This window comes from Oncorhynchus clarkii, chromosome 12 (assembly GCF_045791955.1).
Source record: "Oncorhynchus clarkii lewisi isolate Uvic-CL-2024 chromosome 12, UVic_Ocla_1.0, whole genome shotgun sequence".
NCBI classification, from domain to species: domain Eukaryota; kingdom Metazoa; phylum Chordata; class Actinopteri; order Salmoniformes; family Salmonidae; genus Oncorhynchus; species Oncorhynchus clarkii.
This window is the reverse complement of record NC_092158.1, coordinates 49,944,558-50,063,281: the sequence shown is the minus strand read 5'-3', so window position 1 is coordinate 50,063,281 and position 118,724 is coordinate 49,944,558. Positions and strand designations below refer to the sequence as shown.

Here is a 118,724-nt window from a genome sequence, read left to right as displayed (position 1 = left end):
AGTTTCCACAAGGATTCCCCCTCAGAATACGTTGACAAATTACGTTGAGACAACGTTGATTCAACCAGTTTGTACCCAGTGACGTGTTTTCATCAAATTACTTGTTGCAGATAAATGGCTGTGCGTGCACATAAAAATAACTGTTGCAGTTAATTTCCCGTGTACCAAATAACAAATACTAGTTAAAAGGGTTTACATCACATTTTCAGCTCTACTGATGGTTTGGGACTAAAAATGTTGCGTTATATATAGCAAATATGTCCACTCTGGTCTTGGTACATAGCCAACAGCTCGAACTCGCAGATACAGTGCGGGTATAGCCTACATGATTATGGGATAATAATGATGACAGAACCACGTAAATTTGAATTTTGAATTTCGTGGTCACACATAGATATTCGTGGTTGTAAGGACAATTTGGAAATGTGTAATTTAATTTCGTAAACTTGTATCATGATGTGTGAAATATTTAACTATGGTCCCAAACGTGTAACTTGACATTTGAATATATTCAATAAGATATGCAAGCACATTTCAGAATTATTACTAAAACATTTATGACTATGAATACTCCGCTGTGAATCAAAAATACATGTGCAGATTTTTTTCTGTGCACGCTCAGGGTTCTGTCACTGATGACCAAGAGATTCATAAACGTGTAGAAAGTTTTGTAAGTTTGTAGAAAGCGATTCGCAAATCTCAGGAAATAACTTGATGAAATAACTTTATTTATACAAAGTAACTACGTTACTGTCACATCCTGACCTTAGTTCCTTTTTTATGTCTATACTTTGGTTTGGTCAGGGCGTGAGTTGGGGTGGGCATTCTGTTTTGTTCTATGTTTTGTATTTCTGTGTTTGGCCTGGTATGGTTCCCAATCAGAGGCAGCTGTCCATCGTTGTCTCTGATTGAGAACCATACTTAGGTAGCCTGTTCTCACCTGTGGTTGTGGGTAGTTGTTTTCTGTTTTGTGTTTGTGCCCTCCCCCACCCTCCCTTTGGAAAATCTGATCATGACTCCATTTTGTTCCTCCCTTCCTATAGGCAGAAACTCAAACAGGTTCACCGCCATCCATCATTCCTTAAATTCTGACCAGTTTCCCAGTCCCTGCCGATGAAAAACATCCCTACAGCATGATGCTTCCACCACCATGCTTCCCTGTTTGAGTTTGAGTTTATTTTTTATTTTTACAGAGACAGTGCACATTAATCAACGTTTCAGTAAAAGTGCCGGTTTTAGCCAGCCGGCTAATTTTCAACCGCAGTCCCTGGGCAGGTTATTAAAAACAATTACAATATAGACAATAGCAACATAGAACAAGCAAGACATAGCAACATAGGACAAGCAAGACATAGCATACAGACAGAGCAACATAGGACAAGCAAGACGTAGCATACAGACAGAGCAACATAAAACAAAAAGCAGCAAGACAAAATTCATAAAAGCAACAAAGTGTTTCCACACCTCACAAGCTACAGACAACAGACAACATGGAAAGCGGCAACACACAGCTAGGGACCATGTTCACAAATCTGATTGACCTTTAGCCATGTCTTCAAGCATTTTGTGAAAGTGTGATATGTGGTGCAGTTATGTGTGTCTGATGGCAGTGTATTCCAGACATGGGAAGCTCTCACAGAGAATGCATATTTACTAAAGGTGCTTTTCCTTAGGGGAACTATACAGTCACCTCTCATGGCAGACCTTGTGGATCTGCTGCCATATGTCTGGGTTTTCTGTTTAACAAAAATATTGAGTGGAGGGGGAGCCAGGCCATTAAGGATCTTGAATACAAGACATGCGTCGGTGTATTGCACAAGATTTTCCCAACTCAAGAGCTCATGCTTTCTACGGATGTGATAATGATGATGGCTATTGGGCTTCCTATCAAGCACTTTGAGAGCCTGTTTGTAGACAGACTGAATAGGTTTTAATGTTGTACAGCAAGCTTGGGCCCAACTAGTCAAGCAGTATGTTAAGTGGGGGAGTATCATAGATTTGAAGTACAGTTTTGCTACCTCTGTAGTCAAACAATTTCGTATAAATCGGAAATGAGCTAGGTTGAATTTGGTTATTTGAATTACCTTTTTCACATGCTTTTTAAAAGAGAGGTTGGAATCAAGTATGATGCCAAGGTACTTAAAATCAGATACCACCTGGAGCTTCTCCCCTGACACATAGACATCTGGCTCAGTAGCATCTGTTGCCCTCTTTGTGAAGAACATGCAAACAGTTTTTTTCACATTGAGATGCAAACACGAGTCACTGAGCCACTTTGTAACCTGGACCATTACAGTAGTGAGTTCTTGTGCAGCTTGTTGTTTGCTCTTTGCATGCACATATATCACTGTATCATCTGCATACATTTGAACTTCAGACCCAGTACAGACAGAAGGCAGATCATTAATGTACAGGCTGAACAGGAGGGGCCCCAGTATTGACCCTTGGGGCACGCCCACATCATAGCTACGAGTGGGCGACAGCTCATTGCTCCCTCTGACACACTGAGTTCTGCCTTCAAGGTATGATTTCATCCATCTCAAGGCATCAGGGGAAAAGTTGAACTTGGACAATTTTGTGATGAGAATCTCATGGTTAACAGTATCAAAAGCCTTCCTTAGGTCCAGAAACACAGCCCCAACAGCACCCCCTTTGTCCATCTTGGACTTCACATTTTCCAGAAGAAAGCAGTTGGCCGTTTCTGTGGAGTGTTTCGCTCTGAAGCCAAACTGCATGGAGTGTAATGTGAAGGGGCTGTTGTTGCTGTGGGGATGATATTCTCGGGGTGATGTGAGGTGTTGGGTTTGCACCAGACATAGAGTTTTCCTTGATGGCCAAAAAGCTCAATTTTAGTCTCATCTGACCAGAGTACCTACTTCCATATGTTTGGGGAGTCTCCCACATGCCTTTTGGCGAACACCAAATGTGTTTTCTTTTTTTTTCTTTAATCAAATGGCTTTTTTCTGGTCACTCTTCCATAAAGCCCAGCTCTGTGGAGTGTACGGCTTAAAGTGGTCCTATGGACAGATACTGCAATCTCCGCTGTGGAGCTTTGCAGCTTCTTCAGAGTTATCATTGGTCTCTTTGTTGCCTCTCTGGTTAATGCCCTCCTTGCCTGGTCCGTGAGTTTTGGTGGGCAGCCCTCTCTTGGCAGGTTTTTTGTTGTGCCATATTCTTTCTATTTTTTTAATAATGGATTTAATGGTGCTCCTTGGGATGTTCAAAGTTTCAGATATTTTTATATAACTAAATGCTGATCTGTACTTCTCCACAACTTTGTCCCTGACCTGTTTGGAGAGCTCCTTGGTCTTCATGGCATCGCTTGCTTGGTGGTGCCCCTTGCTTAGTGGTGTTGCAGACTCTGGTGCCTTTCAGAACAGGTGTATATATACTGAGATCATGTGACAGATCATGTGACACATAGATTGCACAGAAATGGACTTTATTTAACTAATTATGTGACTTCTGAAGGTAATTGGTTGCAGCAGACAAGTTATTATTATTTATTTTTTTACTTCACCAATTTGGACTATTTTGTGTATGTCCATTACATGAAATAAAAATACTGTTAAATTACAGGTTGTAATGCAACAAAATAAGAAAAATGCCAAGGGGGGTGAATACTTTTGCAAGGCACTGTATCACCTCTACCTTACCTGACACCCAAGACCCACTTCAATTTGCTACCACCCCAATAGATCCAGAGACGATGCAATCGCCATCGAACTGCACACTGCCCTATCCCATCTGGACAAAAGGAATACCTATGTTAGAATGCTGTTCATTGACTATAGCTCAGCATTCAACACCATAGTACCCTCCAAGCTCATCATTAAGCTTGAGGCCCTGGGTCTCAACCCCGCCCTGTGCATCTGGGTCCTGGATTTCCTGATGTGCCGCCCCCAGGTGGTGAAGGTAGGAAACAACACCTCCATTTCGCTGATCCTCAACACTTGGGCTCCACAAGGATGCGTCCTCAGCCCTCTTCTGTACTCCCTGTTCACCCATGACTGCATGGCCACACACAACTCCAACTCAATCATCAAGATTGCAGACACCACAACAGGAATTGGCCTGACTACCAGCAATGAGGAGACAGAGGTGAGGGCCCCGGGAGTGTGGTGCCAGTAAAATAATCTCTCACCCAACGTCAACAAAACAAAGGAGCTGATCGTGGACTTCAGGAAACAGCAGAGGGACCAACCCCCTATCCACATCGATGGAACCGCAGTGGACAAGGTGGAAAGCTTCAAGTTCCTCTGCGTACACACCACTGACAAACTGAAATGGTTCACTCACACAGACAGTGTGGTGAAGAAGGCTCAACACCTTAGGAGGCTAAAGAAATTTGTCTTGGCACCTAAAACCTTGACAAAATTTCACAGATACACAATTGAGAGCATCCTGTCGGGCTGTATCACCACCTGGTACGGTATTTACACTGCCCGCAACCGCAGGGCTCTCCAGAGGGTAGTTCGGTCTGCCCAACGCATCACCAGGGGCAAACTACCTACCCTGCAGGAACCCTACAACATCCAATTTTCACAGAAAGGCCAAAAAGATCATCAAGGATAACAACCAGCCTAGCCACTGCCTGTTCACCCTGCTATCATCAAGAAGCCGACGTCAGTACATGTGCATCAAAGCTGGGACCGAGAGACTGAAAACCAGCTTCTACCTCAAGGCCATCAGACTGTTAAATAGCCATCACTAGCACATTAGAGGCCCAACATACTTAGACTTGAATTCACTGGCCACTTTAATAATGGAACACTAGCCACTTATATAATGTTTATGATTTTTGCATTACTCATCTCATATGTACAGCATATAGTGTATTCTATCCTATTCTACTGTATCTTAGTCTATGCCGCTCTGACATTGCTCACCCAAATATTTATATATTCTTAATTCCATTCCTTTACTTTGGATTTGTTTGTGTTGGATGTATTGTTGTGAAATTTTTAGATATTACTGGTTAGATATTACTGCACAGTTGGAGCTAGAAACACAAGCATTTCGCTACATCCGCAATAACATCTGCTAAACACGTATTTGTGACAAAATTTGATTTGATTTTAATTTGAAGTTTTTGTTCAATTTAGACCACAGTTAGTTGAATGAGGTTTTAGTGAAGTGCTGGAACAAAAACCTGTACACTGCTGTGTAAAACATATATGGCTGCCATGACTTCAATTGACTAAATGCAAGTACCATTTTATTTTGTTAATCTATGCAGGTTTGAATATTTGATTTCCAGGAGCCTGGTGGAGATATATACAACCGTACTCCAATGCAGGAGTCCTGCAAGACATTTCCATGCATCCAGGTTAAGGCCTGCTACCAGCAGGAACATGGAGCACTCAATGTCATAAATGTCATGCATATTTTTTAAATATATATAATTCTCCACTCATAAGAGGAGTGGAGAAGCACTATACATCATAAACCTGTCTACCCCTGGAGTAACCTGTCAAAGAGACTCATTAGAGGGTTTGGCAGGAGGCCATGGGCCAATGGGAAGATTCAAATTGAACCACAGAGTAAGGCTGTTTATAAACCAAAATGCATGAAACGCATGTCCAACACAGCTGTTTGGTCAGGAAATACACTGTTTTACGTTTTTAATTGGTTGAAGGATAGTCTTTGCAACTTTTCTGATGGACAGCACACTCCTCTCTTTGAATGCCATTGAGGTACTGTATATTTTACGCATCCCTAATTCAAGCCCAGGTTGGGGTGAGGAGAGGGACGGAAGCAACACTGTTACATAAACCTCCTTCACTACGGCTGTCTGTCTGTGTGATGACATACAGCATATTATCCAGGGCCACTGGTTGGATTGGATGTAATGTACTGACTCCAAAACTCATGCTATCTCCTCCAGACAAACTAACACGTGTCCATCCCCCTATCCCCAGGTGAGTCTGCTGGGCCATGGAACTCTAGAGCTGCACATTAAAAAAAACTGCCACCCTGTTGTCAGCTATCAGCAGACAGTTCCCTGGGGAAGGAATGCAACTAGAGTATCAAGGCTTTTCAAAGGCCAAATTTGGAGGATAATCACCAAAACACAAAGTTTTGTAATAACTACTCGTGTTAGTTTTTTAAAAGTTGTTACAAAATAGCCTGTTTTTCACATTTTCACTAACTAGTATTGTAACTTAAACATCAAACAACATGCAGACTTCAATTTGTATTGAATATAAGTATATAAGACATCACACAGCTGTGCCAACTAAAATATATATATACCACACTAGCCTGAAGAATAGGACAAATAGACAAGTGAATATAAGTCAGTTATTGTTACTGTGGCAGTTTGTATGAATGAGTGACTACATAAAATACACGTTTACATGTTAAATGGCTACGAGACAGAGATAAGGAGACTCTCACTTTAATTGTCAGGTAAAGTAACAGTCAGGCAGCTGGAAGTAGATGTATCACCATCCAGACCCATGTCACAGCATGCAGAGGCCTGATGGGAAGATGACAATATATACATTATGTACCTTTCATCACCAAAGCCGTGTTACCATTTACTGCACATGTTGCTGAACAATTCAACAATTTTGTTAGGGTCATTGATATAAACGGGCAATTCATATCCAATATCCAGTTCATAAGCATTGACTGTAATACCTCTAGGGTCCTGTGGTTGTCTGGCAGCATTCTGCTTTCTAGTGATCTTACTCCTTCTCCTTCTGAAATGCAATAACAACAAAAACATGAATAATAATGAGCCTAGTCAGTCAGTAACTTGGCTAACTAAACACTCATGTAAATGTAAACAAGCCTTTTCAGCCAAATTATACCAAAACAATACAGCCTATTTGCAGGAGGGGCCTATTTCTTGTCAACTTTTTCAATCAATAAACAGGCAGTGGAACAAAGTAGTTTGACAAAAAGTGTTCAATAGTCAGTAACAACTGTTGAAAATATAGCTAGCAAATATATTGCTTTTCTTTTCTAGAAACCGAACATTATTAGCTGGAGTGATGATGGTGGGAGTTAACCCCCCAGCAGTTTCGATTTAGCTAATGTTAGCTAGCTACATGTTGACAGCTATCAACTTTATTAAACATATGGTTAACTAGCAAATATATTTGTTTCCCCAAATAGCAACATTGTGTTTGGCCGCTGACTTAGTCTGAATTTAATTCCAGTTTGTCTACAAATTAATAATTGATATGTTGGATTCACATCTCCATCTCCATTTTTAACTAGGCAAGTCAGTTAAGAACACATTCTTATTTACAATGTCGGCCTACTGGGGGAACAGTGGGTTAACTGCCTTGTTCAGAGGCAGAACAACAGATTTTTACCTTGCCAGTTTGGGGATTCGACCCAGCACCCTTTCGTTACTGGCCCAAAGCTCTAACCACTAGGCTACCTGCCACCCCCTAACAATAGCTGTTGATGACTTTGCAAATGCCAAAAAGCCCTAAATAGTATCATTGATGATATATGACTTACATTTATGGTTACATTTAATTTGTTCTGTTATTAAACCTTTCATTTGGAATGACTTGGATAGTAACAGTGAATCTATTTAGTTATTAAGAGATCTCTCAAGACTCATTCTCACGATAGTACATTGGTAGTAGTCAGGAAACAATATCAAAGCTAAGTAGGGCTTGGTGAAAACCCTGGATCGGAGACCAAATGGATACTGTAGATAGACTCTAGAGTAGGAGGTGCTGCCCAGCCTGTTTTTTTCTGATAGTGGATATACCATTGAATATCTGACGTTGTATGAAAGGTACAAATGCAAAATAGACAAACCGTGTATAAGCTATGTTGAAAATTGGTTACCATGATGACATAATTCTGTGGTAAGAAGTTTCACCCTCAAAACAAACGTTTACGTTAATGACTTTTTGCCAATCCAGGGTATTTTCTACAGATTCTATGTGACAATACGTTGACAAATTAGGTTGAAACAACATTGATTCAGTTTGTGCCCAGTGAGTGGATCTTAGCTATGTTTCCATGAACTTGTCCAGTGATTTTTTTCTCAACATTTTAGAAAGTTTGCATAGAACATATATGTGAAAATTGCCTGCTAGAGTGTGTTTCCAGCAGGACGTAATGACGTCACAGAGAAAAAACAATGTATTTTCTGCAAAAACCTACAGTTTTGAATAATAATGTTGTGGTTGAAGTGCTCCCATTACCCATTTTTGCAGAATGCGCATTAAGAAATTGTTGAGACTGTTTCATGTGTCAGGCCCACGAAGCCGACATGGATAGAATGCAATAATTTACTAACATTTGCCATATTCTAATTATTCTCATATGTCAACGTATCGCTACGGTCTGTGCCATGGTGAAACTTGCACTCCTGTAGATCTGAAGTCATTTTGCAAGTAGGACGCATTTAGAATAAAATGTGGAGTGGAGCTGTATAGTTTTACGTGATGACATCAAATGCCCCGTGTACCTTAAATTATTCAGCAATCATCATTTATTCAAACAACAGCGTTTCCATCATCATTTGTCACAATAATAAAGTTAGACAAAAGAAAAATCCAGCCCTGTCGAACAGATAAAATGTTGTCTATCTTTAGAAAACATCTTCTATATCTGCCGTTTCCATTACATGTGATGATGATTTTGAGACATTGCTTTTGTATTTTTAAAAAACTACTGTTCTGTCTTTGGAATAACCATCATGTCCAGGTACATTTTCAGTCACGTGGTCCTCCCACTGCGATTTGGAAAAAGCATGCACAGTTTATGCTTCGATCACACCGACAGCGTCATTCCATTTTGGTACGCCAGAATTACATTCATTTCCAAAGAAACACTGCGTTTGCCTTGAAGCATTGCGTCGCAGAGGCAGTTGCAGTGCGTTCAGTGTTGTGCATACGTTGGACAATATGTTAAAATTACAATAGCTAAGTTTGAATGACTTAAAAACCTCAAACCAACTATAAATTGTAGAAATTCATATACAAATTGAAAGCGTTCAATAAGAAAACCAAAAGGTTGTCTCATTTACATTGTGTAATTTATTGACAGTCCCTAACTAGCCCCACAGATAGGCTTTCCAAAGTCAACTTTGCCATGGTTGCACAGCAGCCACCTAAAGCTAATTGGCGAAATCATTTGGCTAACTCTTCCCACCTGTGAACACACAGACTCCCACATCAAACTACACCCAAGAAATGAACCTAGGTTTGAATTCAGTCATGAATTTCTTAAAGGTGCAATATGCAAAAAAAGATGCAAAAACAAAACCTAAGAACAGGAAGCTTAGAACAGATCTACAACTTCTTAGACTTGCTTTCAATGAGAATGATAGATCTACAACTCACATTTCTTTTTGAATTTGGTCGTCGTCAAATCGGGAAGTTCAGCTGCCCTTTAACTCTTCGAGTCCCACCATCACTCCTGCGTGATTTATGGTTTCTAACCCATTTTAAACGGTGTGCTCAAGCTACAAACTGCTGGGTTGTTGCATTGGATTTGTGTATTTCATCCTGAGGCAACTTAAAGACACGAAACCTGGTTAGTGGTTAGACTGTTTCAAGTGATCTAGATAGGTGAGAGACTGATTGTGTACTTTTACGCCAGAGTGAATGTACAAACGCTTGTGACATGCGAACACACAAAAAAAGACACCCATATTAAAACAACCCTCAAGACAACTCTAGTTTGGTGTCAGTCATAGTCAGTCCCATTAAATCCCCCAGTGAAAAATCTGAAATGCAATGCGCTCGTATTTAGCCTCACATTGAAGTCGGTTTCTATTTTCAGGGCTACAAGTAGAAGACAAAACAGTTTGACAAACAGTTTCATGAGCTTCATTGACAAATGTCCAATAAAGATGGTCTGCCAAAGCAAAAACCTGATAAAAAATGTATTTATAAGAATGCTGTACGTACATTGTTGGCTCAGTGTGAAATGGATATCCCACTAGTCAGTGACATCTGTGTGGAGTATGTGACAGCAACTATGTGAGCTTACTACAGTGTTATAGACACTGTGTCCTGGGATTTCCTATGATCTTCCATGAAGAACCCCTTTTTACCATTCGGCCATCAGATTTGCCACCAATGCTCCTTATAGGACTCACTGCACTCTACGCTCCTCTGTAAACTGGTCATATGTAACGGTCTTCTTCCTCCTCTGACGAGGAGTAGGAGGAAGGATCGAAGGACCAATGCGCAGCGTGGTAAGTGTTCATGATACTTTTAATAGAACACAGAAAAATACAAAATAACAACGTGAAATAACAAAAACCGAAACAGTTCCGTGTGGAACACAGGCTGCCTAAGTATGGTTCTCAATCAGGGACAACGATTGACAGCTGCCTCTGATTGAGAACCATACCAGGCCAAACACAGAAATACCAAATCATAGAAAAACGAACATAGACAACCCACCCGTCTCACGCCCTGACAATACTAAAACAAAGACATAACAAAAGAACTAAGGTCAGGACGAGACATCATCTCTGTATACCCGTTGCAAGACCTACTGGTTTAAGCTTATTTATAAATCCTCTTAGGCCTTACTCCCCCCTATCTGAGATATATAAACTGCAGCCCCCTGCAGCCCTCATCCTCCACATACAACACCCATTCTGCCAGTCACATTCTGTTAAAGGTCCCCAAAGCACACACATCCCTGGGTCGCTCCTCTTGTCAGTTCGTTGCAGCTAGCGACTGCAACGAGCTGCAACAAACACTCAAACTGGACAGTTTTATCTCCATCGCTTGATTCAAAGACTCAATCATGGACACTCTTACAGACAGTTGTGGCTGCTTTGTGTGATGTCTTGTTGTCTCTTGCTATCAATCAAATGTCAATCAAATTTAGTTATAAAGCCCTTCTTACATCAGCTGATGGCACAACGTGCTGTACAGAAACCCAGCCTAAAACACAAACAGCAAGCAATGCAGGTGTAGAAGCATGGTGGCTAAGAAAAACAATAGAAAGGCCAAAACCTAGGAAGAAACCTAGAGAGGAACCAGGCTATGAGGGGTGGCCAGTCATCTTCTGGCTGTGCCAGGTGGAGATTATAACAGAACATGGCCAAGATGTTCAAATGTTCATAGTTGACTAGCAGGGTCAAATAATAATAATCACAGTGGTTTTCAAGGGTGCAACAGGTCAGCACCTCAGGAGTAAATGTCAGTTGGCTTTTTATAGCCGATCATTCAGAGTATCTCTACCGCTCCTGCTGTCTCTAGAGAGTTGAAAACAGCAGGTCTGGGACAGGTAGCATGTCCGGTGAACAGGTCAGGGTTCCCTAGCCGCAGGCAGAACAGTTGAAACTGGAGCAGCAGCACGACCAGGTGGACTGGGGACAGCAAGGAGTCATCAGGCCAGGTAGTCCCGAGGCATGGTCCTAGGGCTCAGGTCCTCTGAGAGAGAGAGAAAGAAAGACAGAAAGAGAGAGAGAAAAAGAGAGAGAGAATTAGAGCGAGCATACTTAAATTCACACAGGACATTGGATAAGACAGGAGAAATACTCCAGATATAACAGACTGACCCTAGCCCCCCGACACAAACTATTACAGCATAAATACTGGAAGCTGAGACAGGAGGGGTCGGGAGACACTGTGGCCCCGGACAGAGCCAAACAGGCAGGACATAACCCCACCCACTTTGCCAAAGCACAGCCCCCACACCACTAGAGGGATATCTCCAACCACCAACTTACCACCCTGAGACAAGGCCGCGTGTTGACCACGAAGATCTCCCCCACGACACAACCCAAGAGGGGACGCCAACCCGGACAGGAAGATCACGTCAGTGACTCAACCCACTCAAGTGATGCACACCTCCTAGGGATGGCATGGAAAGGCACCAGTAAGCCAGTGACTCAGCCCTTGTAATAGGGTTAGAGGCAGAGAATCCCAATGGAGAAAGGGGAACTGGCCAGGCAGAGACAGCAAGGGCGGTTCGTTGCGCCAGTGCCTTTCCGTTCACCTTCACACTCCTGGGCCAGACTACACTCAATCATAGGACCTACTGAAGAGATGTGTCTTCAATAAAGACTTAAAGGTTGAGACCCGAGTCAGCGTCTCTCACATGGATAGGCAGACCATTCCATAAAAATGGAGCTCTATAGGAGAAAGCCCTGCCTCTAGCTGTTTGCTTAGAAATTCCAGGGACAGTAAGGAGGCCTACGTCTTGTGACCGTAGCATACGTGTAGGTATGTACGGCAGGACCAAATCGGAAAGACAGGTAGGAGCAAGCCCATGTAATGCTTTGTAGGTTAGCAGTAAAACCTTGAAATCAGCCCTTGCTTTAACAGGAAGCCAGTGTAGAGAGGCTAGCACTGGAGTAATATGATCACATTTTTTTGGTTCTAGTCAAGATTCTAGCAGCCGTGTTTAGCACTAACTGAATTTTATTTATTGCTTTATCCGGAAAGTAGAGCATTGCAGTAGTCTAACCTAGAAGTGACAAAAGGATGGATACATTTTTCTGCAGCATTTTTGGACAGAAAGTTTCTGATTTTTGCAATGTTACGTAGATGGAAAAAAACTGTCCTTGATATGTTCGTCAAAAGAGAGATCAGGGTCCAGAGTAACGCCGAGGTCCTTCACAGTGTAATTTGAGACAACTGTACAACCATCAAGATGAATTGTCGGTTTCAACAGAAGATCTCTTTGTTTCTTGGGACAGGCATCTCTGTTTTGTCCAAGTTTAAAAGTAGAACATTTGCCGCAATCCACTTCCTTATGTCTGAAACACAGGCTTCAATGGAGAACAATTTTGGGGCTTCACCATGTTTCATTGAAATGTACAGCGTACAGTGTGTCATCCGCATAGCTGTGAAAGTTATCATTATGTTTCCAAATTACATCACCAAGAGGTAAAATATATAGTGAAAACAATAGTGGTCGTAAAACGGAGCCTTGAGGAACACTGAAATTTACATTTGATTTGTCAGAGGACAAACCATCCACAGAGACAAACTGATATCTTTCCGACAGATAAGATCTAAACCAGGCCAGAACTTGTCTGTGTAGACCAATTTGGGTTTCCAATCTCTCCAAAAGAATGCGGTGATCGATGGTATCAAACGCAGCACTAAGGTCTAGGAGCACGAGGACAAATGCTGAGCCTCTGACGCCATTAAAAGGTCATTTACCACCTTCACAAGTGTAGTCTCAGTGCTATGACGGGGTCTAAAACCAGACTGAAGCGTTTCGTATACATTGTTGGTCTTCAGGAAGGCAGTAACAGCTTTTTCAATTTTTTTTGAGAGGAATGGGAGATTCGATATTGGCCGATAGTTTTTTATATTTTCTGGGTCAAGGTTTGGCTTTTTCAAGAGGCGCTTTATTACATTCAACTTAAGACCATCATATGACTGTCTAGTAGCAAGGGAGACAGAAGGTTCTATACCTAATTTGTCCTAGAAACAAAAGAACAAAGGTTGGTTGCAATTAGTTCACTGATAAGTAGCCTACTGGATACCTACTTTCTGCCTGTAGATTGGGTACGTTATAGCCTAACAAGGGAAAGACGCCATTTGGTGGCCATATGCATACGATCGCTCACTCAATCACTCACACAATTTAATCATATTAGTGCTACATATTATCTAATTAACACCTTGGGTGTACATAACAACAGTTGTCCTCTTCGCTCATCTTTAAGTGTCTGGAACATTTGCCTATAATGGAATGTGCGGCCTGCAGTGGCCACTACTCTAGCCTGCTCATTTCTGGGAGATACAGTAGATGGGTTGTTCCACGAAATGAGCCCCTTTTGGGTAGTGTAACTTGGTGAACAAAAAACGTATGAATTAACCTAATTTTAACATTCTGTCATTTTCAACTGAATAAAAAAAACAAGGTTTCCCATCTCAAGAGATTAAATAAAAAATGACTATAGTAAGTGCCTACTAAGTGCCAAATAAAGTAACAGAGTTGACAATGATTTAACCTTAAATCAGCCATAAATCCCCTTCTGACAGGGGGAATGGAAGTGTGTTGTGTGCAACTGGGAATGCAAGCTTCACAAAACAATTTAGCCTGTCTATCTAATGGTAACCAGGTTGACGTGTTATGCTCGACCCACTCAGTTTTCTAACACAAATCACCAGTAAATGCCCAAAGAGTGTAGAACCAGCTCATCTGCTTTTACATTATGATTTCACCATTAGATGTTCAATGTTTCTTTAGAAAAAAAATATTTAAAAAGGAATAGTTTCACCATATTACGAGAGTTCAGCTCACATAACAGGGTTGACCATAAGGGTTGACCATTAAAATAAGGGACCGTTGTATTTTTAAAAAATGAATCCAATCCCTAATAACAATAATCTTCAGAAAAGTCTTTGTCAAAGCAATAAAATAATTAGGGCTTTTACAATGATTGTAAAAACCTGTGAGACATTTTCGGGTTAAAATCTTCCTAGAAGTCACAGAGTGCTCAGAGGAATGTCAAAATTGTTTATTTTTAGAATTCTAGAATTTTCCACATGGTCTATATCAAAGAGCACATCATTTAATATAACAGGCTTTTAAAATGCAATATTGGTGTACAATTTCTACTTAAAATATCAAAGGGATGCAAAAGAGACTCATTTCGGGGAACGACCCAGCTATGTGAGTCCCAAATGGCACCCTATTCCCTATGTAGGGAATGCACACAGAGTGTACAAAACATTAGGAACACGTTCCTAATATTGGCCCATGTTGACTCCAATGCTTCCCACAGTTGTGTCAAGTTGACTGGATGTCCCTTGGGTGGAGGACCATTCTCAATACACACAGGAAACTGTTGAGTATGAAAAACCCTGCAACATTGCAGTTCTTGACACACTCAAACTTGGTGTGCCTGGCACCTACTACCCTACCCAGTTCAAAGGCACTTAAATATTTTGTCTTGCCCATTCACCCTCTGAATGGCACACATACACAATCCATGTCTCAAGGCTTAAAAATCCTTCTTCAACCTGTCTCCTCCCCTTCATCTACACTGATTGAAGTGGATTTAACAGGTGACATCAATAAAGGATCGTCACTTTCACCTGGTCAGTCTATTTCACGGAAAGAGCAGGTGTTCATAATGTTTTGTACACTCAGTGGATGTCTCTGAATGTATGTTTGTGTAGGGCTCTGGACAAAAGTAATGCACTATATAGGGAATAGGGTGCCATTTGGAACACAACCTCAGATAACATGGGAAATCATAGGCAAGGACATGAATGAACAATGATGAAGAGCTGAAATTCTAAATGCATTCACTCCTTTATTCTATCCTTTTAATAGGGCTATAAAATGTATGTCTAATTTAGAAATATCCTGGTAACATGGCAGCATCACTATCAGAGTAAAGACATGAATGAACATATTGACTTTACATGAATGAATGCATGAATGAATGAATGAATGACCAAATGTAGCACTAACACAAATGGAAGCCATGTGAAAATTGCTCAAAGGGGTACAGAAAAATACTTGACCCATATTGAAATAATATCACAGTTCCTTTGTCCTGTTGGTAAGAACACACAAACAGACCGCTGAACGGGGTGAGTCAAACAGACACGAGTCATACTTTCCATGATTTTATTTCATCTCTACTCCTCCACAAACCAATAAAGCTTTTAAAATGTTTTTTCCTTTCAAAGTTTTCCCCCCCAAGACCACGCCCAGCGTGGATGGGTTTCTCTAGTCTGTGTACACCGGAGCTATACACAACATATACATACAGTATTATCTGTAGAAATATTTCAGTCATATATATAGGAGATCAAAACACTTAAAAAAAACATATCAGGTATTGTACACACACACACACAGAGAATATACAATACCACAACAAGTGTTTCTGAGATGGAAAACTTGCACCGGCCTGAGGTGTGTGCGTGCGCTCGTGTGTGTACTGAAGTGAAGGGTTTGAAAGCATTGGAGGTCAGGCTTCGTGGGATTGTCATGGAAACTTAACCACAAACACAAGCTCTAAAATACATCCTTTCAATTCGCTATTTATGTCTCATGCTCAATTTAAGACACTATTTTCTACCTATATTGTGCATATTGTTCATCATTTCCTTAGAATGTACTATCATTTGGCAAACATGAACAGGTCAAGCTGCAGCTTTGTGAGCGTTCAAATGAATAAAGAAAGCTCTTTCAGTTTCAGGTTTTTAAGAACACTACTTTTTGGGTGCAACATATTTTGTTTGTTTTCTCAGACACTCAGACATGCTTACTGACCATTCTATTAAAAACACAATTTAACTATTTCATTTTCAGGGCCATTTGAGGCATTCCTGCATATATAAAGCACCTATGCATAGAACACATCTGAGATCATGAATTAAATCGAATGAGACAGGAATCTAGCATGCATTCTCTATAGAAGGGTCATCAAAGGGTCTCTACGTTTTTCAGAAACTCAAACGAAGGCAGCTTACTATCGAAATGTTAGATCATGTATTAAATATATGTGTTGCATCGAATTAATCGAGCGTTTTCTTTGAATCCCTAATGGTGAAACAGCCACGTTCGTTTGAGAAATTACAACAACAAAGTTACTGCAATCAACGAACACTGCTTTTTTCCCACCTCAACAGCATTGCACACACGATAGAAGAGCACAATATGTACTTGCACACAGTGGTGCGACCCTCCTCGGCAACAAAATCAATAACGAGTGGTGGAGCGGCAAGTTGCGTTGTTTCCTCCTGCTGCGTATTCCATCTTATTCCAAGGGTCACCTTTCCAAGGGTCACCTTTCCAAGGGTCACCTTTTGGTTGCACATCATCTCACGTTGGTGGACCGCTTTCTACTCCTCTCACCAAGTCAACAGAAATGATTGTCATGTCGACTGATGAAAAATGTAAGGTACAGTATAAATCATTGTAATCTCATCACGGGCCCTTTTTCTCAAGAATACCATTTAATCTGCATAGATCTCGTCTCCATTATCACTCTTAAAATTAGGTTTAACAACTTGACCTGAACTAGGTCAAATGGCAATTTCAGCAACATTGACCATGTCATAGCGCAAGGGACTGGGGAAAATCATTCAGCAATGCTGTAAATGACTCGCATTCATAATGTATGAAGTGCTACCCACTGTATCAATCCATTGCATATATTGTTGTTTCTTCTTTCAGATGAAACCCTCCTCTTTTTGGAATGTACGTGAGTTGTGCCGATCCACTGTCTGCAAAGCCAATGAGTGCAGGGTCATAGTCATCAGCGCACACAATAGCAAAATGCTTTGTAGAGGAAAACTAGTGTTTCTTATTGGACAAATTCAGGTACGTCCTTCTCTGTTTTCGCCCGTTTGCTTCGTAGTGAATATGACCCATGTCTAAAGCTTGGTATCCCAATGCGTAACGTTGATAAACTCAAGACATCATTATTTTGGCCTAAATGTTACTTCTGCACACCGTGCACATTGTATGTCTTCATCCCAATCCCTCAAACATACCAGTTAGTGGCTGAATCAACGGCCACAGGCTTTGTTCGTTTCCAAAGTCGTCACAGGAAACCTTGAGAGTCCAACCAATTGAACAAACATGGGTGGCAAGCAAATATGGAAGTGTTTAGCTGTCGAAATTCAATTTGAAGTGAAAATGTATTTTGATAGCTATGCTTCTTCCATAGACAGATGGGGAGATACTAAAATTCTAGTTTTAGCCACAGTTGATACCATTCTTGTACATTTTTACATTTGGGGCATTTTAAATCAACAAACACAAACGATGTGGGAATGGTTGACTGTGTCAACTTGACACATCCAATATGCCAGGACATAGCCCACAACAGACATCTTTGGGAAGACAAAGGAGTACAGTAGGTCAGACCCGAGTTCAAATACTATCTGAAATCTTTAAAATACCTTTGAGTTTTGTTTTAGCCTGCCTAGAGTGTCAAATGGGTGGTGTCTGCAGTTTTATGACTTTTCTATTGGTCCATAAAAGCCAGGAAAACTCAATCAAGCACAGCTGAAATATTTGAAATGATTTCAAATGGTACTGTATTTAAATCCAGTTCTGCAGTGGGTGACCACTGACCGTTTCCCCAAACGTTTCTTTTACATTTCCCGTATACACTGTGCCGGTAGAGACACATTCAAGCTCCATCGAATGTGTAAAATCACTATACCAATGCCTATACAGTACACTCCCAAGTACATCCTATTCCAGCCAATACAGGACAGCCACAAATTAATTGATACAACACAAAGCGGCTAAATAAAAGATGATACCAATACTGTCCAAAATTTTTAAAAAATGATACGTTAGCATAAAACTTGACACGTAAATCTTGGCAACAATGAATAGATGTATCCATAGCCTAAAACAAATCATCCTGAGGGACAAGGTTGAAGACGTATATGGATAAAACCTAAGCACAACGTTGATATAACATTTGGGGTTGGCTAGGGCCAAGAAAGCCCTGTTCCCGGAAGAACGTTGCATCACTGGAAAATACTGGGCGTTTCTCAAAATGCATACTATCATGCTCCGAGCACGCAAATTGAAGCACAGGAGGGTCGGAGTGTGAGTCCAAATCAAAGTATGCGAAACAGAGCACGGAGGGCACTTCTCGAATGCGTACTCTGTTTGTACATATTTTGAAGCATGAATCAATGCAAGTTTCAATGGAAAGTATGCACAGAAATATGATGCAACCATGTCAAAAAAATGACACAAAATTATTAGAAATCAATGGCAGATATTATTTTAGCTGAAGTGAGAGAAAATAAACTCTGACATCTCATATGTTGCCTGACTACAATATTCTATCTGGATACGTTAATAAATACATGCTGTGTTAATTTTGGCATGTTTACCTGCCTACAATACCCACTGTAGTATATGTAGATCGCAAGCCCGTAGTAAGTCAATAGGGCTAACTGGCTAGCTACTACTGTTAGCCAGCCAGATGGTCACAAAGAACTGTTAGCTAGCCAGATGGTCACAAAAAACGGTTAGCTAGCTAACCATGAAGAATTTACATCTACTTTGCATGACATTAGTTTTAGGTCATTTTTGCCTGTTAAACTATCTGATGAGCTAGATAATTACAATTCACATGTAGCTAGCTGATAGTTATAAAGTATAACAATTTGCTTTGTGTATATCTGGTTTCATCTCTATTGTCATTGTCCTGGCTGGAAGACAGTTCCGTGAATGGGGAAGTGCAGCATGAGAATACAATAAGGGGTGTGCTTCTCAAATGTAATGTTTTATGCGTTCTCCACACTCTCGTCCTCACAAGAATGTACTCAAGAGAGCGTCTTCTAAGAATGCACTCGGAGCATGACAGTGTGGAGCACAGTAGTATGCATATTGAGAAACACCTACTGTGTACCTCTGCAAAAGCTGACCGCTTTCTCACCCGTGTATGCTAACAAGCTGGCAACGTAACCAGTTATCCAATACATTCTCACTGCTGCTAAAAGCTATGGCTAGCTCCCCTGTCCAAGAATACAAATCAAAGGGGTAGGGGTACTCTACACGCAGTAGAGAGCATGCCTTAGAAAACATGAACACACAAACACAAACATAGAAACACAACGCCATGGCACAAGCTTTCAGGGAAACCTGCCCTGATACACCATGGAAGCCTGGTAAAAATTTGCCCTGACTGCAATTCTACAAAAAAAAGATATACGTTATTATAATATATTCATATTCGTATATATATATATATATATGTATATATATATATATGCATTTATAATATACTATGATTCCTGGAGGTTCTATCCTATAAATGATGGGTTGTGTTGAAACACTGCACGTTGATTGTGGTTCCGTTTATGATCGTAACCTGGTCCCAGAGTCCAAAGGTCTGTAAATAAAAAAAGGGATACTGCAGCGCCAAAACTTTGTCCAGGAGTTCCTAAAAAGTCTATGGAGGAACACAAGGAACCCCTGACCCAGTATTATTTTTGCTCTTCTGAGACAAATATGCCGACGTTTCAATACACATCTCCACCGAAAACGTTATTTTTTCTCAGACGGAGACAAGAAATGCAAGCTTCCCTGACCCATCCCTTCTATCTTTGCTTTGTCCGTACGTGGCCCAAAAAAACAAACAAAACAAAAAACACTTTACAGTACAACATTCTCAGAGAACGAGGTGATAAAAAAGTCAGAGTTTAGGCCAATGTAGGTCATGGCACCGCTGTCTTTTCCCATGATGCAACGGTGCAGACGGCGTCCGCCCCAATCCTGTCCTGGTGGTGATGAGGTAACTTTCTGCCAGACGTTGGGCGGTGGGAGTGGAGTCGGTCGTTCTGGGAGACCTGTTGTCGTTCCCCCGTGCAAGAAAACATATTTCTCTTGTTTTCCTAAGACTTTTCCCAAGACTTTCCCATAAATGGTACCTTAGATATTGCACATAATGTCCTGGCTGGTGGCTTAGGATTATCTGTTTGTCAGTGATATCGACTCCTCTTCTCCTCCGATTCAGAGTTATAGTCTCTTAAGCCCATGCCCTTCTGCAGGTTTAGTAGTGAGTCCTTCATCTAGGAAAGGAAATATTTAAAGGAAAAAGAAAGGAAAAGGAAATAAAACATTTTGCAGATCATGCATTCAAGTCAATATGAAGTGGATTTTCTTAAATGTTTTTTAGCATGCGGAACAAGTTGATTCAATCCTAAATTCACGTCAGGGTCAAATCAAATATTGATGGAGCACATTAAATACAGTACTGCATGTGTGATTGAACAACCATCTATGACACACAGACACATTCTTGAATGTTCTTTAACGTTTGTGAATGACCATTCTTTCTCTGACCAAATGAGTCAGTTATGAATCAGTGTTCTCAGCTCTGACTGGCTGTCTCACCTCGTCCAGCAACATCACCGACGACTTGATGATCTCCTTCCACTTCTGCAGCTCATCGTCATGGTACCGCTGCTGCGACTCCAGAAGCTGGGCCCACTCCAGCTGCGTCTGTGGAAGTTTACTGTGAAAGAGAGAAACACACACACACACACACACACACACACACACACACACGCACACGCACACGCACACGCACACGCACACGCACACACACAGTGAAATATTGCCATCTAGAGGATATAATGTATTATGGCTGATATGTATGATTTCTTTTTAGCAATAAGGTCCGAGGGGCGAAGGAAAGTGCCTGAATAAAGGGAAAGGGGGATACCTAGTCAGTTGTTCAACTGAATGCAGTGGCCATATACCATAAAACGGTGAAGTGCATTTATTGATATTATAAGTTACCAACATACATATAACAGTAAACAAGTAGTAGTCATAGCAGTGGTACTATATTTTGTATGATATACACGCGGCTGGAATGCTGTTTCAGCCAATCAGCACCCAAACTACCCGGGTTATAATATGTATTATGACTGTCTCTGGTCATTTATACTGTCTAAAAACACAGTGGTCCACAATGTCGTTTTGAAACTGCAATATATCTTGTCAATTGCTGTAATACTGTGGAGAGAACACTTGAATAACCGTTCCATACTACAAGTCTACCTTACAATTCCAAAGTCATTCCACCGTGCCGGTATTGAATTGGGTTGTATTGTATTTGAGTGAAGTACCTTTCTTGTGGTCGTAGGCCATGCCACGAGGTCAGGCTCTGTGTGGTGTACTCCAGGATCCACAGCTTATAGAAAAGCATCATGTTCAGAAACACCAACAATACTAGGCTGTAGAGAGAGCGAGAGAGAGAGAGCGAGAGAGAGAGAGAGCGAGAGAGAGAGAGAGAGAGAGAGAGAGAGAAGAAAGACAAAAACTTCGTAAAACTACTGACATAAGTCGATGTTAGACGAGAGATATCAGGATTCGCCTGGAATGTGAATGCCTACATCTACTGCAAAGGAAGGATGTTAATTATCTGGTCCAGTGTATGTATGGGGTTAAACAAGTCCATCAAACACATCTAATCATCAAAATGAACATGGCGTTATGAAAAAAAGTTGAATACCTTATACAGATCCTAGGATGCATGAATGGAGACAGGGAAAGGGAGCGAGAGAGTTAGAGAAGGGAGAGAGTGAGAGGAGAGAGAGAGAGAGAGAGAGAGAGAGAGAGAGAGAGAGAGAGAGAGACGGACAGAGAGAGAGAGAGAGAAGAGAGAGATAGGACAATTACACACACCACCAGAAAAGAAAGAAAGAAGACAGTGTTTTGTATGTCCCCTCTCATACTGCATTCTACTTTAGAGTAGTAGGAGAGGGGAAATCAGATTACCAATGAATGGTTGGCTTTAATACGCACAGAAAGTGGAAACGCATGGATGCTCGTCACAATGTGGACATCTTCAAACAGGAGACACCTCGGTCAGTTTTGGAGACAGGTTTTTTCAAACAGTGAAACGGTATCTAGCGAAAGAGTTTAGAAGCAGTGACAGTTAATAGGCAACTGCACCACTCTTTGCAAGCAAACGAGACGATGTCTTCAAAACGGCATGGTGTCTCCAGTAATGTTGACTTTTTTTGACATACTCCACTTTCCAAGTGTATTGGTACACCAAGAACAAGAGGTGTGATTTAATCGAATGAGTCACAACTCATAACAGGCAACTTTGACACATTAATGACACCGAAAACGTTCAACATCATCTGAGAGAAATGTAGAGACCAGAGATATCTATGGTTACTTCAATTGATCTATATGAGGGTGAGAGTCAGACTTCTCCACCCATAGAATTAAAATGACTACAACGGCCATCTTAGGGGCTTTGTCCGTTCTAGTAATTCTATATCTATGGATCCACCTCTCAGTAACAGCATGGTGAAAGAGTATTTTAAACAACCAGCAGTGGTGACAGCTCCCAGGGTGGCAATGGAAGGACACTCACACAAAGCTGATGATGAGGAGTAGCTTGGAGACACTGTAGAGCGCTAGGCCTCCTGGGACATTGTCCGGGATGTATCTGGTTTGAGTGGAACCTGCTGGAAGAGAGGCGGCCATTTTGGATCAAAAAAGCCATGCATTACCTAATATTATATTCCCGTCAGTTGCAGGTAACAAAAGGTTTGTTTTTTAGAACCCTGTACAGCGGTTTGTGCTTAGAAAAGCTACAGCAAACATTCTGGGAATTTTTCTGATAGTTGTTCCATTGAGCAAGGAAAACTCAATCAAAAGCACCTAAAGAATTTGAATAGTATTTGAACCAAGGTCTGATTGAAACCATATTATTGCCAATTGATAACAGCGGCTTAAGGCTTGAGGGTGTCCTAAAATGTACACCATACTCTGCGTCAAACACAGCTATCAACGGTCAGTCCCCTCTGACCTGCCACGTGTTTGATCCGGTGGCGGTGGGTGACCTCCTCGTCCTCGGGCGTGGTGACGGAGCTGCGGGCTTCGTCCATGTGTGGGGGCCGCAGGTGGATTAGGGGCCGTTTCCGTCGCCTCAATGCCCCTGCCCGTAGAGCCCTGGCCTTGGGGGACTGTCTGTGGGGCTCGGCCAGGACCACCTCCACCTTACTCAGCTCCAGCTCTGGAAAGAGTTAAAGGAAGCTGTGTTACACAGTGTCTGTCTCAAATGGCACCCTATTCCCTACATAGGGCACTACTTTTGACCCGGCCCATAGGTATGGTACTGTATGGTATTCAGAGGCTGTGTCATTCTAAATCACGCAGAGATTTAATAGCCAGGATGCCGGTATGTTTCCGCTATATACAACTCATTTGTTGTGAGTTGTTGCCTTGAGTTGTTTGGCAAGGCAACTTGTAAATGGTCAGCTTAAGATGACAGACTGGCATGCAAGCTAGAGGTTTAAGCAGTGCCCACATTCTTTGAGTTAAATAAATATTTACTTCAATAATTTCTCTTGGACAAGCAGTATCTAAACAGTACCTATTCCAGTGTCTCAAGTGAGAATACAAACACATGCAGTTGTTTTAAAATTCAGAGATACCAATCCTTAGCCTCGTATAACCATCCTGATCTCTTGAGCTTACATTCTGTTTCGCTTCACAGGTCCTTGATGAAGCGAAGTGAAACTAAACGGGAGCACAGAGGGCAGGATGGAGGATCAGGCGAACAAATCCTAGGCTCCAAAAATACTCCCAGGCTACATACTGTACCATTGGTAGTTGTAGTCATGTTTTAGATACAACTGACCTAAGTGTCTGAAGTACTCATCCAAGCCACTCCAGAAGTTCCTCTCGATGAAGCCCTTGACCAGCCCCCACGGCTGTTTCCTGTAGCGCAGCTCTGTGGATACCCTGCAGGTCACAAACACACGCACACAAACACACACAGACACACATTGACACACAGACACATGCACATGCGCGCACACACACAGAGGCACATACATTTGACTTGATTTGACATACACACGCACAGACACCACACACATAAATAAACTCCCAGTACACCTCCTTGGCCCACTGTAGGCGTCAACCTTAAATAAAAGTAACTTATTTTCCTAAAGGGTAGAATACATTTCACCGGAAGGAGTCAAGTACCGCATTATCAAGATGGTGTTCAGCAGCGACAACCTGTTTTTAAACACAGAGTGAACTGTGGAGATACTAACTGAACGTGTCCAATCAGAACACTCACAGGACGTCTAGACAGAAAACAGGAAATCTATCTGACCTGAGCCGACACTTCTTCTTGGCCACCCTGGTGAGCACATAGCGGTTTAGGGTGTAGAAGTAGTCATGGTAGGGGACATCGTGTGCTATCACCTCGGCATCTATGATGTAGCACTCGCTTTCCTGGCTGGCCTTGTACAGCGTCTAGACCACACAAATATGACCCAGTTGAGTTAACAGACAAAAAAAAGGCCTATTCCAGCTATCGGTTGGCTGCAAATGACTTTCAGCTATTTGTAATCTAAAAATGAATGTGGCGACTTTTCTATATGTTTCAGTGCCGCCCATAAGTGCTAAACACATAATGCATAATAAGACTTGCTATAAGCATTCATAATAACCCGTGGCTCACTAAATCAGCCAATGAAAATACATATGGTACATAACCATAATAGCATTCACAATGCATTGCACATTTTATTTTTTTAAAGAGTTACCATTGTGTTTGCATTTAACAGTGGCACTACAGTGAGTGTAGTTACAGTATGTCAAGTGCAAACAAAGCATGAAAACAAACCGTGTACATTTAAAACTGCTATGACATGCAGTGCCACTGGGGGGGGCTCCACTCACCTGCGTCTCAGTCACGGTGGCTGTCTTGGGGGCCAGGGGGTTGGTGAGGGAGATGGTGTACATGATCTCTCTGGTCTGGTTGCCCGTCTCCTCTTTCTCTTTCTTCCAGGGGTGATAGACTATGTCTAGATCAATAGTGAAGGTGGACAGAAAGATCAGCCCTTTACGCCTTTAGCTTTGGCAGAAGTTTTAGTCCGACACACACTGGGGTTTTGTGCAATTCTTTCAAAATGCATCCTACCTGCCTCCCTTCCATTACTGATCTGTGAGTTATTGGATAAGTGAACGCGAGGTTTCCACCGTATCGCTTTCACCAATCCAGCCATGTTAGATCAGTAAAGGAAGGAAGGAGAACAATAAGAACGATAGAGAGAAAGAAAGAGACCTTTCTACAGTATCTGAACAGGGCCAGTATTCACAAAGCGTCTCAGAGAAGGAGGGCTGATCTAGGATCAGGACCTGTCCATTTAATCTGACTCCAAAACTGGTCTGGGTACTGTGGTGTCACCTGAAAAGCGTCTCTCCTCCAGGAAGTCCCTCATGAAGGTGGACTCGGTGAAGAGGATGTCGTACATCTTGTCAACGCTGAACTTGTACACCTCGTTTATGTACTGCTTCCCATTCAGGTCCTCATGGAACGCCTGCACCTCCCCTGCTGCGCGCGTGCGCATGCGCACACACACACACACACACACACACACACACACACACACACACACACACACACACACACACACACACACACACACACACACACACACACACACACACAAAGAGGAAGGAGAGTAAGTGTGTGAGAGATGGGTGTGTGTGTTATACATGAACAGTGACAGTGTGCGTGAGTGAAATAGTGAATGTGTGCGTGAGTGAGCTGGTGTGTAAGTGGCACAAACCTTCGTCGTGCGTCTCGGAGGAGTCGCTGAGCTCGGTAGGGAGGTCCTCGTTGTCGTTGAAGTCCAGCGAGGGCGAGGGGGCGGGGCTACTGGGACCACTGCTCCGGTTGTCCAACCCCGGCAACTGGAGGGTCAGGAGCTCGCCATCGGGGAGACACAGGGGGAACTCGTCCACGAGAGGCAAGTTAAACTATAGAGGAGGAGGGGTCATGAGCTCAACTGAAACCCTAGGTCCGACTACCTACAGTACATACATTGTGAAGCTCAGCCAGGTATAATATTTATCTTTGGTTGAAATGCCACTACTGTGGCCTGGGGTGGTCTAGCAGACTGAGCCGCTGACTCTAGAACAGTTCATGACGTTTTGTCTGTAGGTGATCCAAAGCAAGATTTGGTATAATATCCAGTGGTACTCACGGGGAGGAGTGATTCGATCGTGCTCGAACAGGGTAGGGCGTTGTTGGGGAAGGCTCTGTGGGACAACAGGGGGCTGGTGTCTCCCTTGGCGTCAGGCATCTTGGCGAAGTTGGTGTCATTATCCTCCACGGGCAGCTCCTCGCAGTACCTACACCACAGGGACGCGCAACAGCTGTAGGTAAAGGTTATCAGCTCGGGGAACGATGCCAGCCTTTACGATGCATGGTGATGGGGGGGGTGGCGGTGTGTGTGTGTATGACGTCAAAACTCACCCCATGGTATTGAAGTCATCGTCCGGCGGCACGTAGTCCTCGTCGTCACTGGTCAGACCCAGCTCGTTGCCATAACACTGATGGACAAAATGCCACAATTCTTTGGGACACAAGGGCTGAGAGGGATAGAGAGAGAGATAGAGATAGAGATAGAGAGAGCGAGAGAGAAAAGAGGAGATAGAGAGATGGAGAGAGAAGAAGGAGGGATAAGAGAAAGAATGGGAAAAGGGTCAGTTTTGACTAAATTGGCAACAATACACACAAGTGCCCCCAGCCTTTTAGTTGAATTAAAAGTGAACTATCATAAATGTAACAGTGTAACCTTTTCTAGCAGAGCATTCTGCCATAGTCTGAACATCATCATGTATGTCCGGTCCCTTGCTCCGAACGAGGTGAAAAAGTGCTGTGGGAAGCAAGAAAAATAAAGGATATGACATCACCGACCTGATAGAAAAGCCATGTGTATATGTACCTTTGTCTATAGTGCCTTCAGAAACTATTCATAACCCTTGACTTGTTTCACATTCTGTTCTGTTACAGCATTAATTCCAAATGTATTACATTTCTGTTGTTTTTTTCACCCAGTACACACAATACTCCATAATAACAAAGTGAAAACATATTTATATACATTTTTGCACATTTATTGAAAATGAAATACAGAAATATCTCATTTACATAATATTCACACCCCTGAGTCAATACTTTGTAGAAGCACCTTTGGCAGTGAATACAGCGGTGAGTCTTTCTGGGTATGTCTCTAAGAGTTTTCCACACCTGGATTATGCAAAATTTTTCCATTATTCTTTTCAGAATTCTTCAACCTCTGTCAAATTGGCTGTTGATCATTGCTAGATGGGGCAGGGCGGGACGGGACAAGACGGGGCGGGGTGGGACGGGACAAGACGGGGCGGGACAAGACGGGACAAGACGGGGCGGGACAAGACGGGGCAGGGCGGGACAAGACGGGGCGGGACGGGACAAGACAAGACGGGACGGGACGGGACAAGACGGGGCGGGACGGGACAAGACGGGACGGGACAAGACGGGGCGGGACGGGACAAGACGGGACAAGACGGGGCGGGACGGGACAAGACGGGGCAGGGCGGGACGGGACAAGACGGGGCGGCAGGTAGCCTAATGGTTATGGGGTTGGGCCAGTAACCGAAAGGTTGCTAGATCAAATCCAAGAGCTGACAAGGTAAAAATCTGTCGTTCTGCCCCTGAAGAAGGCAGTTAGCCCACTGTTCCTAGGCCATCAGTGTAAATAAGAATTTGTTCTTAATTGACTTGCCTAGTTAAATAGACTTTCAAGTCTTGCTAAAACGATTTTCAAGTCTTGCAATCAATTTTCAAGTAGATTTAAGTCAAAACTGTATCTCAACCAATCAGGATCATTCACTGTCTTCTTGGTAAGCAACTCCCATGTAGATTTTGACTTTTGATTTACGTTATTGTCCCGCTGAAAGGTGAATTTATCTCCCAGTGTCTGGTGGAAAGCAGACTGAGCCAGGTTTTCCTCTAGGATTTTGTCTGTGCTCAGCTCCATTCTGTTTACTTTTTATCCGGAAAAATTCCCCGGTCATTAACAAGTACAAGCATACCCATAACATAATGCAGCCACCACTATGCTTGAACATATGGAGAGTGGTACTGAGTAATGCGTTGTATTGGATATGCCCCAAACATTCAAGTTAATTGCTTTGCCACATTTTCTGCAGAATTACTTTAGTGTCTTGTTGCAAACAGGATGCATGTTTTGGAATATTTTTTTCTGTACAAAATTCCTTCTTTTTACTCTGTCAATTAGGTTAGGATTGTGGAGTAACTACAATGTTGTTGATCCATCCTCAGTTTTCTCCTATCACAGCCATTAAACAATTTTTCAAGTCTCCATTGGCCTCACGGTGAAATCTCTGAGTGGTTTTCTTCCTCTCTGGCAACTGAGTTAGGAAGAACGCCTGTATCTTTGCAGTGACTGGGTGTATTGATACACCATCCAAAGTGTAATGAATAACTTCACCATGCTCAAAGGAATAATCAATGTATTTTTTCATCTACAAATAGGTGCCTTTCTTTGCGAGGCATTGGAAAACGTCCTTGGTCTTTGTGGTTGAATCTGTGTTTGAAATTCATTGCTCGACTGAGGGACCTTACAGATAATTGTATGTGTGTGTGAGATGAGGTAGTCATAAAAAAAATCATGTAAAACACAAAAACAATCTTTCTTGCACACAGAGTGAGGCCATGCAACTTATTATGTGACATGTTAAGCAAATCTTTACCCCTCAACTTATTTAGGCTTGCCATAACAAAGGGTTTGAATACTTATTGACTCAGGACATTTCAGTTTTTCATTTTTAAATGATTTTGTTAAAATGTCAAAAATCCACTTTGACATTATGGGTTATTGTGTGAAGGCCAGTGATATAAAAAAACTAAATGTAATCCAATTTTAAATCAACATGTGGAAAAAGTCAAGGGGTGTTAATACTTTCTGAAGGCATTGTATGTGTGTGTGTGTGTGCGTGTGTGTGTGTGTGTGTGTGTGTGTGTGTCCAGTGCTGACCTTGTCATTGTCGGTGCACAGCTGGATAGCGTTGGGAATGAGGCGGGCCGTCTTCTCCTTGGTCATGCTGCAGATATCCTTCAGCCGCACCGTTAGCTAGAGAGAGGGGGAGAGAGAAACTGTGTAAGACTACAGATAACACAGTCAGTCAAAGTCCTTGATTGGGAAAATAAAAGAATGGGGTCCTCAACAACACTTATTTTGGTATACAGCGGAGGGAAATGTAACACTGCTCAAATTCATAGACAGCGCTCTAGATGCAAGAACTGACAGGCCATGGCATCCAAGAGATTTTATGGTTTGAACCATAGTTTTCAGCTATACATTGTTTGTTTGCATTCTTGTTGCTTGTTAACAATGACATAATAAAATCTTACATATATCTTTTTATTTTATTTATTTAACTAGGTAGGTCAGTTAAGAACAAATTATTTTTTACAATGACGGCCTACACCGGCCAAACCCGGACAAAGCTGGGCCAATTGTGCGCCGCCCTATGGGACTCCCAATCACAGCCGGTTGTGATACAGCATGGATTCGAACCAGGGTGTCGGTATTGACGCCTCAAGCACTGAGATGCAGTGCCCTAGACAGCTGCGCCACTCGGGAGCCAAATAAGACAGAAATTAAATAGATTCCCAAATCTCAGACGGTAGCTTTAGTACCGCAGTTTATGGAACAAACCAAGCAAATCAAATCTGTTTAATTTTAAGTCGAATACCTTCTATTTATAGAAAATAGATAACCTCATTCTTATGTAGAGGCTAACTTGGGACAGTAAGGGACAGCGTAAACCTAGTGTAGAGAACGGTAAAAGAAACCAAAGTCCATACCAGCGTTTCCCAGCGGAAGATGTTGCTATAGAAACAGATCCAATTTTCTGAGACGTAGAGGCGCCCCTGCAGCAGGATATCTCTTTGCAGGGCACAGGAGTAGTCTGCCACACAGGGTCAAAGGTCATCCGGTTATTAAAGGTCATGGGGTTATTAGAGGCTCATCGCTCTAACAATAAATATAAGACATATGCAGATCAAACATCTAACCAGTCTATTTATGTTATCATGCCAACGCCTTGTCACTAATTATCATGCCAAACAGTCTGGCTTCATTAATGATAGAATGTTCATATTTGAAGATTACTGTGAAGCCAGGCTGTTTGGCTTGACAATGACAGAAATGGAGTTGGCAAGAGCACAAGACATTGTGCTCTCGTAGACATTCCTGCAGTCAGCATGCCAATTGCTTGCTCCCTCAAAACTTGACATCTGTGGCATTGTGTTGTGTGACAAAACTGCACATTTTAGAGTGGCCTTTTATTGTCCCCAACACAAGGTGCACCTGTGTAATGACCATGCTGTTTAATCATCTTCTTGATATCCCACACCTGTCAGGTGGATGGATTATCTTTGCAAAGGAGAAATGCTCACTAACAGGGATGTAAAAAATGTGTGCACAACATTTTTGAGAAATACGCTTTTTGTGCGTATGAAACATTTCAGGGATCTTTTATCTCTGCTTATGAAACATGGGACAAACACTTTACCTATTGCGTTTATATTCTTGTTCAGTATAGTTTTTCATTGATCATTCCATCTTACTCACCCACAATGAGGCGTTCTGAGTCGGGTAGCTGCTTGAAGAGTTTTCTGAAGTCCTCATTGCGTTGCTTATACGTGGGACTCAATACCTGCAGCGGGGAGAGAGGGATAACACAAAACACATTGAGAGAGACAGCCCATTTACACAAAAGTAGTCTACTAATTAATATAAATACACACATAAAATATTTTATAAAAACAAGCAAGTGTAATCCCCCCAACCGATAGCAATGAACAAACTGTGAACGTATTTAATTATTTGAATATCATGGGTTGTGCCCAGTAGGCACAACACAGGGGAACATCTTTTATTTTTTTCTGAAAATTGTAGTAGACTTGTTACAGTAGATTTTCAAAGTTACCATTCAGTGATTTGACCAAGGCTACTGCATGCCTTGACTCAAACAATGTGTGCCCTCTCTTTCCCTACAAATTGTCAGAGCATGAAATCACCAAGAACCTCCTATCCCAAACTAAACAAGCACTCTAAAATATGTTTATACCCCAGCTTCAGCTGGAGTTCCCCCTCTCTTTCTCTCTGTCTCTCTTCCCCTCTCTTCCTCTCTGCCTCTCTGTATCTATTTCTCTCCCTCTCACTGAAAGGAGAGATTCAGATAAACACATTTTCTTCCAGAGTGCTGCTGACCACTACCCAGTCTGTCTGTCTCTACACACACAAACACTGCATTCTTTAGCCTGAAAAGGGAGGGAATGCAGCCAACTAGCCCTCAGAGTGGTGGTAATGGTGGTGGACTGGATACACATCACCTTGGGTCACTCTAACCACCCCAGTGCTCTGTAAGGTAAGCGCCATTGGCCTAGAACTAAAGCTAGTGTTACTTTGCTGGCCACACAGTTGGATAGCGGGTACAACCGCTTTAAAATGGAGATTGGCCTTGGGCATGCTGTCACAAAAGAGGCCTTTACGGGTATAGGAGAAGAGCTCTCTAGTACATCTCTATGGGTCTACCCTATGAGCCTAATGTAATTAGTTTGTAAGGAGTGATAAGACCATTTTCAGAGCAGATGATACAAGAGAAAGAATATGGATAGAGACACAAGTATATACAGTACCAGTCAAAAGTTTGGACACACCAGCTCATTCAAGGATTTTTCTTTATTTTTACAATTTTTTTCATTGTAGAATAATAGTGAAGACATCAAAACTATGAAATAAGACATGGAATCATGTAGTAACCAAAAATGTGTTAAACAAATCTAAATATATTTTAGATTTTAGATTCTTCAAAGTAGCCACCCTTTGCCTTGATGACAGCTTTGCACATTCTTGATATTCTCTCAACCAGCTTCACCTGGAATGCTTTTCCAACAGTCTTGAAGGAGTTCCCACATATACTGAGCACTTGTTGGCTGCTTTTCCTTCACTCTGTGGTCCAACTCATCCCAAACCATCTCAATTGGGTTGAGGCCAGGTGATTGTGGAGGCCAGGCCATCTGATGCAGCACTCCATCACTCTCCTTCTTGGTCAAATACCCCTTACACAGCCTGGAGGTGTGTTTGGTCATTGTCCTGTTGAAAAACAAATGACAGTCCCACTAAGCGCAGATGGGATGGGATGGCGTATTGCTGCAGAATGCTGTGTTAGCCATGCTGGTTAAGTGTGCCTTGAATTCTAAATAAATCACAGACAGTGTCACCAGCAAAGCACCCCCACACCATCACACCTCCTCCTCCATGCTTCACGGTGGGAACCACACATGCCGAGATCATCTGTTCACCTACTCTGCGTCTCACAAAGACACGGCGGTTGGAACAAAAAATCTCCAATTTGGACAGATTTCTACCGGTCTAATGTCCATGGCTTGTGTTTCTTGGCCCTAGCAAGTCTCTTATTATTATTGGTGTCCTTTAGTAGTGTTTTTTTTGCAGCAATTCAACCATGGCCTGATTCACACAGTCTCCTCTGAACAGTTGAGATGGATATGTGTCTGTTGCTTGAACTCTGTGAAGCATTTATTTGGGCTGCAATTTCTTAGGTGTAATTAACTCTAATGAACTCATCCTCTACAGCAGAGGTAACTCTGGGTCTTCCTTTCCTGTGGCGATCCTCATGAGAGACATTTTCATCATAGCATTGATGGTTTTTGCGACTGCACTTGAAGAAACTTTAAACATTTTGGAAATGTAATGGATTGACTGATCTTCATGTCTTAAAGTAATGATGGACTCTCGTTTCTCTTTGCTTATTTGAGCTGTTCTTACCATAATATGGACTTGGTCTTTTACCAAATAGGACTATCTTCTGTATACCACCCCTACCTTGTTACTACACAACTGATTGGCTCAAACATAATAAGAAGGAAAGAAATTCCACAAATTAACTTTTAACAAGGCACACCTGTTAATTGAAATGCATTCCACTACCTCATGAAGCTGGCTGAAAGAATGCCAAGAGTGTGCAAAGCTGTCATCAAGACAAAGGGTGGCTAGAATCTCAAATCTCAAATATATTCTGATTTGTTTAACACGTTTTTGGGTATTACATGATTCCATATTTGTTATTTCATAGTTTCGACAACATAGAAAATAGTAAAATAAAGAAAAACCATGGAATGAGTACGTGTGTCCAAACTTTTGACTGGTACTGTATATATACAAAAGTATGTGGACACCTTTTCAAATGAGTGGATTTGGCTATTTCAGCCACAACCTTTGCAGACAGGTGTATAAAATCGAGCACACAGTCATGCAATCTCCATAGACAAACATTGCCAGTAGAATTGCCTTACTGAAGAGCTCAGTGACTTTCAATGTGGCACTGTCATTGAATTCCACCTTTCCAACAAGTCAGTTAGTCAAATTTCTGCTCTGCTAGAGCTGCCCCGGTGAACTGTGAGTGCTGATATTGTGAAGTGGAAACATCTAGGAGCGGCTCAGCCGCAAAGTGGTCGGCCACACAAGCTCACAGAACGGGACCGCCGACTGCTGAAACGCGTAAAAATAATCTGTCCTCAGTTGCAACACTCACTACCGAGTTCCAAACTGCCTTTGGAAGCAATGTCAGCACAATAACCATTCCTCAGGAGCTTCATGAAACGGGTTTCCATGGCCGAGCAGCCGCACACAAGCCTAAGATTGCCATGCACAATGCCAAGCATCGTCTGGAGTGGTGTACGCTCGCCGCCATTGGACTCTTGAGCAGTGGAAACGCGTTCTCTGGAGTGATGAATAACGCTTCACCATCTGGTAGTCTGATGAATCTGGGTTTGGCGGATGCCAGGAGAACGCTACCTGCCCGTTGCTGTTTCAGCATGACAATGCCCCCGTGCACATTGTGAGGCCCATACAGAAATGGTTTGTCGAGATCGGTGCGGAAGATCCTGCACAGAATCCTGAGGTCAATCCCATTTCACCACTTTGGGATGAATTGGAACACCGACTGCGAGCCAGGCCTAATCGCCCAACATCAGTGCCTGACCTCACTAATGCTCTTGTGGCTGAATGGAAGCAAGTCCCCGCAGCAATGTTCCAACATCTAGTGAAAAGCCGTCCCAGAAGAGTGGAGGCTGTTATAGCAGCAATATGGACCAACTCCATATTAATGTCCATGATTTTATAATTAGATGTTCGCCGAACAGGTGTCAACATACTTTTGGTCATGTAGTGTGTATACAGTGGGGCAAAAAAGTATTTAGTCAGCCACCAATTGTGCAAGTTCTCCCACTTAAAAAGATGAGAGAGGCCTGTAATTTTCATCATAGGTACACTTCAACTATGACATACAAAATGAGAGAAAAAAATTCCAGAAAATCACATTGTAGGATTTTTAATGAATTTATTTGCAAATTATGGTGGAAAATAAGTATTTGGTCACCTACAAACAAGCAAGATTGCTGTCTCTCACAGACCTGTAACTTCTTCTTTAAGAGGCTCCTCTGTCCTCCACTCATTACCTGTATTAATGGCACCTGTTTGAACTTGTTATCAGTATAAAAGACACCTGTCCACAACTTCAAACAGTCACACTCCAAACTCCACTATGGCCAAGACCAAAGAGCTGTCAAAGGACACCAGAAACAAAATTGTAGACCTGCACCAGGCTGGGAAGACTGAATCTGCAATAGGTAAACAGCTTGGTTTGAAGAAATCAACTGTGTGAGCAATTATTAGGAAATGGAAGACATACAAGACCACTGATAATCTCCCTCGATCTGGGGCTCCACGCAAGATCTCACCCGTGGGGTCAAAATGATCACAAGAACGGTGAGCAAAAATCCCAGAACCACACGGGGGGACCTAGTGAATGACCTGGAGAGAGCTGGGACCAAAGTAACAAAGCCTACCATCAGTAACACACTACGCCACCAGGGACTCAAATCCTGCAGTGCCAGACGTGTCCCCCTGCTTAAGCCAGTACATGTCCAAGCCCGTCTGAAGTTTGCTAGAGAGCATTTGGATGATCCAGAAGAAGATTGGGAGAATGTCATATGGTCAGATGAAACCAAAATATAACTTTTTGTTAAACTCAATTCATCGTGTTTGGAGGACAAAGAATGCTGAGTTGCATTCAAAGAACACCATACCTACTGTGAAGCATGGGGGTGGAAACATCATGCTTTGGGGCTGTTTTTCTGCAAAGGGACAAGGACGACTGATCCGTGTAAAGGAAAGAATGAATGGGGCCATGTATCGTGACATTTTGAGTGAAAACCTCCTTCCATCAGCAAGGGCATTGAAGATGAAACGTGGCTGGGTCTTTCAGCATGACAATGATCCCAAACACACCGCCCGGGCAACGAAGGAGTGGCTTCGTAAGAAGCATTTCAAGGTCGTGGAGTGGCCTAGCCAGTCTCCAGATCTCAACCCCATAGAAAATCTTTGGAGGGAGTTGAAAGCCTGTGTTGCCCAGCAACAGCCCCAAAACATCACTGCTCTAGAGGAGATCTGCATGGAGGAATGGGCCAAAATACCAGCAACAAAACACCTTGTGAAGACTTACAGAAAACGTTTGACCTCTGCCATTGCCAACAAAGGGTATATAACAAAGTATTGAGATAAACATTTGTTATTGACCAAATACTTATTTTCCACCATAATTTGCAAATTAATTAATAAAAAATCCTACAATGTGATTTTCTGGATTGTTTTTTTCTAATTTCGTCTGTCATAGTTGAAGTGTACCTATGATGAAAGTTACAGGCCTCTCTCATATTTTTAAGTGGGAGAACTTGCACAATTGGTGGCTGACTAAATACTTTTTTTGCCCCACTGTATTAGTGATTGGATATTATAGCTTATAGCTTACATGCTCAAATATGTAGCTGATCATCGAGGTGAAAATTGCACATCAAACAATACATTCAGGGCTATCAAACAAGCTCTTTCTTTAGCTCATCACTGAGGTATTTTCTGAGGCAGACGGTTCTAGAAAAGACCAGCCTCACTTTCTAAAACATCGGACCACCTGGAGTACTGAAAGCCCATCCACACTTCACTGTTAAGAGTATGTTGATACATTCTCCACACAGGGCTTGTCTCAAATGGCTCCTGACAGAGCTGTACCCTTTCAACACGATTATGCCGATAATACCGTATGGCCCCCTTTTTTTTATTTTACAGTGTCCTCTGTAGCACGGTTCCAGAAACTATGGCGGACGCCAAACCAGGCAATGTATTATCTAACAAGCATCACAGAGTAGGAGTGCTGATCTAGGAACAGGTGCCCCCATCTCCAGGCAATTTTATTCATTGTGATCTAAAATAATTTATTCTCTGAGACCCTTGATACATTTGGCCCTAGTACACTGATGTGAAAAGAGTACAAGTCAAACATCTTCACCTTCATCTTCATCTTGGCTCTGAACCACGGAGCCGTAGCTAACCGCAGTCCAGTTTTAGGTTGTATCACAACCGGCCGTGATTGGGAGTCCCATAGGGCGACGCACAATTGTCCCAGCATCGTCCGGGTTAGGGTTTGGCCGGGGTAGGCTGTCATTGTAAATAAGAATTTGTTCTTAACTGGCTTGCCTAGTTAAGTAAAGGTTCAATAAATACAATTAAATAAATATAAAGACCAAAACAACTCTAGTGATTCATTGCTATGCAACACTCTGAGCAATTAAGGTCCTGTCCCAAATGGGCCCTGGTCAAAAGTAGTGCACTGGATTAGATACTTTCTAAACAGGGAGATGAGAAGTTTATGAGTTGGGGAGTTAAGAGTTTAGAGAAACTTCGAGGTTCACTGCACTTGCACTTCAGCAATCCTGTTTCAACCCCAAAGCCGTACAAAATAATGACAGCGACCGCATGTAGACCACAAGTCACTTTGCAGCACAGCACAGAGGTAGCCCCGACTAGATTATCCGCTTGGAATTCTCAAACTGTAACCCCCAGCACCAACACCCTTCCGCCCCCACACCCATCTTCACCCCAGCTCAATGGAGGGTGACTTACGTCTGGGACCCTCTCTGACTCCCAGTCCCAGGTCTCCCAGGCCCAGGCCTCGGCCTGGGTCTCATCGTGTTGTGGCTTAGGGATAACTTCCCAGTCAGACAGAAACTCCCAATCTGTCCCATTCTCTGTCTCTGTGTCCATGCTGACTGAAATATCCATGGCCTGGGCCTCTATGTTCTTTTGGCTCTCACCCCTCCCCTCCCTCTTATTTTATTTCTCTTTTTTCTCTGGTCAGAGGTGTGAGCAGTGTCTCTAAGCCTGGAGAGTGGTCGGTGCTGGTCTGGTATTCCCCCTTTGTCGTCGGAGTGGAATTCTTTGCCGTCTCTGAGAGCCAAGTGTTTTTTAGGCTTTTTTTATGATTCTGATTGCTCCCTTAGACGCGCACACACATACGGACGCACACACACACACACACACACAGTGCCGATGCTGCTGTTGACCTACAGTAACCTCAGCCCTCGGGGGAGTGGTTGTTTGTCATCAGCCCCTCCCTCTCTCTCTCTCTCTTTCTCTCTCCCCCCTCTGGTATGGTCAGAAATAATACAACACGTCTCTGAACCCTCCCAGAGAGCAGTGGGAACCAGAGCTATCTGGAACGATATCTGTCACAACTACAGGTCGACCACCACAGGCAGCTAGCAGAGCTTTGGTGCGGAGCATAACTTAAAAAGACAGATTTATTAACAGCATATTTCAAAACTCAGTACTCAAGAACGAAGGAGTGTGAACGTTTCCTAACGCTCCGAAAACGGTAGAACCTAGAAACTATAGGTGTCCCTGCTATCACACACACTCACATTCATGACTGACATGTAACTCATGTAAACCCTGGTGACCAGTGGCAAGCGGAAGGCTACTCCTTTCTCCAGCTAAAAGTCCAGGCTGGGAGATGGCAAGAACTCCAGATGACAGCCAGTGTCAATAATTACTCTGATAAATCCATAAAGTACAGTTAGGCATGTGTCCACAATTTAAGCTGAGAAACGCATTTTACACTCAGGAAAGCAGGAGACCCCTTTTTCTGGAATGGGAATGTCCCCCACCCTCCACCCTCTCTCTCTGTTCCTGTTTTTGGGGAAAGTTGATCCCCCCCTCGTAAGTCTTGAGAGGCCAGTTGGTCCGGGTTAAGAACGGTCTAAGACCAAGTCAGGACCAAGTTTAACCCAGGTTAAGACGAGGTTAACACCTGGGACAAACACAGGACAAGCCTCCAGTCAGTTAAAGATTTCAGAGGAAAATGCAACAATGCTTTGTAGTCTGGAATTAATGGGTGGACCAGCGTTGCTTTTAAGACGTTGGTTTAAAACAGTCCTCTTCACATGGAGTTTAGAGCCATCTTCTACGACCAGGATAGAGAAACCTAGGGAGCTAAGACACTGCCGTCATCCTCAAAGAAATTTCAGAGAGCGATACCTCCAAAGGTGCTGTAGAAAGGCACGGTCTCCTCAAATGACTTCCCAAAAGCAATATTTATCCCAACATATCAAAACACACACAATCCACATGGAGGGGGAAAAAAGTACATCTTTCCACACGGACACCGAGAAACCATACAAGCCCAGCTCAAGCAGTCTCAACATCTAAAAATCCAATTGAGCAAATCAAAATATAATCCCGAAACAAAAAGAGCAGTCGCCTCTCGCTCTCTCTCCTTCTCTCACTCTCAGTCGTATTCCAATGTGTGAAAACGGACACACACACACACACACACACACACACACACACACACACACACACACAACAAAGTCTTTGTCCTCAGTGAGAGGGCAGAAAACCGAAAAATCCTCTTGGCCAGTCTGGCATGCTTTAGCTTGTCCAGTGAAGGGCCAGCTACTCATCAATGAAAGTGGTCAACAGTGCATCCCAGGACAGAGTGTAAACCCTGTGACTGACCACACGAACCACTGCACACTACTGACCAGGCAAACCACAACAGAGCTCATACCAGGACTCTAGTCCTACTGCTGAAATTGCGCTCTCTCTCTCTCTCTCTCTGCTTTATAACAAAAAAGCTGTGTAGGAGGAGCGAGTGTGTAAGTGTGTTTTTGTGTTAAGGGAGAGAGAGAAAAGAGAAAGAGAGAAAGAGAGCGAGAGAGGGGAAAAGGGAGGGCCCTAGCCCAGTGGGTGGGGTGGGTGTAGAGGGGTACTTGAGTGCAGCAGGAGTGAGTTTGAGTGTGTCTGTGTGTTTCTGCAATGTGAGTGTGTGCGCGTTTTGAGCAGTGTGCTTGTGTGTGCCTGCCGTGGGTGCCTGTATGGTTTTATGGGTATGAATCCCGTCCAAAAACCCTTCTCCCTCTCCTCCTCCTTGTCCAGTCCCTCCCTCCCTCTCTCCTTCTCTCTCCCTCCTTCTCAGCCTGTCAGAAAGCCTGTTTCTACCCCACCCCATGGTGGCCCAACACATCACAACAACACTTCAGGAAGTTTAGAGAACCAATTGACTTCCTTGAAAAAGCCCTTTCTTTGCCTCCTCAATGAACTGAGTTGACCCCTATAGGTCTCTATGTGAAGACCCAGAGGATACACAGGAATCAATGTGTGTGTGTGTGTGTGTGTGTGTGTGTGTGTGTGTGTGTGTGTGTGTGTGTGTGTGTGTGTGTGTGTGTGTTTTTCCCCTTATGATACAGTGTGAATTTATTTTCCTGGAAAAGTGAGGGAGGCAACCATGAATTCAGAGGTTTTGTGTGCAGAGAGAGAGAGCAGCACACAGAAGTACCCATTGTATGTATTTGTGTGTGTGTGTTTTATCTATAGTGTAAACATTGTAGTATTGCCAAGGACAACTCCCCAGCCAGATCGCTCTCTTTCTCCAAATCTTTTTCTCTCCCTCCCACTCCCTATCTCTCAGGACATGGGGTGAATGAACTCCAAAGACCCTCTGATGGACGGGGATTTGGAGTTAGGGCCGTCGGTGGCGCCTACACTTACCAGAATAGGTGATTCATGCATCTACACTGCCCCCCCCCCCCCCCCGCCTGACTCTCCACCTTCGCTCTCTCTCCCCTCCCCCTCCACACAAACATCTGGCTGAGACCTTGCAGTCTCCCTGTGACGTTACCCAAAGGAACCAGGGACGTGTTCAGGTCAGACACACTGTAGCAAAACCGTTTTGAAATAGAAAATGAAAAGGAGTGCGTCTTAATGGACAAGTGTAAGAGGTCCCTCCACGTTTCACTCTGTTTTAAAATGTTTTCTCTCTACTGAACATGACTCAGTGCGTAGGGTAATAGCCTACATATATCATTGTCACTGGGTGCATGTGGGGTGACTGGGTGCATCTCCTCTCCCCTTTTCTCTTCTGTTAAGACCGCCAATGATAGAATGGTTGAAGTCAAGGTCCATTGAACACATTGCGGAGACTAGAAACAATATGTTTTTTTCCCACTATGCACCTGGAACAATATGCTATTTTAGGCTGTGTGAACAACCCTATGATAGACGGGCAGCCATAGTCGACTACAGCTTGTCTATTGACTGGGTGTGTTTCAAATCAAATCCCATTTTATTTGTCATAAGCTTGGCATACAACAGGTGTAGAAGAACAGTGAAATGCTTACATACCGATCCTTTTTTATGTTACCTCTGTGAAGTCACACAGATCACATCATTCCGTTTATTTTTATTTACAAAGCCCCGTTCTACAAGCTTCCCACTTACCTAACTTCACTGTTCAGATTCAAAGTGACAAGTTAGCCAACTTACCTAACTTCACTTTTAAATATTTCAAAATGGTTTGTTATCAAACCCGTTCACAGGGTTGGCTAACTCTTGAGACTCCTTTGGTAAGTCAGCCTTTAGTTTTCTTGCTTCACATGTTTGGAATGATCTCCAAAATACATTTAGAATAGATGTGTCCCTAGGGCAGTTCAGGCAGTGGTGATAGGTTTTAATAACGAAGAATGTGCTTATTATAGTTGACTGTGTTTTGTGTTTTTAAGTGATAATGCCCTCGAAGTCGGTGTTTTGAAGATATTGGCACCGTGCCAATCACTTTTATACAACGGGTAACCAACACTTTTATACAACGGGTAACCAACACTTTTATACAACGGGTAACCAACACTTTTATACAATGGGTAACCAACACTTTTATACAACGGGTAACCAACACTTTTATACAACGGGTAACCAACACTTTTATACAACGGGTAACCAACACTTTTATACAACGGGTAACCAACACTTTTATACAACGGGTAACCAACACTTTTATACAACGGGTAACCAACACTTTTATACAACGGGTAACCAACATATGCAAATAATGATGGACATATTTTCATTTTTGAAATATATTTTGATGAATTTATTCATACTATTTCATCCTTACACAATATATAGTCCAGTCACAAATCTAGGGTTGCTACCCAAACCGGTTGGTCGTTCGTTCTATCGGTTTGGTTGCTGGAGACTCAACCCAGACATTCAGTCTTTTTGTTCTGTATCTATGGACGCGACCTAGTTGTTCATTCTAAATGTTCCATTGCCAAATTGGCTGGCAACAGTCTTATCCCTTGCTTGCTAGCTAGCCAACTATATCTAATTTACAGTCACATCAAACAGTGCAGCCAGAATAACCACAGTAGCTGCATTTCCATTTGTTTAAGCTGTTTTCTAGTGACATTTACTTGGATACATCCATAACAATGAGCTAATGAGGTGCGATTTCGCCTGGCATAGAAAATGTGTTCTATCGTCAGGACACTGTTGCTCAGAGGAGCTAGCCAACACAGCTAAAACAGTAACTTCAACCTGAAGCTGGAAAGACATCAAACTAGCTGCACTTCAATTCATTTGACCTTTCTTCAATTGACATTTCTTTGTATATATCCATAAAAAATGATGCCAGCTGATTCATGATTTCGACTGGCTGAGAAACGCTGTCTGCCTGTCTGTCTCGTCCCAACTCCCAACACATTCATTACTATGGGACAGCTGGAGATGGAATTTGAACATTGAAACAATGTTACAAATGTCGGAGAGACACACAGCAAGGGTTTTTACAGTTTAAATAAATTCATTAGGTCCAACACTTTACATGTTGCATTTATATTTGGTTCAGAATAAATATAGGTAGGTGTAAAGTGACTAGACAATAGGATAGATAATAGATAGTAGCAGCATCATATGTGGTAAATATGAAAGTGTGTGTGTGTGTGTGTGTGGCTTCAGTATGCATGTCTGCGCGTGTTATGTGTGTGTGGGCGTATGTATAGTGTGTGTATGCGTGTGTGTGTTGGGGTGTCAGTAAGTATGTGTGAGTGTGTGGGTAGAGTCCAGTGTGTGTGTTGGGGTGTCAGTAAGTATGTGTGAGTGTGTGGGTAGAGTCCAGTGTGTGTGTTGGGGTGTCAGTAAGTATGTGTGAGTGTGTGGGTAGAGTCCAGTGTGTGTGTTGGGGTGTCAGTAAGTATGTGTGAGTGTGTGGGTAGAGTCCAGTGTGTGTGTTGGGGTGTCAGTAAGTATGTGTGAGTGTGTGGGTAGAGTCCAGTGTGTGTGTTGGGGTGTCAGTAAGTATGTATGAGTGTGTGGGTAGAGTCCAGTGTGTGTGTTGGGGTGTCAGTAAGTATGTGTGAGTGTGTGGGTAGAGTCCAGTGTGTGTGTTGGGGTGTCAGTAAGTATGTGTGAGTGTGTGGGTAGAGTCCAGTGTGTGTGTTGGGGTGTCAGTAAGTATGTATGAGTGTGTGGGTAGAGTCCAGTGTGTGTGTTGGGGTGTCAGTAAGTATGTATGAGTGTGTGGGTAGAGTCCAGTGTGTGTGTTGGGGTGTCAGTAAGTATGTGTGAGTGTGTGGGTAGAGTCCAGTGTGTGTGTTGGGGTGTCAGTAAGTATGTATGAGTGTGTGGGTAGAGTCCAGTGTGTGTGCATAGAGCCAGTACAAGTTGTTAGTACAAAAAAAGGTCAATGCAGATAGTCCAGGTCACCATTTGATGATCTATTTAGCAGTCTTGTTTAGCAGTCTTATGGCTTGGGGGTAGAAGCTATTCATTGTCCTTTTAGTTGCAGACTTGGTGCACTGGTAAACACTTGCCGTGCGGTAGCATAGAGAATAGTCTATGGCTTGGCTGGCTGGAGTCTCTGACACCGCCTGGTATAAAGGTCCTGGATGACAGGGAGTGATGCACTACCACCCTCTGTAGCGCCTTGCGGCCGGGTGCCTTGCAGTTTCCTTACCAAGCGGCGATGCAACCCGTCAAGATGCCCTCAATTGTGCAGCTGTAGAACTTTCTGAGGATCTGAGGGCCCATGCCCAAATCCGTTTAGCCTCCTGATGGGGAAGAGGTGCTGTCATTTGGGCTGTCATGCAGAGAAACTGCACAGTTCTCACTTTATCCCCTTTTTCTTTTACCGTTTCTTTTCCCCTTCATTTCTCTGGCTGTGTGGAGAGGTCTGTGTTTCTTAGACCTCGTGGTCATAATGTATCCTATCCTCATAATGTATCCTATCCTCATAATGGGCGGCAGGGTAGCCTAGTGGTTAGAGCGTTGGACTAGTAACCGGAAGGTTGCGAGTTCAAAACCCCCGAGCTGACAAGGTACAAATCTGTCGTTCTGCCCCTGAACAGGCAGTTAACCCACTGTTCCCAGGCCGTCATTGAAAATAAGAATTTGTTCTTAACTGACTTGCCTGGCTAAATAAAGGTAAAATAAAAATAAAAAATAAAAAATAATGTATCCTATCATCATAACGTATCCTATCCTCATAATGTATCCTATCCTCATAATGTATCCTATCCTCATAATGTATCCTATCCTCATAATGTATCCTATCATCATAACGTATCCTATCCTCATAATGTATCCTATCCTCATAATGTATCCTATCCTCATAATGTATCCTATCCACATAATGTATCCTATCCTCATAATGTATCCTATCCTCATAACGTAGCCTATCCTCATAATGTATCCTATCCTCATAATGTATCCTATATTCATAATGTTTCCTATCCTCATAATGTTTCCTATCCTCATAATGTATCCTATCCTCATAATGTATCCTATCCTCATGTAGCCTATTCTCCTCGGCGTACACATCCCAGACAAACTAAAATGGTCCACCCACACAGACAGTGTGGTGTAGAAGGCGCAACAGCGCCTGTCACCTAAAACCCTGCCAAACTTTTACAGATGCACAATTGAGAGCATCTTGTCAGGCTGTATCACCACCTGGTATGGCAACTGCACCACCCTCAACCACAAGGCTCTCCAGAGGGTGGTGCGGTCTGCACAACACATCACTAGGGGACAAATTACCTGCCCTCCATTAAACCTACAGCACCCGACGTCACAGGAAGACCAAAAAGATCATCAAGGTCAACAACCACCCAAACCAGTCTGTTCACCCTGCTACCATCCAGAAGGCAAGGTACATCAAAGCTGGGACCGAGAGACTGAAAAACAGCTTCTATCTCAAGGCCATCAGACTGCTAAACAGTAATCACTAACTCAGAGAGGCTGCTGCCTACATTGAGACCCAATAACTGGCCACTGTAATAAATGGTCACTAGTCACGAACATGTGGAGAGACGGACCAAGGCCATTGAGTTCCACAAACTTTATTTTTAGTGAAACTTAAAACAAACCAAGACACAAACAACAACCGTGCAGTACTGCGGTGCAACATGCACTCACTCAAAAACAATATCCCACAAAGCAGGTGGGAACAGGGAACCCTTAAGTATGATCCCCAATCAGAGACAACGAACATCAGCTACCTCTAATTGGAAACCATACCAAGAGCACCAACATAGAAATATATAACCTAGAACACCCCCTAGTCACACCCGGACCTACTACACCATAGAGAACCAAGGGCTCTCTATGGTCAGTGCATGAGAGTCACTTTAAACAATGCCACTTTAAATAATGCCACTTTAATAATATTTACATTTCTTACATTACTCATATCATATGTATATACTGCATTTTATACCATCTATTGCACCTTGCCTATGCCGCTCGGCCATCGCTCTGCCATATACTTAAATGTACAAATTCTCATTCACCCCTTTAGATTTGTGTGTATTAGGTAGTTGTTGGGGAATTGTTAGATTACTTGTTAGATATTACTGCACTGTCGGAACTAGAAGCACAAGCATTTCGCTACACTCACATTAACATCTGCTAACCATATGTATGTGACCAATAAAATGTGATTTCATTTGATTTGATGTAGCCAATCCTCATAATGTATCATATCCTCATAATGTATCCTATCCTCATAATGTATCCTATCCTCATAATGTTTGCTATCCTCATAATGTAGCCTATCCTCATGTAGCCTATCCTCATGTAGCCTATCCTCATGTAGCATATCCTCAAAATGGATCCTATCCTCATAATGTAGCCTATCCTCATGTAGCCTATCCTCAAAATGTATCCTATCCTCATAATGTAGCCTATCCTCATGTAGCCTATCCTCATAATGTGGCCTACCCTCATAATGTATCCTATCCTCATAATGTGGCCTATAATGTTGTGCCTTCCTGTATCATACTTATGCTAAAATGTTTATTCTATTCTACTGAGCCATTTACTTCAGTTCCTATTCTTATATTTTATTATTGTTGTTGTATTGTCTTGTAAATGTTTTGTTGGATGGTGTATACCACGTGTATCCCGTACATACGACTATTACAACTTGAACTCGAACCACACAGACTGTAAACAGTAAATACAAGACGTTTTGGACCCAGGGACATTGCTTCTGGAACAGCTAATGGGGATCCTACTAAATAAACAAATAACAATACCTAAAATGGCTTCTCAGCTGCTCAGACATACTGCGGTTTATGGCCAAAGATTTGGTTTGTTTTACAGCCACTACAGACCGTTAGGTTCAGACACACCTCATCTATATCCAATCAGGCATGACCTGGACACACTGACCTGGATGCAAGCCATGCCGCCGTAAATCACTGGAGTCCAGTTAGGTTGGATTTACACTCTACACTCACTATAGGCACACTCCAAAGAGGCTTAGCAAAATTCTGCTTTGTGACTTCACTGCACACCACATGAAGCACTGAGATTTCGGTGTACGCCAGAATTGGTCATTTTACTCAAGCGTCAGTGATGTTTTGCTGAGGAGAACATTGCTGGAGTGCAAACCCAGTCTTACTACACCACCAAAGGCCCAAAAGTGACAGACAGCACGAAATGTAAAGTACAGATGTAGGCTACCATGTTTGTTCAATGGACTAACAACTCAACTCTCCTCTGACACTGAAAAAACAGTGTCCCTAATTCACATCATCCTAATTCACACTTCCTGTTGATATTCAGAAACAGGAAGTGCATCGCACTACATCTTCACCAGCATTAACTAAATCCGGCACACTGTAATGCAACGGACAACAGAAACAAGCATTTGTTATTGGACAAATACTGATAGTCAGCACAGCTCATACAGTACATGACAATTCAAATACACAGTAATGTTCATATAATATACTGCAGACTTGGTAACTAAAAACAGAAAAAGGCAGGCGTGGGAATGACAGGCTGGTAATTCTAGTCATGGGGTTGGATCTGCATTGATCAGGCTCATTCAGTGATGGCATCACAAATTGCACCCCATTCCCTATAGTGCACTACTTTTGACCAGGGGACAAGAGACACTGGTCAAAAGTATTGCACTATGTAGGGAATAGGGTGTCATTTGGGACGCAGTCCTGATACACAGAACAAAAGTCAGCTTGATTCATCAGAGGGTGGTGGGGCGATCGACTGATCGCTCCACAATGGACCTTTTGTCAGCTTCACTGCTTATCTGTAGTCCAAGGGCACACAGGCCATAGTTGCAGTCAGATGCATACACAAACGTATTCAGCACACACACACACACATATACACAGACATAAAAGCATACAAACACATACATACACACACAGAAAACATGACAGAACAACGTCGTCTCATACTGAATGTCCTTTGTCTCCAATCTCTCTCCATTTCCCATGGTAAAAATATACCACGAGGCAACTCCATTGTTAAATGTGTATTCCCTATTCACCAGGTGAATCGCAATTGAGGAAATGTTCATGTTTACTTTAATGGCATTTAAATGAGCCGTGATTTTCATTTATTAAAAGTGAATTCATAATTTCATATGAATAATGAATGTAATCATTACCAGGTATGTGCTGATAGATAATTTGTAGGGGAAGTACTTCAAAGGCAGGTCTTTTCAAATCTGCATAGCAACTGTTCTCTCTATTGGTTTCCCCATGACTTCTATTTTAAAATGATATATGGAGAAGAAGCAAAGTAGCCTAGGTGAGGTGTCCATACAGCACATCATTCATTCACATCCAATCATTCAACATGAGATTGCCTGCCTCAGAAATATGTGTTTAAAATGGGAAAATGTGTCACACCTTTTGCTTCATGTTGGTTGTGGGTGTTGTTGGGTTGCAAGTCAACAGAATTCAAACTCTTTCATCCTTTGTTAAAAATGATAACTGTTCTCATGCTCAGCCAATAGCAGCATTCGAAGAAAGATGAGGTATAGCATGATACCCAACAGTCAGCCATCAATCAACTGACAAAGTACAACACAGTCAGACCACATGTCTGTCTTACCCATATCACTTTGAAATACTGTATATATGGTCATAATGGTAATTTTAACAGATGCTTTTATCCCAAGCAACTTCGCACGCACACGCACACGCACACACACACACACAAAATGTGGGAATCAAACTCACAAATGCAAGCGCCTTGCTCCAACCCACTGTGTCAACGAAACATGCAACATATCACACACAGTAAAAAAAACAGCTCATCCAGAAGAGGTCGGAGAAGAGGTAGAGAGACTTACGTTGTACCAGCTCTGGCTTTTCTGTGGTTACAAACATCAAGGTGAAGGAGACAAAAAAGATGAGAAACATGAGACATGGGTTAGTGCACACACAAAAGAGCTTCCACAACTTATACAGAATAACATACTAGCCTATCACACTGCTAACAAAACCTTAGAAAAGTATGTAAGAAGTAAATATAAAAGTCAATACTCATATACACCACAGGAGAGCAGCAATGGGCTGCATATTAATAACTGGGGGGAAATGATGACACTCAAAAGTTCAATTATTGATAAGAAGAGATCTTGTCCATATATGACATTGTAGTAGACTTTAAGACTAGGTGTGCATCCTAAATGGCACCATATTCCCTATAGTGCACTACTTTTTACCAGGGTCCATAGGGTTCAACTCAAAAGAAGTGCACTATGTAGGGAATATAGAGCATCCTAGATACAGTTGAAGTCAGAAGTTAAAACTCATTTTTAAAACTCGTTTTTTCAACCACACAAATTTCTTGTTAACAAACTATAGTTTTGGCAAGTCAGTAAGAACATCAACTTTGTGCATTACACAAGCAATTTTTCCAACAATTGATCACAGACAGATTATTTCACTTATAATTCACTGTATCGCAATTCCAGTGTGTCAGAAGTTTACATACACTAAGTTGACTGTGCCTTTAAACAGCTTGGAAAATGATGTCATGGCTTTAGAATGTCATGGCTTTAGAAAATGATGTCATGGCTTTAGAAGCTTCTGATAGGCTAATTGACATCATTTGAGTCAATTGGAGTTGTACATGGGGTTGTATTTCAAGGCATACCTTCAAACTCAGTGCCTCTTTGCTTGACATCACGGGAAAATCAAAAGAAATCAGCCAAGACCTCAGAAAATAATTTGTAGACCTCCACAAGTCTGGTTCATTCTTGGGAGCAATTTCCAAATGCCTGAAGGTACCACGTTCATCTGTACAAACAATATTACGCAAGTATAAAGACCATGGGATCTGGGATCAAATATGCTCTGAAAGCAAACATGTTGACATGAGTACCCTGATATCGGGGAATTTGTGCCATTCTGAAAAAATTGTTACAATTTTTTCAGAATGGCACAAATTCCCCGATATCAGGGTACTCATGTCAACATGTTTGCTTTCAGAGCATATTTGATCCCAAATTATTACCACGCAGCCATCATACCGATCAGGAAGGAAACATGTTCTGTCTCCTAGAGAGGAACTTACTTTGTTGCGAAAAGTGCAAAACATTCCCAGAACAACAGCAAAGGACATTGTGAAGATGCTGGAGGAAACAGGTACAAAAGTATCTATGTCCACAGTAAAACGAGTCCAATATCGACATAACCGGAAAATCCGCTCAATAAGGAAGAAGCCACTGCTCCAAAACAACCATAAAAATGCCAGACAACGGTTTGCAACTGCACATGGGGATAAAGATCGTACTTTTTGGAGAAATGTCCTCTGTTCTGATGAAACAAAAATAGAACTGTTTGGCCATAAAGACCATCGTTATGTTTGGAGGAAAAAGGGGGAGGCTTGCAAGCCGAAGAACACCATCCAGCAGCATCATATCGTGGGGGTGCTTTGCTGCAGGAAGGACTGGTGCACTTCACAAAATAGATGGCATCATGAGGATGGCAAATTATGTGGATATATTGAAGCAACATCTCAAGACATCAGTCAGGAAGTTAAAGCTTGGTTGCAAATGGGTCTTCAAAATGGACAATTACCCTGAGCATACATCCAAAGTTGTGGCAAAATAGCTTAAGGACAACAAAGTCAAGGTATTAGAGTAGCCATCACAAAGCCCTGACCTCAATCCTATAGAAAATTTGTGGGCAGAACTGAAAAGGCGTGTGCGAGCAAGGAGGCCTACAAAACTGACTCAGTTACACCAGCTCTGTCAGGAGGAATGGGCCAAAATTCACCCAACTTATTGTGGGAAGCTTGTGGAAGGCTACTTGAAACGTTTGACCCAAGTTAAACAATTTAAAGGCAATGCTTCCAAATACACTCAATTAGTATGTAAACTTCTGACCCACTGGGAATGTGATGAAAGAAATAAAAGATGAAATAAATAACTCTCTACTATAATTCTGCCATTTCACATTCTTAAAATAAAGTGGTGATCCTAACTGACCTAAAACAGTTCATTTTTACTAGGATTAAATGTCAGTAATTGTGAAAACTGAGTTTAAATGTATTTCGCTAAGGTGTATGTAAACTTCTGACTTCAACTGTATGTATGAAGGCCTCTTATGATAGCAGCTTACAATGAGCTGCCTTCAATTGTGTAAAAAATATTCTGTTACAAATGAATCATCCATATTACACATAAAACAACCGAACTTCAACATCCCTTTGATGATTTTTTCTGGTTGTTAACTTGTTTTGTAGTTGAGAAAACATCCTATAACCAGACTACAACCAACTGGTCTCTGTTACAACCATGATGAGGTCAAGAAAGACTAAAAAAGTTCTGGGGTCAGGTCCAGTGGTAGTGCTGCTGACACCAGATGACCTATTGCCTGTCTGGGCATGGGTTGTAAAACCTGCCCTGCAACTTTCAATTCTGTTTCTCCCTACATCTCATTTTGCTCAATACCTCCCCGATAAAGAAAAAAAGATGAAAAGGGAGTGAATGTGCAACAACGAGTACGCAACCTAACCATGACGTCATAATGACCTCATTGTAACCAGTTACACCCGCTAGGAGATTCACGTTTGGAGCACACTGAACCAAGGACAAGTAGTTTTGAGCTACTGTTTGAGGTGAAATATGGTCACAAGCAGGGGTCAAGATTGAGAGGGCTAATGGAGGGTTAAAGAAAAGATGAGCGCTTACTTTAATCAGTTTTAGTCTGTCATACTGGAAAGAAAATAAACACACAGACAAAAGCGGTCATGCAAATGAGAGACGAGAGAGTTAAGACGACACGTACAGACGTGCAGTGCCTTCGGAAAGTATTTCTCTTTTTTTTTGTCAACGATCTAGACAAAATACTCTGTAATGTCAAAGTGGAAGAAATTTTATTTTTCTTTTGTTGAATTCATTGAAAATAAAAAATGAATTTATCTTGATTCGATAAGTATTCAACCCCCCGAATAAATACATTTGTCGAATCACCTTTGGCAGCGATTACAGCTGTAAGTCTTTCTGGGTAAGTCTCTAAGAGCTTTTCACACCTGGATTGTACAATATTTGCCCATGATTATTTTTCCTGTGCTTAGCTCAGATCCGTTTCTTTTTATCCTAAAACACTAGTCCTTGTCGATGACAAGCATACACATAACATGATGCATCTTTTGGAATATTTGTATTCTGTACAGGTTTCCTTCATTTCATTCTGTCATTTAGTTTAGTATTGTGGAGTAACTACAATGTTGTTGATCCATCTTTAGTTGTTTTCTCCTATCACAGCCAATAAACTGTTTTAAAATCACCATTGGCCTCATTGTGAAATTTCAGAGCGGTTTCTTGACTCTCCAGCAACTCAGTTAGGAATAACGCCTGTATCTTTGTAATAACTGGGTGTATTGATACACCATCTAAAGAGTAATTCATAACTTCACCATGCTCTACGGGATATTCAATGTTTTTTTTACCCATCTACCAATAGGTGCCCTCCTTTGTGAGGCATTGGAAAACCTCCATCGTCTTTGTGGTTGGATCGGTGCTTGAAATTCACTGTTTGACTGAAGGGTACAGAGATGGGGTAGTCATTAAAAATCTGGTTAAACCTTACTATTTGATATGCAACTTATTTGACTTGTTAAGCAAATATTTACTCTAAAACTTATTTAGGCTTGCCATAACAAAAGGGTTGAATACTTATTGACTCAATTGTAGAAACTTGACATTATGGGGTATTGTGTGTAGATAAGTGCCACAAAATCTCATTTTAAATGAGGCTGTAACACAACAAAATGTAGAAAAGAGGTGTGAAAACCTTCTGAAGGCACTGCATATTACATACATTAAGACACATACTGGAAGGAATGACAGAGTTGGAATGTGGATGGTTTGTCGGTAGCTGTTATGGTGTTCCAAAAGGGAGTCAAGCCCGTTTGAGGCTGTCGATTATGTTCCTTGTGTCCCATTTGTTCTAACTCAGAGGCTGGAGAGGCTGAAGATATGAGTGTGTGGCGAGTGTGTGCTCCTCCAACTAAGAGGACAGTGAACAACGGTGAATGTCTATTACTTTTTCCCCTTCTATGTGCCGAGCCATGGTGTACCGGTAACACTCCCTGGCACATGTCACATGTACAACTCCCCACTGGAGACCACGGTCCAATCCCTGCATCCACTCTTTACACTGTTTCTCCCACTTTCCTGTCTCCCCACATCATTTTTATCACTGTCTGAATAAAGTGTCAAAACACCCCAAAAATATAGATTTAAACTTTTCCCCTTCCATATGTTAGCTTGTTCAGAAAGTATTACAAGTTAGTGGTGGTTGGTGGGAGTCGAAGTAGTGTGCGTGTGTATCTGTGTGTATGTGTGTGTGTGCGTACATGCCTTCAAATACTCATGCTCGGGGTCTGTCCTGGTACCACAGCAATGCTACAAAACACCACAGAACAGACTTCACTCATACAGCGTGGTACTCCATCAAAGTAAAGAAACAGTATGAACAGTAGCTCTGAGGTGAAGTTTCCCCTAGGTACAGATCTAGGATCAGCTTCCCCCAACCTTAACCATTATTGGGGAAAATACAAAAACTGACCCAAGATCAGCATCTAGGGGCAACTTCAGTACCTGTAACACAGAACATTTCAGACAAGAGGGCCACATAGGGGATCATGATGTTGTCAGGAAAGAGTGTTAGAGTAGGGTAGGAAGGCTAGGTCATGTTCATTAGGCACAAAACAGAAGAGAACCCACTGAGAACGGCAGGGACTATCTGGCATTGTTCAATAAGAAACATTCATTTTCGTTGCAAAACGTTTTAAAACATTTTATGTTGCGTGCCCTAATGAACACAACCATGAGAAGGGGTTAGGCAAGGTCAAGAGAAGTGAAAGAAGGTTAAGATAACAAAGGCCGTATGGTCACAACCAAGTATACGTTAGTATACCCTTAGTATAGCCAACTCTTAGTATAGACTCTTAGTAAACTCCTTGAGGCAATTGCAACCACTGATGGCAACTAGGTTATCACCAGCTGATCTCTCGTTATACCATCAATACGCTGTAAAATCACTCGCAGAGCTGATCTCAATTGCAACCATCATCCGCCACTGATATACCGCTCCATAACGCGGATGTCGGGGTTATGTTCTAGTCCTGATTGATTGCAACTAACATTTATCAAGACGATTTTGCTTTCTGGTGGGTATTATCATTGGAACATTTTAATCTTGCTATTTAAGCAGGCGAAGGGCGATTTCTCTCTTTGACAATCATTCCAAACAACTGAAATATTGTATTTAATTTCCTAAATCTATTAAGGCAACGAACCAACTCAAACACCATATGAATGAAATCATGGTGTAGGATACATTTTTCATTTTCGATTTATTTAATACATCAATGTTTTTACTTGTCCTAATAAAACATTTTTTATCAAGAGGGGAAAAGGAAATAGTCCTGAACTGTAAGCTACACATCAGACATTTGAAACGACAGAGTATCCGGAAAGTATCCATTTTTTTTCCTCATCAATCTACACACAATACCCCATAAAGCGAAAACAGGTTTTTAGACTTTTTTTTGCAAATGTATTAAATATAAAAACAGAAATACCTTATTTACATAGGTATTCAGACCCTTTGCTATGAGACTCACAATTGAGCTCAGGTGCATCCGGTTTCCACTGATCATCCTTGAGATGTTTATACAACTTGATTGGAGTCCATCTGTGGTAAATTCAATTGATTGTACAAGTATTTGGAAAGGCACACACCTGTCAATATAAGGTCCCAAAGTTGACAGTGAATGACAGAGCAAAAACCAAGCCATGAGGTCAAAGGAATTGTCTGTAGAGCGCCAAGACAGGTTTGTGTCGAGGCACAGATCTGGGGAAGGGTACTAAAACATTTCCTCTGCATTGAGAAGAACAAGAACACAGTGGCCTCCATCATTCTTAAATGGAAGAAGTTTGGAACTACCAACACTCTTCCTAGAGCTGGCCGCCCGGCCAAACTGAGCAATTGGGGGATAAGGGCCTTGGTCAGGGAGGTGACCAAGAATCCAATGGTCACCCTGTAGGGGTCTAGTTCCTCTGTGGAGATGGGAGAACCATCCAGAAGGACAATCATCTCTGCAGCACTCCACCAATCAGGCCTTTATGGTAAAGTGGCCAGATGGAAGCTACTCCGCAGTAAAAGGCACATGACAGTCTGCTTGGAGTTTGCCAAAAGGCACCTAATGGACTCTCAGACCATGAGAAACAAGATTCTCTGGTCTGATGAAACCAAGATTGAGTTATTTGGCCTGAATTTCAAGCTTCACGTCTGGAGGAAACCAAGCACCGCTTATCACCTGGCCAATACCATCCCTACGGTGAAGCATGATGATGGCAGCATCATGCTGTGGTGATGTTTTTCAGCGGCAGGTACTGGGAGACTAGTCCGGATCGAGGGAAAGATAAACGGAGCAAAGTACAGCGAGATGACAACCTGCTCCAGAGCGCTTAGTACCTCAGACTGGGGTGAAAGTTCACCTTCCAACAGGACAACGACCCTATGCACACAGCCTGAATACTTTTGTAAATAAGTTATTTCTGTTATTTTAAATACATTTAAAAAATCCCTCAAACTGTTTTTGATTCGTCATTATGGGGTATTGTTTGTAGATTGACGAGGGGGGAAAAAAACTATTGAATCTATTTTATAATAACGCTGTAATGTAACAAAATGTGGAGGAGGCTGAATACTTTTCGAATGTACTGTAAATTGATATTGTATTGTAGTAGTTATTTAAAGTTGCACAAATGATATTGTTTTTATTAAATCTTGTTTGTGGGTAGGCTGGGAGTGAAGAGTAACATTTCCTATGCTGTGAATAGCGGACATTTCTTTATTTGTAGAACAACGTGCTAACACTCAATAGTGAACCTTTATATTTTCTTCCAGGCCAGTATGTCTACAGTGGCATATTGTACTTTATTGAAGAAACAATGTCTGAATTGGAAGGAAATGTGGTAGGGAGAGTAACCTCTAATTATTTGGATGTCGTTATCTTAACCAAAGAATCAGAGTGCTTTGTTTATAACGCTATTTAAATTGCCTATCACACATGTTGCATTACGTATCACTTTCATTAAAATTGTCTTCAATAACTTTATTTTTTGCAGAAGAGTAGCCCCGCTGTAGGCATAATTTGGCTAAGAAGGCTAATTGTCTGTAAATAAACGTGTTAACTAAATCCAAGTAATTGACATATACTACATTTCCAGTAAAATTATTATTTTTTGTTGTAATATGTCATATTCTTCCATGTATATTTTTCGATTTCGCTGTTCCTGATAGCATGTTTCATTGGGGCGGGAGTAGTAAACGCAGACAATGACCATTTCCCACGCCATTTCCACTGTCCAGTGTCAAGCTGGTTTAACACCGTAAGTGTCAGATCAGCTGGTCTGCTAGTTTCATTACACTGTTTATTAGTTGCAAGCAGATTTATTGTAGCTTGGCACTCCTGTGTAATCTCCCGTTAGTAGTGTGAGTTATGAAATCCAGCTGTAACAAGTTAGGATCTAAGGTCGGGAACTTCAGTCTTATGTGTGCAGTGAAAATGTAGAGACGGGTGGATAAAAAGGGTACACTGCAATTTGACCTTCTACAAAGCGGGGTCACTTCCTGCTTAAAGATCACTAGAGTTCAGTTGGTTTTTTTAATGTCTGTGAGCAGGACGTGACCCTGCTTTGTATGATGGACATGTCTCAAGGGAGTTCATATATTGAAAAGAGCCAATAGTGTCAGTCTGGGCAGATTTGAATTCTGTCTGTAAACAGGAAGTGGCCCCCAGCGCTGTATGAGGACATCAGATTGATGAGTGTACCCTTAAGGTAGGATGGGATAATGCAGTGTGATCGAGGCATGGAAAGATGAGCAACAGTCATTTAGGGTAATGTTGAATAGTCTGAGGGATTCCGGTTACCATGGTTAACCATTTTAACATCTGCTCTAGCAGCATTAAAAGGACATTATGAGTTAACGCTTCTAGCTAGCATGGCATGAGGGAGATGAGATCAGGTCAGTGCAAGGGTAGGCTAATATAGTTGGTTAGTAAGTGGTACGCTAGATAAGGCTAACATAGCTTAGCATAGAGAGTTTTGGGTAGTCTCATCAGGTAGAGTAGGGCGGGATTGCATAGGGTAGGATAGGTAAAGACAGGATAGAGGTGCACGTTAGTTTAGCATAATGTAGGGTGGCATAAAGGAAAAACAATTAGCTTATCGCAGAGATAGTGGCAAGTCACGATGCATGAGTACAAGCTAGAAGGAGGGAGGAGAAAAACCAGAAAAAGAGAGCGATGCTTACTTTGGAAAGTCGCTTGTGAGACTAGCATGCATGAGAAGAAGAACAAAGAAAATCAGAAAACAAAAAGAGCAAATATAAGGAACTAAAACAGTTCAAGTGACAGACTTGGCTTGTGGGGGGTTTTATGATTGTTCAGGTGGTGAAGAAATGTAGCAACCACGTCTCAAAAGTAAACATGGCAAACAAAAGCAGTGACGGACAGTCAACTCCTGAGAGTGGAAGTAAGGCAACATCAGCATGGAATGGGATATGAAAAAGGTTGAGAAGAACATTAGTATGATATACAGTGCATTGGGGAAGTATTCAGACCCCTTCACTTTTTCCACATTGTTACGTTAGCGATTTAAAGTCCCCCGTCCCCCCCTCAATCTACACACAATACTCCATAATGACAGAGCAAAAACAAGTTGACATTTTTGCAAATGTTTTAAAAATAGAAAACTTATCACATTTACAAAAGTATTCAGACCATTTACTCAGTACTTTGTTGAAGGACAATTGGAAGCGATTACAGCCTCGAGTCTTCTTGGGTATGACACTAAAAGCTTGGCACACCTGTATTTGGGGAGTTTCTCCCATTCTTCTCTGCAGATCCTCAAGCTCTGTCAGGTTGGATGAGGAGCATTGCTGCACAGCTATTTTCAGGTCTCCCCAGAGATGATCGATCGGGTTGAAGTCCGGGCTCTGGCAGGGCCCCTCAAGGACATTCAGAGACTTGTCCTGAAGCCACTCCCGCGCTGTCTTGGTTGTGTGCTTAGTGTCGTTGTCCTGTTGGAAGGTGAACCTCCGCCCCATGCGGAGGTGCTGAGCACTCTGGAGAGGGTTTTCATCAAGGATCTCTCTGTACTTTGCTCCGTTCATCTTTCCCCTGACTAGATTCCCAGTCCCTGCCGCTGAAAAACATCCCTACAGCATGATGCTGCCATCACCATGCTTCAATGAAGGGATGGTCCCAGGTTACCCCCAGACGTGACATGCTTTTTGGCAAACTCCAAGCGGGCTGTCGTGCCTTTTACTGAGGAGTGTCTTCCGTCTGGCCACTCTACAATAAAGGCTTGATTAGTGGAGTGCTGCAGAGATGGTTGTCCCTCTGGAAGGTTCTCCCATCTCTACAGAGGAACTCTGGAGCTCTGTCAGAGTGACCATCAGATTCTTGGTCACCTCCCATACCAAGGCCCTTCTCCCCCGATTGCTCAGTTTGGGTGGGTGGCCAGCTCTAGGAGGTGTGTTGGTGGTTCCAAACTTCTACCATTTAAGAATGATGGAGGCCACTGTGTTCTTGGGGACCTCTCAATGCTGCAGACATTTTTTGGTACCCTTCCCAAGATCTGTTCCGACACAATCCTGTCTCAGAGCTCTACGGACAATTCCTTCGACCTCATGGCTTGGTTTTTGCTCTGACATGCACTGTCAACTCAGGTGTGTGCCTTTCCAAATCATGTCCAATCAATTGAATTACCACAGGTGGAATCCAATCAAGATGTAGAAACATCTCAAGGATGATCAATAGAACCAGGGTGCACCTGAGCTCAATTTTGAGTCTCATAGCAAACGGTCTGAATACTTATGCAAAGGTATTTCTGTCTAAAAATCTGTTTTCGCTTTGTCATTATGGGCTATTGTGTGTAGATTGATGAGGAAAATGTTTTATTTAATCCATTTTAGAATAAGGCTGTAATACTCTCCGAATGTACTCTACTTGAGTATACTTGAGTACTTGACAAAGATGCATGTTTTCAAAATCCACTACCGAATGGAAGATATTTTTTTTTACAGATGGACCTTGTCAATTTCATTCTGACAACCCGCATTGGAGTATATTCTACAGTAAATGATTTCAATTGGGAGAAAGTAATCAATTATACCATTTGTACAACGATTGCTTCTTTTGTTGTGAGAGTGTGGACTAGAGAGGCTAGAGATGTCATGTGACGCCTATGTGTTTGTATCATACTTGCACCTGGGTCCAGACCAGGGCAGGATGGTTTCTCTAATTACCAAAGAAGTTAAACTAAGTTAGGGCAACAGGTCTGAGATAGAGGGAAACACTCCTGGAATGTGTGTGTTACCTTAACCTTTGAATCAATTGAGCGTGTTATTACATACATTTTCTCCACCAATACACCATTGTGTTTTGGCCCATGAATGTGTGTTTCATCCAGTGTGTGTTTGGTCCAGGCACACATTCTCACCTTGGAGTTCTTGCCCCCGTGGCTGCGTGTGGTGGAGTGTACCGACTGACTGTAGGTGCGCTGCACCACCTGCTCTATGGTGGAGGGTGACTTGTCCTTGTCAGAGGAGGGGTCCGAGTGGCCCTTCTCCACCATGTTCTCACCACTGGGTTCCAGGCTCTGCTGGGGCGTGGGTGAGCGAGAGCGATGGCGCAGGACGGGCGAGCAAGTGGGCGTGCTCCGGTTCGAATTGCTAGCAGTGCTGTTGGGGAGAGAGAGAAGAAGTGAGTGAGAGAAAATGACTAAATTGACTGCTTAACCTCTGTGATACTCACAGCACTTATGGGCTGAATTCTTGAGATGCAAATGTGTACTAGACATGAATAATGTGCAATTGTTTTTATTTCTTTCAATCTACAAAGACCTTGGAAGTTGAGTTGTTTGACCATCAGACAATTTAAAGAAAGCAACAACCTCCCCAATTACAATAATTTGTTGACTTCCTCCAGTGGAAAAGATTGGTCTTTGATACTACAGAGCACATCGATGAGGCACCGTCTCTGTCCTTGACGAGAGAGGACAATTTTATCGACTAACTGATGTCATATCCAGACCACTAGAGAGTCTCTTCTCTCCAGGGCACTTATTCATAAAGCGTTTCAGAGTAGGACTGATGATCAAGGATCAGTTTGCTTTTTAAATCATAATGAATAAGAGGGGAGACCTGCTCCTAGATCAGCACTCGAAGATATTGTATGAACACGGTTCCAGACCTTCAGGTTTAGGGTCTGGCAGATTCAGTGTACTTCATTTGACATCAGGCAACTAAGGCTCTTTTGGCCATGTTGGTCTAGCTCAGTGAAGAGAACACTAACTTCCCTGCCCTAAACTCTCCCCTGGCCCATTTCACTAAGACTGAATTTGTCTTGCTAGGTGACCTAAACTGTGACATAAACCATCTGACCAAGTCCTAAAGCAATGGATTATTATCAGATTATTACCAATCCCACAAGGTATGACTTCAAACAAGCAGAAAATGCTACTCTTCTTGATGTTATCCTCACAAATAATCCTGATAGGTATCAGTCTTGTGATTTCTGTAATGACCTTAGTGATCAATGTTTTACAGCCTGTGTTCGCAATGGCTGCTCAGTGAAACGACCAGTTGTCATAGACGCTTCCTAAAAAACGTGAATGAGCAAGACTTCCTTCATGAACTGGACTCTCTGTAAAATGGTATCGAATCAGCTTGATCCCCTCTGTCAAAGACACTTGGATCTTCTTCTTTGATATTTTCAGTGGCCCCATAAAGAAAATGATAATTAAAAAGAGATTCAGCCCCTGGTTCGACCGTGATCTTGCAGAGTTACTCCACCTCAATAATTGCATTTGGCGAAAGGCTCGGCACACACATACTCAGGCTGACTGGCTCTCGTTCAGGCAAATGAGAAATAAGTGCACTTGGGCTATATGGAAGGCCAGAGTTAGTTACTTTAAGGAGCAGTTCTCTCTCTGTAGGTCTAACCCCAAGGAGTTATGGAAAACAGGTAAAGACCTGGAGAATAAACCCTCCTCCTCACAGCTGCACATGTCCCTTAAAGTTGATGATGTGGTTGTCAGCCATGTGCTTCTTGTCAGTAACATCTTTAATCCCCACTTCATTAAGTCAGGATTCCTATTTGACTCAACCATGCCTCCTTGTCTGTCCAACATTTCCTCATCTCGCAACCCTTCTAATGCGACTATCCCGATGCTTCTCCCTGTTTTCCCCCTGCCCCGCTACAAAGTTTCTCCCTGCAGGAAGTTACTGAGTCTGAGGTGCTAAAGGAGCTCCTGAAACTTGACCCCCAAAAACATCTGGTTCAGATGGTTTAGACCCTTTCTTCTTTAAGGTTGATGCCCCTGTCATTGCTAAGCCTATCGCTGACCTTTTTATGCAGATGATACAGTCTTATACTCAGCTGGCCCCTCCCCGGATTTTGTGTTAAATGCTCATCCTCCACATACAACACCCGTATGCGACTGGAACGAGCTGCAACAAACACTCAAACTGGACAGTTTTATCCCAATCTCCTTATTCAAAGTCTCAATCATGGACACTCTTATTGACAGTTGCTGTTGCTTTGTGTGATGTATTGTTGTCTCTACCTTCTTGTCCTTTGTGCTGTTGTCTGTGCCCAATAATGTTTGTACCATATTTTGTGCTGCTACCATGTTGTTGTCATGTTGCTAACATGCTGTGTTGTCATGTGTTGCTGCCTTGCTATGTTGTTGTCTTAGGTCTCTCTTTATGTAGTGTTGTCTCTCTTGTCGTGATGTGTGTTTTGCCTTATATTTATTTATTTTTATTTTGAATCCCAGCCCCTGTCCCCACGGGAGGCATTTTGCCTTTTGGTAGGCCGTCATTGTAAATAAGAATTTGTTCTTAACTGACTTGCCTAGTTAAATAAAGGTTAAATAAAAATTGTAAATACTTCACTAAACCCTCTTCATGGTTGCTGAGAGAACAGCTGCTCTGCTGCATCAGCTGCTTTGGCGCCTCATCTCACCCTCTCTCCTTCTCTGTCTCCATCCCTCTCTCTCTCGATCCCTCTCTCTGTCTCCATCCCTCTCTCTCTGTCTCCATCCCTCTCTCTGTCTCCATCCCTCTCTGTCTCCATCCCTCTCTGTCTCCATCCCTCTCTCTGTCTCCATCCCTCTCTCTCTCCATCCCTCTCTCTCTCCATCCCTCTCTCTCTCCATCCCTCTCTCTCTCCATCCCTCTCTCTCGCTCTCTCCATCCCTGTATGCTCTCTCCATCCCTGTATGTATATGTGTGTGTGTGTGTGTGTGTGTGTGTGTGTGTGTGTATATGTATATGTGTATATATATATATATACAGTGCCTTGCGAAAGTATTCGGCCCCCTTGAACTTTGCAACCTTTTGCCACATTTCAGGCTTCAAACATAAAGATATAAAACTGTATTTTTTTGTGAAGAATCAACAACAAGTGGGACACAATCATGAAGTGGAACGACATTTATTGGATATTTCTAACTTTTTTAACAAATCAAAAACTGAAAAATTGGGCGTGCAAAATTATTCAGCCCCCTTAAGTTAATACTTTGTAGCGCCACCTTTTGCTGCGATTACAGCTGTAAGTCTCTATCAGTTTTGCACATCGAGAGACTGAATTTTTTCCCATTCCTCCTTGCAAAACAGCTCGAGCTCAGTGAGGTTGGATGGAGAGCATTTGTGAACAGCAGTTTTCAGTTCTTTCCACAGATTCTCGATTGGATTCAGGTCTGGACTTTGACTTGGCCATTCTAACACCTGGATATGTTTATTTTTGAACCATTCCATTGTAGATTTTGCTTTATGTTTTGGATCATTGTCTTGTTGGAAGACAAATCTCCGTCCCAGTCTCAGGTCTTTTGCAGACTCCATCAGGTTTTCTTCCAGAATGGTCCTGTATTTGGCTCCATCCATCTTCCCATCAATTTTAACCATCTTCCCTGTCCCTGCTGAAGAAAAGCAGGCCCAAACCAGGATGCTGCCACCACCATGTTTGACAGTGGGGATGGTGTTTTCAGCTGTGTTGCTTTTACGCCAAACATAACGTTTTGCATTGTTGCCAAAAAGTTCAATTTTGGTTTCATCTGACCAGAGCACCTTCTTCCACATGTTTGGTGTGTCTCCCAGGTGGCTTGTGGCAAACTTTAAACAACACTTTTTATGGATATCTTTAAGAAATGGCTTTCTTCTTGCCACTCTTCCATAAAGGCCAGATTTGTGCAATATACGACTGATTGTTGTCCTATGGACAGAGTCTCCCACCTCAGCTGTAGATCTCTGCAGTTCATCCAGTGATCATGGGCCTCTTGGCTGCATCTCTGATCAGTCTTCTCCTTGTATGAGCTAAAAGTTTAGAGGGACGGCCAGGTCTTGGTAGATTTGCAGTGGTCTGATACTATTATCGCTTGCACAGTGCTCCTTGGGATGTTTAAAGCTTGGGAAATATTTTTGTATCCAAATCCGGCTTTAAACTTCTTCACAACAGTATCTCGGACCTGCCTGGTGTGTTCCTTGTTCTTCATGATGCTCTCTGCGCTTTTAACGGACCTCTGAGACTATCACAGTGCAGGTGCATTTATACGGAGACTTGATTACACACAGGTGGATTGTATTTATCATCATTAGTCATTTAGGTCAACATTGGATCATTCAGAGATCCTCATTGAACTTCTGGAGAGAGTTTGCTGCACTGAAAGTAAAGGGGCTGAATAATTTTGCACGCCCAATTTTTCAGTTTTTGATGTGTTAAAAAAGTTTGAAATATCCAATAAATGTCGTTCCACTTCATGATTGTGTCCCACTTGTTGTTGATTCTTCACAAAAAAATACAGTGTCCTGCCACCCCCTTTCACACACACTTTTTAAAAAATTCCTCGCTCCTTCCCTCCCTCTCTCTTCCTCCACAGTTGCAGACTGTATTATTGAAGCAGAGTGTGTGTGTCTGTGTGTCAGGCAGAAAAAGTGAACAGATTCCAACAAACGAGAGAGGGAGGGCATAGGATACCCTCTCGGGTATACTGTCTGGTACAATACGGAAGATTATATTGAAATTGAACTATTGAGACGCATTACTTTGACGCTCTCTTTCAATTGCTGTCATTGCACACAACGCTTTAGTGATACCACCTAATTCACTCCCTAAATCTAACTTGTATTCAGTAGATTACAGCCATGGACAACATTACAGGCATACACATGGGCACGCACACATGCCCAGAGCTCAGCTGAGGTTCTTGTTGTGTCTCGCCCAACTCCAGCAGGTGAGAGTAGAATTATGAAACAGCACCCACCTGGTTGAAAGTGATTGAAAAAAGCCTGGTGTGTGTGTTGCCATAAAGAAGGGATGGTGGGAAGATCAGTGTAGAGCAGGGCTGTTCAATTCCGGTCCTGGAGGGCCAAAACAATTCTATTTTTTCTTTCTACCTGATAGTAAATTAGGATCATAAGAGAAAACCAGGAAGTGTTTTGGCCGACATTGAACAGCCCTGTTGTAGAGTAACTAACAGTCTCATCTATCATTTCATGACTCTATACATCCTCATCTGGTCTATTCCAGACTACACACAGGAAACTGGCTTGATACACCATACCGGGATGCTTATTATAGCTGGGTAGGAGGATAAGGAGGTGTGTGTGCATGTGTGTGTGTGTGTGTGTGTGTGTGTGTGTGTGTGTATATGTGTATATGTGTGTGTGTGTGTGTGTGTGTGTGTGTGTGTGTGTGTGTGTGTGTGTGTGTGTGTGTGTGTGAGGGGCATTACATTACATTCAAGGCATTAGAATGAGCCCGTCCTCCTATATCTCCGCCCATCACTCTTTTCTGATTTGCATTAGTTATACTGTATAGCACACACGCCTATCGAGAAAACAAGTTGCATGAGCCAAAGGAACCCTCTCTGATATCAGTGCTAATAGCAAGTAAAGACCGCGAATATGTCTCAAACGGCTCCCTATTCCCTATATAAAGCACTACGTTGTACCAGAGCCCTGTGGGCGCTGGTCATAAGTATTGCACTATAAAGGGAATAGGGAGCCATTTGGCATGCAGCCCATTGAAACCTATACTCATTTACCACTCTGTATCACACAGTAAAGCCATGACCACTGTGAACCACCAGGGTCCTCATCAATGCTCGACATTCACCAGTGTCACCATGTTCTATCATGTCTGTTATACCTTAATATCACGTCTTTACTAATACCCCTGTCTTGTCTTGTGCATCACCTTTGTAGCAGGGTGTTATCGTCTGTAAAAACAGACCTTAGAAACAACAACGTCCTGGCATCCATTAGTTTCCATTAGACATTCCACTCTGTGGCTTGACCGCATTCAGGGACACTTATCCACCGGTGTTGACCCTTCTTTTTCAAGACCTCTGCAATCCGCCCTGGCATGCTGTCAATTAACGTCTGGGCCACATCCTGGCTGACGGCAGCCTATTCTTGCATAATCAATGCTTGGAGTTTGTCAGAATTTGTGGGTTTTTGTTTGTCCACCCGCCTCTTGAGGATTGACCACAAGTTCTCAATGGGATTAAGGTCTGGGGAGTTTCCTGGCCATGGACCCAAAATATCAATGTTTGTTCCCCGAGCCACACACTTACTCACTTTTGCCTTATGGCAAGGTGCTCCATCATGCTGGAAAAGGCATTGCTGGTCACCAAACTGTTCCTGGATGGTTGGGAGAAGTTGCTCTCAGAGGATGTGTTGGTACCATTCTTTATTCATGGCTGTGTTCTTAGGCCAAATTGTGAGTGAGCCCACTCCCTTGGCTGAGAAGCAACCCCACACATGAATGGTCTCAGGATGCTTTACTGTTGGCATGACACAGGACTGATGGTAGCGCTCAACTTGCCTTCTCCGGACAAGCTTTTTTCCGGATGCCCCAAACAATCGGAAAGGGGATTCATCAGAGAAAATGACTTTACCCCAGTCCTCAGCAGTCCAATCCCTGTACCTTTTGCAGAATATCAGTCTGTCCCTGATGTTTTTTCCTGGAGATGTATGCAAATTGCCATCATACAAACTGAGGCAGCAGACTGGGTGAAAATGTATATTTGCGTCATTCTCTTGGCCATGACTGTACTTCAATTTCTGAGCTCTAATTTCAAGTAGGCTACTTTCACACCCCTTGTATTGTTTAAAATTGCAGGTGTAACATGGAAACCAAAATGTAATTTGTCAAGTTATTTCATGACTAGATCATATTGTGAGGAAGCCACTAGGTTTGTCTGGGCTCTAACGAGACCCTGCTGTAAATCAAGCAGACAACAACAGACGATCAACATTCATTCGCTAGAGATATTCGATCCAATGTGGATCCAGGCGTAACTGTCATCACGGCGTAATGAACGAGACACCAAAATATTCTGGACATTCCTCTATCGCCATTTTTTTCCCAGCACTTGGGCGGTTGTTTTAAACGCCAGCTCTTTGCCACTTGACCGTCATTCACAAAATTGGATCAGATGACGAGGTGTGAAAATATCACGGCGTAGTTTTAAACAGCTCGACACCAAATGCGTATCCAACAGGTATTATCCATAATTACTGAACAATCACGTTGACAATATCGATTTAGGTTCTAAGTATCTGCTGTAGGTAAGGTAACTCTTTCGGTTAGAGAAGCACTCGATATTGCAACCACATGCATTCGGGGATTTGTGTGCCCATGAGAACTGTTTTCACCCCGTAGCATAAGGAGACACTTCTTAATGTTACGTAGTTACACTGCATTTCTGAGATCTCAATGAAAAAAAAGCACACCCAATCCAGGATTCTCACAGGGTTCAAGTTCAAATGTCTAATTTAACTGATTAATAAATGCGAGGGCCGGAAAGTAGTGTTTTATGTCACACAATTTTTGACAAATCCTGTCAAGACACCATGAGTAAGGGTTAAACATAAGTTTTAAATCAACATGTGAATTTGATGTTCCCCCCTTATATCTTAATTCAAGGACGTTAACAATTTTTGCTGATTATTATCAATGACTTATCAACAGCTGAAACAAGTTATCCAGCATAAGACATCTTCACTGGTACCCTTGTAAATAGAAAGACACATATCCCCCGCCCACATTGTTGCCTTGTGTCAAAGGTCAAACGACACTATCATCCACACAGGTCAAGCTACTCTGCATGAGGTCATACCTCTGGTCTTGAAAACAAGACCCCGTCAGCAGAGGTTACATTTATAATGACGGCACTGAAATGGTGGAAGGATGGTTTATGTTTCGGGTTAACAGAGTCATTATATATAGCTAAGTGTGATGGATCAATTGAGGCATACAAAGACAATGAGTTATCATTCTTAAAACATGTCAAAATGTAGAGGAAATGTGTCAAAACACAGTGATTTTCCATCCAATACATACCGACAAGCCTGGACGCATATGCTACTGATGCATAAATTAAGCTGATATCAATATGGGAAGAGATTCTCTCTCTCTCTCTCTCTCTCATATATATAACAGTTGGCTATTCAAATTATTACCGTGCTACAGAATGGTAAAGCATTCACTTGTGATGATCTCTGGTGAAAACACATCGCCCCTAAAGTCAGACACTTAATCCCAAAGCGCCTGGGCATGCAGGCAAGACATGATGTTATCATTTCCTCAATGAAACCCATATAGCTAATGTACGTTAGCATCTTCACCTTGCACTGTACAGTATACATGAGTAGGAGGGGGGCTAACATGGCTAATTAGCTCATGCTAAGCTAATGCTAATCAACGATGAAAGATTTTTTTAATAATTTTTTTTTGTCATTTTATCAGACACTCTTATTCAGAGAAACTTACAGTAGCGAATGCATATATTTGTATACTTTTTTCATACCGGTCCCCTGTGGGAATCAAACCCAGAACCCTGGCATTTAAAGCACCATGCTCTACAAGCTGAGCTACACGGGACTACCTTGTGTCTTGACGTGCGGGGAATGAAAAACCCATTGCCTCATCATTGCCTTGTCATTCCGCACCACCACACACACACACACACACACACACACACACCACTTCCCAGCCCCACTCAGAGAGAAGAATAAACAATAGAATGACTGATCCGTATTAGCTGTAGCCTTTTGGTGTGGAATGATAAAGCAATAAAGAGACGGTGGGTTTTTCATTCCCAGCACGGCTACAGGCGAGGTAACCAGTCTCCTCCATCATTGGACGCCCCAATTAGAATTAGCATAGATCAAGCTAAGTAGCCCCTTTAGCCCTCCTATTAATTTATACTAGATATTGTAAGGTGAGGATGCTAACATGAATTACCCCCCAAGCAATGATAAGAACTAACCTGGCAGCCATGAAGGACTCAACCCGCCTGATCAACTTCCACCTGCTTCATTCATTAATTCACTCAGCGATCAGCACGAAGAGGAAGAGAGTAGCCGGAGGGGAGAGAGGGGATGGAGAGGGGGCAAACGCCTCCCGTTGCATCACAGACAGAGGGGCCCGTGTGCGGGGTCTCGGTTAGACAGACGACAGCCTAGCCCTCCGATATCACTTGCAACCAGTGGAGCACACCCTAAATCAACACCGTCATGGCCACCCTCTGTCTGTCTCTCTCTCTCTTTTCCTCTCTCTCTCTGTAGAGTGATTCACAGGCACATTCTTTGGCTGCTGCAAAGCCTCTTCCCTCTTCTCCTCTTTCTTCCTTTCTCTCTCTCTATCCTTCCTTGGCTTCCTGTACGCTCTTCCCGTTCTCCCTGCTTCCGTTACATGCCTTTTCCCTGCCTCCCTATCTCTCGCTCTCTCTCCCCCTCTCTTTCTCTATGATGTGGATGATGCTGAGGCTGGGGAGAGATGTCTGCCGATGCTAGCTGCTTTGCATAATGGCTTCTGTTTGTGCAGCGTGGCTTCCGGGGCCAGCCCCTCAATTATTCACGCTGTTCATGAATGGAGCCGTGCAGGCTGACGTCACTTAACCCTCGCTGTCAGCCCATCCCCCTCCCCAAAAACTAACACACACCCACAACAACCCCTCCCTATTCTCCTCTTATTGCCCTCTCCTCCTATCATCCCCCTTGGTCTGTCTTTCACACACGAATGCAAGAACACACACGCACGCATGTGCAAACACAGATCCACACACACACACACACACACACACACACACACACACACACACACACACACACACACACACACACACACACACACACACACACACACACACACACACACACACACACACACACACACACACACACACACACACACACACACACACAACCTTTCTCCTCTCCTTTCTCTCACACATAGACATAGTTTTGCAACATTAAAACCATCAGTTTGCCAATGAAGTCTATCACTGTTGTTATGAGACCAAGAAGGACACAATGATCCTTTGTGTTTTGATACAGAAATGCTTATTTGTGGAAAAGATTATATCAGGCCTCCAGGTTACTAGGCTTCGGTTTGCACAAGGACAGTGGAGGAAAAACAAATATTCTGTTCACTAAGTGCTCAGATATGCCTTAATGTTCAGATTTATCCCATGAGGCATGGGGTTAGGAAAGCTCCAACAGGTTGTGTATCCAAGCACAGAGTCAGTATACATTAGAGGTCGCATTGGAAATAGTACTAGTCCGTAATTAGGTATAGATAGAACCAATGATTTGGTATAGAACCGTAATTAATCTGCAGCATCACACAGTTGAGAGGTCATACTGTATTCACTAGATACCAAATGGAAGAAAATGGACCAAAACACTTCCAGTTGCAAAACGTTTTGTTACGGTGTACACTAATAAATGGTTAACAGGGCACTGCTTAGCTTGTAATATCTTGGCACTGGGAAAGAGTGTGGGCCTAACCAATACAAGAACCACTTAAATCAGGTTTCCATTCAAGTGGTGGAAGGAAGAAAGGAAGGACACCTTTTCATGTTCAGAGGGTCACATCAGGATAACTGAAGACTGACTGTGCATTTAGAAATCCACAGAGAGAGAGAGGGGGTGGGTGGAGAGAGGGTTGGAGGAAGAGAGAGCGAGAGGGAGGAGAGAAAGAGAGAGAGGTAAAGAGAGAGGGAGAGATAGAGAAAGAGTTAGAGAGGGAGAGATAGTGCTAGAGGCAAAGAGAGAGAGAGAGATGAGGAGAAGGTTCTAGCCCCATGTGTCAGCCCTGAGGGGAATTGATGGGCATTTTGACATGACTCCCGCGTTTTCCCTTCCCTTCATCCCTCCATGCCTCTATCCCCTCACCCCACAATCCTCCCCAGCCCAGAAGAAATTAAAGAAGAGAGGGGGAGCCGGTACAAAGTAGGACAACAAACAAACAAGCCTGATAATCCGACTATGAAATGAGACTGACAAGGTTTTCAGAAAGAGGAAGCTGTGACCTTTGGTTGATCTACAGTGCATTCGGAAAGTATTCAGACCCCTTAACTTTTTCCACATTTTCTTACGTTACAGCCTTATTCTAAAATATATTAAATATATTTTTTTCTCATCAATCTACACACAATACCCCATAATGACAAAGCAAAAACCAGGTTTTTAGAAATTTGTGCAAATTTATTAACAATAAAAACTGAAATATACATTTACATATGTTTTCAGGCCCTTTACTCAGTACTACGTTGAAGCACCTTTAGCTGCGATTACAGCCTCGAGGCTTCTTGGGTATGACGATACAAACTTGGCACACCTGTATTTGGGGAGTTACTTCCATTCTTCTCTGCAGATCCTCTCGAGCTCTGTTAGGTTGGATGGGAAGCGTCACTGCAAAGCTATTTTCATGTCTCTCCAGAGACGTTCGTTCGGGTTGAAGTCCGGGCTCTGGCTGGGCCCCTCAAGGACATTCAGAGACTTTTCCCAGTTTTGGAACAACAAGCAAGTGTTGGAACAGGGCCTATAGCCTCAGACACACCAAGGATACTGACTGACGAGAGGTACTTAGCACCTCTGCCCAGAGTTTTGGCAGTAAACTTTTTGATGTTCACAAAGCACAGATCAACTGCCAAACAGCCTTGTTAAAATACTCCAGACCACAAGGTGGCAGTAGCTTCCTTAAGGTATGTTTGGCTTGTGCCTGTTGTAGACATCGACGGGGCTGTAGTGGAGCTGGTCGAGAGTTTCAAGTTCCTTGGTGTCCACATTACCAACAAACTAACATGGTCCAAACACACCAAGAAAGTTGGGAAGAGGGCACGACAACGCCTTCTCCCCCTCAGGAGACTGAAAAGATTTGGCATGGATCCCTAGATCCTCAAAACGTTACACAGCTGCACCTTCGAGAGCATCCTAATCAGTGGCATCACTGCCTGGTATGCCAACTGCTCGGCATCCGACCATAAGGTGCTACAGAGGGTAGTGCGTACGGCCCAGTACATCACGGGGGCCAAGCTTCCTGACATCCAGGACCTATATACTAGGCGGTGTCAGAGGACGACCCAAACAACTGTCAAAGAGTCCAGCCACCCAAGTCATAGACTGTTTACTCTGCTACCGCATGGCACGCGGTACCGGAGGGCCAAGTCTTAGTCCAAAAGGTCCTTAACAGCTTCTACCCCAGAGCCATATGATTTTGTTAAACAAATCAAAATATATTTAACAATTAACAGGGGTGCCTTGTTAAAAGTTAATTTGTAGAATTTCTTTCCATCTTAATGTGTTTGAGCCAATCACTTGTGCTGTGACAAGGTAGGGGTGGTATACAGAAGATAGCCCAACTTGGTAAAAGTTCAAGTTCATATTATGGCAAGAACAGCTCAAATAAGCAAAGAGAAATGACAGTTCATCATTACTTTAAGACATGAAGGTCAGTTTCTTAAAGTGCAGTCGCAAAAAACAATCAAGCGCTATGATGAAACTGGCTCTCATGAGGACCGACCACAGGAAAGTAAGACCCAGAGTTACCTCTGCTGCAGAGGATAAGTTCATTAGAGTTACCAGCCTCAGAAATTCCAGCCAAAATAAATGTTTCACAGAGTTCAAGTAACAGACACATCTCAACATCAACTGTTCAGAGGAAACTGTGGGAATCAGGCCTTCATGTTTTAATTACTACAAAGAAATCACAACTAAAGGACAACAATAATAAGAAGAGACTTGCTTGGGCCAAGAAACATGAGCAATGGACATTAGAAATCAGATTATTTTCCAACCGCCATGTCTTTGTGAGACGCAGAGTAAGTAAACGGATGATCTCCGCATGTGTGGTTCCCACCGTGAAGCATGGAGGAGGAGGTGTGATGTGTGGGTTGCTTTGCTGGTGACACTGTCTGTGATTTATTTAGAATTCAATGCACACTTAACCAGCATGGCTATCACAGCATTTTGCAGCGATAAGCCACCCCATCTGGTTTGCGCTTAGTGGGACTATCATTTGTTTTTCAACAGGACAATGACCCCAACACCCCTCCAGGCTGTGTAAGGGCTATTTGACCAAGAAGGAGAGTGACGGAGTGCTGCATCAGATTACCTGGCCTCCACAATCACCCGACCTAACCCAATTGATATGGTTTGGGATGACCGCAGAGTGAAGGAAAAGCAGCCAACAAGTACTCAGCATTTGTGGGAATGCCTTCAAGACTGTTGAAAAGCATTACAGGTGAAGCTGGTTGAGAGAAAAAAATGTGTATAGACAATTGATTCAATCTTTTTCATTTTTAACATAAAACAACCAATGCATTAAAGACAAATACAAAATACAAATACACAGGAAGATGTTTCCCTGTTCAATTATATGCTATTTGATGTCCATGATATTATTTTATGTGCCCTCAAGAAAACACAAGAATCATTCCCATATCTCTTGGGAGTGTGTATTATTTTTCTCCAGCCTCTTTTCCAACATGATTTCATCCAATGTTGTTGTTTTTGTCAACATATTCATCCACTCCATGAACACTGGCTCACTAAAGCTTTTCCAATGTTTCAGGACCAGCCTTGACACTGACACAATACCTAAACATAATATTTGTAATTCTGTCAAGTGAATCCCTCTTATTTCAGACTTGTCACTCCACGGACAGTCTTGGTGACCTTGGTAAATGGAATCCAAGGCTGTCTCCCATAGTGCACAACTGGGCATTCCCACACATTCCCACAGTCAACACACATCGGTCCTGTGACAAACACATCCTCTGTAACCTTAGGGGAGTGAAATACAATCGATGAGGAATTTTTCTCTTGGCTTCTCTGACATTTTGCCCAATATTTGAAATAATATACAACCATGTCTTTTTATCTCCTTTCACATTGTAAATCCCCTTGCCAGACAATTCTCAAGTTCTCACAGGTGTCATTATTAACCTTTTTGTAACATAAAGAAGCTGATTGTACAGAGCTTGGTAGTGAAAATATACCTTCTACTCTACAACATTGTTGCCTTTTGACATAACGGCACCACCTAGTGTTGACACACAGCTTTCAATTTGCATATATCTCCATACCTCATGAACACAAAGTTGATACTTATTCCCAATTTATTCAAGTGACACACATATACCTAATTATTGTGCAGGTCTCCCAGAGTATGAACCCCTTCTCTTCCCCATTGTCCCCACATGATTGACTGTTTCCTAATAGAAATAGCAGGATTATAACATACAGAAGCATATATTTGTCTATGTGGAGACTCTGGTCCTTGTATGTACTGACAACCATACTGCCATATAATGGCCTGGAATTGGATTGATGCCCTGAATATCTGTATCATTGACTCTTTTTTGGGATAGCATGTGTAACGGCCCGAAAGGAGCCGTCAAACCACTTTCCAATATAACCCATCTCTCCTCAACCTCCTCTCTCCAGTGCCTAGCTATTCTGGATAGCTCGAAAGCCACATTTGTACACGATCACCTCTGGGAGTCCTAAACCTCCTCTCTCTTTTGGGGCATGCCTTTTCTGCATACTGCCTTTTCTGCATACTGCCTTTTCTGCATACTGAAGAGTGGTCTTTTCCCTCCCATATAAAGCCTTTAATAATGCCGTCATACTGCTTAAAATGTATGATGGAATGCATATCGGTAGCCTCATGGAAATATAATTAAACTTAGGAACAACTATTCTTTTAAGATTTAAGATTGAATAACTTCCACTGTGTTTTGTTGGACTTTTTTGGAGTACTGGAAGCACATTGATATCCACTATCTTATCTAACTCTGGTGTCAATAGAATCCCCAGATACTTCATACCTGACTACACCCACTTGAAATGAAAAGGGGTAACCGTGGCTGATGGGCATATTGTAGACACTGGCCTAGGTTAAGTTTTATGCCATTTAACCTCATATCCGGAAATAACAGAAAATATCTCCACAGTTTTGGCAGCACATGTTTAAAAAAAAGAAATCGGCAACAGAATGTCATCAGCATAAGAACAATTGATGTTCCTCTCCCCCATTATATACGCCCTGAATCTCTGGGTTAACCTTTATAGAGATAGCCAAAGGTTACATCAGTATCAGAGGCATTAGAGAAGAAAGAGGGTCTCCCTGTTTTGATTGAAAGATCATTGCATTAGACTCTACAGCTTCCCTCGGACCTGAATACAGGACTTGTGCTGACCCAAATAATTTCGACTGGTCAATTGTTTGGTCGATAGGCTGTTGGTCGACTGAGATGTTTTTTTTGGCACATGAGACATCTGTCTTCGAGACTAATCCATTGCGGAGACCGCGGGATGGTACAGTCTAAGAAGAAGGGGAGTGTGGCTGCACTATGCACGTCTCTCTCCAGAATGCACACTCTCCTGACAGTTAGTGCACTTTCATTGCTTCATAACTGCATTGTGTGAAATGCTTGCGTTTTATTATTAGTGTCTGTCAATTCCCCATTACATATATCACCAGTAGTACATTTACCATATAATTTGTTATCTACAATGTTTGTTTGGTTACGGTAATGTCTGTTAACGCATTCAACATATTACTATTCCAGTCTTTTATCGTTCTCACTGTCGGAGTGGACACGTTGCTTGCAGAGCGCACAACCTATGCTACACTTGTGAGAAACTCGTTTTGGTTCATTTCATTCCATTTAAGAGTTTGTAAATTTAGTCATTGACTTTTGTTTAGAGCTCAGTTTAGAGTACAGACGCACACCTGATTACGGATAGAAGTAGCCCTATAGGCTACCTGGCCTGCGCGCAAATGTAGGCATACTGTATAAATGTGCCCATTTGGGGGATCTTTTTATTTATTTATCCTTTATTTTACCAGGTAAGTTGACTGAGAACACGTTCTCATTTGCAGCAACGACCTGGGGAATAGTTACAGGGGAGAGGAGGGGGATGAATGAGCCAATTGTAAACTGGGGATTATTAGGTGACCGTGATGGTTTGAGGGCCAGATTGGGAATTTCGCCAGGACACCGGGGTAACACCCCTACTCTTACGATAAGTGCCATGGGATCTTTATTGACCTCAGGGAGTCAGGACACCCGTTTAACGTCCCATCCAAAAGACGGCACCCTACACAGGGCAGCGTCCCCAATCACTGCCCTGGGGCATTGGGACATTTTTTTAGACCAAAGGAAAGAGTGCCTCCTACTGGCCCTCCAACACCACCTCCAGCAGCATCTGGTCTCCCATCCAGGAACTGACCAGGACCAACCCTGCTTAGCTTCAGAAGCAAGCCAGCAGTGGTATGTAGGGTGGTATGCTGCTGGTGATTGTATTTCTGATTGGGTTAATGCACCACCACTAATGTGTTGTGGAACTTCTCAAAGTAATATTTTCTTCACCTCAAACAGCAAGCAAATTAACTCTGTTTTTACATCCATTAAGAATGACAATAACTCCTACATGAATTTGAAAAATCTTTCCAGCTCTCTCCCTTTTGATAACCACTCAGAGGGAAATGGAAAAATGCCATGCTCTGATCCAGTGTAAACGTCATAAAATAGATTGACCTGATTACTTCTTATTCCTTGCGCAAATAGTCTCCAGCTATCTCTGTCTGTCCTGAGCTGACTGGTGCAGGAAACTGAGGGCCCAGAATATTTTATACAACGTTGCAAGGAGCTTCAGGCCGAACCCAAGTTAATAGTTGATATAATGTTTTAAGGGTCGTTGCAGACAGGCCATGTGTAGCCAATGTGATTTAAAGGATATTTATTTTTATGAGGATATTTTCTACCTGCAGGCTGCAATGTTTTTATTTGTTAGCTTTATATGCTATTTTTACATAGTTGGCAATAGAAGTTACTATAATTTTCACTTAGATTTGGATAGAATGCTGATTTACCACATGACAATGATTTTGAGATGCGAAAACGTTAATATAAATTAAATGAAACTAAATTAAATTAAAATGTGCATATGAAAACCATAACTGGCCCGCAGATCGGTAGAAATGGTACAATAAATTGGCATTCCACATGAGAAAGTTTGCCGACTCCTCGTGTAGCCTATTACCAGCAACTTCAGGAGAGTAATGGCAGAATCTGCGAAAGCCAGCAGAAGCGGGAGGATGGTTGGAACAGGTAAAGTTTTTTTTCCCTTCTGGTTATCTTGACCTCTGGCCCTCTTGAGGCATTTGTGTCTTATTTCAGTTAAAGCATCAGACAAGCACAATGCATACAGTGGCAAGACAAATTGTGTGAACCCTTTGGAATCAAATCTGATCTGATCTTCATCTAAGTCACAACCATAGACAAACATAGTGTGCTTAAGCAAATAACACACACATTTTTGTATTATTCTTGTCTGTATTGAATACATTATTTAAACATTCACAGTTGGTAGGTTGGAAAAAGTATGTGAACCCCTAGGCTAATAACTTCTCCAAAAGCTAATTGGAGTCAGGAGTCAGCTAACCTGTAGTCCAATCAATGAGATGAGATTGGAGATGTTGGTTAGAGCTGCCTTGCCCTATAAAAAACACACATTTTGAGTTTGCTATTCACAAGAAGCATTGCCTGGTGTGAACCATACCTTGAACAAAAGAGTTCTCAGAAGACCTAAGATTAAGAATTGTTGACTTGCATAAAGCTGGAAAGTATCTCTAAAATCCTTGATGTTCATCAGTCCATGGTAAGACAAATTGTCTATAAATGGAGAATGGCCAGCACTGGTGCTACTCTCCCTAGGAGTGGCCTTCCTGCAAAGATGACTGCAAGAGCACAGCGCAGAATGCTCAATGATGTTAAGAAGAATCCTATAGTGCCAGCTAAAAACTTACAGAAATCTCTGGAACATGCAAACATCTCCTTTTATGAGTCTACAATACATAAAACACTAAACAAGGATGGTGTTCATGGGAGGACACCACGGAAGATGCCACTGCTGTCCAAAAAAACATTGCTGCACGTCTGAAGTTTACAAAAGTGCACCTGGATGTTCCACAGCGCTACTGGAAAAATATTCTCTGGACAGATGAAACTACAGCTGAGTTGTTTGGAAGGAACACACAACACTATGTGTTGAGAAAAAAAGGCACAGCACACCAACATCAAAACCTCATCCCAACTGTAAAGTATCATGGTTTGGGGCTGCTATGCTGCCTCAGGGCCTGGACAGCTTGCTATCATCGACAGAAAAATGTATTCCCAAGTTTATCAAGACATTTTGCAGGAGAATGTTAGGCTATCTGTCTGCCAATTGTAGCTCAACAGAAGTTGGGTGATGCAACAGAACAACGGCCCAAAACACAGAAGTAAATCAACAACAGAATGGCTTCAACAAAAGAAAATACGCCTTCTTGAGTGGCCCAGACAGAGTCCTGCCCTCAACCCAAATGAGATGCTGTGGAATGACCTCAAGAGAGCAGTTCACACCAGACATCCAAAGAATATTGCTGAACTGAAACAGTTTTGAAAAGAGCAATGGTACAAAATTCCTCCTGACCGTTGTGCAGGTCTGATCCGCAACTACAGAAAATGTTTGGTTGAGGTTATTTCTGCCAAAGGAGGGTCAATCAGTTATGAAATTCAAGGGTTCACATACTCTTTCTACCCTGCACTGAGAATGTTTACAAGGTGTGTTATTAGTTTTAGCAGACATTGTTTGTCTATTGTTATGACCTAGATGAAGATCAGATCAAATTTGATGGCCAATTTATGCAGAGACCCAGGTATTTCCAAAGGGTTCACATACTTTTTCTTGACCACTGTAGATTTGATTAAAACACATAGTGTGTCTATATTAGGAAAAATACACGCTTTAACATTTCGACCAATCGACTGGTAGAAAGAACAGACGACTTTTGGTCGACCAAGATTTTTGACTATTTTCTTCAGTTGGCTCACAGTTTCCCTACTTCCTCACCTCCTTCACAAATATTGATTCTCATCCTAAAAAAGGACATATTCAGCCTTAGCATTGTACATCACACCTAGCTGAAATTTCAATTCACACATGTTTCAACAAAGGCGTAGAATAGTTTAAAAAAAAGAAGAAGTTATTTCTCTGATAAATGTATCTAATGTTCTAGTGTATCAGCTTTACCTATACTTTCTTTATTTTAGAAGAAAAACTGAACATCTTCCCCCTTAAAAAGGCCTTTGAAGTTACCCATACCATACCCAACGTTTTCAGTAGGGCCCATACTCCAAGTGATCTCTCAAACTCATCATCCTGTAATAATAATGTGTTTAATCGCCGCCTACTTTTTCTGACCGTTTCCCACTGTCATTCAATTTCAAACTATGGCATGGTCAGTTAGAGAAATGGCTCCTATCTTACAGCTCATCACATTTTCTGTAATTCTGCTAGAAATAAGGAAAAATGTATTCTAGAATGAGATCCATGGCTGTGAGAAAGAAAAGAAAGTGTACTCCTTTTGGGTTCAGCAGGCGTCATATATCCACCAAGCCCGAGTATTTTATCAACATGTGAACAGCCAGCTGGTCCCTAGGGGTTATTTTAGCAAAAGTTGTCCTTTCTAAACATCCATCCAGCACTTGACTAAAATTCTCTCCCAATGATTACATTTCCTTCTGTCATTTTACCAATAATGTTATTTATTCTATGGAAAAACAATGGCTCTTCAATGTTGGGTCCATATACAGTGCCGTGAAAAAGTATTTGCCCCCTTTCTGATTTTCTCTATTTTTCGCATATTTTTGGTACTGAATGTTATCACATCTTCAACCAAACCCTAATATTAGATGAAGGGAACCTGAGTGAACAAATAAACAAAAAAAGTCATACTTTATTTATTTAATTAACAAAGTTATGGAACACCCAATTCCTCTGTGTGAAAAAGTAATTGCCGCCTTACACTCAATAATTGGTTGTGCCACATTTAGCGGCTGTGACCGCAACCAAATGCTTCCTGTAATTGTTGATCAGTCTCTTACATCACTGTGTAGGTATTGTCTTGCTGTATGACCCAGCTGCGCTTCAGCTTCAGCTTACAGACGGACGGCCTGACATTCTCCTGTAGAACTCCCTGATACAGAGCATAATTCCTGTTTCCTTCTATTGAGGCAAGTCGTCTAGGTCGTGAGGCAGCAAAGCATCCACAAACCATCAAACTACCACCACCATACTTGACCGTTGGTATAATGTTATTACTGTGGAATTTAGTGTTTGGTTTTCGCCAGACATAATGTGACCCATCTCGTCCAAAAAGTTGACTCAAGTTTGCCAAAAAGCACCTGGAAGTACCTGGATGATCATCGACACTCTTGGAAGAATGTTATATGGACAGCGCACAATTGGCCCAGCGTCGTCTGGGTTTGGCCGGTGTACGCTGTCATTGTAAATAATAATTTGTTCTTAACTGACTTGCCTAGTTAAATAAAGGTTAAATAAATTAAAAATAAATATATATTTTTTTTAAATCATTCATTGACTAAGCTGCGATTTCCTCACCTCGAACCATCTTGTCAAGGAACTCTTATAGTATTCACTAAATTGATGGTTTATTATCAGGAAAATGTTCAAATTGGGGTCACTTAAAAATGTCCTTGTTGTTTTGGGCCTCCCGGGTGGCGCAGTGGTCAAAGGCACTGCATCGCAGTGCTAGCTGTGCCACCAGAGATTCTGGGCTCGATTCCAGGCTCTGTCGCAGCCGGCCGCGACCGGGAGGCCCATGGGGCGGCGCACAATTGGCCCAGTGTCGTCCTGGTTAGGGAGGGTTTGGCCGGCAGGGATATCCTTGTCTCATCGCGCACTAGCGACTCCTGTGGCGGGCCGGGCGCAGTGCACGCTGACCAGGTGTACGGTGTTTCCGCCGACGCATTGGTGCGGCTGGCTTCTGGGTTGGATCGGCATTGTGTCAAGAAGCTATGCGGCTTGGTTGGATTGTGTTTTCGGGAGGATGCATCTCTCTCTCTCTCTCTCTCTCTCTCGGGAGTTGCAGCGATGAGACAAGACTGTAACTACTACCAATTGGATACCACGAAATTGGGTTTTTTTTTTTTTTTTTTTTTAAATCCTTGTTTTTGAAATACATTTTTTTGTCCCTTAAAATAACATGAAATTCATCAGAAATACAGTGTAGACATTGTTAATGTTGTTAATGACTATCGTAGCTGGAAACGGCTGATTCTTTATGGAATATTTATATATATCTATGCATACAAAAATAGACTGACGAGTTTCAGAAGAAAGTCTTTGTTTCTGGCCATTTTGAGCCTGTAATTGAACCCACAAATGCTGATGCTCCAGATACTCAACTAGTCTAAAGAAGGCCAGTTTTATTGATTCTTTAATCAGAACAACAGTTTTCAGCTGTGCTAACATAATTGCAAAAGGGTTTTCTAATGATCAATTAGCCTTTTAAAATGATAAACTTGGATTGGCTAACACAACGTGCCATTGGAACACAGGATGAGTGATGGTGCTGATAATGGGCCTCTGTACGCCTATGTAGATATTCCATAAAAAAAATCTGCCGTTTCCAGCTACAATAGTCATTTTCAACATTAACAATGTCTACACTGTATTTCTGATCAATTTGATGTTATTTTACTGGACGAGAAATTTGCTTTTCATTAAAAAACAAAGACATTTCTAAGTGACCCCAAACTTTTCAACGGTAGTGTGTATATATTTTTTTTATATATAATTATTTAAGATATTTTACATGCGATAAGGCCAAAGAAAGGGCCCGAGATAATACAGACAACTGTGATAATCTGAATTACCCAATTCAGGGCTACTAGATGAGATAGATTACATAAAATCCTTGAAAGATACCAAAATTCTGGTAGTTTACTGGTAACCTTAAAAAGTTTCCAGTAATATACCCTCCCTTTGCAACCCTACTCCTGTGTGTCATGTTCATTAGGGCACACAATAGAAAACATTTCAAAATGTTTCGTAACAGAAAACAAAAACAATCTATTCTTATTGGACAAGACCACTTTCTTCCAGTTGGTTCCTTATGATCACGACCTTGGTGGGGCTAATGGTGCTGCCTGCTGAGAGAAAGCAAGCAGTTGGATTCTAAGTCTGTGTTCCCTGGGGACCAACGAGATCCCAGGACATTACAAATATCTATATTTTCCAGTTTGTGCTGTCATCGGTGAATATACTTTACATTTCCTCCGAACTCCGTTGCTTATCTCAGCTCATTAAATCCACCCTAAACGAGCTAATTGAATTACATGTGTGATCAAGTATCATTTCAAAGGTCCTCAACAATAAATGAGGTATAGACCTCCAGATAATTCGGTTTTCATTTCATCACATTCACAAATCAAGTTCTTTTAACTTTTGTGTCAATCAAAAACACAAGGTCAAACATTATAAAAGCCCATAGAAACACCCCTTCAAATTAGTGGATTTGGCTATTTCAGCCACACCCGTTGCTGACAGGTGTATAAAATCGAGCACACTGTCATGCGATCTCCATAGTCAAACATTGGCAGTAGAATGGACTTGCTGAAGAACTCAGTGACTTTCAATGTGGCACCGTCATAGGATGCCACCTTCCCAACAAGTCAGTCTGTCAAATTTCTGCCCTGCTAGAGCTGACCCGGTCAACTGTAAGTGCTGTTATTGTGAAGTGGAAATGTCTAGGAGCAACAACGGCTCAGCCCTGAAGTGGCAATCAACGTCAGCACAATAACTGTTCGTTGGGAGACCAGGAGAGGAAGCCACTGTAGACTGCTGAGATATGCTCCTGGATGACCAAGCAGATTTCTCATAATAGTATCATCCTGCGGTGTCATGGAACCTAGTGTTTGTTGAACACAACTCATTTCTGCAGGTCAAGTTCAATAGGCACTAAATGGAAGAAAATGGTCTGAAATAGGAAGGGACTATGGTCCAACAAGAAAGAAGTTTTGCTACAGTGTGCCCTAATGAACCCGACCCAAGTGAAGTAGGCCTGTGTTTGTGAATGACATTGTAAAAAACTGTGTACTAGTCTAGGATTAATTGCATCTCTGCATCTGAGGATTGTCTAAGTGGGCCGTACATCTAACTGAATACTGTCAGCAACAGTGTGTGTGTGTCCTGAAGCACTCTCTTTCTTTCTCTCGTTAACACGTTTACCTCTGGTCGTGTCTACACTTGACATTTACATGCGACTTCTGCTAACAGAATATGAAGATCACATTGAAAAGACGGGTCTAGATGCACAAAAGTCGCTTTGTGGTCTGATTGTGTTCAGATCTGTCTGACCACTTCAGGAGGTGGCCAGGGATGCACTGTGTGGGGATCTCTCCTCAGTATGGACGCAATCACGCTCCCGAAAGTGCATACAGTGGGCGACGTCATCAGTACTCCTCCCACAAGTCTCCAGAAAATGTGAGTTTTGGGATCGAGAGGCACCTTTTTATTAATGTTGGTGGAAATACACGATATATACACAAGTATGAGGACTCCCCTTCAAATTAGTGGATTCTACTATTTCAGCCACACCCAATGGTGACAGGTGTATAAAATTGAGCACACTGCCATGCAATCTCCATAGACAAACACTGGCAGTAGAATAGCCTTACTGAAGAGCCCAGTGACTTTCAACGTGGCACCGTCAAGTCAGTTTGTCAAATGTATGCCCTGCTAGAGCTGACCCAGTCAACTGTAAGTGCTGTTATTGTGAAGTGGAAACGTCTCGGAGCAACAACGGCTCAGCCGTGAAGTGGTAGGCCACACAAGCTCACAGAACGGGACTGCCAAATGCTGAAGCACATAGCGCTTGCAACACTCACTACCGAGTTCCAAACGGCCTCTGGGAGCAACGTCAGCACAAGAACTGTTTGTCGGGAGCTTCATGAAATGGGTTTCCATGTCCGAGCATCCTCACATAAGCCTAAAATCACCATGCACAATGCCAAGTGTCGGCTAGAATTGTGTAAAGATTGCCGCCATTGGACTCTGGAGCAGTGGAAACACATTCTCTGGAGTGATGAATCATGCTTCACCATCTTGCAGTCCAACAGACGAATCTCGGTTCGGCAGATGCCAGGAAAACGTTACCTGCCCCAATGCTTAGTGCCAACTCTAAAGTTTGGTGGAAGAGGAATGACGGTCTGCGGCTGTTTATCATGGTTCAGGCTAGACCCTTAGTTCCAGTTAAGGGAAATCTTAACGCTACAGCATACAGTGACATGCATACAACAATTCTGTGCTTCCAACTTTGTGGCAACAGTTTGGTGAAGGCCCTTAACTGTTTCAGCATGACATTGCCCACGTGCACAAAGTGAGGTCCATACAGAAATGGTTTGTTGAGATCAGTGTGGAAGAACTTGACTGGCCTGCACAGAGCCCTGACCTCAACCCCATCAAACACCTTTGGGATGAATTGGAACGCTGACTGTGAGCCAGGCCTAATCGCCCAACATCAGTGCCCGACCTCACTAATGCTCGTGGCTGAATGGACGCAAGTGTCACGCCCTGATCTGTTTCACCTGTCTTTGTGATTGTCTCCACCCACCTCCAGGTGTCACCCGCTTTCCCTATTAGTACCTGGGTATTTATTCCGGTGTTCCCTGTTTGTCTGTTGCCAGTTCGTCTTGTCTTGTCAACCAGCATGTTTTTCCGTGCGCCTGCTTTTTCTATTCTCTCTTTTGCTAGTCTTCCCGGTTTTGTCCCTTGCCTGCTTTGACTCTGAACCCGCCTACCTGACCATAATGCCTGCCCTGACCTCGAGCCTGCCTGCCACTCTTACCTCCTGGACTCTGACCTTGTTATGATATTTTGCCTGTCCACGACCATTCTCTTGCCTGCCACTTGGATTATAATAAATACCAGAGACTCGAAACATGTACATCTGGGTCTCGCCCTGTGCCCTCATAGCAAGTCCCTAAAGCAATGTTCCAATATCTAGTGGAAAGCAAAAGGGGGGACCAACTCCATATTGATGCCCATGATTTTGGAATGAGGTGTTCGATGAACAGATGTCCACATACATTTGGTCACGTAGTGTTTGTTCTGTTAAATTATGTGTTATAGTCTAAAAACGGAAACATGGCACACTACAGTAAGCTATGCTTTATTCACAGTGCATAGCTTCAACTTTGACATTAACAACCTTTCTCTGTTCCTTATAGAAATAGTTTTCTGTGGAGTAACACAGAATATGAATCCCCAAGGGACTATTCTGCTGATTGCACATAGCGCCATGTAGCCTGAGCCAAAAACAACCAATCAGATTGCAGTGCACAGCACACTGAGACAAATCATAGAATCAGAGAGCACCTTGATGCTGAGTGAGACAAAATTTAGCCAATCGCGGGCCGTATCGGAATATATCATGTAGATGGGAGGTCATTTTTCAAGGCTCTGTACTATAGCTGCCATAATATAATGAACTGTGTGATGACTGGGGGGGCAATAATTTTCTCTGTGGCATTTGGGCTCCTCTGCCATTTTGGAAAACACTTGGCCAGTATTTCTTTGACTTTTCCCTCTGTGGGAGAATCTCTTTAATGAAGCTAGTTCATAGATAGAGTTTCTGCATTCTCATTACAGACAGACAGACCGACAGTGCAGACAGACAGTGCAGACAGTGCAGACAGACAGTGCAGACAGTGCAGACACACACACATTGGATGCACACTATGCTCGGGATGCAAAACTACTGGTCATTTATCCGAATAACTGGAATCTATGCTAATTTTGGTAATTTACACTTGAATTAGAGCTGGGCGATATATCGAATCAATTTGATTCATTCTAATGTATTGCAAGAATCAAGGTTTTGTTATTTTCCTTTTTATGAGCATTTATGTCCGCTTGTTCTCAAGTTATAATTTTAGTCTCTGCTCCTTCGCTCCTCTGTGCTGTGTGCACTTTACCATTTGCACCAGCGATCTGTATATAATGACGAGATACACACGTCTCCACCCTAACAATGCCGGGAAAGCAGGCGACAAGCTTAGATCCAAAATAACCCCATAGAAACGCATTGGGCTTATTTTGGAGAGATCTTACCGAAAGTGAAATCTCTCGCTTCGCCTCTTCCTCTATGGTTTACACACACACCAAGCCCCTCCCTCTGCCTCTCACACCAACAAATAGAGGAGAAGTTCACTTTTCTTATGATACCTTTTTATGTCTCAACTACTCAAATTGCGCTAAGAGCAGACACTACCTAAATGAGAGTATCAATGAACATTGATTCTGGAAAACATATGCTCAGTTTATTGCGCGCAGCATTGAGATACGACGTACCGCTAGCAGCATTTCAGAAAAAGACTAATACTAGCTAGGAAAAGGGAGGTAGGACAAGGGAAATAAGGCAATAAATAGGCCATAATGGCAAAATAATTACAATATAGCAATTAAACACTGGAGTGATGGATGTGCATAAGATGAGTGTGCAAGTAGAGATACTGGGGTGCAAAGGAGCAAAATAAATAACAATATGGGGATGAGGTAGTTGGATGGGATATTTACAGACCTATGTACAGGTGTAATGATCTGTGAGCTGCTCTAACAGCTGGTGCTTAAAGCTAGTGAGGGAGATATGAGTCTCCAGCTTCAGTGATTTTTGCAGTATGTTCCAGTCGTTGGCAGCAGAGAACTGGAAGGAAAGGCGGTTGAAGGAGGAATTGGCTTTGGGGGATGACGAGTGAAATATACCTGCTGGAGCACGTGCCAATGGGTGCTGCTATGGTGACCAGTGAGCTGAGATAAAACCCAACACCTCTCATCACCCCGAGAACACCATCCCCACAGTGAAGCATGGTGGTGGCAGCATCATGCCTTGGGGATGTTTTTCATTGGCAGGGACTGGGAAACTGGTCAGAATTTAAAGAATGATGGATGGTGCTAAATACAGGGAAATCCTTGAGGGAAACCTGTTTCAGTCTTCAAGAGATTTGAGACTGGGACGGAGGTTCACCTTCCAGCAGGACAATGACCCTAAGCATACTGCTAAAGCAACACTTGAGTGGTTTAAGGGGAAACATTCAAATGTCTTGGAAAGGCCTAGTCAAAGCACAGACCTCAATCCAATTGAGAATCTGTGGTATGACTTAAAGATTGCTGTACACCAACGGAACCCATCCAACTTGAAGGAGCTGGAGCAGTTTTGCCTTGAAGAATGGGCAGAAATCCCAGTGGCTAGATGTGCCAAACTTATAAAGACATACCCCAAGAGACTTGCAGCTGTAATTGCTGCAAAAGGTTTTTCTACAAAGGTTTTTTTTTGGGGGGGGGGGGGGGGGGGGGGGGGGGGGGGGGTGAATAGTTATGTACGCTCAAGTTTTCAGGTTTCTTTGTCTTATTTCTTGCTTGTTTCCCATTAAAAAACATGTTGCATCTTCAAAGTGGTAGGCATGTTGTGTAAATCAAATGATACAGCCCCGCCCAAAATACATTTGAATTCCAGCTTGTAAGGCAACAAAATTGGAGCGGGGTGAATTGTTTCGCAACCACTGTACATCTCTCCTTGTCCTTCTTCTTCTCTCTACCATGTCTACGCCTCTCTACCTTGATCTCCCTTGTCCAACTCTGTCTCTCTAGACACTTCTGCTTATTTTTCTCCCTATCTCTCTCTTCCTGCTCCCTGGGCTATATAGTGTCTCGCTATATCTTTCTCTCTCACTCTACCACATCTCTCTCCCTCCCTCTCACTCTGTCTCTCTCTCACCCTCTCTTTCTCTCCCTTCATATTTTCCTCCCCCTCTCCCTCACTGCTCCTTGGGGTAGATGGGAAGGCGTGTGTCTTTCAGGGCAGCCCTGCGCAGTGGCGGTGACAGGCCCAGGGCCAGCGCTTAATTTGTCAATCGGGAGGTGATAAAAGTAAGCATGAGAGGGTGGTGACCTAGGGAGTTCTGAAATACCTTAACGCATGAGAAACAAATATCAGCTTTATTATAAAGCATTGCATGATATTGTCACATTTGAAGAAACTATAGTCCTAAAAATGCATTCCAGTTTCACTGACTCACCCAATGATGCGCAGCTCACTCATGATAGCCGATGCGCTTGTTCCAAAAGCCTCTCTCTTGTTTAACTTTGTAAAACAATATTTGGAAATTCATCATTTTGGTAGCCTAAAGCATATTCTTCTCTTTTCAGCAGGAGCCATTTGCTTTCCAACCTGTGTTTTCCCTTGATTGTATTTGAAATATTGCAAAAGGCCTGTTTTGTCTGCATGCAGTTTTTTCACTGACATATTTGCTGTGCGTTCCGACTATAGACAGACTATTCCTTGTTATTGGGCTACAATCCACAGCTAGGCTATTAAAAAAAAGATTGATAGATCGTCTGTGGCTAAATTATAGGCCTTGTCATGGTAGGCTATTCTGAATGATTTAATTTATTTCTGAACAGAGAGCAGTTATTCTATAACTTTGGCAAATGTATTTCAATTTATCAGGGGTGCTGCAGTTCCTTCAGAACCCTTCGCACGATTCTATAAGGAAATAAATGGTGAAGTGCAACACTGGAGAGATGAAAGTTGCAGGCTCATGTGTATCCGAGCAGGGAGGGAGAGAGATCATAGAAAGTGTATCTCATTCTAGTTATGTGAGGGATACTGGCGCACTTCTCACAGCCACAACCATGCGTTTTTATCAAACATAGAGTACAATGTTGTGCAAATTATAAACCTGGGCCAGAGCAACCGGAATCAACTCTTAGAATATTAGGTCCGGGCTGAAAATCTACTTTTTCAAACAATGTTTTTTTGTGGGGGCAGGAAAATTAACGAAGAGGCAACTCGAATGAACATTGATACATTTAGTTAGAATGTATCAATAAGCATTCAAGATTAGATACACCCATTGTATAATTCACAATAACATCACTTACAGTTGACCAGGGCAGCTCTAGCAGGGCAGACATTTGACGAACTGACTTGTTGGAAAGGTAGCATACTATGTAGGTGCCACATTGAAAGTTGGAAATCTTCAGTAAGGCCATTCTACTGCCAATGTTTGTCTATGTTGATTGCATGGCGGTGTGCTCAATTTTATACACCTGTCAGCAATAGGTGTGGCTGAAATAGCCAAATCCACTCATTTGAAGGGGTGTCCACATACTTTTGTGTATATATATACTGTATATAGATAGAGAGACAGAGACAGAGATATAGTATCTTAAATTAGTATATTTTGTATGTTTTTCTGCTATGCGTAATATGTGGCCGGCTTTGTATTGTAAAATGGCACAATCATTATTTTGATTCAGGTATTTTTTGGGGTTTGGGCTCTATATAGGCCCATTCGTATGAATAAGCTCTAATATGCATATGAGTGTTTCGATTGCATTTTCATTGATGTCAGAGTGGTTAGAGGGACAACAGAGCCTTGAGTACCAGGCCATTAGCAACCTGAAAATCATTCGCGAGTTGGGTACTACTAGCACATGTCCAGAGTGCATAAGAGGAGATTCACGGCCACGTAGAATTTTACTGCGGTCATGACTCATGACTGCCGGTGTGGTGGTAATACGGTCACCGCACCTGCCCTACTCTACCCAGTGAGATATTGTTTTTTTGAAATGACATCATTATTATATTATTTCAACCACTTTTGCCTGTTGGGAAAGATCCCACCTGGGTTATTAGTTTTCATCATGCAAATCATTACTAAACCAAATGCCAAAACACTCACCCTCTTAAGCCATCAATATTGCATAACCCCACTCCTATAATGCCAAAAGCTTTCTGATCCAAAACCTGTTTACACCCCATCCATCCCTGGCGACGGTCCATATGCACCATCCACCCAAACCACTAACCATCCTAATCTGAATCCACTACCGCCGGTCCGAGAAAGAAAATAAGCCCTCCCCTACCATCCGACAAATAATTGTTTCGCTAAATCTAAAAAGGGCATACACCCGGCTTATATAATACAGAAGGGAATATCGCTAAAATGCCTAACTGTGTCACAATTTTTCCTCTGGAAACATCTGCAGCAGTGGGGGGAAAAGGACACGGGAGGAGGGAGGGGGGGGGGGGTTGATTTGTATGATTTGTAAAAAATTATGTTAACATTTTGGACCATGCATATACAGTAGTCTATGCATGGTCCAAATGATCAAGTATGCTATGAGCCATAAACATTATCACCTGTAGCTCCACTGATGCAGCATAGTGGCTATCAATAAATAGGCTGAAGCATGGGGTTACATTTGGGATCTTAGCTGGATACCAAATATTATCTTTTAACTAGTTAGTGTCCTAACTTGCATAAACACAGTGAATAAAAAGTTGGCCTACCTGTTAGGGTAACTTGGGAAATTACGCCCCCTGCCTGTACTTCTCACAGAAACCACTTCACGTCACCCCCTCCAAAATGTTTTTAAAAAATCCCTGGTTGCCACTACTCTTGTTCAACAACAAATGGCATCTGTCTCCCAAAATTGTATTTTGAGGTAGGGTGGTGTTTAACCCCAAGTTACCCTAGAATTGACCCATTTAGCCCCACTCTCCTCTATACACTCACGGAACGTTAATGTCATGGTTCAGCACTTCTAAAACCTCAGGGTGTAAAATGGTGGATATTTAGGAGTTGAGAAATAAATCATTTAGTAAAGGAAAGCTAGGATCCCCCTCTTTTTAACAATGGCCATTAAAACGGCTGTTTTCCCCACAATTGCAAGAATCGTGTGCATTGACTGCTTATCAGGATGCATGTTTCCCTCCCTATGGCACTCGAAACTTGAATGCACCTCGAGAAGAATATTTATCTCGCAATAGAACACACAACAACAAGCCGACTAGGTGAATACATAAACCATTCTACCTATGGGGTTGTCAGATTTTTCTATTCATTACTCCTTTTGTTTGCAAAAAGTCAATGTGTACTGTTTTAGCATCTTTAAAATATGTTTGTTGTTCCATATTTTTTTTTTACAGTGGCGGCAATGAATTTACCGTGGCGCAGAGCCACAGCTAAATGACTGCAGCAGAAACATTGCTGTGTCGGTCACTGCCAGTAGTAGTGTTTGTTTTGTTAGCCAGTCAGCGATTTCCAGTTAGCATGCTAGCCGTGGTGGCTGACTGTGGCTAACTGGCTACACTAGAGCTGCAGACAACGGGTCAGTTGCAGACACCAATAGGGAGGGATAATGTATCGCAAATCGCGGTAGCCGATGCCTGCAAGTATATGCGCACACACACACACAAACATGTATGTACACACACACAAGTACATACACACACATACACACACCAGCGCAAGGAAACACAGGTATGCACGCACACACACACACACAAACAAAACACACACAAAACACAAACACACACACACACACACACACATGTCAACCTGGGGTATTCAAAACTACTGCACATCCGCAGCTTCTATGGCAGCAAAAAGCAGGGAGGGGAGTGAGATGCGGAGATCTAAAATTAGGTGGAGAAACGTGAATTTGCCCAGTTTGGCTTCGGGACACTGCAGAAGAATGGCTGGGCATGAGTGGGAAAGAAAGATGTCTCAGTACGCCATTCTGTTGCTGCTGCATTCTCCCTCTCTCCCTACTGTAACAATCTGTGGAGGCCTGGCCAGCACTAAAAATATCAGACAGAGAGGATGGAGGGAGACGCACACAGAAACACTGAAAACAGCATTGAGGTGATGAGATGAGTATGGGAGGTTAATCAAGGAGAAGAAAACCAAGGAGAGGAGAACTGAGAAAAACCGTGAAGAAGAGAAAAGAGGAGAGCATGATGAGAGGAGAGGTGAACTGAGGAGAGGAATACGATGCTCTCTTCAAGGATGCCATATTATAAAGGGCTCAGGCTGGGAAAAAAGCTCCCTCCCTTGATGGCAGGAATGGACAGATGGTGTGAGAGAGAGAACGAGGGAGGAGGGAAGGATGGAGGAAACAAATAAACAGCGTGTTAGGGCAGGGAAGTACCCAGCTACTCCTCCTGATCCTCCTCCTCCTCCTTTCCCCCCTCCTCTTCCCCCTATCATCAGTGTCTCCCCATAAAGACCAATATTGCCAGTAGTCTTACCAAGCGAGCTTGAAGCCCTTCATTAGTGCAGAGATAAGCAGCAGCGTTGCTGTCCAATGCCCATAGCGAGGTCTCCCCACTCGGCCAGCCAGTCATTCCTTGGCATGTTGAGTGGCAACAGGGGGGGTAGTCCCGGGGCCCCAGGCCTGTCCGCAATGCCCATGCGAGGGGGAGAGAGGGGGGGGGGCTCAACTAGCTCAAAATGCTACAATGTTAACGCTAGCCTTAGCACTACTAAAGCTGTCCTCTGTTGCTGCCTGTCTCGTCCGCTTTCAGCCTCATCTGTGTCTGTGGATGTGTGTGAGTGAAAGTAAGGTGGCGGCAGCTGCTCACATGCACTCTCCCATATGCAGCAGACTCACTCACTCTCTCTCTCTCTCTCAAACTCTGCAGATGAATGCAGAGCTGAGTCCCTCTCCGGGCTGAGAGACCTACTGGGCATGCTCTGTTCCTCTCACATCCGATCCCTCTTGCTCTCTACGAGCTTAGCTCCTCCCACCGACATTACAGCACGGTTTCCCTCTCTCTTACACACACATGCACGCACGCACACCCACACTCACTCACGTCTGTTAGAGTCCGGAATCTCTGAGGATTACAGTCTGTGTGTGTGTGTGTGTGGTGTGTGGCTACAAACTTCAGGCTCAGTCAGTCCTAGCAGCTGACACTCTAATCTCTTAATGCAGGATAGATGAAGCACACTGTGTGTGTGTGTGTGTGTGTGTGTGTGTGTGTGTGTGTGTGTGTGTGTGTGTGTGTGTGTGTGTGTGTGTCTGAGTGAGTGAGTGAGTGAGTGTTAGTGAGAATGAGGGAAACCTAATGTTAATTGTACTATATTATATGTGTATGCGGTGCTTGTATGGATCTGTGGCTGAGAATTTCCGAAACTCACATTTTCACTTTGATAAATCACATTTGTTGTCAGTCAATACTCGTGAGCTTGGGACTATAAGAGGATACTGAGATAATTGTCTTTAAAGTTCTGAACCCGCTTTGGTATAAGTTTTATCCAGTATTCTTTTTAACTTAACAACATGAATTGGGGTATTTAGAATACTATATAAGTAGAGAACATTGAACAGAAAAAGGCTATGTCAATAAAAAATGCAGAAATGCAGATAGAACCTTATAGTCCAAAGTTCTCATACTGCTAAATGGCCATGTATGACACTTACTGCATGCAGCCTACTCTATGTATTCTCTGTTAATCCACAATACTAACCCAGGGCTCCAGACTGTGACCATTTAGTCGCATGTTGCGACCCTTTGACTTGGCTGTGTGAGTAAAATCTTTAACTGGTCGCATAGTTTTTTAAAATTTATTCATTTAACTAGGCAAGCCAGTTAAGAACAAATTTTTATTTACATTAGCGGCCTAACAAAACGCAAAAAGCCTCCTGCGGGGACAAACACACACATCACGACAAGAGAGACAGCAGAACACTACATAAAGTTGTACGAGACAGCAGTTTGAGTGTTTTTTTGGAGCTCGTTCCAGTTTCTATCTGTAGCAAACTGAAAAGAGGAGTGACCCAGGGATGTGTGTGCTTTGGGGACCATTAACAGAATGTGACTGGCAGAACAGGTATTGTATGTGGACACTAGACTGATACCGATCAAGATAATTTGTGATAACATCAAGGAGAGTAGCCTTTTATTGGTGTTTGGAGTAATAACTTGTGGGATTGGTAATAATCCGAGAAAGATTGAGGGAATCGCATTGCGTTAGGACTTGGTCAGGTGGTTTAAACATGTCCCAGTTTAGGTCAGCTAGCAGGACAAATGCAGACTTAGTGTAAGAGTCCAGGAGAGAGCTTAGGGCAGGTAGGGTACAGGTCGGTGCTGATGGTGGACAATAACACCACAGCAACAGTCAACAAAGCTTAAGGCATAAAACCAGGTAATCAAATTGTTTGGGGACAGACTTGGTAGAGACAACAGAGCACTGAAGGTGTTCCTTGGTAAAGATTGCCACTCCACCACCTTTGGAAGATCTGTCTTGCCGAAAAAAGTTACAACCAGTAAGGTTAACATCAGTGTACAAAACACTCTTTCTTAACCGCGTCTCAGTAATGACCAACACATTAGACTGAACCAGGTTTTCCTCTAGGACTTTTTATCCCCCCCCAAAACTCCCAGGTCCTTGCCGATGACAAGCATACCCACAACATGATGCAGCTTTAAAATATGATGTGATACTCAGTTATCTGTTGTGTTGGATTTGCCCCAAACATAACACATTGTATTCAGGACATAAAGTTTTACTTTAGTGCTTTATTGCAAACTGTATGCATGTTTTGGAATATTCTGTACAGGCTTCCTTTTTTTCACTCTGTCAATTAGGTTAGTATTGTGGAGTAACTACAATGTTGTTGATCCATCCTCAGTTTTCTCCTATCACAACTATTAAACTCTGTAACTGTTTTAAAGTCACAATTACACTCATGGAGAAATCACTGAGCATTTTTTTTTTCTCTCCGGCAACTGAGTTAGGAAGGATGCCTGATTCTTTGTAGCAACTAAGCGTAATTAATGTGTAATTAATAACTTCACCGTGCTCTTCTTTTTTTCCTTTTTTTACCCATCACCAATAACATTATGTGCCCTTCTTTCCGTGTCATTGGAAAACCTCCCTGGTCTTTGATTGAATTTGTGTTGAAATTCACTTCTTTACTGAGGGACCACTGAACTGATCAATTAGCTCAGTTGGTCTGGTGTGGTGCCTATAGTTGGGACAAAATCCTGCAGTACCTGCGGCACTCCATGAACAGGGTTGCCAAGTAACAGGGTTGCTTTAATAACAAAACAAATGAAAATGCTATTGTGTTATTAGAATAATTTTTAAAATGTTAACAAAGACCTTCATAAACACTACCAAATTATTATTTTTGCGATAGCATATATGAAATGTATTAATTACACTGTAAAACTTCAGCTCCACTATAAGCTTTGTGTTGCTTTGCCATCAGTGTTGTGTCAATGTCATGCTCTACCTGCTACACAGAGCACATTGTTTTGAGAGTACAAGTACAGAGAGTACAAGTACAATAGCTTTGGTCTAATGTTTTACAAGTTCTCATTAAAACTGTTGCTAGTGGTTGCACTAAATGATCCTTTAACTACACAAGTTGTTTACATTGCGAACCTAGCTAGTCAATGTAGCTTGCTAGCTACTAGTTGTAACTTCATGACTTCATAAATCTTGGTAAATTAATCAGTGGTGTATGGTCGAGGCCATATGCAACCTAAATCAAATGAATTTTTCATTATTTAAATTCACAAGATAAAAGCATGCGTCAGATGTCAAGAATTGAATCTTTGCGATTCTTGCGCTTGGACGATGCATTGGAAAACCTCCCTGGTCTTTGTGCTTGAATCTGTGCTTGCATTTCACTGCTCAACGGAGGAACCTTACAACTTATTGCAACTTATTATGTGACTTGTTGAGCAAATGTTTACTCTTAGTCTCGCCATAACAAAGGGGTTGAATACTTATTGACACAAGCCATTTAAGCTTTTAATGTTCAATTAATTTGTAAAAATTTCGAAAAACAATTCCACTTTGACATTATGGGGTATTATGTGTAGGCAAGTGACACAACATCTAAATTGAACACATCTTAAATAATTCAGGCTGTAACACAACAAAATGTGGAAAAAGTCAAATAGTGTGCATACTTTCTGGAGGCCTTCGGAAAGTATTCATACCCCTTGACTTTTTCCACATTTTGTTAAAACTTGCTACAGAGCGCTCAGGTCCTCAAACTGGGGTGAAGGTTCACCTTCCAACAGGACAACGACCCTAAGCACACAGCCAATTCAACGCCGAAGTGGCTCTGAATGTCCTTGAGTGGCCCAGCCAGAGCCCGGACTTGAACCCGATCTAACATCTCTGGAGAGACCTGAAAATAGCTGTGCAGCAATGCTCCCCATCCAACCTGACAGATCTTGAGAGGATCTGCAGAGAAGAATGGGAGAAACTCCCCAAATACAGGTTTGCCAAGCTAGGAGCATCATACCCAAAAAGACTTGAGGCTGTAATCGCTGCCAAAGGTGCTTCAACAAAGTACTGAGTAAAGGGTCTGAATACTTATGTTAATGTAATATTTCCGGGTTTTTTTAAAACTAGTTTTTGCTTTGTCATTTTGGGGTTAAAAAGTAAAAAAAACAATTTAATAAATTTTAGAATAAGGCTGTAACCTAACAAAATGTGGAAAAAGTCAAGGGGTCTGAATACTTTCTGAAGGCACTGTATTTCTATCTACAACGTCCTGAACATTTCATCTTACTAAAAACACCACAGGTCATGGATAGGGTTGCCAAATTCTGGTAATTTCCTCAAATTCCAAGCTGGGTACATCTGGGAATCCTATGATACGCTGTACTTCTGCATTCATGCAACATGCTGGTAGCACATTTGGAAAAGTTTGTGTTTCTGTTCAAATCAACAGGAACCTTAAGTGCCAATTTTATATTCAAACTCCTTCCTCACTTGGTTTGAGCTCTGGGACAGAAATTAGCCTTGCTCCATGCACTATACTCCAAAGGCCAAAAGGTAAAAACTGGAGAGGACGTGCAGAGAGAGAGAGAGAGAGAGAGAGAGAGAGAGAGAGAGAGAGAGAGAGAGAGAATGACAGTGGGCACTGGGGCTGCCTCCCTTTTTTTCTCCACTTGCTCTCTTTCTCTTTTCTGCTACAGTCACGTTTTGCTGAGTCACTTTACCCAAAATACACTGGTGCCACGGATGGGCCTGTTGTCATGGAAACCTCCCCATATGCCACAGGCTCAGGAAGTGCCACGATGACACAGGAAATCAAACCACTCAAAACCAATGACACATGTCACGGACATTCAGGATTTATGAAGGCAAGCCATCATGATCTGGTAAAGGTTAGCAGTATGAAGGTTGCTAGTTTGGTGGATTCCACTGAGAAGACTGCAACACTGATGTACTGTATGTATAGTCTACCATGTAATTACTCTATCACAGTCGTTTCCTAACTTTTTACAACCAAGTACCCCTTTTGAACTTCAACCTTCCCAGACTCCTCTCTTCAGCATCATGGACAGCACTAACAGGCAACACACATTTTATTGCGCTTTAAATGAATACAGTGCCTTGCGAAAGTATTCGGCCCCCTTGAACTTTGCGAACTTTTGCCACATTTCAGGCTTCAAACATAAAGATATAAAACTGTATTTTTTTGTGAAGAATCAACAACAAGTGGGACACAATCATGAAGTGGAACGACATTTATTGGATATTTCAAACTTTTTTAACAAATCAAAAACTGAAAAATTGGGCGTGCAAAATTATTCAGCTCCTTTACTTTCAGTGCAGCAAACTCTCTCCAGAAGTTCAGTGAGGATCTCTGAATGATCCAATGTTGACCTAAATGACTAATGATGATAAATACAATCCACCTGTGTGTAATCAAGTCTCCGTATAAATGCACCTGCACTGTGATAGTCTCAGAGGTCCGTTAAAAGCGCAGAGAGCATCATGAAGAACAAGGAACACACCAGGCAGGTCCGAGATACTGTTGTGAAGAAGTTTAAAGCCGGATTTGGATACAAAAAGATTTCCCAAGCTTTAAACATCCCAAGGAGCACTGTGCAAGCGATAATATTGAAATGGAAGGAGTATCAGACCACTGCAAATCTACCAAGACCTGGCCGTCCCTCTAAACTTTCAGCTCATACAAGGAGAAGACTGATCAGAGATGCAGCCAAGAGGCCCATGATCACTCTGGATGAACTGCAGAGATCTACAGCTGAGGTGGGAGACTCTGTCCATAGGACAACAATCAGTCGTATATTGCACAAATCTGGCCTTTATGGAAGAGTGGCAAGAAGAAAGACATTTCTTAGATATATTTCTTAGATATCCATAAAAAGTGTTGTTTAAAGTTTGCCACAAGCCACCTGGGAGACACACCAAACATGTGGAAGAAGGTGCTCTGGTCAGATGAAACCAAAATTGAACTTTTTGGCAACAATGCAAAACGTTATGTTTGGCGTAAAAGCAACACACAGCTGAACACACCATCCCCACTGTCAAACATGGTGGTGGCAGCATCATGGTTTGGGCCTGCTTTTCTTCAGCAGGGACAGGGAAGATGGTTAAAATTGATGGGAAGATGGATGGAGCCAAATACAGGACCATTCTGGAAGAAAACCTGATGGAGTCTGCAAAAGACCTGAGACTGGGACGGAGATTTGTCTTCCAACAAGACAATGATCCAAAACATAAAGCAAAATCTACAATGGAATGGTTCAAAAATAAACATATCCAGGTGTTAGAATGGCCAAGTCAAAGTCCAGACCTGAATCCAATCGAGAATCTGTGGAAAGAACTGAAAACTGCTGTTCACAAATGCTCTCCATCCAACCTCACTGAGCTCGAGCTGTTTTGCAAGGAGGAATGGGAAAAAATGTCAGTCTCTCGATGTGCAAAACTGATAGAGACATACCCCAAGCGACTTACAGCTGTAATCGCAGCAAAAGGTGGCGCTACAAAGTATTAACTTAAGGGGGCTGAATAATTTTGCACGCCCAATTTTTCAGTTTTTGATTTGTTAAAAAAGTTTGAAATATCCAATAAATGTCGTTCCACTTCATGATTGTGTCCCACTTGTTGTTGATTCTTCACAAAAAAATACAGTTTTATATCTTTATGTTTGAAGCCTGAAATGTGGCAAAAGGTCGCAAAGTTCAAGGGGGCCGAATACTTTCGCAAGGCACTGTATATTTGAAAAAGACACATGACAGTAAGTGGGTTTGAAAATGATTGTATTTTTATGTTCTTTGTTATTGTTTTATACATTGATAATGGATTTGTATTCATTTGACATCTAGTGCCTTCAGAAAGTATTCATACCCCTTGACTTATTCCACATTTGTTGTGTTACAGCCGAAATTCAAAATATATATTTTTAAATACTTCTCACCCATCTACACACCCGTACCCCATAATGACAAAGTGAAAACATGTTTGTTTTTTTGACATTTTTAGGAAATATTGAAAATTAAATACAGCAATATCTCATTTACATAAGTATTCAAACCACTGAGTCAATACTATATATACTATATAGAAGCACCTTGGCGGTGAATACAGATGTGAGTCTTTTATAGGTAAGTCTCTAAGAGGGGTCTCCAACAGGTAGATCGCTAGCTATGTAGCTCGCTGCCCACCTATGAGTAGTTCACCAATAGATTCTGAGAGTACATTAATTTTTGTCATAAACATAAAGCTTCTGACTACTATCTAATCAAAGCCACATTGACATTATCCCCCTCCTGGTTAGCCACTATTGGATTTTTTGTTACTTTTTTTTTAATGTAACCTTTATTTATCGAGGCAAATTGGCTTAAAAAATAATAATAATTTCCAGCGATATTGCTCCTGTCTGTTTGGTGCGCGCGTTTGTCTATCATTCTGTATGTAACGTTAGTCAGTTAGCGATGCTAATGATAACCGTCTTGTGGGTAAATAGAAAGACTTGCCTCAAAAACCTTCTCAATTAAATGTTAACTGAACTATATAATTACTATTTGTATCAATTGGGTGGCGATTGTTTTGCAAACTCTGCCATTACATGTGCTGCTGAAGGTGACCTACCAGCAGAAACATCGCTAGATCTACACATTCCTCTCTTGCTACAGTAGCTGCGCAATTAAAGGGGAATTACACTCACAAATCAAGGTGTGTTTTTTTTTCTGATGTGATTTAACCATTGACATGGACTCAAAACATACATTGTCGTTGTTTCTCTATGAATAATTGTAAAAGTTGACTGTAAGAAGCACTCATCATTTCAAATAGGCTACATGTAATATTAAACAGCATATAAACACTCTAAATAGGTCATGAACCAGACAGGTAGTCTAAAAAGGAACAAAAAAATAATTATTTAGGGAATATTATTAGACTATTATTTCAAGGCTATAACCTATGAAGAAATACATTGTGAAGCATTTGCAAGTGCGACACAATAGGCTGGCAGGAACATTACGCGCTCAGCAATTAAAACAGCATTTAGTTGTATTAAAACCTTATAGTCTATAAATTGCGTATATAGGCTATGACTTACTTAGAATTAAATCAAAATGAAATGAAACATGACTTATTAGGCTCAGTCTACAGTGCCTTTGAATTCACTTTGAGTTTGGCCAGATTCTGTGGCTTCAGACTCATGCGATGGTGCCTGGAGAGCAGGCCAGCAGCGGAGAACACCCTCTCCACACATGCAGAGCCACTGGGGATGCTAAAACCCCTTTGGGCCACTTTTTCCAGGCGGGGCAGGGATGAGGAGTTGTCTTTTCAAAAGGTGATAACGTCCTCGTCTGTGTTTCTTCTCATACCTCTCCTCTCGTGTCAAGAGAGGAACGCTGCTGCTGAATGAAGTAGGAGCTGAACATGCAAGGTATTTTGGGCACTTCGTTTTGCTCAGGGGCCGGGTTAGGTGCTGTTGGCACGGCAGATGCAACTGCCGGAGGCGCGCTGATAGCCTCGGTTTCCTTCACAGGGAGGTTGCATATCTCTCCACCACCTCATCCCTGATCACCCACTCAGTTTTAAACCTGGGGTCCAGGACGGTTCCTAGGACAAGATGTTTATCATTATAGTACCGCCTTTACCGAGTGAAGACGTCATCTGATAAGTGTTTCTGCGTAAGCAGCAATGTCTATGAGCTGAGACACGGTAGTCAACAGTTTCTTTACTTCCAACACGGCAGGAAGAATTATGCCCAGGTTTCCCAACTCTTTTTGTATATTATCGGTGAGGTCAGCTAGTGGTGTCAGTACCTCCACCAGGAACTGTAGCCAACGCACTTTGTTTAGGGCGAGCTTTTCATCATCGGAGGTAGACTTTAAAATTATTTTTGCCACAATGTGTCTCTTTCAAACAACTTCAACAAAAACGCAATCATGCGTAATTAGCTGTTTTATCTTGTCATGCAGGCAGTTGTGGGACGCACTCCCAAATCTGTCACTTTCCTCTGTGTTCAATGTACTCTTCCTAACACTTTTCACGAGTTTCCCCACTTTCTGAATCAGTCCACTAACCCCATACTGAATGTTAATGGCAACCTTTGTTGTGAGCTGAAGCATGTGAATTGGGCACAGTAAATGGAGATTTGATTTACCATTATGTCCACGTTTTTGGCTATATGGTCAATTTGGAACTATGAGAGCGCAGGTGGTGCCCCCTCCTCCGTGTCGGATGCCTCATCTTCCTCCTGTCCGTCATCATTGGTCTCCTCTAAACCAGGTAGGTTGAGGGCCTTGACCATGTTGCTTGCGCTGTTAGTCACCACTCGTTTTACTTGCCGCTGCACGTTCCAGTTCCTCAGGACACTTTAATATTTTCGGTAAAAGGCCTCTGCTGTGTGGTGTCCTTGTATGTGCTCGGCGCTCAACAAAACCTTGTGACCTTTATTTACTTTCCATCAATGAAACTGGCGACAATCTCCAGGAAACTGTCCCTTTCTGCTAATCCAAATGTCAGTTGACACAACGAAGCCATCACTGAGTTGCAATACTGTAGGTCTCTCAGATTGGCATCCATTTCTTGCAGGGCATAGGGCATGACGGTGTCTCAGACCGTACTATAGCAAGGCAGTGTGTAGCCTGGTTGAGCTGCACTTGCAGAGTACCGCATCCCTTCCCATTCTCCCCTAGTTAGGGGCTCATAGTCCAAGTAAACCATTTTAAAAGAAAGCCTCATCCAATTGCCTGTTTCTCACTCGCAACACTTCTGGGGCTTTATGTGCAAAAGTTTGTTGCCGTTGTGTCTCTTTTTCTATAAATACAAATACAAAGCTTAATTACCCTAATGATAGCTTATCTTCAATTAGTACCTAACTAAGACGAGACAAAGACCTGGATATAGGCCTAACCTGACAAGTATCCAACTTTACTATAGGCAGTAATCAGCGTGATAATGCATTGACATTTATTTTATTGTCATATTATCTCCCCTAAAACATTAATTATGATGGCCTTTCAATTATTCTAATATTAATAATAAACAGGGATAGATCATGGAACCAAATGCTGTTGTTTTTCTTCTACAGGTAGCCCCAAAGAACATCTAAAGAAATCTGATTTTGTAGTTTATAAATACCTTCCTACAGAGAAACTTAGCTAACTACCCACCTTGCTTCTTTCTGTTACCTTGTGCACTTAGGAAACCATCATGCTTTCGGGATACAGTGGGGCAAAAAAGTATTTAGTCAGCCACCAATTGTGCAAGTTCTCCCACTTAAAAATATATTCCCCAACATAACACTTTGTATTCAGGACAAAAAAGTTAATTTCTATGCCATATTTTTTTGCAGTATTACTTAAGTGTTTTTTTTATGCAAACAGGATGCATATGTTGCAATATTATTTTTAATACTGTACACGCTTCCTTCTTTTTACTTTTAGGTTCGTATTGTGGAGTAACTACAATGTTGTTGATCCATCCTAAGTTCTCTCATTTCACAAACATTAAACTCTGTAACTGTTTTAAAATGACCAATGGCCTCATGGTGAAATCCCTGAGCAGTTTCCTTCTTCTCCTTAATCTCAAATGACACCTGTATCTTTGTAGTGACTGGGTGTATTGACATTTATTTATTATTATTATTTTTTTTTTACACCTACCAATCAGTGGCCTTCTTTGCGGGGCATTGAAAAACCTCCCTGGTCTTTGTGGTTGAATCTGTGCTTGAAATTCACTACTTGATTGTGGGAACTTACAGATAATTGTATGTGTGGGGTATAGAGATGGGGTAATTATTCAAAAATCATGATAAACCACTATTATTGAACATGAGTTCATTCAACTTATTATGGGATTTGTTAAGCACATTTTTACTCCTGAACTTATTTAGGCTTGCCACAACAAAGGGGTATTGTGTATAGATCACTGACACAAAATCTCAATTTAATACATTTTAAAATTAGGCTGTAATACAACAAAAGGGGTAGGAATACTTTATGAAGGCACTGTAGTTAGCAACATTGACTGATGACTTGAACGTCCCCCAAAAACTTTCCACTGGTCCCAAGGATGTATAAACTCCTGTGAATACAATGCAGTCCTACCTGTAACAACTGATCCGGGTTACATTTAGCCCCAGTAACACTAAAGTGTTATTATTATCTTTAGACAGCAGTGAAGAGAGGGAAACTGATGCAATACGAAATATAGGGAAGAAAGAGAGAGCCCTAGGGGCGGACTTGTGAATCGAACCCCTGTCTTTTGGTGTGATGTGTGGTCCGGACAGAACTGTTGTATGTCTTGCAAGGGGACTGTGCTAGCCAGCTTACAGTGCTGCTGTACATTTAGTGTAATTATAGTCCTGATGTGGGTCTGTTTTTTTCCTATGTTGGTCTCTGGTGACGTGGCTGAGCTCACTGTCAGCCCAGTGCTTCCCCCCACAGACACAGCTATTTCTGTGCACACACAGCGTCCTGTGCTTTGAGCAGCACAGCAGGGAAAAAACACAAAACTACCATACTTGTATACACATGTGCACAGGTACACACACACACACACACATACACACACACAAAGCCAGAGATCACAGGGCCAGGCCCCAGAGTGCCTCACACTGACCCTCCTTCCCCTCTATCACCTTATTTGGTATTTTTAGCCACATGCTGCTTGATACCGGTCATCCAATGAGTAGGCGGCATGAGGGGTCAGGTGACAGGCGTGTCTGTCAGGCTCGGTTAGCATCCGAAGCCGAGCCGCTAGGCTGTGGTGCTAATCCCTTAGCCTAGCATCTGCTCTTCTACAATCTGTACTGGGCCTCCCATAGAAAGGCTGTCACTTCTCAAGGGTGAAGTTTCCCTTAGGTACAGATCTAGGATCAGCCACCGCCAATCAGCCTCCGCTAACCTAAACCATTAGTTAGGGAAATACAAAACTGACCCAAGGTCAGCATCTAGGGGAAACTCCACCTTACTCCGGTTGTCACCACAGCACACAGTTTCTCTCACGACACTACTAACACATTAAAGTGAAGCTACCAAGACATTAGTAATTCTGGAAGGCTATAATTAGCATCCTAATTATACGCTATCTAGCACCTTCATCTAAATGAGCACATCAAAGTCAGGGGAGGAGAGGCTGAAGAAGAGGCTGAGGGAAGTAGTGTGAGATGGAGAGGGGAGTTAAGTGAAAGACAAGAAAAGAAAGTGATCGGCCAGCATGAGAAAGAGAGAAACGTGAACAGTTGGCCGGAGCTTTAAACTCTCTCCTCGTAAACCTCTTAGCTTTTGTCTGGCTGTGCATGTGTTTTTTTTGCCTGTATAAGTTCTATGAGCATGCCTATGTGTGCTGTGTAGGCACAGTGCCTTCGGAAGATATTAAGACCCCCTTGACCCCTTGACATTACAGCCTTATTCTCAAATTGATTATATTGTTTTTTCCCTCATCAATCTACACACCATACTCCATAATGACAAATAAAAAACTGGTTTTTCGAAATGTTTGCTAAAAATTTTTTTTTACATTTACATAAGTATTCAGACCCTCTATTCAGTACTTTGCTGAAGCACCTTTGGCAGTGATTACAGCATCAAGTCTTCTTTGGTATGACGCTACAAGCTTGGCACACCTGTATTTGGGGAGTTTCTCCCATTCTTGGTCACCTCCCTGGCCAAGGCCCTTCTCCCCCAATTGCTCACTTTGGCCGGGCGGCCAGCTCGAGGAAGAGTCTTGGTGGTTCCAAACGTCTTCCATTTAAGAATGATGGAGGCCACTGTGATCTTGGGGACCTTCAATGCTGCAGAAATGTTTTCGTACCCTTCCCCAGATATGTGCCTAGACATGATCCTGTATCGGCGCTCTAAGGACAATTCCTTCGACCTCATGGCTTGGTTTTTGCTCTGACATGCACTTTCAACTGTGGGACCTTATATAGACAGGCGTGTGCCTTTCCAAATGACGTCCAATCAATTTAATTTACCACAGTTGGACTTTAATCAAGTTGTAGAAACATCTCAAGGAGGATCAATGCAAACAGGACGCATCTGAGCTCAATTTCGATTCTCATAGCAAAGGGTCTGAATACTTATATCAATAAGGTATTTCTGTTTTGAATTTTTTATAAATGTGCAAAAATGTCTAAAAACCTGTTTTCACTTCAACATTATGGGGTATTGTGTGTAGATTGCTGAGGATTTTTGTTTATTTTATCAATTTTAGAATAAGGCTGTAACGTAACAAAATGGAAAAAGTCAAGGGATCTGAATACTTTCCTTAAGGCACTATATGTGTGTATCTGTGTGTGTGTGTGTATCTGTGTGTCTGTGTGTGTCTGTGTGTGTGTATCTGTGTGTCTGTGGTGTGTGTATCTGTGTGTCTGTGGTGTGTGTGTGTGTGTGCGTGTAGAGGGATTCAGATCACCCTGGTCAGCTGCATTCTGCAGTAGGGTGGTGATGAATCATCAGACATGGTAATATGACACCTCACTGCTGCTGCATCCCTGAAGCCCTCTACCTCCTCAGAGCCTCCAAACAACACTCTGACCTCTGAACAGAGAGCCGTGGACACACAGAGACATGCACACACACACACGTTTGCATACATGCTCTTGCTCGCTCTCAAACACACACGAGACACAGAGACACACACTTATGCAATCTCTCTCACACGCACTCACACACACACATCTAGTTCTCGTGGAATTCACCTGGAAATCTCTGTTTCCCTGGCGAGAGAGGGATCTGGGTGCCATATAAGTGTGTCGGGGCATTTTTCAAAGGGGCTTGGCCAAATAGATCAGCTGAGGAGAACAAACCAATGGCCTGGTTCTGCTTTTCTGGCCCTCTCAACCTTTCTTTCTCACCATGTCAAGTGTGTGCAAAGCTGTCATCAAGGAAAATAGTAAAAAATAAATTAAGAACCCTGTAATGAGCAGGTGTGTCCAAACTTTTGACTGATACTATATAGATACTAGACCGCCCAAAAAATCTTGATCGACCAAACATCGACCAGTCAACTAATTGGGGTCACCCTAATGGACACTAATGTAAAAATTGCCTTTACTGTTCAACACAAGTGAAAATGACTACACCGTGTTCCATGTTTTCTGTGATAACGTCTTAAACCAGAAACATTTGTTAATGGCCCTTATAGAGCTGAGACCTAATCATAGTCAATAGTGCCTAATTAATTCAGGCAATGAGCGAGGCGCCTTAGCACATGGCTAAAGATAAGCATAGGCACACAAGGTTTTAATGAAGACAGGTCCAGAGCAATGATGTATACAAAAATCCTTGGCCCAGACTGAATCAGTGAAATGAAACAATAGTGAATCAGAACAATACATATACAGTTTTATTCATTAGTGGTTGCGGTTAAATTTCAGGTTGGGACTGGGGATGATAAAATGAAACCAGTGTTTAAAAGGTATTTCTAGTTTAAAAAGATACGACTTGTGTGTGGTCTCAACATCAAGCGAGCGCAGCATCTAAGAGGGTCTCTGTTGAAGCACTGCTTCTTCTACGGCTTTAAATGTAATTGGTTTGACCTTTTCATTTATTTTTTCCCCCCTTTCCTTCCCCTCTTCTCCCTTCTCTCTGCTATCTCTCTAAGCGACTTCCTTTCATTGGGCCTCACTCTTGTTTGTCCCATGAAGTTTACCTCTCAGGCTTTACTGCTTTTCCTTACAATGGACAATACAGTTCCATTCTATTCTATTCTGCACAGATCACAAAAGCCAGAATAGGTGAAAGCAATCGGGAACGCCTTCTGCTCTTACCTGTTAAATGTTTTAACAATCAGGGCAGATTAAGGAAAGAAGAGGAGGAGGATGCTACTTTATAGACTATTGAGCTGCACCTTGTGTAGCATGTGTACTGTGACCAGCTCCTATTCCTGTGATGACGTATTTATGTGTGAGACAGTCTGGCCCAGAAGAGGGCGCCAAAGGCCAGGGTGTCTCCTTTCATCTGTCCCTCTCTCCTCCTGAGCATCTAGGGTTAGGGTTAAGTTGTCCCTAGACAATAATCTTGGGTCAGTTTAGATTTTTCCCTGCTAGTGATTAAGGTTAGGATTGGGGGTGGGGAGGGGGAAGGGGAGGGGCAGGGGCAGGGGAGGCTGATCTGTAACTACAAGAAACCTCACCTCGGAGCTCCCTCTCTCCTTTTGAGGCCCGGTGGCTGACACTTAAGGTCAAAGGGTCATAGGTCAGGGTTTGGGGACCCTGGTTGGCAGGGGCTGTATAGGGTTCAGTCAGATGTTCTGTTGTGTTGTGTTGGCGAGTCTTGAGCACTTCAGAGTCGATCCAGGGATGCATGATTATAAGACTGTTTGAGGAGACTGAATAATATAACAATAAAATAATGTTTTATTTTTTACCTTTATTTCACTAGGTAAGTCAGTTAAGAACCAATTCTTATTTTCAATGACGGCCTAGGAACAGTGGGTTAACTGCCTTGTTCAGGGGCAGAACGACAGATTTTTACCTTTTCATTGGGTCTCACTCTCGTTTGTCCCATGAAGTTTACCTCTCAGGTTTTACTGCTCTTCCCTACAATGGACAATACAGTTCCATTCTATTCTATTCTGCACAGATCACAAAAGCCAGAATAGGTGAAAGCAATCGCGAACGCCTTCTGCTCTTACCTGTTAAATGTTTTAACAATCAGGGCAGATGAAGGAAAGGAGAGGAGGAGGATGCTACTTTATAGACTATTGAGCTGCACCTTGTGTAGCATGTGTACTGTGACCAGCTCCTATTCCTGTGATTGTAGTACACAAGGCCACAGATAACCTTAATACAACACACAGACATACTGGAAGGTGGGCTCGCATGCTCGAGAATTGTAATAAAATATTACTTCAACTTTGAATAACCATTCTGGTGCTTCCACTATGAACACTCTCTCTCTGACGAGCACGGCTCTGCCTATCAACAAGACTATGTTCAAACACTCACAAACATGTACGCTTAGGTCGTCCAAGGTGAAACAGCACCTGGACCTTACAAAACACCAGAAACAGCCAGCTCGACAAATTGAAAAGGCTGAATAGTCTTCACCCAATGAGAGGTAGTTTGTCCGGCAGCTAAAACAATGGTGTTTTCACCACCTTGGAGCAGAAGTCATGATTCAGCAACTATCTTTTAGCACATTCTCAGCACAAAAAAAAAAAAACAGGGATTTTTTATTTTTATTTTTTACTAAAGTCACACCTGTAAGAAAGCAAAATGACATGTTTTAGAGTTATAAAAAAACTATTGTTTTCGGGGGGTGAATACTCATTCTGATATCATGGCACTCAATTCATAATTCAAAGGACAGCACCACTCAACACATTCATTCGTCCAGTTGTATTCAAGCCTTTTAGCAGATGCTTTTACTTAAAACGACTTGGTCCCAGGAATCAAACCCACTATCCTGGCAATGCAAGAGCCATGCTCTACCAACTGAGTCACAAAGGACACCACGGCAATCAAATGTAAATAAATAGGGCTGTAACAATACCAGTATCACAATATTTTTTTCCATGGGCGAAAAGGAAAACACGAAGCAGACCAAACTCTTTGGTCCTTAAAAAAACAGCTGTATGTAAAATATCGTGGGCTATAGATTGGAAAATAAATGCACCTGACTCTGGATGACAACACAATGATGTTTTGGTTTCCAACATTCGGGCTGTTTTCCTAAAGAAGGTAAATCTGCTTCGTGTTTCGTTTCCTTGCCACGATACTAATGGAGTATCGCGATACTGGTATCTTTCCCGGCCCTATAAATAAACTGTGACTGACATATCCAAATGACCTGGTAAAGACCCTTACCAAGGTGCACTATCATTTAGTACACACAACACATATACAACAATAACACAACAGCCATGAGCTAATATGAACCTGCTCATTCAAATCCAAAACACCTTTGTAGTCTCTGTCCACATCTTGTGGTACGGTGCGCCTCCGTAGTAAAACCACAAATCAATAAAAACACAATACCAGCACGCGTCTTTGTGTTAACTATCGCTCATGGCTCAACAACAACTCAACAACTTGTATTCACCTCATCAAGAACAATATATTGATAATACAGCAAATAGTACATTGCACAAAGAAAGGTAGACATACACTCAGCATCACTTGAACAGCTTTCTCTGAACAAACACCATAACAGGTCTTAGCCTCAGAACAGTCCAGTAAAGTGAGTGAGTTGTTCTGTGCCGCAAATCAGTAATTCATCAACCTCAGTCCTGGGGACCCACCCAACTGCACATTTTTGTACCAGCCCAGCACTTGACCCGCTGGATTCAACTCATCCACTGACCATCGAGCCCTCGATGAGTTGAATCCGCTTGGTTAATGCTGGGCTGGGATAAAAATGTGCAAGTCCTGTGGGTCCCATAGCAGAAAGAAAGATAGAGCGAGAGAGAGAGAGAGACAGAGAGACCGAGAGAGAGATGGGGGGTTGCTACTTACTTGACCCTGCGGAAGGCCAGTTTCCTCCTCAGTGAACCCCCCCAGCCCTGCCTGACCCCAAGGCCACAGAAGATCTGACTACTTAGCGAGCCACTCTGGACCATGGTGACTGTCCTCCTACCCCCCAGAGCTGTCACTCCTGGTCAATGGAGCCCCCGCCCAAAACCGGAAGTCTGGTGGTGCCGACACAGGGGGGTCCGGAACATGCGCCAGGTTTTGATCTAATAAAGATGCATCCCTCAGGCGATCTTATGTCTTTTTTCTCTCCAGATTTCAAAAAGCATCCTAATCTCTTTCCTAACTCCCTCTCACTATCTCACACACACACTCCCTTAGTACCCCACTACCGCTATCCCACTTTCATTCCCTCTCTCAATTTCTCGCTCACACAAACACTCTCTCAGCTCCTCTATATCTCTCGCTCTCTCTCTCACTCTCTGCCCTCTCCTAAGGTGACCCACTTCCTGATTCTCTCCGTCTTCTGCCTCTCTCCACCTGCTCTGCTCAGCGCTGCTGGCGTATAGTACCCTGTACCTGTATACCTGGCTGTAGCTATAGCCCGATGTGCAGTGTGTGGATGATTCTCCCCATGGGAACGGCCTGCCTGCCTAGACAATCACCACATAATTAATGAGCTGTCCACTGGGGAGGGGGAGCAGAGGGAGAAGGGGATAGGAGCTGGGGAGTTAACTATGAGGGAGTGTGTGCAGTGCTCAATGTCCCCCCCCATAGGGCAGTTCCTGCAGGTGTTAAGTAATGCAGGGGGTTGGGTGTGTGTGTGTGTGTGTGTGTGTGTGTGTGTGTGTGTGTGTGTGTGTGTGTGTGTGTGTGTGTCAGCTCCTCAGAGGAGGAAGGGGAGGACCATCCCACTCAGTGAATTTAATAAAAATAAAAAGTGAAACGTTCAAAAAGTTATCCTTTTTAGATAAAACTATACTAAATATTTTCACGTCAACAAATAACGGATTAAAACACACTGTTTCGCAATGAAGGTCTACAGTAGCCTCAGCAGCATTCTGTAGAGTAGCACCATGGTGTAGCCAGAGGACAGTTAGCTTTTATCCTCCTCTGGGTACATTTACTTCCAAACAAAACCTAGGAGGCTCATGGTTCTCACCCCCTTCCATAGACTTACACAGTAATTATGACAACTTTCGGAGGAAGCCCTCCAATCTTACAGAGCTCTTGCAGTATGAACGGACATGATTTCTGAGAATTCATCTAGAAATGAAAGCATAAGTTACAGCTTGCTAGCACTGCAGTGTATAAAGTGTGGTGAGTAGTTGACTCAAAGAGAAAGACAATAGTTGAACAGTTTTGAACAAATTAACTTCTTCAAAAATTAAAGAGAAGCAGCAGAGAGGCGAGAGGTATATTTCGTATTTTTTTTTTCTTCATAGTTTACCTTTCACCTACTTAGCTAATTCAGCTAATTTAGCCTACTCAACAACCTGGCTCAAGCTGGCTAAGGATGTCCAACACGGCAACTCTTCCAAGTCAAGGTAAGCTTTCGGTTTTATAAATCTATTGTCACCGGGGCCCACCGCTTTAACTGCTAAACTGCTTGCTGTACACTGTACTGCTTTATTGTACACATGGATTGGATTGTTGTTTTACTAACACATTAGTTCTAGTTAGTTAACTATAATGTTCATCTGGTGACAACGATGTAGGCTGTGTAGCGGTTAATAGTCATGGGATGAAGGTTTGTCTTGTAGAGGTTTTTGCACCTGGTCAGAGACAGATGTTGTATTGTGCACTGAAGTCCACAATCAAAGGGAAACGGTGAGAGGAGGAGAGCGCGTAGAGACGAGAAGGAATTATACAACGAGCAAAGTGATGCTGGTAGCCTAGCTCTCTGACTCGTGACGTTGCTGAAAGCAAAGTGCTACATTTCTACGTAGCAGGGTCTCCCCCACCAGGGCGCCATGCGCAGTTGATACCCGCTGCTGTGGCTGTCGGCTCCATAAAATATTGGCAAAAAATTAGTACTTTTGACAAAAATAGCTAATTTAGCTGTGCGCTTTCAATAAAACAAATTTGTCCACACAAATTGGTCCTGATTCATGAATTCACTGGCAACGGAGCAGAGCAAGGCCTGCATCCAGGAACATCACGAGTCACGTGACACCAACCGCAACTGGTGTGTTCGGGGACCGAGGTGTTCTGTTGTTGTGTGAAGTGACATACTGTATGACCCAGTGTGAGTAAAATAAGCATCCTGAGAGATTGCCTAGCGTCTAATTGAATGAAATACTCCAATGAGTTGTTAGGAACCTAGACTGCTTTTCCCTACAGTGAGAGTCGAGGTCTAGGGTGAAGTTCCTCCTAGATGCTGATCTTGCGTCAGTTTTGCATTTCCATCTACATGGATGGGGCTGTAGTGGAGCGGGTCGAGAGCTTCAAGTTCCTCAGTGTCCCCATCACTAAGAAATTAACATGGTCCACACACACCCACATAGTTGTGAAGAGGACACAACATGGGCATGGGCCCTCAGATCCTCAAAAAAAGTCATACAGCTGCACCATTGAGAGCATCTTGACTGGCTGCATCACCGCTTGGTACAACAACTGCAAGGCACCCGACCGTAAGGCGCTACATTAGGTGGTGAGTACGGCTCAGTACACCATGGTCTGAGGCACTGCATCGCAGTGCTAGAAGCATCACAACAGACGCGGGTTCGAATACAAAAAACATTTAAAAAATACGTATTCATTAGCGAAATGTTCACCAACCAGTCCGATTAATCTCTTGAGCAGTATAAAAATATATATATATCAGAAAATATGTATAAAAAAACAAAACATTGAAATACCAAATGTATTTGAACCGAGGCCTGAAGATATCTGAGATGAGTATGTGAGTAACAAGACCCAGCCCAAATACTCTAACTAGTTACCGTTTTACAACATCACAGACAGGTGCACAGCCACAGCCAGCAAAGATATCTATTTTTTCTTAGCTCCGTGAGCATTAAATTAGGTCACACACAAGAACACACACACTCACTTACTCACTCTCAGGGCGACAGTGAAAAACACCTTCAAGGGGGATGCTGAAGTCTAGCAAGACCACATTTGCATCTTTATAAATCATTAACGTGATAGTTAGCCGTACCTTCACACCAGAGAAGGAGCCTCAAGGTTACGTGACCATAAATAAATGCATCAGTGTGCCAGGCGGTCTGTTAGTGAGCTGGCCAGTGCTGATAAAAGATGGGTATCTAGCCTCAGTGAGCCACTGAGTGATACCAATGATGTATAAAAACCCTGGATGGCTGATGCTATGTATTGGCCAATGAGAGGCTTTGATGCCACTAGTAGGCCATATTGGCACTTCCCAGAATGTGCAGTCCTCCATAGGAATGAATGGAATTCTATAGTATTTCAATAAAGTGTTTCAAAGACAAAATTACATGTATTTAAGTATGTTTTTGTTGTAGTGGGGACAGTAACATCAGTACTTTCAAAAAATTATACTTTAAGGAAAATGTTTGCATATATTTGTTTTTTATTTAGCTCACATAATATAATTTAAAAGTATGCATTTAAGGTGTCTGTAATATAATACAAGTGACAAAATCAAATGTAGACATTAATAAATGCATTTCTATAACTTCCTAAATATTTTTTACAGAGTTGGGGGAGTGCCAAGATGGAGGCGAGGTGGCTTCAAAACTTCTAGTGTATATATAAATTATTTAGTGACACCTGTCTGGTTGGATATAGTGGAGACTGGTTGGGTTTAATGAGAAAAGGGATAAGAGGAGAAATAATTCAAGGAGCTTCATTGAAAATGTATCTGTGTTGGTGTTTCTAGGTAATTTGACGTCTATTGTCTACTACACTGTTACACTGGCACACTGTGATGCTGACGGGGACAGTGGCCAAAATGACCTGAGGAGTGGATGTCTATTTAAAGTGGGTGGGTTGGAACCTTTGATGTTCTTCCGACCTGAGTTCAATGGAATGAGCTCGCAGGCACCCCCCCTTAGGGGGCTGCTGGGGGCGTGTGCTACGCCTTTTTGTGAGAGGGCATACCATTTCAAATTCAAGCTTACTACACCTGCAAGCGCGCAGAGGAAACGTTACACCATCATATGCCATCCATTGACATAAATTAATAGTGAGATCTCGCCACAGATGGTGCTAAGAATAAATGCAATTCTTGAGAAAATATCTGATATAGATTTTTTTGGGGGGTGGGGGGGTGAAAGTTGCTTTGCCATTTTAAAGTCCTGTATCAGCATCAGCTAGGGGGTCCGCCCTAGGCAGGAAACTGAAGTATACAGTCTGAAATGGAGTGGTGATATTCCCAACATGTCAATAAGAAACTCTCATTTTAGTTTTCTGTTGCACAGCATTTTGAAATGTTTTGCTATGGTGTGGACGTAATGAATCTTTAGTGTATTCAACGTCACCTGTGCTCAGTGTGAGAAGATCAAACTAAAAGAGAGAGAGAGAGAAGGAGCTGGAAAAAAGGGGGAAATTCTCTGAGGCTCTGTTGTTGTGTGTACAGCCTCCATGTGCTTTTTGATTTTTTTTAAAAGCGGCCACGTTTCACAGCTACTTAACACCTCCCGTTTAAAAATTTAGCATTTAACACCCCTCTTTAAAACAGTCCCCCTCTCCCTTTTTCCCCTCTTATTCTCATTCTCTCCCCCTCCCTCATCACTTTATCTTCCCTTCTCCATTTCTCTCACACACATCCCCTCTCTCTCTCTCCTTGACTCTAAGCCTGCACTACTGTGAAGTAGGCCTCCATTGAGGGTTTTGGTTAAGAACTGCCCTCTAGTGGAATTATCACCTCACACATCATCCTCACCACATCTCTTTGCACGCTAGCAAGTTGTGCTAAATTGTCTGATAGGCGATACATGTAAAACATAGTGTCTTCCAAAAGTCTTCATGAGCAACACAAGGACATTGTATTTGCTTTATCATTGCACACATTCACCTAGCTGCCCACAGGCATGCATGTTAACACACATATGCATGCACACAGTATGCAGTCACACATACAGTACATGCACACACACACACACACACACACACACACACACACACACACACACACACACACACACACACACACACACACACACACACACACACACACACACACACACACACACACACACACACACACACACACACACACACACACAGGTGTTACCCACCTCTCCTCCCGACTGTGAGGGCTCAAGAAGCGAGCGGAGTCCTCCTCGTGGCTGCTGTGTAGGCTGCTCTCCCTGCTGGGAAACACAGCCCAGAGATACAGTGTTAGAGTGTAATATGTGTTATTTAACACACACCGGCAGAGATCTGTCTGTTTGTGTGTGTGTGTGTGTGTGAGACAACTAGAAAAGTTCAGAGTTAAATGAAATGTAACAACTCAACAGAAAAAGCTATGGATGCAAAGACTGACCATCTATGAGGTCAAAATTATAGTTTTATCCATGCTTTGAAGCTACACTGAGTATACAACGCCTGCTCTTTCCATGACTTACACTGACCAGGTTGAATCCAGGTGAAAAGCTATGACCCCTTTATTTATGTCCCTTGTTAAACAATGTAGCATCTCCTGGCTTCCCCGCAGAGCCTACAAACCACTGAAGCAGACCTTTGGAACATCTACATTATAAAAAGTCGAATAAATCCATGTAATATAGCCTACACCGTCACAATAAATCCACTGTTTATTTTAGACAGGTCTAGAGATACATGATATGAAGAAAATGCAGTCTATTTCAGAAGAAAAGAATTGCATACTCTGAGTTGTCCTTATGTTAGGCCCTGATATGGCTATGACATATGTCTGTGGGATACACTAGTTAATTTAGCAGACAAGGTTTGCTTATAATTCTGTGGCATTCTTCTATAGTATATTATAGTATGAAGAATACAATTGAATATAGCTGAATAAAATAGAAAATATATTTTCTCTAAACAATTTGAGGGAGTGTGCACATGCGACTATTCTGTGTTGAGCAGTTAACAAAGAAACAGGTATTCCTATATGCTTAATTTAGAATTATTTATTGAACTTAAGTTGTAATACAAATATTGGGCTATATGTTTAGATTTTTACACATTCCAAGGCTGCATGATGCCACTCTAATGATGATTTTTAAAAAGTTGCATGAAAAGCACGAGCTCTGCTTAGTTTTTTTGCGCAGGCTGTACACACTTCATCAGCCTCTCATTCACAATTTGACAAGCAGTTGTTAATGCCTTGAATTTCCCGTCCTGCATCCCCTTTGTAATGCCCCCTAAAGAAAATCCATGCCTTTTGCGGCCAGTGGCCGTTGTGCTCGTGAGCTGAATATAATCACATTATTCCCTTCTCCCAGCTGCGTGCCGAAGCACCTGTCACTCACATGGCTCTCCGTCACATGATCGGGTCTTTCTCACTCGGGTCTTTCTCACAAGCAATGCTTGGATTCAAGATCCAAGCATTGCTTCCAAATGCCACATCAGGAAAGCGGGTTTGAGTCAATATTAGCCAATGTGAATGCAATGTGAGGGTAAGTATGTTATGGTTACGTTAGGAGTTGTTCCTGAATGTGACCTGACTAGGAAAGACTCCAGTCACTAGTTATAGTAGCCTATTGCTAGGGGTCGAGTGGCTAATTGGTCAGGTCAAGTGAGAAAGAAAAAAACTGCTGGCCCTATGACGCCTAATCCTGGATTAAAAAGTATATCCATGGAACATTTTCTTGTCTATTACTAGTGTTAAATCTGTGTCCGGGAAACCGGCATGTAGAGACATATCCTGTATCTCTGGTCGTCTAGTCACTTTAAGCTATAATTCGTTCTATTGAAAGTATTTCCATGCATTGTTGCCAGTGTTCAGGCAGCAACATTTATGTAAAAACAGTGGGGATATTTTCTGTCAAAGAGGCATCCAGACAAAATCAATGGCAACTACATCAACAAAAGACAAGCCTCCATTGGTCGGATAGGCCTCTTCACATAACCAATAGTGCCACAACTGCAATGTGCCTTACATGTACCACATGAAAGAGTGAGACAGAAAAGTGGCACATCTCATAGCAAATAATATACCTTCAGAGCAGCCTGTCGGTTTCTGCGATAGCCAACTTGGCAAGACTTGCCATGACAACAATAAGGCGTGTGTGCATGAATCTGCCATCCAGGCTATGTGTCAGAGCACTGGAAACTAAAGGCTGACTGGGCTACATAAGCAGCAGTACTGTTTTATATTAATTAAATCAGAGCTGTGTTTCGAATGGTACCCTATTCCCTATATAATGTACTACTTTTGACCGCGGCCCATATGGGGGCTACAAAAGTAGTATACTATATAGGGAATAGGGTGCCATTTGGGACGTAGCCCAGGTCTTCAGAAAGCAGTGTTGGCTATGAATATTTCATATAGCCCTGTAGACTCCTTCCAGCTGTCCCCTGGCATTTCTACATGGGCTTTGTCCCAAATGGCCCCCTGTTGCTTATATAGTGCACTACCTTTGACCAAAACCCTATGGACCCTGGTCAAAAGTAGTGCATTACATAGGTGCCATTTGGGACACAGACATTACCTTTAGCTCTCAGTTGTAAGGCTGTACATATCAATGGGACTAGGACATTGGTCAACTCCAGAACTATCCACAGTAATAAGCATGGATTGTAGTTCTCACTTTGTCTCTTGGAATGGCTGTAGTATGCAGTCAGAGATCAGTTTCACCTAATCTCGTGACAGCCTTAACAAAATTTAGTAGCTGATTTGTTTAGTCATCAAAGTCGAACCAATGCTACAAAGTAGTGAACAGCCAGGGACAATGCTGTAGTAGTCAATAGTCCTCATAAAACAAAAATATGCACTTTCAACTTAGACGCAGTTAGTAACAGATACCAGGCAACTCCAGGCAATTAACATTATATTATGCTAATAAAATACAATGGCCAAAACTTCAAATTCCAATAGTGAACATAAACCCCCATTTAAAAACAATACAAACCATTTATTTCCCAAACGATGTACTATTGCATTCCAGTGCTGTGCATATCATCCAGATTCACTGAAGACCAAACTCTGGCAGCAATGGCATTTGTATGTATAAAACATTTGTATCCATTATTCTTAAGCGCACTCCTCCATTTCCTGCTGTTTGATGATGCATTGTATCATGGGCCTGGTTTAATTTATAATGCAATTCATACTCTGCACTGTGGTTTATGTAACATTTCAAGGTGCCTATTTAGTCAAGATAAGCTTGGGGGTGAACAGAACCTGTTTACAGAACATGTATATTATCAAATTTGGACGTCAACAGCTGGTATATATGAGAAACACAAACCTGGGATGGAGTTTCAATAAACAAATAGGGTCCCGTTGAGGACTTCAACCACTAAAGTGCAGTTTTTTTCGTGTCACTAATCACTATTAGGGGCTTGTTCAAGTGAAAAAGTGATGGAAGCTGTAGAAATCAACAAACCACATCCCTTTGATAGAAGTAGGTAGGTGTCATTTTTTTCGCAGGAGGATTATACACAAAGACAAAAGAAAAACAAACTGGATTCCAGCTCTCCACTACTGACCAGGTCCTGCATTCATAAGGCGTTGAGATCAGTTGGAGTGCTGATCTAGGATCCGTTTTTAGATCACAATCAATACAATTAAATGGACAAGAGGCACCTGATCCTAGACCAGCACCTCCTAGTATAATCATAATTATTGTTCTGTTTAATGGTTCTGATATGATTCCATTACTACATGGTTCCAACTACACGTTGATGCATAAGGGTGCCTTAAACTGGCCCAACTTTATGTCTAACACTTAATGGGTAACCCACTGTGTATTTTACATTATACACAGTTTTGCACACTAATGGTTAAGATTAGGATTGGGGAGGGGAAGCACATCATAGATCTGTACCTAGGGGAAACTTACCTGCTCTCACTGTAGTGATCCTTCTTCTCGCGCACGTTCAGCCAGCGGTGCAGCAGGAAGCGCTTGCGTCGCGGCGAAGCGCTGGGTGTGGAGCAGTTGGACCAGGTGGTTGCCGCGTCCTCGTCACTGGATGGTGTAATCTCGATGGACGGCAGCTGTAAGTACTCCATGCCCCCTGAGAAGGAGTGCGACCCCTGGCCCTTACTCATCACCTCTGACCTCATAGTGGCAGCCGCTGCAGACACAGCCGGGGTCACGCTGCTCTCGCTCTGCACGTTCTTCATGCGCCGCATCTTGAAGCGCTTGCGGCGGAGGGACGGAGTGGCAGAACTGGAGAGGGCGGAAGAGTCACCACCCGCAATGGGTACCTTTCCCCCGGCGGAGGCTTCTGATCCTGGGTCTCCATCCAGGGTCTGCCAGTCCCCCGGGGCCTGCACCTGGAAGGAGGGGAGCCGGAGGGTCTCGGTCATGATCTTCTGTCCCACCGACAACTGGCTCATATAGGAATACAGCAGCCGAGGCGGACACGTCTATCCAGGGAGGATGAGAGAGAGAGAGGGAATGTGTGCCTGGCAGGATGCTTCCTGGGCTGCACTAACGTAGGTGGAGAGAGCCTCTCTCACTGTTTTGTCCAGAGTGAGAGTGAGTATACAGTATCAGTATAGCATCTTCTTGTGTCATTATCCTTCCCGGTATCTATGCTCTATGGATTGAGGTCTTGTGCATTTCTGATCCAGCTGCCACAGCGTGTTCTTAGCCCACTTAGATGAGTTCTCTTCAGGGCTCCCTTGCTCTAGTCCCTGGTATCACAGCCATGGCCTAGAGGTCAGAGTAAAGTGAAAGGGTGCTGTATGCTAAGTATGGTTTAGCCACATACATGCAAGTATTCACAGCTCCCATTCACAATTATACACTCAGATAAACTAAATGATGCAGATACGCACACACACAAGGAGCACAGGACTTTGTTATTAGGATTGGTTTCCTCTCGTTCCCAGCAGGGAGACGATTCAGAGCAAAATACTGTTGATTCCCTGTGATGGGAGGCTAACCTCTTCCTGCTTCCTAAATGGCTCCCTATTCCCTACATAGGGCCCTGGTAAATTGTAGCACAGTATGTAGGGAATAGGGTGCCATTTGGAATGCAGAGTCTAAGATAAGTGAGACACGTCTATCATCAGTGGTCCTGAGGGGGAGAACCTGCAATTTCTCTGTAGGCTAAAACGTCAACAAAACAAAGAAGCTGATCGTGGACTACAGGAGACAGCAGAGAAAGGATGGCCCCATCCACATTGACGGGGCCGCTGTGGAGAGGGTCAAAAACCTCTCCAAAACAATACAGCAAGATGGCGTCGACAGAGATGGTCACCTCGCTTCAAGTCCTGAGGAAACTATGCAGTAATTTTGTTTTTTTATGTATTATTTTTACATTGTTAGTCCAGCAAATCTTAAGTGTTATTACATACAGCCGGGAAGAACTATTGGATATAAGAGCGACGTCAACTTACCAACATTATGACCAGGAATACGACTTTCTCAAAGCGGATCCTTTGTTCGGACCTCCACCCTGGACATGGGATCTAATCCCAGAGGCCGACCCTTTGTTCGGACCTCCACCCTGGACATTGGATCTAATCCCAGAGGCCGACCCAAAACAACGTTGTCTCTGCACGGAGCGGCCTCCTGGTCAGACTTAAAAGGCGAGCACACCACCCACCCCTTCCAGAAATATTAGTGGCCAATGTCCA

The 118,724-nt window shown here is 42.6% G+C and overlaps 1 protein-coding gene across 1 annotated transcript; it reads right to left on the bottom strand.

Annotated features, from left to right (window-relative positions):
• Nucleotides 1–18,915: 18,915 nt before the first annotated feature.
• Nucleotides 18,916–117,476, bottom strand: LOC139420769 (protein Aster-B-like). Its single transcript, XM_071170998.1, has 24 exons — nucleotides 116,977–117,476; nucleotides 113,242–113,313; nucleotides 58,798–59,038; nucleotides 56,606–56,626; nucleotides 52,639–52,683; nucleotides 50,965–50,988; nucleotides 48,115–48,135; nucleotides 30,885–30,969; nucleotides 30,116–30,219; nucleotides 29,283–29,378; nucleotides 27,036–27,116; nucleotides 26,714–26,829; nucleotides 26,442–26,589; nucleotides 26,025–26,214; nucleotides 25,640–25,783; nucleotides 25,132–25,256; nucleotides 24,560–24,702; nucleotides 24,077–24,180; nucleotides 23,243–23,449; nucleotides 22,805–22,895; nucleotides 21,929–21,940; nucleotides 21,543–21,650; nucleotides 20,803–20,923; nucleotides 18,916–20,477 (listed from the first exon to the last, which is right to left on the bottom strand). The coding sequence occupies exons 1-24, from the start codon at nucleotides 117,474–117,476 to the stop codon at nucleotides 20,388–20,390; spliced, it is 2,889 nt and encodes a 962-aa protein (XP_071027099.1). The 3' UTR covers nucleotides 18,916–20,387.
• Between the last annotated feature and the right edge of the window lie 1,248 nt (nucleotides 117,477–118,724).

Excerpts from the sequence above, each read along its gene's own strand:
- LOC139420769 (XM_071170998.1), bottom strand. The coding sequence starts at position 117,476 with ATGAGCCAGTTGTCGGTGGGACAGAAGATCATGACCGAGACCCTCCGG. Across the intron at positions 22,896-23,242 it reads CCGGATCAAACACGTGGCAG|GTTCCACTCAAACCAGATAC; the intron begins GTCAGAGGGGAC and ends CTCTTCCAGCAG. Across the intron at positions 20,478-20,802 it reads CGGTGATGTTGCTGGACGAG|ATGAAGGACTCACTACTAAA; the intron begins GTGAGACAGCCA and ends TTCCTTTCCTAG.